The sequence below is a fragment of the Xiphophorus hellerii genome, chromosome 2, assembly GCF_003331165.1.
Source record: "Xiphophorus hellerii strain 12219 chromosome 2, Xiphophorus_hellerii-4.1, whole genome shotgun sequence".
NCBI lineage: Eukaryota > Metazoa > Chordata > Actinopteri > Cyprinodontiformes > Poeciliidae > Xiphophorus > Xiphophorus hellerii.
In genome coordinates this window covers 1,603,313-1,730,397 of record NC_045673.1, presented here as the reverse complement: position 1 = coordinate 1,730,397, position 127,085 = coordinate 1,603,313, and the positions used below count along the sequence as shown (strand labels likewise).

General features: G+C 41.2%; 2 protein-coding genes and 1 long non-coding RNA gene across 3 annotated transcripts; 1 reads left to right on the top strand and 2 right to left on the bottom strand.

Annotated features, from left to right (window-relative positions):
* The first annotated feature begins 29,754 nt into the window (after window positions 1-29,754).
* Window positions 29,755-126,768, top strand: tmtc2b (transmembrane O-mannosyltransferase targeting cadherins 2b). Its single transcript, XM_032580483.1, has 12 exons — window positions 29,755-30,262; window positions 76,259-76,835; window positions 97,183-98,017; window positions 100,399-100,513; window positions 100,865-100,950; window positions 103,862-104,046; window positions 105,306-105,384; window positions 108,128-108,249; window positions 111,767-111,848; window positions 113,037-113,151; window positions 115,659-115,722; window positions 122,502-126,768. The coding sequence occupies exons 1-12, from the start codon at window positions 30,180-30,182 to the stop codon at window positions 122,679-122,681; spliced, it is 2,523 nt and encodes an 840-aa protein (XP_032436374.1). The 5' UTR covers window positions 29,755-30,179; the 3' UTR covers window positions 122,682-126,768.
* LOC116730920 (uncharacterized) lies at window positions 83,170-85,400 on the bottom strand. Its single transcript, XM_032580496.1, has 2 exons — window positions 83,348-85,400; window positions 83,170-83,265 (listed from the first exon to the last, which is right to left on the bottom strand). The coding sequence occupies exon 1, from the start codon at window positions 84,839-84,841 to the stop codon at window positions 83,717-83,719; it is 1,125 nt and encodes a 374-aa protein (XP_032436387.1). The 5' UTR covers window positions 84,842-85,400; the 3' UTR covers window positions 83,170-83,265; window positions 83,348-83,716.
* Window positions 86,358-87,108, bottom strand: LOC116730930 (uncharacterized). The gene is made up of 3 exons (XR_004341436.1): window positions 86,915-87,108; window positions 86,536-86,824; window positions 86,358-86,453 (listed from the first exon to the last, which is right to left on the bottom strand). It is a non-coding gene; the product is annotated as an uncharacterized LOC116730930 (long non-coding RNA).
* Window positions 126,769-127,085: the final 317 nt, after the last annotated feature.

The window sequence follows — 127,085 nt, the reverse complement described above, 5'->3', positions numbered from 1 at the left end:
CAAAATGTGAGCAAATGGACTGAGAAGTGGCAGATGGCAACACATTTTCCCTCGTTAGATTTGGGTCGCTGATTTGTCCCAGATTGGGATTAAAGAGGGATTATTGTTTTGTAAATCTTTATACAAAAAAGTTACAAATTCATTAAATGTTCTCTGACTGCTTTCATTGCTAACATTATGGTTTAAATGTCATTCATAAGCAGAATAATTGCAGAAATGACAGGTCTATTTTCATCAGCCACTAAAGATTTGAGAAGAATTTGGTAAAACAGCTTTTCACAGAGCGAGGGTAAAACGACAAATTTAGTTGTACAAAAGCTTTCAGCACCAAGAACATTTACTGCTGGATAGTAATGAATGGAAAAATGAAGAAAGTTTACATGCAGTCACAGTTCTGTGATTCTTAACAGGGAGAAAAGAACTGCTGCAGGTAATCTTTTATTGGTTCTATCCACACATAAAATGCTCCTTTAATGATGTTTATACTGTCCCTCCAACACGATCATTTAATCCAAATTGAGCTTTGACTAATTGAACTAAACAACAACAGAGTTCCAGCTAACTACTGGTGGAAATGCAAGCAAGTGACCTGGAAACAATTAAAGCGTTTTGGTCAAACAGAAGGTCAGTCAGCTCATTATCAGGGCTGATCACTTTCTGTTCACTTTGGTGGTTGAAGGAAAAAAGCATCAGATGCCTTTAATTCAGCCATAAAATGGAAAAGCGTGGAAGGATTTTATATTCCACAAGTGTCTGCTTGAAACGCGTTTTGAAGGTAACACACACGGCTGTGCAGAGCAACTGCAGAGGGTTTGGTCTCCCTCAATGCTTCGTCTTTAAAAGAGAAGGAGTGCAGACATGAAGGATGAGGGATGCTCCATTAAATATTCAGTTCTTTAATAAGAAATGTTCTCACATTGAAGACTGATCACATTTCTTATTTATCCCAGGAAAGGAAATCACATTTTTAACACCCAAGCAACAAATTAGCCTTGTTTTACTCTATAACACGGATCTGCAAGATTTTACCTAAATAAAACTATTTACAGCTGAAAACGTTACATGATCTTTTGGAAAGAAAGTCTCTCTACTCTCTTTCTCATGTTCATAAAACCATCCTTTTATTTCAGTTTTTAGACTTTAGAATAATAAAGTTACAACATGTCGATATTTAGGGTTAGTGTTAGCCTTCAGCTTTTTTTCTTTGAATTGAAGGTGAATCAGAGAATCTGAGCTGTTTGTGCTGCTGCTCTGTCCTCTCAAACGCCCGTTTGGTTCCAGCGGTTCATACTGCAGCAGGTTCTGCTGAACAGTTCCTTCTGTTAAAACTGGGACGTTTCGTTTCACTGTCTCCTCATGTTTGCTAAATATGAGGGATTTTTGCAAACTGAACAACTTGACATGATACGCTGTGTGCCTTTAGATACGAAACCTTTTTAAAAGTTGGCATGTAGATGTGCTGTGATGGTGTCATGACCAGGATCAAATTGGAATATTATGTTTATCAGCGTAAAAATAGCTTAGCTGCTGGTTTAGTGAATCCGGTGACATATTGTAAACATGCTGGACCCAAATGAAACAAGTGGAATGAGTGCAGTGAGGAGGAAACGTGTCCAGCTCTGCAGAACAAACTGATCACCCTCACAAGCAATCTTCTAAAATGAAGTCACTTTTTTCAAATTGATGATGGATGGCGCACTTCTGACTTTTATTTCTGTTGCTTTCGTTTTCTTAATGGCTGTGTTGAGCTGGCCCCTCTGTGCATATTAATCATTTTTGAGTGTTGCTAGTTGAGGGAACACTTTCAGAGCTGGCCTTAAATAAACTCCACTTCTGGCGCAGTGAAAGCGCCCACTCTGGGAAAGCACTGCTGGGAATGATAATCTGATGTAAAGTAGGCTGCTTTGGCTTCAATCTGCAGAGATCTGGGACTACAATCTGTCACTTTCAGGGATATAAAGTTAAAGACGAGCATAAATCTTCTTCAACAGATTTGATGATCTTTAAAGTTTATGCGGGAAAGTTGTGAAATGTTTGTATTTTACCAGTAATTTAAATTTTTTTAAGCATAAATTGTATTATATCCCAACGCCTCCTGCAGGCGCTGGAACAACCTATGGATAAAGCCGGGTTCACAAAGCTAAGATCTTATGAATTAATGAATAAATCAAAGAATAATATTGAAATTCATTGTTTTGTTCCTGTGCTCTTACGATGGGATAACTTAGATCTTAAAAATACCCCCAGTCTCTGGCACAAACCTTCATGTAAATCTCTTTTATCACATTTTTAACAAACTGTTTCATCCTAAACATTTTTACTGATTCAAAGAAAGAAATAAAATTGTCTTGCAGTTTAAAAGTTTCATGTTGCACATTTGTAACAAAAAACAGATGGAAGCAGGTCATGAAGAAGATCCAGTGGACTGACAGGAACTGATTTCTTTCTTTTGTCTTCTTTGCAGGTGCAAACAAGCACAGAAATAATAATAATAATAATAATAATAATAATAATAATAATAATAATAATAATAATAATAATAATAATAATAATAAATGAAACAAAAATATAAGTTGATTCATTCCAGTTTAAGTAGTTGAAGATGATCCCTGTCTGTCATCGTCACGGCTCGTTTCAGCCTGCAGGTTTCCATGTTGTGGCTCAAGTGAATAAAACTGAACTATCTGCGGATTAGCAGCTGCAAATAGCTGCTGCCTGTTAATTCTGCTCATTTTTACCTGCAAATCCTCAGGTAAAAAAATTCCAGACTCACAGAATTAAAATGCTTCAAAATTAAAGTCAGAATACACCAAAAGTTTGATCCAGTAAAATGTTTACTAAAGCCAACAAATCACCCTGAAATGTGTCTTTTTCTGTCACTCTACCTGCTGTTAATCTGTAATCTGAGGATTAAGGATTAGTCCCTAATTAATATCCCTAATATCAGGTGACCCACATCCTTCTTGTGCGCCTTTTAAAATTTTTTCCCAAAATTCCTCAACAGAAATTCAGAATTTTTGCTGTTTTGTCCTAATAAACATTTAGCTGCAAAAGGGAAAAGAAACTTTGTCCCTTTACTTCTGCTTGTCTCTGGTGGGACTCACTCCCTGCCTGCAGCAGGTCCAGCAGGGGAAGCCGCAACAGAAACAACTCAGTGTGATTAGTTTCTACTTTCTGTCATCACCGTGCGTTTTTTTAATAGAGAGAAGTGACGCAGTTACAGCCTTCATCCATTTATGTGAGCAGCCAGCAGCTGTTTGATCGTACCAAAGTTAATGGACGTCCATCAAGTGTTACTGGAACCTTTCTGCATAAGATAAATGAAATATGGAAGCTTGAAATGGAGGCAAATAGTGCATGGACGTTGTTGGAATAAGGACAGTGAATGACAGTTTTTCTAAAAGAACAATTATTTTGAATATATCAGCTGTGGATGAGCTTTGATTGGTGAAGTTTCTCCTCCATGTCTGACTGATTTAGTGTCCTCACCTTAGTGGCTAAAAACACACGTGATAACTAACAGCCACAGTACAGCAAAATATCGATAATATCAATACCAAGTCACTATCAGTATCGGATTGATAAGTTAAGGTAGTTTCAAATTTTCTATCAAAATTGTATTTATTTTTATATTGTAGTTTCTCAGTTCTAAGTGAAAAAATATTTAGTTTTGATTTGCTCTGAAATTATAATTTTTTTCACCTTATTTAAGAAGATGCCCACAAATCATGTTAGTGTGTTCTTTAAGTGTTTTGTAGTTACCTATAAATGTTGTCCAGATTCTGTTGTAGGTTTGAATAAAATAATTCAAAGGAAAAAACACAAAAACACCTAAAAGTCAGAAGTTTTGGAATCGGCAATACTGGCCTGTATTTACAGGTTATCAGCTGAAAACATGAAGCATCACACGACTCTGCCAGAGACTCACTTTAGTTTCATATACTAACAAAAGGTAAAGTTTTGCTGACAAGCTCTGGCTGACTTGATCCAAGTTAGGAGCATTTAAGAGGATATTCATGGTTGTCTGCAATGTTCATGATTTTATGAAGAATCCTTTGTTGCGTGATTATCTCCAGAACAGAACCAGCCCTGGTTCTGATGCAGAACACTGCACTCCTCCATCATTACTGTTTATGCAAATTAATCAAAAGTGATGTAATATGGAGATTTGAGGCTTTTGCAAAATAAAAGATATTCCTCAAACCAAGGTAAAATGCACACATAATCATTAGAAATAGTTTTCTCCCTCTATCCCTTTAAAACTATTTCTCCTTTGTTTAAAACTACTGACATATCTTCACTTTAATTCCGTGGTTTATAATCTGAACTCATTTAGATGGAGAACATGCTGCACAGCGAACCCAGGCGACGCTGCAGTAAATCACAAAACACAACATAAAGTTGAGTTTATTCCATGTTTTCATGTGTTTTTGGTTTCTCTTGTTTTTGTTCTTGTGAAGTAAAATGTGTTCTGTGAAAAAGATAAGAAGCTGAGCAAGAATACATGAATCAAATATCTTCTTTTCCATGCTAATCCAAAATAACGTATGGTGCAAATCTGCAGACCATATGGCCAATAAATTCTTCTGCATACGCTGTGGATGGGCACACAGGCTGACCCGAGTGCTGCTCAGGATCCCAGAATGAAGAGCCATGAGGTCTGATCTACAAACTTCAGAAGACATTCCCTCAGGTTTACAAAAATGTTGAACTTTTTCTTCTGTTCTTCTGAAACAAATTGCAGTAGGCCCATTCTTCAATGACTTCTTATTGTTTCATAAGCTTGAAAAAGCTTAAGTTTTTTTATGTGATGACTTGTGCACAAGGCTTGTTGTTAAGAAGAATGATGGGAAAAAGATGTTATTATCCCTTTGTGAATTTTGCTAGAACAAATAGTGGTGAAAATATGATCTGTGTTAAAGTTTCTGAAATGCCAAAGCCTTGAAGCAGAAGCAGATTAAAACATAAATTATTTCCACTTTTCATGTTTGTTTGCACAGATTTTGCTGTTTTATTGTTACGGAGCAACGCTGGCCCTGCAGGGCTCGGAGTCCCACAGCAGCTGATCTCTGCATGTGACTCAAACTTTTCTGCAGTTTTACAGAAAACAGATTAAAAACAACTATTTGATCTGTAAACTAATACCGAGTCACGTGTTGTTTTGTTGTGACGGTAAATTTCATAACCATAAATCAACATGAAACCTGCCTGTCACGTTTCGTTTCTCGGAGGTTGAACTGTAAGTTAGATCGTACATTTGCTGACTCAGCAGGTGGGGAGTTTTGTTTCCCAGTAGCAGATATTGTTGCCGCTGCATCATTTCTGTTGTTTTCCATGCGATCTGCGCTGACCCACGGGACGGTTCTGGAGCTTTTTGCTGTCAGTCGCTGAAGGCTAAACCTCTGTTTGTTAGGAACTGATGAGGTTCAGATGGGAACCAACAAACTGTGGCTTTCATTGTGAGAAGAACAAAGCTGGTGTGGGTGAAGTGTGTGTACACCAAGCAGCTTTCTTTCTCCTGGTCATCATTCCCATCTGAGTAGGTTATTTTTAATATGAATGCGTCTTATGACAAATTCTGAACATGTTCATGTCTCATGAAGGGTTAGATGTTAACATGAAGATCCTGTTCATTAGACTATTAGTTTAGTTCTTTAACCCTCGGTAATAATGGAGGGTTAAAGTGAATGGATGGATTTTAATCAGAGCCGACAGCATCGTCACCAGATCATAAGTCAAAGGAATATTTTTGACAATCTGCCAGCGCCTCTTCAGACAGAACAGTGAAAAAGTGGGATTTGGGAGACATTGGAACCAACCTGCAAAAATTCACAATCAACCCCCAGCAGCTTCCTGCCAAGGCTCAGTTTGGAATGAAAACGTCCTAAACACAGGAAATGACACGGTTTGGGTTACATTAAATACATATACACCCTTCAACTTGTGATGTATGGCTAATGAATGAGAGGGAAACTGATTAGAAGACACTTCATAACAACCAGCTAAAGGGGAAAACCTGGGAAAATAACAAATTAAAAGCTCCAGAGAAAAGCAGCAAACTCATTAAGGAGTGTGTGATCAAAGGTTTATGGAAAGAGATAAGAGGGAACAGCAACAATACAGATGGTCCAACTGACTGATGGAAACATTGAAGGCGGTCAGATTGTGAGAATTTGACACATGAATGATAACCAGGACACCTTTCTGAGCCGGACTCACTGTCCGGAAACCACAAACATCTGCACAGCACTCAGACAACGAGTCTGCTGACATAATCACAAAAACTAACAACCTGAGGGCCAAATGGAGCGCAGATTAAATTAAGGCTGTTTTAAGGGTTGGCCATGTGTGTTTATGTGTGCAATGCATTGCAGTAATCTGCTTTGATTGAGGAAAACCACATCCTTTAAAAGATTTTTTGGGCTTTTTGGACCAGACTCATTCAGCAAATGAAACAGTGAGAAGCTGGTTGATGTGTGTGTCCGCACCAACTGGATGCTGCACTTAGCACAGCTAAATGCTAAATTGTTATGAATGATTGTATGTGTCCTTAATTTAACCAAAAGCTTTTATTTATTACAAGATATCTGCTTTTGTTGTTTATGAAACTATAAAATTCTGTCATTAAAAGGCTCAATATTGTTGTTCAGGCACAAAGCAACATTTTATTATACAAACCAATAATTATGTTTCCTTCAGTTGCTTTAAAAATGTTGTGCATATTTGACTTTGCAAACTGAAGCCCTGAAATTGGGCACTGTCTCTTTAAGAAGCTCCTACTCTTTCCAACACTTCCCTGTCAGGCCGTCCTCCTCTGCTCCCCTCCACACCCCTCATGCGGCGTCACGGCGGTGGTTTCAAACCCACGGGTAAGAATGCTGAGCAGGGTCAAAGTTCAACACAGTTTCTCTTGGGCAGTGGTGGGAAGTAACGAAGTACAAGTACTTCGTTACTGTACTTAAGTACAATTTTCATGTATCTGTACTTTACTTAAGTAGATTTAATAATGGGTACTTTCTACTTTTACTCCACTACATTTTACAGTAAGTATCTGTACTTTCTACTTCACTACATTTCTACAAAAGTGTCGCGTTACTCGTTACATCCAAGTCGCACTGCTCTCTTTTTGTCCGTTAAAATATGAAGTTCAGGGACTTTAAGGTGGCGCCGTAAAATCCAAGCAATAACGTGACTTAGTGTCTGTTGTCACCCATCGCCTCCCCCTTTACTAGCACGCGGAGCTCCAGACATGCGCAGTGGTTTCCTCTGAGCGGGAGAAGATGTCTAACTAATCGATAATAGCTGCATAAATCATAAGATATGACGACATGTAAAACCAGCAGCGCTTCGCTTTCACAGACGGCGGGACTTTGTCCAACTTTTAGCGTCACTTGGAAGGAAAGCTTAAAGAAAGGTAAGATCTGTGGACGTGATGCTAGCAAAGCTAGCTGTACTGAGACACATGTTGCATCTGCAATGAAAAAAAGTTGTCACTCGCGCTGAATTATTGTGTGGATTCAGGAACGATCCGATTCTTCTGGACGGATCTTTACTAAGGTTGATGGGACTGAAGCCTCACTGAGAGCCATTCTTTGTTCTTGTATACACTGCAATATATATATATATATATATATATATATATATATATATATATATATATATATATATACACACACACATTTATTTAATTGCCGAATAAGTAAAAGTTGAACGTATGAACACAGAGCATGCTCATTGATTGATTTTGTCTCCTGTCATGGTGGCAAACATGCAGTGGGAGGGAGGATGAGAACAGTCATGGTGCTCCTTCTGCTTGTTGCGCCGTTGGACAGTGTTCATAGTGTTGTTGTAATGTTACAATTACAACTGTAATTGTAACATAGCAATTACAGTTAATTGCTATGTTTCATGGTTTAATGGTGCAGACAGTTGTGGTTTCTGACATGGGCAATATGGGCAACCGCCCAGGGCGTTATTTTTATAGGGATGGCAGGCGACCTCTGCGGATTGTAGCACAGCGATGAAAGCAAAACAGAATGAAATGAGTTGTAATTGATACTGGTTAAATATATTTCAGCTCTAAGTATTTATATCTAGGTGTTTTTATGGAAATGTGGATCTTTCAGATCAATCTGAGAACCAATTTTGATAGGTGCACTTCATTTTATTGTGTCATGTAGCGCAGGGCGCTGGTCTTGGTCTCGTGTTCAGTGGTCTTGACTACAACTCTGCTACGTGGCTCCTCGATTGCATGTCTTCCCCCCCACACCTTCGTTCCATCCCCTTTCAGTTGGATTTCTTTCTAAATAAATGTCACTAATGAAGTTCATGCTACGTTAGGACAGGAAATAAGATGTTTCCATCCCTGAAATTATGATGCATAGAATCACATATCTAAGTCTAAACTCTTACAGAGAATAAACACAATAAGAACATGTTTAATCTGTGACATTGTTTATTAAAATGGCACATTTATGATGTATTCAAATTAAATACTATCGGCACACTTAATGATGTTAGCGATTAGGTTATGTATTCAGCAAGTACTTCTACTTTTAATACTTAAGTATTTTTAAAAGCCAGTACTTTTTTACTTTTACTTAAGTAAAATGTTAATGTGGTACTTTGACTTTTACTTGAGTACATTTTTGCCTGTGTATTTGTACTTTTACTTAAGTACATTTTTTGAGTACTTTCTCCACCACTGCTCTTGGGTTATTAAGACGTTAATGTGATCTAATGCTGTAAACTCCACAGAGTTTATGAAGAACGTTCTTTGATTTGAGTAAGTTTAAATGAGGAGAACATGTGAACTCCATGTAGGAAGAACCCAGGCTGGGATTCAAACCCAGAACCTTCAACTAACTGTCCCACCACGCTGCCTTGCTTCAGTTCAACTGAACCGAAAAGGGAAGAAACCATTACTTTGGATCAAACCACAGCTGCAAATGAAAAGGGAAATGATGGCAACAAAAAGAAATGAATTCTTTGTTATAAATCATTTCAATATCAACATATGAATCCCCTTCATACATACAGTATGTAAAAAAAGAGCTGGAATGAGCAGCAATTGAGGTTTCTGTAGAGATCCTGTGATCTTCTAATGGCTGTGGAAAAATGCACAGATGAATCAAGACGTTAGTTTAAGGAAGCTGAGATGTTTGAACTGATCTGGGGCTTTAAAGAGAATCACTTCTTACTAAAGTGGTGAGAAAAAATCCTCTTCATTCCGCCTTTATTCTGCAAATCCCTTATCATGCAGTGGCTAATGTTTACGGGATAAAAAGGAATTAAATCAGGGAGATTAATGTGATTCCATGAGATTCCCAGATGATTCCCCAAAGACAGACTAAGGAGCTGAAAGGACAAAAACGCACTGGGAAAAAACTGGTGATTATCTCAGTGGATATTCATAACTTTAGAAGCGTTTGTCATGTAAGATGGGTACATTCTGAGCTCAGTTTCATTTGTTTCTGAAAGCCACAACCGAACCACAGACAATGTTGCTCCAGGTTATTATACTTAAAAGTTATAGCTTCATGATGATCTGCGTAAACGTAATTGTCTTATTGGCCCGATAAAGACCAGACTCCATTTCTGCAAGACCTCAGATCATCAGCACAAATGTTTTATGTATCTATCCATCACTTTTCCAGCTGACAGTCTCCCAGATCTCATTGTGTGGAATTTCCTGTAACACAGGACAGATATGATCTGCAAAAATGTGTTGCACAACCTAATGACATTTAAAAACACTATGCATGCTGGATGTAATACTCAGGTTCAATCCAGGGACATTAATTAATCTTTAGTTTTGCTTGACTTGGAGTCGGAGCGGAGGACGTCACCTGCAACTAATTATGGCTGAACCTTCCTGGTATGGAGGCCACTGTGGAGCAGGCTGATCAGGCCTGGAACAGTTTTAGTCTTATAACAGCTAAATAAACTTTCACACCTTCCCTCAGAGTTTCCAGACTTGGTGGAAGAACGGTTCTTAATCTATTACTTGCAATTGAGTTTAATTTCTTCTTATTTGCAGAACCGGTTCCAGCAGGTTGGCAACAGAACACTTGGTAACTTGGACGCTGTAGAGGCTGCTTGGTGCCAGTCGAGATGCACATCCCCCAGACCCCATAAACACACACACACACACCCACCCACACACACCCACACATCCCCCCCCCCCACACACAAACACAGACAACAAAGAGGGGAAACTTCTGACAGTAAAACATTCAACCATAATTATAGAACCTATTCTAAAGACTTTAGTGATGTGGCGTTCACCAGCGATCTGATTCTTTTGATTGGTTCTTTTACCCTGAACGATGGGACTGGAGTCACTTAGTGACAGATGTTCTTTGTTTTCTTGCAATGCTTTGCACACTTTGCAGTAGCTATTACTATTATATTTACTTTAAATTTATATTTATTCAATGGGCAAATAAATAAAACACAAGAAAGTGCCAGATTCTCGTCACTAACTGTTAGATTACGCGTCATGGCGCCTCTGCATGCAGGGATGACGAGGATGGTACAATGTGCTCCCTTTTCTTTTGGTTTCTTTTTGCTTATTGTTGCTAGGCTCATGTTTATAGTTAGTTGTTGATTACCATTAATGCATAACCTTAAATGTTATATTTAATGGTGCAGAAGAAGACTTTTATTTCTGCCAAAGCAAATCATATCCACGTTTTCCACTACTTTTTCTATTTTCTCTTAATTCTGCTTCTAACTGACAAATAGCACTGAAATGCAGTTAATGCATGCAACACTTGTAAAAATTCTATGGTTCATGAAAATATTTTTTTCAGCAAGAAAATACTGCAGTTTGTTACTTAATACAGATGGTTCAATGTTTTTGTGAATTTCACCCACAAAAACATTTAACACAGAGCTAAACCAGGAACGATTTGACTTGTTCAGAGAAAAATGTAGTTTCAGAAGTGGATCAGCTCAACGGCTCTTTGAAGAGAAGAAATGCTGAAGATTCAGAAGGAGGTAAAGAGCCACGAGTCCCATCAGTTCAGGACTTTATGTCGTTGGGAAGACCTGAGTCTTCACTCGTCCTTTTGACTGTTTTCAACCTTTTTCCTCCTGTTGGTTTTTAAAAAAAATGCATCACAAATCCCTGCTAAGCTCAGAAGTACATTAGCATGAACTTTAATGTAACTCATTTACATGAGCAATCAGCAGCTAATGCATAAAGCCCACCTGTCAGACGGGTCCTAGTAGCTGTTAGCTAACCAAAGTGCTTTTCTTTGGATGGTTTGAATTCATCTCCCTCCTTTTTTACATTTTAGTAAGACGTTGCTTCGTACAAATAAAACTTCTAAAACTCTTAACATGAGGAATGAAACAGATCTGTCTTATTGAAGGAATTCGTTTGGTTTATTACGATACTCACAGCTGGAACATCTCTGGTTTGAACACAGGATGAGGTCCTGATGTGTGGGGGGTCTAATGTTCTCATCATGCATGAGTGGAATTTACTAAATATGTATTTTAGTTAAACTGATTCTAACTTGACCCTTGGTGTGATGGTGGGCTTGAATGATTTGTTTCGTGTGTCTGAGTTGACCCTGAACAGGAAACGTTTGAACAAACAGTAAAGCAGAAAATAGATTGTCATTTCTTATATTAATTTCAGATTTTTCTCGTTTTTTAAATCTATATGTAAATACTTTGATATTGTTTGCAGAACAGCTTTTGTTTGCAGAACAAAAGCTGTTTTGTTTGCACATCACAACGACATCCGTGTCGTTGTGATGTGAGATCATGGAATATTAATGGAGTTACTGGAGAAACGGATCGGATTTTCTGGTGGCATGAATTTGTTTTTAATATTTAACCCTCAAATAAAGAAAAACGTCTCCTGGTTCGTAATCCTGTGTGTTTTACTCTCAGTTGTTCTGTAAAGGACTCAAAGATTTTTTCTCTGTTTTTGCAGGTGTAGAGGCATATTTTCTTCTAAGTCTCTTTCCTTCTCTTAAAGTCATTTTCCCACCGTTCTCCATTTATATTCCATCTCTGTGAATATTTGAAATAAACTCAGAGTAATTTCTGTCTGTGGAACATTAAGTTTTTAGTCCTGTGGCTAATGTTGTGTTTTCAAGTGATAAAAAATAACTCTGGTTGTCTTTCTCTCTAAAAACATTTGAGAAACAATAGAAAAAAAACAGAAAAAAACCATAAATGATTTTTTAACAAAGTTTTTACTAAGTTGCTGAGAGGAGCAGAAAGTTAAAACTATTTCTAAAATGGCAGATTCTAACTGAGCTGACTGAAATCTGGGCTCTGGTTTGTATTTAATGGTATTTCATTATTATCCATGTTTTGCTTCACCAGTCAGTGTTTACACATTCACTGCTGCTTTGTGTTTTTGACGTTTTATTTGTTTGTGTCCTTGCAGCTTGTACTGCTCCCAGCCATGAGGACGTGTGTCAGCGTGTGACGATGTGCAGCAGATGGTTGGAGTGAGGAGAGTTACAGACGGTCCGTGTCGTTGTGATGTGAGATCTGAGATCGCTGATTTCTGGATCCAGATTTGCTCAGCTTGGGTCTCGGTGAGGTAACCAACTCCTGAGGTCTGCTGTTTCTCATTAAAAACAGACAGAAATATTTTTGGCAGCGATTATGACACTACCAAGAAATAAATGCTCGATATGTTTCTGGGTGTGAATTTTACTGTGTCGCTGAAGCGCTGCTCACATGGTGCTCTCCAGGTTATTTACGTCTGTCAAGTTTTTTCCTATCCGCTGTTCTCACATAAACTGAGCCGTTTGAATGCGGCCATATTCCTATTATCCATCTTTCACATGGATTTTTGTTTCTGTTGTCAGAATCCAGAAAAATGAAATTATTGCTTTTAAGCTTCACATTAAGACACATTTTACTCAGTCACTTTTAAACTACAAGATCAATGCTGCATATAAATGAGATTAAGATTTCAAACATTAAAGATCACATCTGTGATGATTGAGGATCCAAATGCGTGCAGACGGCTGGTAGAATGTTATTGATGGTTGAGCTTTAATCCAAGCAATTAAACCCATAAAAACACCAGTAATGTAGGAACATGCAGAGCTAAGAGTGTGAAGGCAGGACCAGGGCACTCTGTCAGGATCTGGAAGGGAGTGAAAGAAACTGAGAAGACTTTAAATGCTGAAGATGATCAGTGGTGTTGGAACCAGTTGAGATTAATTAAAAGAGACCAGAAAGTCCTGAGAGAAAACAGACAGAAATCCTAAAAGGAAATATGTAAAAAACCAGGATGAGAGCTGAAGACAAAAGTGAATACAAAGGGTCAGATGTGACGCATCAAACCAAAGTCTCACAGTTCATGAAGGAACTGAGACTTTAATTTTCTCCATTTAAATAAACTGAACTGAATTGAGCCGGTTGGAAAGGTGTTGCTCCTAGCAACAAGAAGGTTCAGGGTTTTGAAAAGCTCTTAGATATTGTGTTCATGTTCATATCTTGTTTACTGCTGTTCAAGTTTTATTTTGCTGCTGTTTGAAATAAAGTTTATAAAATAATGAGAGAACATGAGGAGAGGAAATTAAACTGCTGCATACACAGACTTCAAAATAAGAGCATGAATATTAACATCTGAGTGTTTGAATTCTTCAAACACTCAGATGTTAAACAAAATGTAAAACCTTAGTTAACTTAAAATTTACAAAACAGCCTATAAATTAATAATTTACAATTTCTCTGAAAAAAAATCATTTATGAGAAGCTAAATGCACTCAACCGTTTCAAAGTTAGCAAAAACACAAACCAAAAAATTAGCTCCACTATTAGCAGATTAGCAGAAGTGTGCTGAAAATCAGCAAGATGGAAAACAGTTTTCACTATATGTAAAACATATACTGAAAAAACCCAAGTTATGTGTCGAAGATCTCCTCCTGCTTCTCTTTTTCTCCTGTCTGCAGAGCCGAGACCCAGAGAGAGGCAGGAGGGAGAAACCTCCGGCTCTCGGCTCTCGGCTCTGTATGCAGCGTTCATACAGCGCCAGGCGTGCAGGCACAAATCAAAGTGGAATTTCTGCCCTCAAGGGAAAATATCTGAAATGAGTCGATGCCTGTGAGCTAGTTACTATTTCAGGCTGTCAACTTACGCTGCGCTGCTGCTTCACACTTGACCTTTCACATGCTGCAGCTTAGAGCCTACCAATGTGGGAGGCCTATTAATGCTGCAAAGCATCCTGCTCAACTCCTACAGATGGTTCTGAAAGTCTTAAGGGAGGCAACAAATAAAATCAATCACACCTCGTCACCTGCAGGTTGATTGATTTTAATCCCTGAAGCTATTTTGTCTGGGTCAAATCGGTTTACCGAGACCTTACTCTGCATGTTTTTGGATGGGCGGAGTGTGTCCAGTTCAAACAGTTCACCACTTCTCTATAAGAGAAGCCACATAAAGAAAAAAAGTCCTGGTTTGAGTAATTCAATGTGTCCCATGTTTGTTTAAAGCAGAGTGTAGGCGACGGCCCGGCATTGTCAGGTCCTGGTTTCTGTTGCTATTCGTGTTCTTTCCCGTCTTTGCATGTTTTGGTTCATAGTCACAAAGCATGCAGATGCACAATAGCCACATTGTCATCACAACAGTAAACACACTCCATCACTGACCTCAGAGAGCAAAAGAAACGTCTGAGAGCTTAACGAGATGCGTTCAAGAATGTGTGCTGAAAGCAAAACAAGTCTGTTCGCAGAGGGACGGAAAGCGGAGAGCTTGTTGCACAAACAGCGTGGAAAATGACTGTGTTGGCTTCCAGAGGTCTTCTTCAACATCTGAAAGACATTACTCAAATGAACTGCTCTCCAAAAGCAGATGAAGTTTCTGTTTAGTGTAGTAACGTTACAGAATCGTCTGAGTTTTCAGATTTAAGAGCAACAAGTTTTGTTTGAGAACAAGTAAGGCTGAATTATTTTAATTAAGGCAGAACACTGCAGAAGGTCCAGCTGGATTTCTGGCCGTTAGAGGAGTTTAGAAATCCTGCAGATGTTTCCCAAAAGTAACCATGAGAGGACAGACATGCAAAACAAAGGTGGAAAGGAGAGAAAAGGAACCGACTGTAACCTTTCCAGGACAATGTTTAGTTTGAGAGCCAGAAGTTTAACTTTCAGTGTGTTTGTTCCCATTTCCTCAGGCTGTTGCTTACTGACAATCTGCACCAGGAATGTTTGTCCTATGAAAACCTAAAATTACTAAACTTACTATAAATAATCTGTAATCCTATACCTTGCACTAAATATTTGGCAAATCACATTATATTATCAAACCATCAAACACTCCGTTTTACCACTGTCCTATTGCAAGCAATCAAAATGTCCTAAAAATATTTTCTTTCTCTTTTGACAGACAATTGACATTTTCAGAGTTATAGGTTCTGACGGGAGATTTCATGGCCGTCTAGTTTAGATTTCAAGCAGTTTTTCCAGGAAGAGTTTGTTGCTTTTTTTGAGTGTTTCTAAACCTGATAATCCAGAAAGCTTGGCCCATTTTTAGACTAAAGTTGCAACATTTGTTCCATTTTCAGCTGCAGTGCAACCAAAGTCTTGGAGGAACCTGTTCACACCCGAGAACCACTGCAGGAAACTACAAAACCCCTGAAGAAGACACTGAGTGCCACTTCCTGCTGCAGCGCCGTCAGATTTTAGTCGATGTAGGATTTATCTTTCGTTATCAGTAAAGGACCATGACCCATTTCTCCTCCGAGCTCTAGACTCACATGTTTGCTTCTGTTGTATTTACCCAGAATGCTCTGCTATAGTCCACTTCCTGCTTTTGACTAGAAAAACCCAGGTCAACCTGGGAACCCAGGAACAGCTGGGTTTGACTCCAGGAAGCCCAAACCCCTGAACATTATTAATAAAGTATGAAAATCATGATTAATAAAGCTGTGGCTCGTTCAAAAAATCCTTCTGAATTTATAGCAAATTAGATTAGAAATGTGTTTATTTTATCTTAACTTAAATGCTGCTAAGCAACTTTCCAGACTTTTAACACATTAATCAGCACCAATAACTTGATATTCCTCTGTGTATACAGATTTTTTATATCTAAAATCTGCATAATGTGGATATAGCAACAGGCTGATGTTGAGGCCTCTAAATAAATGACTCACACTCAGGAGGAATGAGGGGAATGTGGTCAGTTTGCAAATCTAGTTTGTCAGATAACACAGTAGCAGATGATCGCTGAACTAATTTAATATAGAGTAGTGAAGTTAACTCTGGATGGAGATTAAATGAAATCCTGAAGACTGAAATCAGCTCTGTCTTTCATTACAACCTGATGATTTAACCACAGATTATTGATTCAACTTCGACTCCAATAAGAGGAACACGGCTTCTTTGTCATTGTCTCCTTCTGGATCCAAAAAACTGGAACTTTTCCCAAATGATTTTCAGATTCTAGACATCAACAGCAGAAACCAAACATTTACACAACCTGGAGAAAAAAAACGCAAAACTTTGTTCTCGCTGAACCTAAATCAGACAAAACTTGTTTTCGATCAGTTAGGATTAACGATATTTGTATTGTTGCTGTCAGAACAGCAGTTATTGTTTTAATTGTTCTCTATTGATACAATTGATTAGTTGTAGCAATAGACTTTGCCAAATATTTATATTAGATGTAAAAACAATATTTTAATAATACTGCAGGCTGTTTAGTTTTTATAAATTTTAATAAAACATTGTCACGGATGTCACCATGTTGTTTACGCTGCAATGGATTCTGGGTAAATGACACATGCTTGAGTCGATTGCTCTGGACCCGTCCAGCCAGAATGGCTGATTAACATCATTAATCCTTTTCAATTTGAACCGGAGCGTTGAAATCTGACAGATGTAAAAATCCGTCAGATGTAAAAATCCGTCAGATTAAAAGCACTTTTTGAAAATTGAGAATCTTTAAGCAGCTGCTATCAAGGCTATATTTCAAAATTTAAAAAGCTGTTTTTTTGGTCTGATGTAATATTCTAATTAATAAATGTTTTCATTAGATATAAGTGGAAAATCATCATAATCAACAGAAACAAAGGCCATCAGTGTGTAAACACAGAGGAAATCTGAAAACAACATGTGAAGTACAGAAGTGGCAGCATCATGCTGAGGATTTGACTAAATAGATATCATGACATTACACCGAAATACTGAAACTGAATGAATGAATGAATGAATGAATGGTCAGCAGAGAGGAAACGCCTTGATGGAAGTTTTTTCATCTTTCAAGCTGAAGCTTCATGCTGGACTTTGAATTCATTTCAAAATGCTGAAAAAAATTCACAGAAAAGTTCAAACGATCCAAAACTGTTTCTCCCCCAAACAGAAACCAGAACAACAACATGATCCACGCCGACACACCGATCCCTGAAACTTTTCCTTGACCTGCTTCCAGATGTTCTGGACAGGAATAAACTCAAACAAACATGTGGACCTGCGCGAGGCAACCTCCTGCAGGATTTAAACTGCTGCAGAAAACGTCCAAACATTATCCAGCCACTGTTTACGAACAGTCAAAATATTTTCCTCAGCATCCAACGTGTCTCTCCAGAGCCACGTCTGCTGCAGCCGGGCCACGCGATGACAGGATGTGCAGATTAAAGGCTCCGTTAGCGACCCGGTGACACTTTATCCGGGATCACTGGGGAGTTCTGCACAGAGGCAGGAGGTCGGCGTAATGCTGCTCCAGTTTCCAAACAGTCTGAAGGCTTTGAGCCTGCTGCATCCAGCTGCATCCAACTGCATCCAGCTACAAGATTCTAATGCAAGGCTGCAGGTAGCATGTTGGTGTGCTGCATGTACAAAGAGCGCATGCTTCTTCTCTCATTTTTAATAATTACCTTCATTCAATCACATCTCAGTAGAAAGACAAAGGACTTAAACACACACACGCGCTCACCCCCACATACATAAACACACATGGTAATGAGATCAAAATGTCATTTTTAAACATTTGCTTTAAACTGTCCCAGTCAAAACTCAAACACTGACTTGCAGAAGTATTCATAATGTTACAACCGCAAACCTCAAAGTATTTTGTTACGATTTTTTGTCAAAGACTAAAACCCAGTGGAGTGGAGGGAAAAATGATACACAGTTTGGTGCAGTTGGAAAAGTGAAAGCTGAAGGTTCTTGTGGAAAACCTCCAGCAGTTTGGAGCGTCTACAAACCAAACCGATGGAGAGGAGAGAGTCGTGTTGGTGTTTGTGCTGTTCTGTCTGCGGACGGTTAGCAAGGGATCTAAACGTTTTATCAAATATATTAGATTGGTTTGTTGCAAAGACTTAAAAATGTTTCATTGTCACTTTAAACATCCATTCATTATCTTCCCATTTTGATCTTATGCTAGTTCCTGCTAGTGGTGCTAGCTCCTGCTAGTCTTGTTAGCTCCTGCTAGTCTTGTTAGCTCCTGCTAGTGGTGCTAGCTCCTGCTAGTGTGCTAGCTCCTGCTAGTGGTGTTAGCTCCTGCTAGTGGTGTTAGCTCCTGCTAGTGTGTTAGCTCCTGCTAGTGGTGTTAGCTCCTGCCAGTGGTGTTAGCTCCTGCTAGTGGTGTTAGCTCCTGCCAGTGGTGTTAGCTCCTGCTAGTGGTGTTAGCTCCTGCTAGTGGTGTTAGCTCCTGCCAGTGGTGTTAGCTCCTGCTAGTGGTGTTAGCTCCTGCTGGTGGTAATAGCTCCTGCTAGCAGTGTTAGCTCCTACATCTATAGTAGACTGTAGATCACAAGCTGATCATGTTTGTTAGTTTTAGCAGATATCTTGTGTTTAGCAAATGGCCATGAAACCTTCAGAATCCAGAGGTTTTTCTGCGTGTTGTGATGACCAGAGCGTCGGTCTTTGTTGATCTGTTTTCTCCTGGCTGTGCATCAGCTGCACACCTGTAGAGAAATCCAGCAGGTTGATGTTGACGTGTCCTGGGGGTGTAACGATACATTAATCTCACGATACGATACGATACGATATTCTGATCACGATACGATATGTAACACGATATTTGGAAAACGATACAATTCGATACGATTCAATGCACTTTTACAATTTTCTGACAGATTTTAGGACAGAGTAATTTTAGTGACATGTTGTGTTCCTTAGACTTGGATTTAATTATGCCACCGATCGCTCCGATATCCAAACTGCATTTATAATGTGCACTTTAAGCACAAGTTGAAAGTGAGACTGGGGGAGGCGGAGTCTTGCTGCTACGTCGTCACAAACCAGACATGTTAAAAAGACGGTACAAGCCTATGGACCCCTGTGGTTTAACATATCGATACTCGCGGATGAAAAATCGATACCTTCCGAGGGTGGAAAAAATCGATAAATATCATGGAATCGATACAATTATACAGCCCTAACGTGTCCTGCCTCAAAAAAGACACGGTAACCTATTGAGAGATCTGGGAAAGGATTCCTCTGTTTCTTCTTCAGGTTTTTGCTCATTTGTTTCATTAAAAGTGAAGAAAAGCTGAAAGATTCTCGATCCTTGAGATTCCAGCTTTTCTCTGTGTATTTCACGTCACTTTCTTGTTGAAACTGACGTTGCTTTGTTCTTAAATCCCTCAATGATCCCAAATGTGTCTTTGCTAGATGTCAGGTTTCTGGGTATATTAGTCAAGTAATATAAATTTCTCCCACATGAAGAGCTGAAGAACAGCCCACAGTGTTACTAAAGCCCAGAGTGAAACCCAGAGACACATGATCCCCATTAAGCATTTACAATGAAAAGGGCAGATTTTTCAATCTTTACTTTTATTACATTTGATCCCACTCATTTGTCTCAGAAGACATTCATCTTTGTTCTGTCTCACATATAGTGATATTATTACCAGAAAAGAAGATGTCGGTTTTCTCTGAAGTACAATAATAGATAATTATAGCCTAGTTCAGTTCCGCTAGAAGAAGAAGAGAGATTTTGGCATGTCTTGTACCCATCAATCCACTACGGTATGTAGCGTTATTAGAGCAATGTGTGAACTTCTGTCTCTGTGGTTGAAGTACTTGGAGGAATCAGAACCAGTTGGCTTTGCTTGCTTTTACTGGTGTCTTAACTTAAACTGTCCATTTACATAAAAAGCAACATATGTGAAGCTGGACGGTTTTCAGCTGCATAAAGAGAACAACAGAGACGAGGAAATGAACTGTGCTGCTGAAGGGAAGGACATTAGCATGCAGCGCTCAGCTTTGGCACTTGAGTCATGTGTTGTCGTTCCACTGTGGGCTCAGTTCACCATGAACCAAACGGCACAGCAGTGAGACCCTCTGAGAGCCACATGTTTGACTTTTACTTAATGTGCAAATCTGGAAACCTCAGGCTGACGTCTAAAAAACTAAAGATGTTTAAAAGAACACTTCAATAATGAGATTTCACAAACATCAGACAGACGTCATTCTCCTGTTGATGTTCTGGAAGTTTCTTACAAACGTTTCAGTGACTCAGTTCCTCTGTGGGTCTGAGGCTGATGAGTGCCAGCTTCGTCTAAAGCTCAGCAACAGGCTTATGAACAGAAACTTCAGCTACGTTCACGTAGCAGGTCTCAATACTCGGTTCTGATTCTTAGCTTAAATACAATTTTCTTTGCTACAAATTAAATGCTACTGCAATCAGATTTCTGTGGGAACGGTTTGCTGCATGTGCAGAAGAAGAAGAACGTAGCACCAGCAGCGTTCTGATTACGACAGTAAAGATGGCCGCTGTCTCTGGATGGATTGTAAGGTTGCCCAGAGCGACAGCACGGTCAGCAGACAAAGGAAGCTGATAAACAGGAAGCTAACAGCTAACAGCAGTGGTCTTTAGTGGAGCTGCAGCTTCTGACCTGGTTCTGATCCGGTTCTGCTTGGATGTGGAGCCGGACCAGGAGTGGTTGGTTGCGATCTGATGCGTTCACTGACTCAGACTGCTTTCATCACTTCATTATCATTTCCAGCCACTGTTTACATCCAGATTTACATTTGGAAGTGGAACAGATCAGATATTTTTGTTGGGTGAAAAGATTGAAATTGTGTCGTTCAGACTGCAGTGAAAAAGTCGGATATGGGTCACATCTTGTTGCAGCAACACGGACATGTTGGCGCCCACAGTCCACATTTCTAAAGAAGCTCCATGAATGATCAGGGCTTCCTGAACGGATGGAATAACACTTTGCTCCAATCTGATAGTAAATAACCGGCTAAAAACTAAATATTTTTTGTTGTTTAGCTCATATTTAGACAATAGTTTAGCAGCAAAAAGGCTTAGTTAATTACAGACCCTGAAATTGACTTGATTAAAATTTTAATAGACTCCAACAACTAATTATAAGATTCAGTGTGAATTTTAAGCCTTGACATAAAAGGCGGTACAATTTGTTAACATGTTAGAGCGTGTAATGCGTGGTTAAGCTAACCGTCGTCTGGATGCCTTCCTGAGCCGAGGAAACCCGCTGAAGAGCCTGAACTTCGGCGCAGAGCCTCTTCTCTCTTGGCTTTCCTCTTCAGGCGTCTGCTGAATGCATCAGTCCGGATCAGCTGCCGTTCTCATCACAGGCAGAGCAGCAAAACACACAGAGAAAAAAGCAGCTAAGATTGGTGTATCAATCTTACAACATACCTCCTTATAAACGGATCTGCTGGTTTAAGAGCCTCAGCAAATCATTCAGACACTCGCAGCCTTTCCTTCTGCGCCAACAAGACCTCTGAGATTCACAGGCAGACAAATTCATACGTGTTCATGAGAATTATTGTATCTTTGCCCAATTAAATACTTATGGTACGAAGAACTAATCCAGAGAAAATCATAAAGGCTTTCACATATGTCAAATATTAATCTGCAAGTGAAAAAAATCCATTTTATTTGAAGGTCCAACAAAAATAACACATTTATATTCAGGCTTCCTGAGACAACCGGTTGGAGAAACGTTTCTATCCGCCTTTCACCTGCAGAGCCTGAAATGTTGATCATTTTTCTCAGTCAGGTTGGATGGTGAGTGTCTGTGAACACCAATTAAAGTGTGAGCTTTGACTAGGCCATTCTACCATAGCGGTTTGTCATGGTGGTCATCCTGCTGGAAGGTGAACCTTCACTCCACCTGCAGCCTCTGGCAGGTTTTCCTCCAGCATTTAACTCCATCTGTCAGCTTCCCTGTACACAGCCTGATGCTGCCACCACCGTGTATAATAAATGTGTCATTTTCTCATTAAATAAAGTAACAGACATTTTAAAATGATTAAATTAAATAATTAGATTTTATTGCTAAAAAACAAATTGATTTGAAAATATGGACAGTTGTTTATATTTATTTTTAGATAAATAATGAAATATTTCTCCAGACACTAGATCTGTCGATTCCATTTATATCATTGCTCTGTACTAAATGTAAAGTTTTTCTTAAAGACTGAGATATTTTAAAACATATTTTGCAAGCATTCATCCCTCTACTTCATTTCCAGCTGACAGTAATAATCCAGGATGAATCCATGGTCCTCGGTCCTCTGGCTTACGGCAGAAGATCCAGTGATTGGCTCAGGACTGGAGCGGTTGATTCAACCTTGGCATTGCCTCGCTGTGGGTGATTTGATTAGGCCGATGCGCTCGTGCCCCGCTGGCTGTGCTGAGACGGGCGCAGGCGGGCAGGAAGCATACGGCCCTGCAGTCCAGACACCACAGTGGCTCTCCATCACTTATCTTGTTTCCTTGGGTCGAGTTGAGAGGAAAACATGGCACCCGGGGAAAAACCCCACAGCATTCCTCAGAAAATGCCCCAGTCTGCATAGCAGAAACAGATGGGAGCTCTGGCTCTGCCGCCTCAGCTCAACTCTAGTTTGTCATCCATTGTTTTTCTTCTTTTTAAAAAGTTTTATTGCAGTCTAGTGCTGTGTTGGCATTTTCAGCTTGTGAAACAAAACTTTACAGCTACAACTTACGATTATTTTAGAAATTAATTATTCAGACAATTAATCTGCTAAAGAAAATTGCCACATTCTGCTGACTTTTTTATTTAGCCATTTAAGTTATTTACAGAATTAGAAATACATTAAAGATGTGAGTAAACAAATAATTCTAATCCTTCTTCAAATAAGAAAATAAGTATTTCATTACCTAAAGTGCTGTAAAAGCATTCCCTTAGTGCAGTGGTCCCCAACCCTGGTCCTCCAGACTCACTGCCCTGCATGGTTTAGGTATTTCCTTGCTTCAGTCCAGCTGATTTCAATTGATGACTGATTAACAGGCGTTTGTTGAATCAGGCACAATAAATCAGGGAAACCTCTAAAACAGGGGTGTCAAACTCCAGTCCTCAAGGGCCGGTGTCCTGCAGTTTTTATAAGTGCCACAGGTACAAAACACTGGAATGAAATGGCTTAATTACCTCCTCCTTATGTAGATCAGTTCTCCAGAGCCTTAATGACCTAATTATTCCATTCAGGTGTGGTGCAGCAAAGGCACAACTAAAAGTTGCAGGACAGCGGCCCTTGAGGACTGGAGTTTGACACCTGTGCTCTAAAACATGTAGGACAGTGAGCCTTGAGGACCAGGGAACACTGCCTTAATAAACGTCTGATCATATATAGCAAATGATGCGTCTGCAGCTAAAATAATACTTAATAATAATGTCAACATGTGACTTAACAATAATACAGTACAGATTATCTGGCAGTTATTTTTTTATTAATAATTGAATGCAAAAAAGGTGATTATAGGAGGTTTTTTTTGTTTTGTTTTGTTTGTTTGTTTTACAGAATTTGAACCAGGTGAAGCTAAAACTGCCAGGAGTTCTGGGTAAAATGTATTTACATACAAACAAGGATTATTTTTATCATGAATGAAAAATGTATTTTTTGTACAGATTGGTTTAATTCCAGCTCTCTGTGTGTTCTTTAAGCAACTGGTCTTTTTTGAGTCTATATACTCCAGTTAATGATTAATCAATCACTAGTTGACAATTATTTCAGTAACCGATTAATCATGATTAAATCGATTAATTGTTTGAGTTTTCCTCCTTAGATAAAAGTAATGATTAAAGCAGATATTTAAATGACAGGCTGCACACAGATATCAAATGTTTCATTTTTACTTTAGTTCCTGTAATCTCCTGATTCTCTGTCATACTAACATTTATTATAAACCCCTGAAGCTGTGGCGCATCTCTTTGACCTTTGCATCAAAATTCAATGTCTGACTTAATGCAACTTGCTTAAAATTCACCAGCAAAGACAAGAATCAACCTCAGATCTGGTGTTTTTTTTATCTTAATTTGAAGGCAGCATTGCACTCCTTGTAACCGAGATGAAGACCTGCCTTTCAGGAGGAAGAGCAGCATGGCGGCTGATGCTGATGAGGATGATGATGCTGCTGCTGCATGGTATCAGGGTCATCAAAATTCAGACCCTGCCTTGGAGTCTCCAGATTGTTGTGGTGACATCAAAAGAAAAAGGAAAAGCAAAAGAAAGAGGTGGAAAAGGTGTTGGGTCAGATAATCAATAAGATAATGGAGGTCTGCTGTGGAAGGTTCATTTCTGATCAGAGGCTAATTTTCTTTTTAAATTGAAAATGCTTTTATGTCGGCTCTGCTGAGATCTGGCTGGCAGATGTAGGACTGCGATTAAAGTCATGATTTGTTCTGATATGAAAAAAATTAGACAGTTTGTAACTATAAATATCAATTTAAACTACAAGATGATTTTCCACAAAAGAAAATCTATAAAAACCAAGAACTAATGGGCCTGCCAACATGATCAGACCCGCTAACTCTGTCATTAAAAACGAACAAAGGGTTGCGTGAATGAAACCGCCGCCTCTCCATGTTTGATAGACACTTTCCTCTGTTGCTGCACTTAATCTGTCCGACAGCTTCACATTCCCTCCAGCTGCACCATTAGCTCTGAGCAGAAAAGCAATTTAGTGCTGACAGTTTATTGCTGAGTAAGCAATAGCAAGACGAATATTTGGGAGCTGCACATTCACAAAGCAGCCTGCATGTTTTCCCTGATTAAAGGAGGCCAAGACTCCACAGAGCAAAGAAGGAAAACATGTAAAGATTTAGACAGGAAGTAGCTCCAAATACAATTCAGCATTTTAATTGTCAACTTATTTTACTCTCTGTGTCTTATTGAGCAATAGATGATCTGATTCATGAAAAATATTTCTGTTTTTTTATGCTTTATATTTTAGAAAATAAACTTTTCATCCAGATTTCAAACTTTAGAGACTGATCAGTTTCCCCTTTTGGATTGAAATGACTAAACTTATCAAAGTTTAATCGCTTTTGTAAAAGAATATATTGCTTTTTGTAAAAACTTAAAAACACATTCATTAATTGTATAATAGAGGTTGAATCATTGCCAAACAAGATGTACATTCTTCCCAATCAGTAAAACCATTATGCACAGTGGGCCCTCTAGTGGTCGGCATGAGAACAGCCACACACTTCTTTTGATTTTCATTATAAAAGCTGGTTTTCCATCCATCCATCCATCCATCCATTTTCTAACAGAAGGGGAGCTGGTGCCTGACTCCAGTGAACGTTTCGGGCGAGAGGCGGGGTCACCCTGGCAGGTCGCCAGTCTGTCGCAGGGCAAAAAGCTGGTTTTGCTTTGCAATATTGTTTATTGTAAATTGGGACAGTGTGATGATCTTGCTAGTGAAGAATTGAGGTTTAATTATAAAACAGGAGAGCGTAAATGAAGAACTGTTCTTCTACAACTGAGTTCATTAAACCTGCTGATAAAATACAGATTCATCAACATCATATTTTTTTCTCAGAGCTTCTTCTAAGTGTGGTATATGACACTTCTTTGGTCTTCTGATGAAACAATATTTGCATACTAGAATAATTTAGATAATTTATAAATAAAACACATGTGTGTGAATAAATGATTTAACTTGGTCACATCAAACAGGAGCCACAAACGTCTGGGATGATCTTATTCATATTTGATATATTTGCTATACCAAATATGGTATAGCAAATAAAAGTATAGCAAATAAAGTCTGTCTTCTTAATTTCTCAATATGTCTGTTTTCTGTTTGTTTCAGTTCTTTCTCTCTCTAGCCAGGATGACATTATGTTTAGATATGTGAACATTTATGAAATTAATCACTTAGAGCAAATCCAGAGCTGAACTTTCTTGGATCAAATTGTAGAGTTGCACTTATCTCCCTCTGATATGAACTCATTGATTAAAAGTGATAAATCATCATGGACTGAATAGGTGACATCTACCCATAATTCAGACATTCCTGGGTTGATTTATAATTTCCATATTTGAATCAGGTTGAATTTGCCAACATTAGCAATAAATCCCTTTATAAATCCATAAATTACCTCAAACAACCATGTACTTATTTTAACAGGTTAATAAAATAATTACTTCTAAATAAAACGTGTTTGTTTTAGTTGCACATTTTAATAACTTCATATGAAAATTCTACTTATCATTTAGAGCAGGGGTGTCCAAACTTTTTGCAAAGAGGGCCAGATTTGATCAAGTGAAGATGCCCGGGGGCCAATAGTTTGTTCGGACATTTTTTTATTTTTTATTTTTTACCCCTCCAGGGGGTCTTTTGTGGGCTCTAGTGTCCCTTATGTGACAGTAGGCTGACAGGAAACAGGGAAGGAGAGGGGGGAAGACATGCGGCAAATGTCATCGGGTCCAGGAATCGAACCCGCGACGGCCGCGTCGAGGACTCAAGGCCTCCAAATACGGGTCGCCCTACGCCACCACGGCACGCCCTGGACATTTTTTAACTGCAAAAGTTTCATGCAAATACACAATTTTCATTGTCACAATTATATTTATTTTTCAAATGACAAAATAACCAAATATAAGCCACTCAGGCAGATGAGAACAACTCTAAAAACCCAAATTCTGCTTTTCTTTCATATCTGGAGAGTCAGATAACATTGAACAAACTGTATGAAATACCTTCAATTTACATGAGTTTAAAAATATCTTTGCCTCAAGAACATTCTAAACAGGAGTTATAAGTAATGCAAAGTTGTCTGTTATTATTAAATCTTAAAACAAGTTAATTTTGCTCTTGTCATTTACAATATCTTTCAGAAAGTAATAGTTTGTCACATCTACAGGTTCATAACCAAATCTTACTCAAGAGTTTAATAAAAATAAGTGCCATAAATCCAGGTGCATAAATGTTTTTTTGGCTCTTCATTACTGATAGTGACAGATGTTACCGTTCAAAACACTCAGTTTCATGTCCTCAACTCTCTGTGCCACACTGTTACGTGCCAGGCAAACATTTTTCTCAAATTCTTGCTTCTTCTCAGGGCAAAATGTTCTCCACCATTTTCATAACACAGTCTTTGATAAATGTACCTTCAGTAAAAGGTTTGCCATGTTTAGCTATTAACATGGCCACTTCGTAGCTTGCTTTGGTGGTATTTTCTTTTGACTCACAGGTCCGCGTGAAGAATCGCTGTTGTGATGCCAGTGCAGCTTGGAGCTGCTTCAGTTTTTCAGCACGGTCACTCCCTGTTAGCTTGTTGTATGAGTTAGCATGTTTAGTCTGGTAGTGTCTCTTTACGTTGAAATCCTTAAACAAGGCAACCGTCTCACAAATTAGATAAGCACAATTGCCTTGATTTTCAGTGAAGAAGTATTATAATTCCCATCTCTCTTGAAAGCGGTGGCCCTCACTGTAAGCTTTCCTCGTTTTTTTGCAGTGGCAGAAATGAGTGGAGAGCGGTTCGCTGCACGGACGCAGACTGATAGTATTAAAGTGGTGCTGCCACCATTTGGTGAAAGGAGGAATTACAGTTTCAAGTTTTATGATTTATTTATTCTGTTTCACAGTGCAGGCGGGCCATAAATAATACATTATAAAACTGAAGCTGCGGGCCGTATGAAATCTGACCGCGGGCCGTGATTGGCCCCCGGGCCGGACTTTGGACATGCCTGATTTAGAGTCTGAATTCACCTGCATGTTTAAACTGCAGAACAAACTGGCCTCACTACTTTATTGTCACTGTTTATTGGAAAATGATGGCAACACGTGAAAGCGTCCAGCGGTTGTCATGGCAACCCCACACAGCGTGTTGATGTGAAGTCAAACTGCAGGCTGCTGCTAACAGTCTTCAGTGACTCTCCGCATCAGGATTCAGAATCCGGATTAACCCCCGCCATCACTTGATGACAGGAGGTCTGCGCATGCGCTGGAGATGTCCTGGCCACATGAGTTCAGGTCACAAATGCGTCAAAACAGCAGAAATACCAGGCGGAGGAACGGAAGTTGAGTAGGTGACTACCAAAATAAAAGAAGAAGAAGAAGAAGGAGCAAAACTGAAGCAAGGTTTTAACTCTTCTTTTTTTATCTCATGAAACTTCCTGGTATTTCGTGTTTATTTTGTAATGCTTGAATTTCTAATAAAGTTTTAAGCAAACAAAACCAGAAGCCATCATGCAGGAAACATAAATGTATATATTCACTGAAACAGTGAACTGTCTTGATTTTGGTAAATCACATGTTGTTGACTGTTTCTGTGTGGATCCTCAGAAAAAGTGTCTGGTGCAGATGGATATTTTTTCTACAATAAGATCACAATTATTACTGGCAAATTAAAATTTCAATAATAGGAAATAGTGCAAAAGACATTGTCTTTCAATAACCAAGCTTTTTGTTTTCTCTATAATAGTAAAAACCACATTTATTAAATTATTTCCACTTGAGCTTTTAGAGAACCTAAATCCAATTTTAATTACTTTATTAAATCTGGCTTAATACAGCAAGCATTTCTAAAGAGAGACTGACCCAAATCCTGTTGCTGAGAATAGCCGGCGTGTGTGTGTGTGTGTGTGTGTGGGGGGGGGGGGGGGGGGGGGGGGGGGGGGTGTTTTTCATCTGAGCCCAAAAGAATTTACAAACTAATTGTTCTTTTAATAATGCAAAAAAACTGGTTTTGGACCTAGAACAATATTAACTTCCCTTTTCAACTAAAAACAACAAAAAATGACCACTTGTTTAATCAATTAATCCCTCACACAAACAAACAAACAAACAAACGTGTGTGTAATCTGACAGTAATTTTCCAGACTTGTTTAACGAAAATTATTCCATTTTTAGATTCTTGAGCAGTGAAACGATGTACCGTAGTTTTTCTTGTTGTTTTGTGGTGCATTCACAGCAGCTCTGTTTAATCCACTTTAACCGAACCAATCCAGTTTGTTTTAGTAGACAGTCCGTTCATTTGGGGATGTGAAGGCATAATGGACTAAAAAAGTGAACTCTAGTCCGCCTACTAACCTGGTCTCGGTTCGGTTGAAGTGAACTCCGGATGCGGGTCCATAAGCAGGAAGTGGACTACACCACACAAGGCATTCTGGGTAAATACAAGTCTAGCACTAGCGTAAGAAATGGCTCGTGGTTTATTACCAAATACAAAATGGAAAACTAACAATGGCTGAAATCTGAGGCCTCAATAGTTCAGTGTGTTACCTTCCCTCCAGAACAGGCTGGTCTAGATCGGCTCCTTGGCTGGTTAGCTTCCCAACAACATACTCTCTACTGCCCCCTATATGCAGTTTTGGTCTCCAATGAATCCAGTCTATCTGACTACCAGGTGTGAAAAGTTTTCACCTTAATTGCTTTGGTGATTTTGGCCCATGTGACAAAAAGCTTGGTCACCACTCTAATGGGCTGTCTGTTTGTTTTACATGTTAGTTTTACTTTATTTTGAAAGTGTAAACGGAAACAGCGGCTTTATGACAAGCAGCTTGACCTCAGTGTAAATCACGACGTTTCTCCAGCAGCGGCGGCCGTTGCTCAGAGCATCAGAGCGCTGATCCTCCTCTCTCTCTCTGTGTGTGTGTGTGTGCGTGTGTGTGTGTGTGTCGGGGAGGCGTGCAGCATGTTGTCACAGATCCACTGAACGCTGTTTTATTTTCTGCCCAACTCCCAGCAGGGTGTAGAGCTCCCACCATGGGTTAGACAGAAAGCCACCTATGGATTATCCACTTTATGCACTTCATGGAGGATGAAGGGTTCGGGTGGGGGGGACAGAATGGACTTATTTTCGGAGAGACATCCTGACAAAGACGGGGACTGAACAGTGACCGGGATCGGCAGCCCCCCCTCCCCCCCAATCCGACTCTCTCTGCACATTTTTCTTTTTTGTTTCCATTTTTCCTGTATTTTTTATTCTGATTATTGATGTGATTCCCTGAAGTCTGCGTGGAGCAGAGATGTTCGCTGAACTGCTGTGCGGCGCCGTGGCTCTGGTCCTGTACGTCAACACTCTGGGAGCCGATTTCTGCTACGATGACAGGTACTTCCCTCACTGAATGAAGTGCACTCCGAACCGGTTCTGGCTCGGTTCTGTTCACCCTTCCCATGAATCCGAGCAGCAGAGTAGCAGAGGGCGAGCATCAGGTATCGGAGAGGAATGTGGCTCTGAGGAGCCGCTGAGTGAAGGTTCGGGAATCTGTCGGATTATCCACACGTGTTTTTGGTGGATTCGGCTCTTCTAGTTTCGTCATACAGTTTAAATCTGCAGTGGATCTCTGTAGATCTATTTTCCTTTCAGGTTAACCGTGAAAGCTGTAAATAAGCAAACATCCTTCAGTGGAGTCGAGAGTGAGAACTTCCTGAAAGTATTTTCAGGATATTTTTGATATTGAAGCTTTTGCAGCGATATTTCCAGAACTGAATATTAATTGGATTAATCCTCAACTTCTCGGTGGGCGATATAGACTTGAAGTTTTATTATGATATTTTGTGGTACTATTATGAAAAAGATAAAAATTGTGGAAAAACTATTTATTGGTTCTTTTTTTAGTATCTGTATGGATGTGACCATAATCATAGTCTGCTTACTTAAATAAAAGTTTGGTTTATATCACTAAGATGCACACAGTAACTACATTTAATCATGTTCTTCAAATTTGCTTATATTTATTGATCTTGTGGAACAAACAGTGGAGAAAATAAAACTAGTGTTTCTGTTAAAGATCAGTTTTGTTTTTTTATATTAATTGAAATTTATCAAGATAAAAACAAATCAAAATTCTTATGATTGAAGTTTTGATGAGTAATTAATTGATTATGATTAATCATCAGAATAATGGATGACTGAAACAATCATCTGTTGCCGTCCTGAATGCATCGTTTTATCGTCAGTATTCTTCCTTCGGGTTTAGTAGTGAAACTTTGACCTGATGTCTCAGTTTATCGTGTTTTAGCCTCACAGAAGAAGCTGGAGTCGTGCAGCTCAACGTGTCTCCAGCCTCAGTTTCAGACTTTTAAAATGTGAAACTGGGAGCAGCATATTGTATTATTATTATTATTATTATTAAAAATATGGAGCGTTGTCAGCCTCTCAGCTGGGGGGCCCGGCTGGCTCTCACGCGGGGTAATGCATTACTCATAGCTGGCCTTTTGATATTTGACGGCTGAATGCTTGTCACTGCCTCAGGCTCTTTATTCACCAGCCATGTCTTGATGTAGGTCACAATCATTTCCTTTTTTCGTATGAGCTTCCTGTCTTCACCTCATCTTTTAAAGAGAAGCTGTTAAATGTTCGGCTCAGTTTTCTGCTGTGTTGTGAATCTAATGTTGATCTCAGGGAACAAACAGTGAGTTAACTTCCCTCATATCATTCTGTTTCCCTTACAACTCCACTGACTGCTGCGGATTAAAACGCTTCCTGTTCAGGACTTCCACCGCTGACAGACTGATGCTTTACTTTTACTCATATTTATTTGACTCGCTTCATTTTATACCAGTTGTTGTTTGGTTTCTGGGATGAAGTTGTTTAATTTTCAGTTTTAAAAGAACAGAAATGCTTGAAGATGCCAGAGAAACTTGTGCAGGGACTGGACTTTCCTTCCGTCCCCTTCCTGTCTTTAGCTGCACACTGCCAGTCAGCTGGATGAATGGAGGCTGACACATTTGTTCTTTGTTTACATGAAAGATCATTTTACCTATTTGGAAACATTTCCAGGAGTAAAAGTGGGATCTCAGTCTTTACAGTTGGTTCCACTAATTATATTCCATTCCTGCACAAACAGCAGAGCAGCAGAAAGATATTTTACTGATACTTACTTCAGATTTTAGCAGGTGTTTCGTTCTGTTCTGTGTATTACAAACTGTACAAATTGAAAAACATCTTTAAACATTTGAGAGACGATAAAACCCAGATTTTCTCTGAGCGTTAGCATCTCAGCCGCTAAGATCTGGATCAAGTTAAGGTAAAAATGGTAATAAAAGTTAATTCTTCTTCTAATATTGGAAAACAGTGAAAAATTCTGCCTATTAAATATAGGATCCAACTAATCCTTTGCAATGAAAATACTGCTCATATTCAAGCATAATTAACTGTAATTATGATAGAAAATAATAGCAAATACCTGTCATAGATAGCATTATCATGTTAAAATTCAAAAATATTTTATTTATCCCAAAGGGAAACATCAAGTATCTTTAAAGAGTCATTGCTGCTGCTGCTGTAGGCAGAAAGGATCTCCAGTAGCAGTCAGTCTCACATCTAATCTGAAGAAGCCTCTGACTGCAGAATGTTGCTGTCTGACCGTCATGACATTCTAACAGCTGAAAATCTGAACAACAGAGAGAATATTCCAGAGTAACTCGTCTTCCGTGTCGTCGACAAGCTCTGCTAATCCAGCTCCTTTGCTTTTGCTTCTTCTCTTTAAATCTCTGAGGTGTTTTTTTACTTCCTCCTTCTCTCTCTGCATCCATGAAGCGTCCTCTTCAGCTCCTCTGGGGTTCGGGGTCAAAGGTCAGGTGTTATTTGAGCTTTTGAGATGCTAATCAGCTTCTTGTAAAAACAATATATTGTTGCCACGGTTACATCAAAAAGCAAGAGCTAAAATCCTCAGTTGCACAGCATCCAGAACCAGAGGGAATGATTTTCCAAACAGCAACAATTCAACCAGAAAAGTCTCCAAACAGAACCAGTCAGAACCAGCAGAGTGACACTGTTCTAGAAATAATCCAATAAATCTTTGCAGTACATTTATTAATTTTTGTTTTTCTTCATGAATTTAAAGCTCTTAGATCAAGTTATATTTGTAGGTTTTAAATGGTGTAGAAACAGTGAAGTTTATCAGACGTCAGGCTGTTCCTGCTCTGTTTCTGTTTCTGTGTCCATAAAGCTGTAAAAAGAGGCGGGGGCTGCTGGATAATTTCACAAAGCCATATTCTTGTTTTTATGAGAAAATCTTGTCATAAAGTCATATTTTATTCGTCTTGGTGTGAGTAATTGGAGGTACCTCATGAAGCGTGCGGACGGCTTGCTTAGCCAGCCTCAACTGACATCATTTTTTCATCTCAGGCTATCTGTCATCCAGCGTTATCCGTTTTTAACGCCACGCGTTCAGGCTTGCAATTAGCAGCCGTATGTCTCCATGGGCTGCACTCAGAGGGAGAGAGGGGAGGCCGGCTGCAGCCCAGTTTATTTATATATTTGTTTAGGAGGGAAACAGTCTGGGATGCACAGACTGATCTAACTTGCTAATGTTGTCAGAGTGGAGATAAAACTCACATGACTGGTGAAGAAGCTGGAAGACGATGAATGCATGAAGGCAATAAATCAAACCATGAGCTTACACAAACACCCTGCAGGCATGTAGACCAGAGGTGTACATAATTTACTGGCAAAGACATCAGTCATAGATAATGTAACGTTTTATGCAGAGAGAAGGAAGATCCATTGCTGATGTTTTTCCATTTTGTGCCTCCAAGCAGAATTGAATGAATCTTGTTGATAATTCAGCAGGAAATGATTCTGGCTGCTTTGTCACAGAGTAATATTGATCTCTGAGATGATTGATGACGCTCAGCTTTCCTGGTGTTTGATTGGCTCACAGAAACAAGATGAAGCTGTTGTCCAATGTGTGTTCAGTGGTTTCACTTTAATCGGATTTTACAGTTAACTAGTGACCGGGCCAACCAGGAGGTCAGATTTTAACGACCAAAACAGTTTTGTGAGCATGCAGTCAGTTCCAGCAGCTCTCCGCAGAAAAATGGCTTCCTGGAGGAGTGACCCGTGCTGCCGTGCCAAATCGCCCCCGGGGATGCTCTTCCTCTTCCTTATTCATCAACCCAGCTTTGACACCTGCACTGGAAAATGGAAATAATGAGTCATTTAGTTCATATCTCTGCTGCTGTCCACTGCAGGTCTGACAGCAGTGGATAGCACTGATAAAGTTGGAGGAAAGAACATTGTGTGGTGCTGAGGTTACACAACGATTTACATTTTGTAATATTCCTAAAACAAAGCTCAATATAAACTTTTTCTTTTAATATTTAATGCGTCAGACCAACACACAGTGATGTAATGCTGGTCAGAGTTTATGGGAAAATGGATGGAGCTAAATCTGGACAATCTGGAATGAAACCTGCTAGACGCTGCAAAACACCCTGAACTCACAGCCAGAGCTCCAATTAAAGCTGTCCTTGTGTTGGAGTGGCGTAGTCAAAGTCCAGATCTGTGGCTGTTCACAGATACACTCTGTCCTGTCCAGTGGTGGGCGAACGTCCTCTTTAGGGTGATAAGCTGTTCTGTCATTGTTCAGCGGTTTATCATTAGCTTCTACTAACTGCTGAGATGCTAAAGCATTAGCATTAGCAGAACTAATGTTTGTGGTTAGTGCTTCACGGACTGCGCGGCTAACATTTTCCAGCCATCACACATGAAAAAGTTGATGGAAACAGTAAAATTTGAAATAACTTCCTCAGTTTTTACGCTCGCTTGAGATGTTCTTGGATTTTTCTGAAAAAGACTCAATGTGGCAAAGTGGAAATGGAAACACATTTGCAGAATAAGATCTGACGTAGCGAACTCCCATCCACTGGTGGATCTGCCGTTATGAGACACGAAGCTTGGAAACATTTCTAAGTCCCAACCTTCAGCTTGGAGGGGACGACTTTCCAAATCTCTGAGATGTGTTGTTCATGCTAGTTAGAAATCTCTTTCTGTTTATTACAGCTACAGTTTGCTTCAAGTCAGAATCTGATAAAATCTTGTTTCATGTGGCCTGGTTGATTTGGTCCGGAATCATAGATGGAAACACGTCTATTTCACATTTTCTTTTTGCTTCATTTTAAAGTTCGCTCATGACGATTGGACAGAAACTTCTATGCTCAAAGCCGGTAGAAACAAACCTCCAAAACCTGCAGCTGTTTCTGCAGCAAAAGGTGGTTTCAAATTAGCATTTTCTTTCCACACAATTATACACTGTTGGTCACTTACCTAAAGGGTGAATAAAGTGGGTTTATCCTTGTCTTGTGAGAAAATGTTTATCATTTTTGCAAGGCTCTGTAAGTTTCACCTCCACTCAGACAGACAGGGTTTATGGATTAACCCTCCTGCCAGGACGGCGACATGTTTGACGGACTGTATCCTGGTCATTACTCTGTCCTGGTGTGGTAACGTAAGACCTGGCTGGGTGAGGATGTGTGAAGGTTGCAGGTCAAAAGGAAGGACGCAGCTTCCCCGGGCGTAGCGGATGATTTATAGCCAGGAGTCAAACTGTAGATAACAGCAAAACTACTCCAACTCCTGAATTCACAGAGAGAGGACAGCTGATGAAGGGCAGCAGAAACAGAGTTCTAGTTTCACCTTGTCCATCTCAGATGAAGAACGAACTGTACTGTCCCGGCTGGCCCGGTATCGGCGTGTCTCTGTCTCTGTGCGGTGGTGTGGAACCAGACTCACATGTTCTCTAGGTTAAGGTGGTTAGAGCTGCTGTGCTGAGAGGCCAAAGGCGGCAACCCAGCAGCCTCAGTATCTCTGGTCAAACTTCAGCGTCTGGATCCTGTAATTACCCTCCAGCCTGCAGACTGAGACTGGCTGCACGGTTCGGTGTATTCAGTGGCTCCGCTGTCTCCTCAGCTCCTCGGGCCTCCAGCTCCCATCATCCAGTGCTTCCAGATGTGCCTGGCTGGCACCAGTGTGAAGGGATCGTTTGAAGTGGATTCAAACATAAAATGTGATGTTTGCCAGAATAGAGACATCAATGTTCCCCTGACCCGGACAGCCCATAACAGAATGAGTGAAGGTAGCACTGAGAGAAAGAGGCTCATGCATAAATTATATCAGCATGGATGCAACCAACATCAAAAAACCCACAAATTATTAATTGGATGTTTTCTCCACTGATATAAATCTTTGAACATCATTCAACTCAATTTTGGCTTCTTGGATAAAAAGCTTAATTTTTTTAATCCTACAGTAAGAAAGCTTTATATTTTACCTGTGTTGAAAAATCAAGTTCTGTTGCAGGTTTAAATTAAAGGTGACAGATTTAGCAAAATTCACATTTTCTTTTACTTCCATTTGGGTTTACTGCTTCTAAAAACAACCAAAGTGCTTAAAAAAATCCACCCAGTCAGTTTTTGGCATTAAGTTTATGTTTTTTAGTAACTGGAAAATGAGTCGTTTCAAAAACCAGAATGTTTAGTCACAAATCAGCAGGCACTTCCTGTCGCCTAGCAACTCCAGTGAAGTTCAGCCTGTTCCCTAGCAACTCCAGTAAAGCCCAGGATGTTCCCTAGCAACTCCAGCCCATTACTTAGCAAACCCAGCTGAGCTCCAGGTAAATGTTTTCAGTTGGTTTTAGCTGTATGTGCTGTACAATGGCTCCTGGAAAAGATAAATGTTTAGTTGTTGACTTTCAATCCAGAAACCACTTGCTTCGTTCTGGTTGGTTGTGCAGGAGGCTCTACTGATGCTTTTTAAGATGTGCAGTTTTATAATTGTGCATCTGTTTGCAGGCATTTTCCTGTGTGAGTGTAAACGTTGAGTTAGGGGGCGTGGCCAAGAGTAGCTTAGTTTTATTTAAAGTGACAGAGGCCCTAAAACAGCTGAAAGGAGCTCAAAATAGGCAGAATTGAGCGAACTAAAATCTCATTATCTAAGAATGATTTTGTGCAGAAAATGTAAACATGTTTTCTGTCACCCATAGACCAATCCTAATCTGTTCAAGGAACCGTAACAGGTCACAGGTCACATTTAAGACGCTTACAGATGTGATGTATCAGCGATGGGAGGATGGCATGAACATCCTCTCCCTCTGCTGCCCTCACTCTCAGAGGGAGTAACATCCTTTGGCAGAACAGAAATGAGTTCTGTTGGATTCTGCTCTGCAACACATCGACTCTGAAAGGAGGGGAGCATTCCCGAGCGTCACACCAATTCACTTATGCTCTAGTTTGTAAATGTTCTGCAATGATTCCAATTTATAAAATAAAGCTATGAAATTTAGTAGTAAAATCAAAACATTTCTGGATGCTCTTTGCCCCAAACTTCTCTTTTTTCCCACAATGCCTTCAGGTCAAACTCACTGAAGATGAGACAAAGTCCACAAAACCATTTTTATTTAGGGTACATTAAACCTTGGAAACTTGGTTCAAATTTGCATCATTTTCACCACAAATGGAAAGATCAGACATTTTAAAAGTTAATTGCTTAACAGAGTACAACTTGTGAGGAGTTTTAATGTTTGTGAGAATCTTAATTTGTTCAGAAAAATCCCACAAAATTTATTTTTGTTAGCAGAAAACAACTAACTTCTTCTTCCAGTGACCAACTCCTTAAAATGTCTCAATCACTCAAAGTCTCCTAATGAACTCGCAGACAGCAGCAGAGTTTAGACATGTTGGCCTTTGTGCTGCTTTTTCTGTGGTGAGGAAAGATGTGGAAAATGTGCAAAACTAGTGTTGGTGTTTTATTGGCTGATTTCTGTGCTTGTAAAAAGTATGAAGACGTTCATTTTACAGGAATGTTTCATTCTTCCCACCTCACAGGAAGCGTTTCATTCACTGATGAATCATCTCCACAGGTTGCTTTGTGTTCTAGTCTGAGCTAACAGTTGATATTTATTTGATTTCTTTGAAAACCATGTGACATACACAGGTATTAAAAATTAAGAGAGACCATTAAATATTGGGGCTCTTTAATATGGAATGACTCCATCAGCTGGAGTGACCTCACTGAGGAGCGTCACCATCTCTGACATCGGTCTCAGGAAGATTTGTCCCTCTCCTCATCTCCAGGTTTTACATGTTTGAGGTGTTTTTTGTTCTGGGTTTTGACTAGGCCCCATTTCCCAATGCTTTGGTCATTTTACTCAAACATCCTCTGGTACTTGGTAGAATGGATTGTTGGTAGAATGGATTGTTGGTAGAATGGTGGATTCTGTGATGTTAAGCTGGTCAGGTCCTGCTCCAGTAAATCAACCCCAAAGCATGACACTTCCACCTCCGTGCTTTAGGTATGAGGTCAACTTCTCTCAGCTTTTGGCTCATCTGCCTGAAGAACATTATTCCAGACAAACCTCAGTCTGTCTCTCTGTTTGTCTCAGAGAGAAAAACACATAAACATTGTTTGTGACGTTTCCTTGCCTCCGTTTGCTTTGTTTACTTTGTTTGGTCCGTTTGCTCTGTCTTGTGGTGAACCATAGACCAGCCAAAGAATCAGATCCCTTTGATTTTCAGTCTCTGAAGCAGCTGAAGGATTTTTTTTCAGTGCCCTTTCTCCTAGTGTAGAAGTAAAACTATTAGTTTTAGAATATTTAGTTTTAAAATCCAAACAAAAAGATTTATTATGAAATCCATAGGAAGATTTATTTTGATATTGCATGAAGAAAACAAAGCAGCAAAGTTCTGTTGATGCAAATAAAAGTAAAGCAGAAGCCCAGAGGTTGAGCTGACGGCTGTTGTGCTATCAGATATCCATATTAATGGTTTTTAATACTGCGTTGGGTTTATGGTTCTGTGAGACCCGTGGAAAATCTCAGAGGATCAGGTGTTTCTCAAGTCACAGTGGAGTTGGACAAAAATATAAAGATTATGTCCTGTTGATACTCTCACTATTTTATCCACAATAAATTCAGTCTATTTTCATGTTGCTGACATGTTGAACATTAGAAGAAAGAAAAGGCATTAGCTCCAGTTAAAGATCTGTGTTTGTCTTGTAATGAGCTTTTAGATTAGATTTTAAAGTTCTTTACTGAACAAATTGACCTTTGATTTATAATTAACTATACAGATCTAAAGAATAAATCTGCAGTTTTGCAGGTTCAAATAGGAGGAAATTTGATCTCAAAAAGCCTTTCAAGATATTTCTGTCCAGAGACAGAAATATATTCTGACCTGCAGCACCTGTTAATAATCACTAACAGCCAAACTGTTGTCACTTAAACCGCCGTAATCCTGAAGTCGTTTCACACAGAACCGGGTCCTTCCACACTGCTGGAAACCAGTAAGCTGCAGGCCCAGAAACCAGTAATCTGCAGGGCCAGATGGCGTCTAGACTTCCTGCAGTCTGAAGGAACCGCTGAAGTCCAGTTGATCACACTGGATCAGCTTTCCAGGCTAATGACAGAAATCAGATTCATTCTAGTGAATTATGACCTTAGCTGTTTTTTTTAGGGCAACTTGATGTTCAAACAATACTGATTATGAATAACTCACATTTCTCTTACGTTTTCCCTCTTACTGCCAGGCAGATTTAAAGAGGAGCAGCAAAAGCAAAGGAGGTGGATTAGCAGAGCTTGTTAACAGATGTTATTGTGGAATATCTCCTCTGCTGCCCGGATGTTGAGCTGTTACCCAGAATTCACACGAAATGATTTTCATGCTGTTTCAGCCTGCTGAGTGTGATGGTAGCCAATCAGAAACTAAAAATAACTGCTGCCGTGACACACCAGCAAATCAGGTGGATGTTGGAGACGTCTTAGTATCGTTTTTCTCTGTTAAATATTGTCCTTAAACTATCGCCATGGCTATTCCCAGTCGGCCATGCTTGTTTAATCTGAATTCGAGGTTTTGTGAGATCTCCTGTCCAACATCTGAATATTGGTGAGTGAAATCGGTTCTTGTTGTTCCTGACATGTGAATCCACGGCCCACTCTGTTCGGTCAAACCTTCGGTTTTCTAGCGGTTTGTGTGGAGCCTTTCAGGTTTTAAAAATCGGCATTTTAAACGATACCTGGATGCTTTGAGTTATGACAACTTTTAGTTTCTTTTTGGGATTAATAAAGTATTTTTAAATTGAATCCAAACTGTTGCATCCTTAGTTCTTGAACTATAACTTCCAACCAACGATGGCGTCCAAGCAGACCTTTGTGATGCTATGTCAAACACTTTGAGCACTATTATATCTTTGGACTACCAAATGCTTCAGTGTAGGAGTCACCAGGGTCAGCGTTTCTGGAGTGACCTCGCTGCCTGCTGGCCACGTTGGAGTAATCTGTTTTAAAGCTGCATTAATCAGATTCTGATGCTCTGTAATCACTTGATTGGTCCTCAGTGAGACCAGAATCTGGCCATATGCGGCATGCATGTTGGGTTAGACGCTGTCTGGTAAAATGATGCATTACTGATCGCCTCCAGTCTTCTTATATTTTCCTTCTTTTCTGTGTTAATTAAAAGCCAGCAGATTATCTTGCCTGAGACATCATGTGGTCATGGCAGCACACGGACTGACCACATGCTGCAGACAGTCAGAAACCTGCAGATAATTGCCTTAAATGGAAATAATTTGCCATGTTAAAGTGAGAGGTTCCTCCTCTCGGCTGGTTATTTGTGGCAGAGCTTCAGGACGGTGTTCAGTTATGTGAGAAAAGCATCAAAGCTGCCAAGAAATACACCGAGTTTAAAATGACGGATGGATCGGGTCGTTGCAGCAACAATAGAGGATTAGCCAAGACTCTGACTAAACGACATTAAACTTGTGTTGTGTGAGCAACAGTGTTTTGAAATGGTCCACCAATTAGCAACAGCTGGCTTCAGGTTTCGCCACTGACACGGGTTTGAAATGATTTTTAACTCGCCGGACTAAGTTGTTAATGGGTCCCGACAAGGGTTTGGATTTCCTGGGCTAATGCCGGCTGATGGCTCTTAAGCAGTGACCACTCTCAGGCTCTTGGCCCTCTTCATATTAATGGGATTACCAGCGCTGTTGATGAGAGGGAGCACGACGTGTAAGCAGAGAACCCCGAGCCATCAGACACAAAACCTCCACAGTCCCCAGGATCCAGCAGGGACGCTTTAGTTCAGCCTGGAGACGGAAACGTCCTCCTCCCCTCTCCATCTCTGGGGCATTGTTCCCTATCGAGGAGCGCTGGCTCATTTGAAAAGGTTATGACACAAGCTGGCCCGTTCAGAGGCAGCGTCTTTGTGTATTGTCAGAAGAAGGGGTTGTGTGGTCCTTCTGTTCTGCCTGGACTCAGCGAGGGAAACCATTTGTCGCCAAATTGAGGAGAATTAATCTCCTGTTCTGTTGCCTCGTTGTTTATTAGGACCAAAAATGCGAGACCTCGGCATTCAGCAGAGGACCTGCAGCGCCGGGTGCCAGACCTGTCAGAACCGGCCGCGTAAACTTGATCCAGTCGTACCTGCTCCAGAACACTTGTTCTCAGAGTTCTGGTTCTGTTTTAGTGGGACGAAGGATTCACAGATGATGAGCTCACAGATGTTGCGTCGTGGATCTGCCAGCTTGGCCCTGGTTCTGGGTGACACGGGTTAATTAGTGGGAACATCTGGAACCAGTTGAAACACATACCCTACACTTAGTAAAGCAGATGGAAAAGTTTATTTACTGTATTTATTTCTCTTTCTTTGTTCAACGCTAAAGTCAGGAGTAACTAGAAACCAGGATTGGAGCAGAAATGGTTGAATATTGTCTCGTTTTCAGACAACTTTGAATGAAACTGCAGCAGTTTCAAGATTTCTTGGTATGGAAGCCCATTCCTGCCATGAAGGAACAAATTAAAAACCCAACAGGAAGTCATAATGATCAGTTTTAAGGTCATAATTACCAGTTCTATGTCTAGTTTGAAAATAACTTTTTAAAACTCTTAATTTTGTCTATTGTTGTAGTTATAATATAATTAAAAGTCAAAATTATGACTTTAAAGCTCATGATTATGAATTGAACACTAGTAATTCTGACTTATTTTTATGAAAACTTTAAAACTTGTGGTTATTACTTACTTTTGCAATTATTACTTATTTTTGTTATGACTTTACAACTCAAAATTATAACTTAAACTTGTAGCTGTGACTTTTATTTTAATGATTATGACTAAAACTCATAATTACAACTTTCTGTTTGGTTTTATTTTTTCTTTTATGGCAGTAATGAGATTCCATTTAAGGGTTTTAATGCAAAGGTATAAAACAAATATATATATTTATAGCAGCTTAATTTTTTGGTGTTTGCTCTGTTTTCTCCGTCGGCTGTGGCAGACGGACGCTCTCACTGAGCTCGGTTCTGGTTCTGCTGGAGATTTCTTCTTGTTCAAACGGAAATATTTTTTTCCATTTTTCCACATGCTTTTTCAGGAGGACAGATTGTGTCAGAAATCCTAATATATTGCATTCATTCTAAAAATCAGACATTTGAACTATATAATTTGTGTGCCGTTAATTCCCTGGAGGAAACATGAAATGTTCTGTTGTAGTTGCGGTTCAGGCGGTTTCCACGTATGAAAGCAGGTATGCAGCGCTCTGTAGGTGGTGTTATAACTCAGGAGGGCCTGTGGTTTCTCAGCCTGACCTCTAACTCTGAGTCACTAAGATTTTCCTCCTGTAGGATTTGCTTTGGTACTTTTTTCTGCCAGGATTATTGCTATTTGCTTTTAGTGGGAAAAAAAGGAAAATTGGTAATTGGATGGTCTGGTTGCTTTTTATATGAGAAAACTAAAAGCAGAGGTTTAAAGGACCAGCTGGAAGAGCTGCTCCTCCCAGTCTTTCTCCTGATTCCCACCTTTTACTACGACCACAGCGGCAGAGGAAGCACATCTTCTCACAGGCTGCCTCTAATTGATACTGCTGAGCCTTGGGAACGCTCAGTGTGGTTTCAGTTCTTTGCAGAATGCGTGCAAAGCTCAACAGCCTGCCTGCCACCCTCTGCGACGCCGCAGCCTATTTACAACCAGACAACCAGTCTGGTCCAGGATGTGATGGGCTTTTTTAAGTGAGGATGCAGAACAACAAAAAGATTCACCACATGATGGGAAAGTCTTCAGCAAGCGTTTTTAAAGACTCTCAGCCTGGGGGGACGTAAAAACTCAACAGCAGTTTTTCACACAAAATTGCTTGTCTTAGTAGTTTGAGGTTTTTGCTTCTGTTCCTACTCATCCATTACCTCCTCTGCATCACATCTGCAGATACTTCACATGTGTTTCAGTAAAGTGTTTTATTTTGGGCATTTTACAGATTTGGGCTAAAAGTTTGGGCACAGCTATTCACTGAATCAAGTGAGAAGTTGTGTCCAAACCTTTGACTGTTGGCGTATTTAGTGAGTTTCTTGAAAGCTGTGGGTTTCACCAGGTGTAACTCAGTTTCAGGTATCCAGGATCAAAAAAGTGACATCTGGTTTGGTTCCAATACATAAGCAAAGCAGACCAGAGCAGAGCATTCTGGGTAAATAAAACCAAAACAAATGCATAAGTCTAGTAGGAGAAATGGTTTTCTTGTCTTTTAATAAAGACAAAAGAGAAATCCTGCTAAAATCTGACGTCATTTTGTTTCCGTTTGGTGAAGGTGGAAGTTGAGTTCAGAGGTTTCTGTCTGTTTCCTTCAGTAGTTTGAAGAACTTTTGTGCGTTTAAAATAAAACAAAAAGCGATTCATAGCGTAAATATTTTTAATACATTATCATTTTAGCATTTTTTATCATTATCACCATAAATCACACAAATGAAATTTTACTTCTGTATCACCCACCTCAATTTACCAGAAGCAACTTTTTCAACGGTGGAAATTCAAATTAATATCTGTTTTTAAGCAGATTGTTTGTGGACGACTCGTGATCTGGACTCAGCAGATTTACATTAATCCTGCAACCAGCATCATCACATTACATGGTTTCCTAACATCACACAGCTCTCTAATAATGTTTACCACATTAAAATGTCACTTTATGAAATCCAATCAAATGCAGATTGAATAAATTCAGTCCAGGCTTGGTGAGTGTGACATTTCCACATGGGGAACAGCTTGCTGTGTTTTATGCTTCACAGTCCGCCAGCTCTCTCAGCGGCCGTGTCATCATGAATAAAATCAACCAGTGACTGATTGATGGGATCATGCTTGATTATTGTAGCTGCATGCGCTCCATCAGACTGAGGCTGAGATGTTTCTCCATCTCTGTCCTTCTGATTTTCACCCTGACTTTTCCAGGAACTGAGCTCTTCCTCTCCCTCTCAGATGGATTCAGGTTTTTTGGGTTGCGAGAAGAGAAGATAAGATAAGATAAGATTTATTGTCATTGTCATCAACAGATTACAACGAGATTGAGATTTGCTCGACTCGAGTTAAGGGTTAGCTCGAGAGGTTGTCATGCGTTGTCCTGACGATAAACTCCTGCAGCAGGAAACTTTACTGCCTTTACCTGATGAAAGGTTGGGAGTTGCACCAGATTCATCTTTCATCAACACTTGGCACATTTCCTCGCTGCACATGGCAGGAACATCAGCAGCCGGTTTAATTAGAGCCGTTTCCGGGGGAACGTCCATTTTCACCTTTCCTGGCTTAAAAACTTTATTTTCATTTGAGTGAGTGACTGCTGGAGCCCCAGATGAAAAGCCTCACCTCTGTGCATCTCAGTTTAAACAAGCTGCCAGTCAGACACCTAAAACCTTTGTTTAATCTGCCAGAACACATTAACCTCTAGAATCATGGACCGGTTTATTGTTTTAAGCTTTAGAAACTCGTTGCTCCGTGGTGGAAAAGGACAACGGAGCCGCTGAGGGCAGGACCGGCACAGCGCCGCACTTCTAAAGACAAATTGGTTCCGTATGAGAAGAAACAAACGAATCACAGCAGATTTTCTTCACTTCTGTCAAACATTGTTTGATATCACCTTGAAATATTTGCTGATGCAGCACAAAAGTCACTCCACCTGCCTGATGGAGCTGGTGACTAATGCTGCTCCACATCGCAGCATCAGGAAAGCAGACAGGCTGCGGTCGTCTTCCTCAGCAACCTGTCCGCTTCCTGGAAACATGGCCTGACTCTGGACTGTGATTGGAGGATTGTTGGTGCCTGAACACCTTGTTCTTCTCATGAGTTTTCAGCTACAGTCAGCAGCTCATTGTGTCTGAACACACAGATGATTGGCTCTTCTTAGCTGAAAAAGGTTTAGTGGAGAAACTCAATTAAAAAATGTCAACAAATTAATTGCAGGATCTGTAATTAATCAAAAAAACATCCATCAACAAAATTAGCAACATTCTCAATTCAAAAACTGCTTTTTGCTGCTAAATTATTGACTAAATGCAAAGTTATAATCTTTGTAATGTCAGAATTATGTTGCTGCTTGGACTTTTGTATGTAAAAAATAAAAAATAAACGTTAGTTTTGCTAGGCTTACGCTCTAATCATAAGCATTAGCTCTGCTAGCGCTACAGCTCTACACTAATACAGTGTTTAGCAGAAGCTAATGCTAGAGCGCTGACTTGAATTCAAAGTAAAACTTGAGATGTTTTAAAGGTTTAGTAACATTTTTTCTGTCTGACCACCTGACTCGGCACAAATCACTGCACAAAGTTTTTCTGAGGTTCTGGGCAACGTTAGCGTTCTGCCTCAGTTTTTATGTTTCTGAGCAATAATTTATTAGAAAACATTTTTCATTTGCAGTCGTATTTAATTGGGTGTGGACAAAACATACTCAAAGAGTTCCTTGCATACTTCATAAACGTTGAACATTGTAATTATTAATGTGTAGAAAATCAGCACTCAGGTCTAGTTTGACAGAGCTGGTTCTGAACGCGGCCAGAAAACGTGCGGATTGGACCCGGATTGACCTGCAGCTCAGTCCAGTTCTGGATCACATCCCCAAATTTTTTCTTTTATCTATTTCGTGTGCCCAGCAACTTAAAATCGCATCTGTCTAGAAGGCGTCTGCGTGTCAGAGTTGGAGATGTCTGGCTGTAAATCCAGAGGATGGATGATGGATGCTGCTTGTCATCCTGAACAGACGAGTTGGCAGGAGACAAACTGGCATCATTCGCTTCCTCAATGAGCTTTTAATCTGCGGTAACAACTCCACATCAGGGAATTATTTGGAAATCAGAGAACCAAACCTCTGGGAAGGAATACAAGAGGAATAACTCAGACTGTTGAGATGCTTCAAGCTGCAGGTAAACCTGGATATTTACACGTAGCTTCAGGATCACAAATAACATAAAATAAATAATAAATAATAAATAAAACATTTTGTTGTTAAGACCAAGCTAAGAGCTGGATAAGTAGGTGCAGCATTTTCTTTTTTTTCACTGTTTCTGAAGACTGTTTACTTCAGAGCTACTTTATTAAAAGGTGCTTTCTTTCAGCAGGATGAAATTACAACCCTGATAAGGATAATTGTAAATGTAGAGAATGAAAGCCAAGTTTAGTGTAAAACAAGAGAACAAAAGCGAATCGTGTTAAAACAAACAGATGACAAAAGTCAAAATGTGAATAAGGGATAATTAGAGTGTTGTTTAAACTAAATCAGGTTTCTTTATGGAAATATGAATATTTCAAACAGAAATGGGTTTAAATGTTTGGTTTTTTTTTTTCTTTTTTGGCTGATTTGTAATCTCTGGTTTTTGGAATAACATAAAAAGATAAATAGTTACTTCATTTTCATAATTTAGAAAAAATACTCCATTCTACAGAAACTTTGGCAGAAATAATGCACATTTTAGTTTTAGTTGTTTGAAAAGTTGAGACAAGCTGGAAATATTCAATGTTTTTATCAAATCTTTTTTGATGAAACTTTGTCATAATACCAAAACCAAACAAAACTTTTAAATTGTCTTTAATGACAAAAGTTCATTTGATGGTTTCATATTTTATTCAATTGCATTTTAAAAGAAACGTAACTGAATGTGAATTCTTGAGGTTTAATTGTGACTCAAACTAAATCACATTTTATTTATATGACTAAAGTAAACTGTGCTGATGTGACATTGTGTAATACAAACATTCATCCGTTCTCTCCAACTGATTCTGAGAAACTTCTTTATAGAAACTCTTACAGATGTTGGGTTTCTTTTCAAAGGTTTTGCTGCAGGGAGTCAAAGCAGAACTTTTCTTCATCATCCATCAGAAAGCAGATGGATGATGCTGCATCCTCTGTACAAGCCGTTGCTTTTTCTCCCATCTGACTTCTCAGGTTTACTGATCGTCACTGAACTCCTGGGTTTCTGCACCTCCAGAGATCCTCAGTCTGAATCAGATTCATGCTGAAATCTTTCAGCCTGCGTTCATCTCCTCGTATGAATTCCTCCTGAGGGAGTGCTTTCATTTCATTTACTGGAGGGAGTTCCTAAAACAACACTTAAATGTTTGTATTTTTAACGTTGAAGTGATCTGCATCAGAGATTTCACCATAAAAATTATCACCGGGATCAAAGTGCCACCAGATGAAGCAAATATTACTTTCTTCTTGGAAAAGACGAGAGATCAAAGAATCCTAACATTGTTTTGATCCAAGCCAGAGAAAGAAAGAAGGAAAGATGAGAAGCAGTTTTCCAGCTGCTTCGACCTCAACGCAGCGAATGTCTGACGGCTCAAAACCACCAGTTCAAATATTCAGAAAAACATCTTGTTGAGTTTTGAATGTTTGCTGATGTTTTTCTGCTCTCATGTTCAGTGATTAAAAAGCAGCAGACGCTGCAGTGCATCATCCCTGCAGTCCCTTCACCTCGCAGGACCGTCCATTAAAACCTGGACTGCTGCATGAAATAAATTAGGATTGAAGAGTTGGCACAGCTGAGAGCTTTCACCTTGACTATCTGTAGGGCTGCAGTGATGCAAGTTGAGCTTTAGGTGGCGCAGTCTTTGGCAGGTTTATGACTCTGTCCTCCTGCCAGCGGAGTCAGAACCAGCAGTCTGAAGATCGATACGACGTGACGAGGTTGTGAAAAACTGGGCCGCAGCTCTTAGACGGCATGTAACCTTCATCATCCAACCATTCAACAAACCTTCAGCAGTTTGACCCAAAATAAGAGACAAGCAGTTTGATTAGATTTATATGGAAGCTTTTCACTGTCAGAGATTGAAAATAAATTCAGCCGCAATGTTTTTTTTAAACGAGATTTAAAAAGACTTGATATATATCTTATTAAAACCAAAATATTTATTTTCTTTTAAATAAGAAAATAAAACAGCAACACCATTTGGAATTTAAAGACGTCAGCAAGAAGAAACGGCGAGTAGAAGGAGAATCATAAAGACTCTTTATGCTTTTTTAATGAATGATCTGTCAGAGGGACGTATTTTTATATATCCTTAAAACAAGAAACTATTTCCTTCTAATGAAATTTGTAACTTGATAGAATGACATACTGCTGTTGAATTGATCTTTTATTATTTTCTTGTACCATTCTGTAACAAGAAAATAATATTTCTTTAGCTACTCATCTTTGTTGGGAATCCTGATTAAATTTAAATCACTTTCAAAGACAGAAACTTCATAAAACAAAACTTACAAAGAATAATCTTCTGTTCTGTTGGTATTGCATAAAAAAATTAGCAAAGAATTGTATGATATGAATGCGTTAAAAAAAAGAAACACAAAAAATTTTGTCTTTGGCTTTGAAACCAGCCACTCAGACTTTTCAATATTTGCCTCTAAGTCAGCAATTTTCAGCCAAGAAAGGCGATCGGTCAATTGCAGGGGCACTTTTCAAGTCATAAACACCAGCACAGGAGTATTTTCAGAGAATAACTCGCCTGAGGAAAAGCAGCTGAACGCTTTCAGGGAGTAATACCTCACTTTGCACCTCATAAAAGCAGAGGAGCTCACCTCAAGTGCTGCTGCTGAAGATTCCCTACAATGATCTCTGGATTTAAAAAGAGGAGTGACGGCTTTAAAGTGATACCGTCTGTCTACGCACAGCTTCATCTTTACCCTGAAATGCAGCTGATTTAAAAAAACAAACAAGCCTCCGTCCTGATGGGCTGAACATGCAGCTGCATCTCCCTGCTGGCTCTTGGCGAGTCCCCAGCTGCAGACTTTCTAAAACACTAAAAACTGCATTTTACGCCAGAAAGGCAGCAGTCTGGCACGAATCCTTTGCTGCTGAGCTAGACTAACTGTGTGCACGACGTGGCTTTTGTTTTTCCACCCAGTTTGCATGATTTTCTCTGGCAAACTCCATGAATTCTTTTCATAAAGTGAAAATGCAGAAACGGGCCCAACGGAGTACGAGCTCTTCATTCCTGAAGCACCTCGAACGTTAAAGTGTAACTAAACCCAGATAAACCGTCCAAATTGGTCCTGAAGGGAGAAATCTTTATGTTTCTGTGTAAATTATGACATTTTCATGTTAACTTGTTCAAGTCAGCAATGTTCTACCTAAAACCGCCTCAGTGCTGCCCTCTTAGGGTGGAACGCTGGCTACTGCAGTTGAATTTTCCTCCTGGTTATAACGGTAGAGCTTGGTTGACGTGTCACTCTGACCAGTTCAGGTGTAAAGCCAAGTCACTCAGACACGCCCCCTGGTGGAGAGTCAGGAGTTGGAATAGCTAGCGTTGATCGATCGATTGATCGCTGATCGTTTCTCAGCTTTGCACATGTGACTCATTTGCAACGTGAACATGAAGTGGAACGGACCTGCTGTGGTTCGACTTCAGCCGCTTTGCTGCACGACGACAGAGAGACTCAGGACAGCTACTGGACTAATTAAAGTAAAATAGCATCATTTCTGTTTCTGCATAGAACAAGGCAACAAACTTCTGACCAATCACACGACACTCTGCGGAGGAGGAGGATGGCTCTCTGTGAACAAAATAGTGGTTTTGGTCACCCGTCTACATCAGTCATACCTGACATCAGGACTACGGATGAATTATGCCAGAACCTTAATCCCACGACTATGAGAAAGAGAAAATTCAGGCATTTTGAAATATTTCTAGGTGTGGTCACACATGGACAGTCATGTTCTGGAAACTAAAGATGTACTACGCATCATATTGAGGTAAAACTATTTAAAAGTTGCCTATGAAGTATCTGACATGTAGTCAGGCTACATGTGCAGATAGCCTGACTAATAATAATTGTGTTGCTCTAAAACAACAAAAAGATATTCAATTCTTTAAAAACCTCCCATGGGCCCACCACCCGTGGGAGGGGCCAAAGGGGTCGGGTGCAGTGTGGGATGGGTGGCAGCAGAGGGAGGGGACCCTGGCGGTCCGATCCTCGGTTGCAGAAACTGGCTCTTGGGACGTGGAATGTCACCTCTCTGGTGGGGAAGGAGCCGGAGCTAGTGCGTGAGGTCGAGAGGTTCCGGCTAGAAATAGTCGGTCTCACCTCGACGCACGGCTCTGGTTCTGGAACCAGTCTCCTTGAGAGGGGCTGGACATACTTCCACTCTGGAGTTGCCCAAGGTGAGAGGCGTCGGGCAGGAGTGGGCATACTTGTTGCTCCCCATCTCGGCGCCTGTACGTTGGGGTTTACCCCGGTGAACGAGAGGGTAGCATCCCTCCGCCTACGGGTGGGGGGACGGGTTCTGACTGTCGTTTGTGCTTACGGGCCGAACGACAGTTCAGATTACCCACCCTTTTTGGAGTCCTTAGAGGGGGTACTGGAGAGTGCTCCTCCTGGGGACTCCCTTGTTCTGCTGGGGGACTTCAACGCTCACGTGGGCAATGACAGTGAGACCTGGAGGGGCGTGGTTGGGAGGAACGGCCCGCCCGACCTGAACTCGAGCGGTGTTCTGTTGCTGGACTTCTGTGCTCGCCATGGATTGTCCATAACGAACACCATGTTCAAGCATAAGGGTGTCCATATGTGCACTTGGCACCAGGACACCCTAGGCCGCAGTTCGATGATCGACTTTGTCATCGTTTCATCGGATCTGCGGCCGTATGTCTTGGACACTCGGGTGAAGAGAGGTGCGGAGCTGTCCACTGACCACTACCTGGTGGTGAGTTGGCTCCGGTGGTGGGGGCGAAAGCCGGTCAGACCTGGCAGGCCCAAACGTGTTGTGAGGGTCTGCTGGGAACGTCTGGCGGAATCCCCTGTGAGACGGAGCTTTAACTCCCATCTCCGGCAAAACTTCGAACACGTCCCGGGGGAGGTGGGGGACATGGAGTCTGAGTGGACCGTGTTCCGTGCCTCCATTGTCGAGGCGGCCGATCGGAGCTGTGGCCGCAAGGTTGTCGGTGCCTGTCGCGGCGGCAACCCTCGAACCCGCTGGTGGACACCTTCGGTGAGGGATGCCGTCAGGCTGAAGAAGGAGTCCTATCGGGCCTTTTTGGCCTGTGGGACTCCGGAAGCAGCTGATGGGTACCGGCGGGCGAAGCGGCATGCGGCTCGGGCGGTTGCTGAGGCAAAAACCCGGGCGTGGGAGGAGTTTGGAGAGGCCATGGAGAAAGACTTCCGTACGGCTTCGAGGCGGTTCTGGTCCACCATCCGGCGTCTCAGGGGGGGGAAGCGGTGCAGCACCAACACTGTTTATAGTGGGGATGGTGTGCTGCTGACCTCTACTCGGGACGTTGTGGGCCGGTGGGCAGAGTACTTCGAAGACCTCCTCAATCCCACCAACATGCCTTCCACTGAGGAAGCGGAGCCTGGGGACTCTGGGTTGGGCTCTCCAATCTCTGGGGACGAGGTCGCCGAGGTGGTTAAAAAGCTCCTCGGTGGCAGGGCCCCGGGGGTGGATGAGATCCGCCCGGAGTTTCTTAAGGCTCTGGATGTTGTAGGGTTGTGTTGGTTGACGCGACTCTGCAATGTCGCATGGACATCGGGGGCAGTTCCCCTGGATTGGCAGACTGGGGTGGTGGTCCCCCTGTTCAAAAAGGGGGACCGGAGGGTGTGCTCCAATTATAGAGGGGTCACACTCTTAAGCCTCCCTGGCAAGGTCTATTCAGGGGTCCTGGAGAGGAGGGTCCGTCGGATAGTCGAACCTCGGATTCAGGAAGAGCAGTGTGGTTTTCGTCCTGGTCGTGGAACGCTGGACCAGCTCTACACCCTCGGCAGGGTCCTGGAGGGTGCATGGGAGTTCGCCCAACCAGTCTACATGTGTTTTGTGGACCTGGAGAAGGCGTTCGACCGTGTCCCTCGGGGAGCCCTGTGGGGGGTTCTCCGGGAGTATGGGGTACCGGGCCCTTTGATACGGGCTGTCAGGTCCCTGTATGACCGGTGTCAGAGTCTGGTCCGCATTGCCGGCAGTAAGTCGGGCTCGTTTCCGGTGAGAGTTGGACTCCGCCAGGGCTGCCCTTTGTCACCGATTCTGTTCATCACTTTCATGGACAGAATTTCTAGGCGCAGCCAAGGTGTTGAGGGGATCCGATTTGGTGGCCTTAGGATCTCATCTCTGCTTTTTGCAGACGATGTGGTCCTTTTGGCTTCATCAGATCGTGATCTGCAGCTCTCGCTGGAGCGGTTCGCAGCCGAGTGTGACGCGGCCGGGATGAGGATCAGTGCCTCCAAATCCGAGGCCATGGTCTTGAGCCGGAAAAGGGTAGAGTGCCTTCTCCGGGTCAGGGGGGGTGTCCTGCCCCAAGTGGAGGAGTTTAAGTATCTCGGGATCTTGTTCACGAATGGGGGAAGAAGGGAGCGGGAGATCGACAGGCGGATTGGCGCAGCGTCTGCTGTCAAGCGGGCGCTGTACCGGTCCGTCGTGGTGAAGAGAGAGCTGAGCCAAAAAGCGAAGCTCTCGATTTACCGGTCGATCTACGTTCCCACCCTCATCTATGGTCATGAGCTTTGGGTCATGACCGAAAGAACGAGATCGCGGATACAAGCGGCCGAAATGGGTTTTCTCCGTAGGGTGGCTGGGCTCTCCCTTAGAGATAGGGTGAGAAGCTCAGTCATCCGGGAGGGACTCAGAGTAGAGCCGCTGCTCCTTCACATCGAGAGGAGCCAGTTGAGGTGGCTCGGGCATCTGGTCAGGATGCCTCCTAGACGCCTCCCTGGTGAGGTGTTCCGGGCACGTCCCACCGGGAGGAGGCCCCGGGGAAGACCCAGGACACGCTGGAGGGACTATGTCTCTCGGCTGGCCTGGGAACGCCTCGGGATTCCCCCGGAGGAGCTAGAAGAAGTGGCTGGGGAGAGGGAAGTCTGGGCCTCCCTTCTGAAGCTGCTACCCCCGCGACCCGACCTCGGATAAGCGGAAGAAGATGGATGGATGGATGGATGGAATTCTTTAAAAACTATGTAAAAGTCCTGCTAAATGAAGATTCCATATTATTGCTAAGTTTATGGTGTTGGATGTAGAAAGATTATTTTATTATAATTAAGATTGAGATGAGGAATATAAGTGAAGCTTTAGTCTTTTCATGATACATTTTTGTTTTTAATGTTGTGAAGAAAAGTTTGAGCTTATCACCTCGGTGAAATACGCTGGTCATCCAGCAACACGACGTCCACTGATGCAAACGCTGTAATAACATTTAGATGGATGTCTCTGTCTGCACCTGGGCTGTAAGTCAAAATCCAAAAAGGGAGATGAATTAGAGTTTGCATCATGAGGCCAGAAAGTTTTGGCTGCAGCTGTAATTCAACATTATGAACGACTGCGAGGCTGAAAGGAATCCTCCCTCTTTCCTGACTTATTTCAGGTCAAACAGGCAGAAAATGTTTTCCTCTGAGAAAACTCGTCCTCCTCTGAACTCTCTTATCAAAGATCTCTTGTTCACAGCGTCATGTGATTAAATCGGCTCAGTGTTAATCACAGCTGCATGCGGCGGGCTTACAGGCTGTTTTCCGTCTTGATTTGAGGTCCATGTTTGTGGCAGACATGATTCCTCCACAGCGGACAGAATGTAAACAGAGCGAGGCCACGCTGCTCTCTGAACCTGATTAGATCAGCAGAGGATTAATGGAGCTGCGCGGTTCAGTGACACTAAAACAACAGGAACACAAACACTTTGAGCATCTGCTACAACTCCACATGACATCACAACATCCAGAAATAACTCAAGTTTCCAACAAGTCAAGGAAACTTTGCCCAGATAAGTTCCCCAGAGATTATCAGCGTAACAAATAAAAATCAGAAAATAATCTTGATATTACTGTCCTTCATAAAAACTTTGCATTTCTTTTTCTGTTTAATAAAATGTGTTTCCATTGTTGGACACATTCTGCTAATAATGGAGCAAATGTTTCGTTTAGCCCACTTAGCTTCCCCTAAACGAACCTTTCCAGATAAATTTGAAAACACAAAGTGTTGATGTGTCGATGTTTTGGTTATCAACTGGTAAGAACGTTTCGTGCATCCGTCCAAGAAATTTATCAAAAAAGTGTTTGGTAAAAAGTCTAGTCAAGAGTAACTGATCAAATAATAATAATAAAATTACTCAAGTAAAAGTAAAAAGTACAGCACAGTAAAAATACTCCAAAGTAAATGTAACTACACTGCTCAAAAAAATAAAGGGAACACTTAAACAACACAATATAACTCCAAGTAAATCAAACTTCTGTGAAATCAAACTGTCCACTTAGGAAGCAACACTGATTGCCAATCAATTTCACCTGCTGTTGTGCAAATGGAATAGACAACAGGTGGAAATTATTGGCAATTAGCAAGACACACTCAATAAAGGAGTGGTTCTGCAGTTGGGACCACAGACCACTTCTCAGTACCTATGCTGTCTGGCTGATGTTTTGGTCAGTTTTGAATGTTGGTGGTGCTTTCACACTCGTGGTAGCATGAGACGGACTCCACAACCCACACAAGTGGCTCAGGTAGTGCAGCTCATCCAGGATGGCACATCAATGCGAGCTGTGGCAAGAAGGTTTGCTGTGTCTGTCAGCGTAGTGTCCAGAGGCTGGAGGCGCTACCAGGAGACAGGCCAGTACACCAGGAGACGTGGAGGAGGCCGTAGGAGGGCAACAACCCAGCAGCAGGACCGCTACCTCCGCCTTTGTGCAAGAAGGAACAGGAGGAGCACTGCCAGAGCCCTGCAAAATGACCTCCAGCAGGCCACAAATGTGCATGTGTCTGCACAAACGGTTAGAAACCGACTCCATGAGGATGGTATGAGGGCCCGACGTCCACAGATGGGGGTTGTGCTCACAGCCCAACACCGTGCAGGACGCTTGGCATTTGCCAGAGAACACCAGGATTGGCAAATTCGCCACTGGCGCCTTGTGCTCTTCACAGATGAAAGCAGGTTCACACTGAGCACATGTGACAGACGTGACAGAGTCTGGAGACGCCGTGGAGAGCGGTCTGCTGCCTGCAACATCCTTCAGCATGACCCGTTTGGCAGTGGGTCAGTAATGGTGTGGGGTGGCATTTCTTTGGAGCCCTCCATGTGCTCACCAGAGGCAGCCTGACTGCCATTAGGTACCGAGATGAGATCCTCAGACCCCTTGTGAGACCATATGCTGGTGCGGTTGGCCCTGGGTTCCTCCTAATGCAGGACAATGCTAGACCTCATGTGGCTGGAGTGTGTCAGCAGTTCCTGCAAGATGAAGGCATTGAAGCTATGGACTGGCCAGCCCGTTCCCCAGACCTGAATCCGATTGAGCACATCTGGGACATCATGTCTCGCTCCATCCACCAACGTCACGTTGCACCACAGGCTGTCCAGGAGTTGGCGGGTGCTTTAGTCCAGGTCTGGGAGGAGATCCCTCAGGAGACCATCCGCCACCTCATCAGGAGCATGCCCAGGCATTGTAGGGAGGTCATACAGGCATGTGGAGGCCACACACAATACTGAGCCTCATTCTGACTTGTTTTAAGGACATTACATTAAAGTTGGATCAGCGTGTAGTGTTATTTCACTTTAATTTTGTGTGTGGCTCCAAATCCAGGCCTCCATTGGTTAATAAATTTGATTTCCATTGATGATTTTTGTGTGATTTTGTTGTCAGCACATTCAACTTTGTACAGAACAAAGTATTCAATGAGAATATTTCTTTCATTCAGATCTAGGATGTGTTATTTGAGTGTTCCCTTTATCTTTTTGAGCAGTGTAATTACTACCCGGCTCTGCCTGTAACCCATGTTGCGTCACTGACACATTGTGGGTATTAATATAGTTGAATTTAACATTTTAGCATTAGCTTCTAGTAAATTCCATTAGTAGATCTAGTTTTTATTTGCCGCTGTGTGTTTCTATGATGCAGCTTCATCAGATATATTCATCATTTTGCTACAGAAGCTTTAATATGCGAGTCAGAGGATCACAAACCGCAGCCAGGACATTTCCTTCACACCTCTTTGTTTCATTGATGACCAAAACCCAAACCATGAGCTGAAAACAGCCGTTCTGTCAGCATGTTCCCTGCAGATTATGGCTTCCTCACTCCTTGACTGGGAAATGAGGTTGACACAGGGAATTTCTTTCCATTTAAGCCGCCTTAATAGTAAATGCTGTTTTGTCTGCCCCTGGGGCCCTCTGAGTGCACTTTTTCATGAGCTGGCACAGAATCTCATTACCTCTGGAAAAACTTCCCATGTTCATGTAAAACATTGCAACCTGAGCTTGTGAAGGGCTGCTGGGATTCTGGCTGACGTTCTCCTCCTGAGCAGCAAACACGGCGGCAGAAAACAACCCAGCAGGCCGGATCCATGCAAACACTCAGCTCAGGTGGATCTGAGATAAGAGTCATAAAATAGTAACAGTTTCCTGTTTGCAGTATTGGAATGGAAATATGATGAAAAAGTATTTGTACTCCTTGAACTTTGTCATGTTTTGCCACAGACTAAAGTGTATTTTACTGGGTTTTTAGGGACAAACCAGCACAGAGTAGTGAATAATAAGAGAAGGTAACATGACTGTGCTTTTGATTCAGCATCCTTTCTGCAGCATCACGTTTCTGCTTCTACCAGCTTTACACAACAAGTCTGAAATTTTCCCCGTTCTTCAAAAAGAAAATGTGAGTCAGGCTTGTTTCCATCTGCTGGTGTGGAGCGACTCAACCAGGATGCATGAAGCGCGATTTCATCAGACGATGACGCCACGCGTGGCTGTAATAAGTAGAAGTTTTCGAATGTTGCCTTTTCCATCAACATTTTCTAATGTAATGTGAAAAATGTGCAGAAGAAACTCTGATGGGAAAATGACCACTGTGTCCATCTGTCACAAAAACTCATTAAAAAACATTGAACACAAAAAAATATGAACAAGTTCAAGAGGAATCAATGAATGAATTTAAATCAAAACATTTACAGACTAAAGAGGTAATCTAGTTAAAATCAGTTAAAATGTCAAAACGTTTTAGGATAATAAGGCTGTGATTCCTCAGGGATCAATCATTTAAATGTAAAATGTTCATTTGGGTACACTGATGAGTTGTTTGGGGTTTGTGGGGGGAGGAGGTGTGTGTGTGTGGGGGGGGGGGGAGAGGGTGTGTGTGTGTGTAAATGTTGTGTACACTTTTATGATCCCATCTGAGTGCGTTTCCAGTTAGCCTTTAGTTTATAGCCAGTGGGACTTTTTGTCTGCGGCCTCCAGACTGATGAGCCTCTCATCATCAGACCAGTGACGACCAGTAGAACCAGTTAGACTCTAAAAACCAGTAGCAATGCTTCTCCCTTTCAATAAAAAGGTAACGTAGCGTCTCTGGGATCAGCTCGGGTTTTGTGGGTTTCACAGACGCCTCCAGAGTGAATTTAGCATCTTTGACGTGACTGAGCTGGTTTTAACTGGGAGCTCTCGCGCTCTCACTGTGTGTTAACTGGGATCGCCTCCAGCACCATGCAAACGCAAACAGGATCAAGTTATTGCTAAATAAATTATCTAATGCACAGATGTGTGAAAGCCCACAGTTCACTGACTGATTTACACATATTGGCTTCGAGTAAAGAGCCTGTGATTTAAACCATAAACAAATTAATTTGTTCATCCCAGTCTGAAGGCCTAATAAAACACAATTTACTCAGCTGAACGAAAAAGTGGATTGAAAAAGTGGTTTGACTGTTAATTGTTTCCATCTGCAGGTCCAGTTTATGTTATTCCACTCAACACAGATTTAGTACGTCTAACAAGAGAATCGTCTGCTTGAGGCAAACATTAATTCCTGCAGAAAGCCACTGATCCATGAATGTGTGGAGAGTTCGCAGCCATCCATGGAAATCAGTTTCAAACATCTTTATGTTGATTTTGTTGAATTAAAGTTAATCATATTCAGAAATGGTTGTATTTGTTTCAATTGACACAAGTGGAAGCATGTGGGACTGCAGCGTAAACATTGTAATGATCCAAATCATCACTGCAGACTGAGAGAAAGTCTAATGTGACTACAGTAAATCCAGTGTTGACAGAATGGAAATTTAATGCATAGAATCTAAAATATGCAGCACGACGCTTTGCTTGTTCATAAATTTAACTTTTAATCTGACATCTTTTAGTTTTTAGTCTTGAAGATGTGAATAAACTCACAGTGTGGTGAAGAACTGAGGATGTTCCTCTTATCGTCACATCTTTTACTTTATTTGTTCCATAATTCATCAACTCATCATCTCCGCTTTACTGCTCCGAGTTTTAGCTATTAGCCGAATCCTTCAGTCTGTTGTGATCTTCTTCAGTGTAGACAGAGTTTCTGCAGAACTTAGAATGAGCCTTCCATTGTACTTAGCTTAGATTTTTCAGTGTTTATATGTATTTATGTTAAGTTTATTACAATTGATTTGTCAAACTGCACAGCCATGCTGGTTTTCAAGATTGCTTTTTTAATAGCAATGTATTTGTGAGCTAATAAGAAGAGCGGATTGGTCAACATGTCCTGCAATGTAAAGTTTTCCATCTGAAAATATTAAACCACATAATGTCTGATGTTTCAGTGTATGCAGCCAGTGTCTGCAGACTCTCCTGCCTCATATGGTTTCATGTGGAAATGATTTGCAGCCTGGCTTCAGAGTGAACTGCATGGAGGTGAAGCTGAAGCATCATTGGCTTAAAACCGCAGAAACACATTCAGTCATGTTATGAAGGTTTTACTTTCCGTCCTGTAAACAGCAAATGTCATATTTCTTCATCATTAATGCTACTCTGTGTTAATGCAATGAAGAAATATGAAGAAGATATTTTTCCTTTTCCATTTTAGTAAATTCCAGATGGTATACATCTTTCTTCTACTTATTTCCTGTGGTTTTCTTCCAGCAGAGATTGTTATCAATAACTGAAGTAATTAGCTGTCTGAGGTTAATTAGTTCAACTAAACTTAGATATAATTGTGCTGCAGAGATTCACCCAGAAAAATTGACAGCCTCAGGATCTGTTGGGTTTTTTTCTGCAGAAATGAGATCATGTTCTACTTCCTGTTTTCCTTCTTCATCTTTTGTTTGAGATGTTTGCTGACATTTTTTACTGCAGGTCCATTAATGGATCTCTACGGGATGCCAGAAGCAGCGCCGTGTGCAGCTTGTCTTTCGTTTTAATCTGAGCTCATTGGCTGATGTGATGTTAGAACGTATGGACTCTCCTGGGTTTGTTCTGCTGCTGCTGCTGCTGAGGGTTTCCATGGAATCTGATCTGAAAGCTTGAGAATAATTCCCGTTGGGATGCGGTTTGTAGGTCATTGTTCTGATGTGATTTGTTTCTGGTTTGTTTGGGGCGGGATGCATGCATGTGTCTGAATGATTGTCTGGGTGGGGGAGGGGAGGCGTTCAGGGCTGACCCACAAATCCTTTCCTTTTGCCATCTGAGGGGGATTATGGAAAACTAGGGTTAGACTGATCTAATGCTGTTCATTTGCTCATGCAAAGTACCTGCTACAAAAGCAAAAAAACCAGAAATGATTCATCATCAAAAGCTGAACCATTTCTGTGAAATATCTGCACAGAGCAATTAAATCAAGTGCTGTACTTTCACCCTGAGAGGCTTTGTTTTCTTTTTTTCTTGGATACTTGAGAAGGAACGCTGGGTTTGTAAGGGCCCACCTGCAATAACAAATTACTCCCAAGTGTGCAAGAAACATCCAAAAACAGTTCTGTGGATGATTTCTATCCAGATTTATTCATGTTCTGCATGTCTGGGGGTTCCACGCGAAATCTAGACGAAGGTGTTGCAAGATGAGAAACCTACCTGAGGAGAGCTTCCAAGCAAATTATATTCAGTAGCACTTACTGAAGCTGACAGTTTGTTGCTTGGAGAAATACTTGGAGAGAGACTCTCTGCTCAGAATGGTGTTTTTGGCAGGCGAGCTCTGAGCCGTCTTTGATCCGCTTCCTTGGGTTTATATCTGGGTGTCGGGTCTTTATCTGACGTGGAGGTGGGAGCCGAGTGATGACGAGCGAGGAAGGCTGAGTGAAGATAAACAGATCACCGTGTCGTTAGTCAGTTTGGATACAGTTGGCTCTTACCTGCACATGTTCCTGCACTCACAGTGTGACAAAGCATCAGTCAGCTGGAAATAAACTACAGGATAATTTTGCTGTAAAACATTTGGAGATTCTTAGATGATCACCTCATTACTGTTCCTCAGCATCACTGCGTTTGTTTCAGCCAACATTTGGCCTTCTGATGAAAGATGGTTTCTGTGTTGACTTGTGTTTGTTTTACACTAAAAATCCTTGAAGCTTTGTCTATATTTCATGTTACAAAGAACAGAGCGTTGTTGAACTGTGATGAATTCTGGATCTGAGATGACGCTGTTAGGTGGGTTTTTTCCCCGCGTTGTTATGCTTTGGGTTTGGTTTACAATTAGTCACACTGAACCACTAAACAATCATGGATGTTTCTTTAGTCTCCAGGTTTTACTAGTTGACTAATACCTGATAGTCTGGTAGACCTGGTTCGATTAGGAACCAGAACTTCATCATCTGCTCCGTCTTCAGCTGCTGTGGTTCTCTTCCTCTTTGCTCTGAGTCAAACCAACCTGTTCCCCTCCTGGCCTGTGGGGGCGCTGCTACAAGAACCACTGAAGGAAACGACACAAAAACCTCTGAAGACACTGAGAGCAACTTCCTTCTTCACTCCGCTCTGTAAACACCACCTCTTTAAAACCTCCAGGCATTTCTCCTGCTAGTGTTAGACTCAAAACCTGCGCTGGCTTTGGTTGGATTTATTTACCCAGAATGCCCTGCGCTGTAGTCCATTTCCTGCTTTTAGCGTGGTCTCTGGTCCACTTAGTGTTTACAAGGTGACATTTATGCAGGTTTTTTTATATATTAGTAATTGTTACAGTTACCGTGGTTACCGTTACTTATTGTAAACATCATTCTGTGTTTATTCCACAGACAGATCCTAACTGCAGTTTTCCAGAGGCAGCTGATGTTTCCTAATCCAGTCGGTTTGATTACAGACTGAGGCTGAAATGTGAGCAACAAACCAATAAAAACCTTTTTAAAATAGAAATGTGAGACTAATAAAATTATGTTTAATACTTGCTTAAATGTGATTTCCAAAAGCTACATTTAAGTATCTCATCAAAATCTATACTATAACTTACTGAATATTACTATAGCATTGTCTCTACTTATGTTGCTTTTAGCTGTTCACATGTGTTTTATGTAAATTGGCAGATTTTAGGAATGTTACCCGGCGCCTCTTTGTTCTCTTTACGAGTTTCCCTTTTCTCCCTCTGGACTTCAGAAGACGTGAACGTTTCCTGAGTGCTTGAATGATTCATCTCAGAATAAACAACGTTGCAGGGATCAGTTGTTGTTTTGTGTCTTGCAGTAATGAGAATAGATGTGTAACTGCATCGTTTTACAGCTAGAACACAAAGACCCTTGTCTAAGAACTAAAAGCATCCCAGCATGCTGCGGTTTATTTCTACTTCTCCCAGTTGAATCCAAATGGCTTAGTGAATGAAAACAGGAATACTTTAAAGTTTCTTGGCTACTTGCAGGCCTGGATCACTAAAAGCTGCAGACCGTTGCTTCAGTCTGCATGTTTGCTGCTATTTCTGCTCAGTGTTGACAGATGTGAAGTGACAGTTAAGAGGGATGGCTGGTTGGTTGCCTCTGAATCTCTTTCTATCTTCTGTTAGCAGCAGATAATGCATCTCTAAATCTTCTTGTGTAAGAGACCTTGTCAACAAATGCAGGGCAGGAAGAGATGACGAATGACGCAAGTGTCTGTTCAATCTTCCTTCCATTCCTTCCTGATTTTCTGATCCTGGACTCTTGGGAGGTCAGCAGCTCTTTCTCTTTGACTCTAATTCCTTCAGGAAAGGTATCCTGGGAAAAAGCGTTTCCTTTCCTCATCCTCATGTTGGCAGCTGACCTGGAAACGGTGCAAAGAGCAGGTGACGCAGGGAGTCGCTTAAGAAGAGACGCTAAGTGCCCTCTGTTTTATTTTAGATGCGATGAAGGACACAGCTCCATCTGCTTCCTGTCCCAAAGGCTGCAGCATTCACAGCTTGACTTTAGGAACAGAAGTGACTGAGCAGAAGAAAGAGTCACCACCTTTTCATGTTGTAACAAACGTTTCTGCTGAAATGCAAGAGGCTAAAAATAGTTACACATGTGGTAGATTCATCTAAGGACCGGTTGAGCCAGACATGGTTACAAATGAAGAGGAGAAAATAAAAGGCAGTGGTTGGTACTTCACCGTTTCATACTTCGGTAATTTCCACAATATTTTTGTTATAACAATTGTAAATTTTTTGATTATAGAAAAAAGCTGTTGTGTCAATTTGCATCTCCATCAGGGAAGTTTTGTGTCTTTAATGAAAGTCAGTGATTCAAAGTTTTTAAGTTAATTTTCTTTGCTCTGCACACAGTTTACAGTAAGGAAATACAGTTATGTAACTCCAGTGGTCGGCACTGTTAGCTGAAAGTTAGCTATGCTACCCCTAAACCAATATACCAACATGGTATTTAGCATAAGCTAATGCTAACATGCTATCTTCAGTCCAAATTATACCTGCTCTTGACAGACTGTGGCTGTTGAGCACCAATTTACATGTTTTATAATGCTTTATATATTGTTTTAATCTTTGTATTTCTGCGCTTCATTCTCTTCCTGTTGGTTGTTTGAAATAAAGTTGTTGGGAACAGAAGAGAGAAAACAGAAATGGAACTGCTGAATTTGACTACTTCAAAATAAGAGCATTAATATAAACATCTTCTTACCCATCAGTGACAAAACTTCAACATAGATGTTGAACTTTATTTAACTGAAAACTTGCAAAACAGCCAAGTAAATTAGAATTAATCCAGAAAAATGAATTTATGAGAAGCTAAGTGTGCTCAATGATTTCAAAGTTAGCAAAAACGCTAAAGCGCTTAACAGAAAACTAGCTCTGCTGTTAGCGCTTTAGCCCCTGGTCACCATAATTTGTGAAAATACTGAACCATCGTTAAAAATATATACATCATTTCCTAATTACATTGATAAAAAGTACTGCATAGGTTCAACATGGGGGGCATTAAATGACCCACAGCCTTAGAAACAAGGTTAAGAATCGCCAAACGGACCCACTTCGCTCAGCAGGTTCCTGTTGTGAACTTCATCAGTCAATGAGCCAATTAGGAATGCATGGCACACCTATTTGTTGAACTCCCTCAGGAAGCCGTTAGTTTCTCAGGAGAGTCTTCCTTCTCTTCCCTCAGACCCATCCGTCTCCCTCCTCTTGTCTTTGGTTCTGCTGCACCTGTCAAGTCTATTGTCCTCCACAGAGGAAGAGTGGACCCAGGCAGGCATGCTTCTGTGACCTTTTAATGCACATCCTCCTAGGAAGGGGGTGATGGGTTTTGTTCCTTGGACTTTTCTTACCAGGTTGCAGAGCAGTCAGAAAGAGGAAGGCGTGGTTCCCACCGCTCGCTGGATGTGATTGTGGACCACACATGGTCGTACTCCAGTGGCTCAGCAAAACCCTGAGCCTGGGTCGGCGGGCACAGGCACCGGGTCCCCAGCACTGCCTCCTTCAAGCAGCCATAAAGAACCCTCCAACCTTTTTGTCTGCTGGCTTTCACTATGCCTGAGCTCCTCTGGGCCCTTTGTCCGGCATTCTGGGGGCCGGTGCCTCCGAGTCCACTCCCTCAGCTTTGTTCGCTGCACCTACAATATGCCACCAACAAGTATTTCAGAAATGTAATGAATGCATTTCTTTCTGTTAGCCTGAATGTGCCAAAGTAAAGAGCGAAGTGAGGAGGCTTGTGGTTCTCTGGGCCTCTCAAGGTTTTGCTAATGATTGTTGGTATTGAGCTCGGTTGATAATGTGGATTATTCATTGGCTAAAATTCAGCCAGAAAGATTTTTTTTTTAACAATGTTTGCTTCAAGTTTAGTTAATTTCCGTCAGTTGTGGTGAAATTGTAATTTAACTAAAATGTCATGCTTGAGAAGGAAAGAGCAGACGTCAGAGTAATTGAAAAGTAGCATGCCTTGTGCCACTCTGTCTTCATTTTAAAGCTATAAATGTTTTCATGAGGGCTTATAAAGTTTGTTTCCTTGATATGTTTTCTGTTTAATGTCTCACACATGTTCATGAGGTTTCTCCCTTCATTATGCTGCGGTACCAGTCCCACACTGACACTTTATTAAACACACTGGAAAAAATACATTCTATTAAAAATTCAGCATATTAATTTTAACAGAGCTTTTCATTTAGTTTATATCATAATGAGTTTTTTCCCCTTGTTTATCATATAAACAGTAGTTATGGTTGTGTCATGCCAGAGCTGCTAAGTCATTAAAGAACAAAATATTGTTCTAAATGAAGCAAGGCTTGATTTGGTCGATATGTTGTCAGATCAATATCAGCCTCATTATTCTCACAGAGAAAACTTCACAGCTCTGAAGCAGCAGTTCAAACCGTATAACTGATTCAATGTCATTTGTTGTCTTACTGCACTTTAACCTTCCTGAATTTCCAGGCATCTGCCTGTTATTAGCTTTAATGCGGTATCAGGGAGGGACGCCGTGTCATCAATTGCCTGATCTTTAATCTTAAATTGGATCAGCATCTAGGACAAAACAATTCCCAGTTTTTCACTCGGTACTCATGACTCAAATTGGACTGATCTCCTTATGGAGTTGCTGAACACAGATCCTTCATACACACACTCAGGAACCAGAAAACAAGCAGCTGTGTGTTTAAACCGCAGAGTTTCCCTGAGGAGAGCAGCTGATTAGATTACTATCGTGTGATTCCTACTTTTAGATGAGATGCCCATAAAGCACACTGATTTCTTCTCGTTTTATCCCAGTGGTTCTGTTTGGCTCATTCCACTGTAATTTGAATGATAGTCTCATCAGGATGAATAATTACTTTGCTACTGAGGTTTTTTAGTGTCTGGACCCGTTGTAGGTAGGATTTTCTTTAGGTTCAGGACGGTCTGTGTTAAATGGTTTTAGAAAATCCAATACTGCTGACAGTTGCAGAATTGCTGCATCTTAGTGCAGAGTTCAATTTAGCCCCACAATGGGAACAGAAGAAAATTGCCTCTGAATGTTTTTGCTTGAAAGGAAAAAAGATTAGCTATGGGAAGCCTTTGTGGTGTTGTGACCAAATGGAGGATAAGTTACAGAGGAAAACTTTCTGTTGGAGGAGGATGACTCTTCTGTCTCCTCCGTCTGAAGACCTAAACTACTAACCTTAGCTACAGATATTCACGTGACCTGTTTTCCCTCACTAACTGTGTGCACAAAACGTCGATATTTTGTTAATCACTAAAAAAATACAATTTTGCAATTTCGGGGTTTCCATTAAATAAGAAATGCAATTAAAATTTCATGTGAATAAGTCTGTTTTAACCTCCAAACTGGACCGCTCCGTTCCAGTTTCATGAGGACATGTCTCCAAAAACTAAACTCTTTATCCCTGCGAACATTTCCAAAGCGTTATCTGGCTTTGGAGTAATGGCTTCTTCCCCTAAACGGCCCTTCAGCCCATGTAGCCACAGCAGCTGGTGGACTTTGCTTCTCTGTGAATAACGAAACTCTTTGACCAGCTTCAGCAGCATCTTTGCTTTTTCTGTTCTGACTGATTCACACATTTCTCACCGTCCGTCTTGGAGAAATAAAACCCAAATGAAACATCCGCCTTCTGCATTGTACCACAGATAATAATAGTGAACTGTTCAGCAGCTCTCCAGGAATCATCTGAGCGCGTGGAGTTATCTCGTGTCAGGCCAGTGTTTACTGCCACTGATTTAAGATTCTGCTCTCTGCAAATGGAAAAGTCAGTGAAATACAGAGTCTGTAAAAAGCACAAGCCATGGTTTCAGGGGTGGTGCGGTTTGGGTGATTTGGTGGCTGTAAATTGTTAAATGGGCTCCTTTGCAAAAATGCAAATTGACACCATGTGGAAGACAAAGCATTTAAAAACACATAGGGGGCTATTTGTTCTCTTCTTGGACATGTTTATAGGTTTACGAGGCTTTGCTCTCACGCAACGGCAAGCTTTACTGGAGATATTTAGGTTAATTGTTTGTTTTCCTCTCCTCTGTTCAGCTGTCTTCCTGGTTTAAATGAACGCTGAAACTTTTTTTACCGAATGGAAGACAACAGTGGACTTCAGCTTTCATTTTCTTTTGCTGTAATAACATAATTAGAGGCTCATATTTTAAGTTAAATATTATTTCTAAGTTTCTCTGATTGGCCTTTTTAAAAACGATTTGAGAGCAATAAAAAGTTAATCAGTGTTCAGGACGCTGATCAGCTGTTAAGGTCACAATGTGCTACTGATCTGATCTGATCTGATCTGATGGGTCCAGTGTGAAAAGGAAATCAAAGTTGGGTTATTCATTCACACTTCCCAAAACAAACCGGATTTCTGGCAAACAGACTGGAGTTGGATTAAAGCAAACTGAGCAGAACTGGTATGAATGCACCATTAAACAGTATCATTAAACAGCAGCAAAGGTTTGAAAAGTGCACCGTTGCTTAAGTCTCCTCTCTACAGGACACCAAGTGTCCCGTTACTTGGTTTCACTGAGGTATTAATATTAAAACAGAGATACTGCTGCAGTGAGAAGAACAAGTAGCAAACAGCTGGTTCAAATGTGCCAGTCTGAGAAGTTCTGGCCATTAAAGATGACTTCTCCTCTTTCCATCACTGCTGTTTTCAGAGGTACTTCCTGCACTTTATCTCCCTGCAGTAAACCCCAGTGAGCGCAGGCCTCTGCTCTGATGTCCCATGACGCAGGCTCATGCTGCCGGCTGAGGCTCTTAAAACCTTTTCCTCGCAAACAGGTCTAGGTAGAGCGACAAGCATAGCGCTCTGTCTCTGCCTCAGACATTATCTCTGCCTTACACAGGTCCTTCTGACCCGCTCTGCAGGTCAACATCCTCTGAACCCAAACTAGAATGTAAACAGGCCGCTGGTATGAAGGGCTGGATGGGTCTTGAATGAAACGCATACACAAGAGTAACCTCCCCTCGCTTGATCTGCCTCTCCATGTGAAGAGAAGCACCCTGAACACGAGAGGAGGAACGAATCAAACAAATTTATTACCATGTGGCCAGAAAGGTCAGACCGTGACAAAAGCCTCCTGTTGTGAGCAGGAGAGCTGCCTCCCCCCCCACCCCGGGCCTGAGTGACTACCTCAGCATTAGACATGGGTCAGGCTGGGAGGAAACACACACACGAGCTGGAACCAGTCCCACCACTAAAAACCTGCCTGGAATGGAACATTTACTCAATGGAAACCAGTTTGGTTGCATTTTCCAAATTTTACTTTTGCAGTTGGGACACAATTATGTAACCATTAATTATAAATTCAGTTAAATTTAATCATCTGAGTTTCAATCTGTATTTGTCCTTAAAGGTGAACACATCTTTCTTGTAAAGCTTTAGTTGTTCTGAAAGTGGTTAATAAGTGAATATTTGATTTTGAATGGGCAGTGGTAAATGCAAACTTTTTGAATTTATTCTAATAGATTATTCTGTAACTACTGTAGATTCACTGGTTTGGGTTTTTGTTTTAACTCTCTGACCTGCAGCTGCAGATTCTGATTGTTCATATATATATACAGTATGTACATATATATATATATATGATTAAAAGAGTCAGTTAAGCACAGCAGGATCAGAGAATGCAGGTCCTTCACTTTAACTCTGAGGTTTCTACCAGGGTTCCAGATGTGCAGAGGTCTACTTTGTTTTATTCTGTTTATAACATATATTACTTATATGAATTTTAGAATGATTGAGTAAATAATCACATTAAATCAGACAAATTATTGAGTTCAACTGCTGGAGGGAGTAGCAAGACACACTGACAACAAAATGGTGCAAAACTAGTGAAATTTATTGATATTTACAATATATACAGACAAGTTATTCAAAATTGTTCATGAGATCCAAGATATTTTTTCCTTTATCCAAGAAATTTAACCAGTTCAGCTCCATGATGGAGGTGAGAGAACTGATTGGGGAAAAAAAGGATCCAGTCCAGAGTGATGTGAATGTTTGGCTGTGGCATAAATCATAAATCATGAATCATAAATCATGAATCACAAATCATGAATCATGAATCATACCAGATGGGAAGGAGTTGACAGGATGTGACGTTTCTTTGCTGTGTGGTTTAGCTCAGTCTGGCCCACTTGGCAACAGACAATCAGAATCCTGGATCTGGAAACGGGAACCTGGCCGATTATCAACCCTGGGTTTTGTCTATCAAAATAAAAATAAAAATCATACATGTACATGTTGTTCTCATCACTGTAGTGAAATGAGTTTATAACAATTAAACTCATGCGAGTACTCATTCATTTCATTAACATACAATGGATAGTGTTTTACAAGTCAAAGTATTTTCAGTTTAAATGCGTCATCAAGGTGATAAAACATAATATCAGTTTATAGTGACCGGGGCTAAACAATAGCCAGGAGCTAGCGCTAGCATGCTAGCTCCGAACAAAACAACACAACTCACCAGTTCGCACTGGTCCAACCGTGAGATCGATAGAAAGTTTTGAGCCACAATCGCGTATCTGAAGGTTGAGAAGCATATGAATGAAAAACAGCACTATAGACATTTGCTAAAGGCTACGATCAGCTAGAAGCTTACCTACAGCAGCAGCCGGTCATGTGACCCTGAAACCACGCGAGACCTCGGTTGGTTTATTTTTGTGCTAAAGAAATTAAGGAAAAGAGGATTTTATTTTTAAATAAATCTTTAAATAAAAATAAATAAAGTTAATCTAACAAAAATGAAAAAAAAGATCCTAGTTACATGTTCATCCTTCTTGTTATCTGCTGAATGTTTTGCTCTCTCTGTCTCTCTCTGTCTGGATTGAGCCAGCTATAGTGCTGTACAGGTTTTGTTGGCGTTAAATGCTTATGGGTGACTCGAGTCCGTTTGCCTAGAAAGTCCGAGACAAGAACTTTCCGGAAACACGAAGCGGGATATCCTGGTTTCTCCGTTTACGCTCTAAAAATACGCCTGAGCCGCTTTGTGATATTAGATCTGGGTGATGACATATAACTCACAGATGTTCAATCACTTTTACCAAACTTCCACCAGACTGAATTTTATTTTAACAGACGGAAACAAATGGAAATCTTTACATGCCTTGTATTTTAAAAGCATTAGAGCACACAGCGCCACTTCTAGATTGGATCAAATTAACGTTTTTTGTGTGTTTTGAGATGTCATGTGTTGTGAATTGGAATTAAATTCACAACAAATTATATATATATATATATATATATATATATATATATATATATATATATATATATATATATATATATATAATTTATTTAATTCCAATGTATATATTGGAATATTGGAATTTCCGTGTATATATATATATATATATATATATATATATATATATATACACGGAAATTCATCTAAACTGGACCTTCAATTGTGTTTACTGTTTAATTTCTCTTTGTGTTGGCTGGAAGAATGGAGGTGTTTTGCGCTGTACTGGTTTAACTGGACCCATAATAAATCTGCCTGGTGATCTTGTAATGCAGCAGTTTCACACGACTTAAGAGGATTTACGGTTAGGATTTGAAAATCAAATCTGTCTATTTCTTTCATGTCTGCTCCTTCCTCCATGTGTTTTCTGGTGCCAGATTATCAGGGACCCTCTCCATGCTTTTCCACAGTGCACCACTACAGATTTGCAGGTTTTCCGTAGACTAGATATAAAATATTCCAAAGAAAATACAGTTTAGGAAACTGAAATCTCTTGGAGCAACACTACTTGGCACTACTGACTGGCATTTGCAAAGTGGCCAATCAGGAGCAGCATTTATTTTTATTGTTGCTGATTGGCTGAACAGCAAAGAAAAAGAAAGACTGTTAAGCTTCTACTTTAGTGATAAGACGGTTTCCAATGTGTGCATTGATGCATATTAAGCTATATTTGGTGTTTGAACTATTACAATAAGAAGAGCGTATATCAATGACCTCTTCCACCCCTAAACTGGGCCGACCTCCTCTCTGTGTTTCGGAGGATATTAAAGTCACAGTTTGGTCATGCAGCTTTTTCTGCCTGGTTTCTCATCTCAGACTCTTTGAGTCGCTGAGTTTGGAAAATCCTGATGACGTGATGACTTGTCCTGGGCTTTCAGTCTTTTTCTAATATCCGGCCTGGCTTCGTGTTTTCTCTGGTTGGTTGGTTGCTGCACCACCAAATCAATCTTCGATCTTTTCCTTATTTGTTCTGCCTTTTTTTAACCTCCATCCTAATACTGCATTCATCTCATGACTGAAACTTGCTTCACTGACAAAGTGGTTTGCTCTCTCTTGATTATTTCTCATCATAAATCTTACTGTGCATTTTTTATGGGATCTGCCTAAAAGCAAACTTTCTCAAATTAGTTTTTTATTGTGAACAAAGAAACTTCTCTTCATTCAATGAATAGTTCTTTATCAGTCAGTCGCCCTTTACTTAAAAAGCCCAAGCTTTTGGAAAGTTACCAACTGAAAAATGTTTCTGCCTCAGCCGTCATTGTGACAAGCTGAGCAGGAACGACAGACCGAGCCTCATGAATGAAATCCAGACACGTTGTGGAGGGAATGATGGCTGCAGCCCTGAAGCTTCAAGAAGTAAAAGTTTTTCAGTGGCCTCCCTTGTTAGAGGCCACATGATCTTTTTGCTCCTCTGGGAGTCGATGTGAAGGCTGGCGGTTTGGGGAGGAATGTGCTCCCTGCTGGAAAACACTCGCAGTCCACACAGAGGTCCTTCCTGCTGCCAGTTCTGCTTAGAGACTGAGCCGAGCCAGTAGCCCAGAGCTGGCCTCCATTCTGGTACAGGAGCAGGAGATGGTGGTGGTGATGATGATGATGATGATGATGATGATGATGATGAACATCCACATGGATTAATGATTTGCCTGATGGTGGGCACCAAAGTTAGCTATGCTAACCCTAAAGCACTTATTATAAACATCAGTTCTGCTAACACTAAAGCGCCATATCAGCATAATATTTAGCAGAAGCTAATGCTAACACACTATACCGGCATAGTATTTATTGGAAGCTAATGCTAGCGTGCCATACCGGCATAGTATTTATTGGAAGCTAATGCTAGCGTGCCATACCGGCATAGTATTTATTGGAAGCTAATGCTAAAACGCTATCAGCATGGTATAAAGCAATATGTGAATTTTGCATGTCTGTGGTTAATTAACACCCTGGTTGTTTCTGGTGTTAGCGATGAATTCCTCTGTTCATCTCATGTTTGTTTGGAACTGCTGGACAAACAGTCTTCACCCCCGTCAAAACAAGAGCATGAATTTTGCTCCTATTTCAAGAATTCCCAAACCAAAACTTCAACCCAGATATCAAACTTTACTTAACTGAAAGTTTACAAAACAGTCAAGTAAATTAGTGCTATAGAATTTAAAATATGATTTCTTTATTAATTAGCTCTGCTATTAACGGATTAGCCGGAGTGGACCCACCACTGGATTAGCCATATTTTAAGAAAGCAGCCTGAAATCCCAGCTGTAGGTTATAATGCAAACGATTCTCATTTATCTGCTGAGTGAGTTAAAAACGTCCGTCTTTATACTCCGTTACTCGGCCGTCAGCCTGTCAGGTGCTGCTTGGATCTGCGACACATGAGCAGAAGAAAGTCCGAGCAGTGAAACGTGTGCATGGCAGCTCATCATGCCAGGATGTAAGAGCTGCTGGCTTCTGACAGCCTCACTCTGCCGATGTGTTCAGCTTGGCTGCCAGAAGAATCCGGTGTGGTTTTTCAGCAGCATTAATGCATCTAGCTGCAGCGGCTCGGCAGCACCGGGCCAAGCTGAGTCCAGAAAAGCTTTGACATGTCATGGAACCATTAGAGCCTCATATGAACCTCCTGGGCTGGAATAAAGACCTCACTTGACAAATAGACTGAGGAAAATGAAAGGGATGTCTGAGGATGGAGTAGAGAACTGAGCTGCACCACCTCCATCATTCTGACCAGGGAAAATGCAGAAACCCCATCGGTTGTGTGCTGAGGAGCTCAGCAGTTTGCTCCCATCTCTCTGCTGATTGTTGCAGCGCTCTTCCAGGCTTCCTGCAGGCTGCTAATGTTCAAGAGCTGCAATTTCTACTATTTCACCGCATTTTATGATTTGATGAATGCTGCAATCTATGGTTGGAAATCTCTGCAGCATCCCAACAGTCTTAGAGGGATTTTACTTTCATTATGACCTAAGAAGACATCACTGGCATTTTGAAATGGATCTGTAACCAAACAACGTCCATAAATTTAATAAGAAATATTTCTGAATACATCAAAGTGCTGCAGTTTAAAGCTTTGCAGGTTCATGATTTTTACTGCTTTCCAAAATCTTAGAGTGAGCGCCATAAGATTGCTGTTTGTAAGGTTGTCATGGTGATGCTTGTTATAGAAAAATGATTGTGCTAAAGTCCTTATGACTGTGTTGAACTTTAGTTTCTGAAGTCACATGACCTTCTGCATTGGCCACAACCATGGTTTATGATGAATCTTTATTTCTGCTGTGTTTTGAATGCCGCCTGCCGGAGCGGATCAGGTCTGCAGCTGCAGGCGTCAGATAAGCTGAATACATATTCAGTCTTATGTCCTCGTATATTGTCTTATAAATATTGAAGTTTGTGTCTTTGGGACTAAAAGATGTTTTAAACTCTAAGTTAGAGCTGACACTATTGCTCTTGTCTTTTGCAAGATTCCTAATAAACATGGTGCTAAAATTAAGGCTATTTCATGCCCAGCAGTAGCTACTTCTTTGTCACAGGAAGCTAGATCTACTGATCTGACTAATGATAGGCCGGCACCGATAGCTGAGCGGTTCACACTGGGAAAGGAGAAGGAGACCAGTAACGCACGTTAACTTTGGAGAAGCTGAAAACCCACTGGACTGACTTCTTCTTCTACTGAAGGAAGTTCAATAAAGGGTCATTTTAGTGTGTTTACATTTTACAGACGAGGTTCGAATTATTCTGCTTTTAGGGTAGAATAATCCAGTCCATGTTGGAAGAGTCTTAGACTTACATTCTAAGTGTTGACGTTTTTAAAGTAGATCAAATTAAAGATACAATTAGTAAAGTAGAGAAACAATAGCAGAAAACCTATAGTCGTCTGCTGATTCAGAAACCAACTTCATCTCTGTATGTTTATGGTTGGTGTTATGATAGAAACTTAGTCAAAAGGACACATCGTGGCGTTTAATACATGTCGTTACAGAAATTGCATCTCAAACATTTTCCTTTCTAAAATTTGTGTTAAAGAAAAAAAAAGTCACTTTGGCTACCAAGGCTAATGCTAGCATATCTGAGCTAATTGCCAGAATAGGAAGAAGGTAACCAGCCTCAGCATGCTAGTCACTAGCTTCTCCAAAGTTAACAGTAGCAGTCTCCTTCTCATTTGCCAGCGGCCGTTGCTTAGTTACCAGAACCAGCCCATCTTTATTCAAATATCTGGAATGGATCTGACCTCCTGCAGTAAGGAAGTAGCCACCACTGGGTGTGCAGTAGTTCTAGTTTTGCCAATAATCCTGCGCTATGCTTTTAGTGTTTGATAAATAACATTTTTTCCACAACATGCTCCACAGAGAGACTTTTCACCCATGTTATGCACACCTTTCTGGTGACTCTCCACCACATTCCAGTTGTTTAGAGACGCAGCTGGTCTGTAGCAGCATCATGTGGAGCATCCTGGCTGCACAAAGCCAGAGTCAGGTGGCATGCTGCAGGTGGGGCAGACACACCATGCTGCATCCGCAGAGGAAAATTTATGTTTGTTCACGTTTGGAAAAATTCAGATTGTTCATATTTAGAGTTTCCACTCTTATCCTGGTAAGAAATCAGGATATTTCATTAAACTTGCCCACTAGTTGGCGCTGTATTTACCTCACAACAATCTGATTCTTCTGGAATATGAAGCCAGCTGCACTGGACCGATGACCGATGTTTGATCTGCTGTCCTTTTAATGCAGGAGAGACACTGCTACAGAAGTTATAGCAGACAATGTAGCAGAAGAGAACAAGAGGAGTTTAATGAACAATTTAATTTTCTTCTTGACAAAGGATCATATTTTAAAAATCGATTTATATAGATTTAATTTAAAAACTGTCCTTCAGATCATGGCTGTCTTATTTCATGCATTCATACCTTTAAATGTGTTTAACTTCACTTCTCTTTCCTATGATTCAATTTTTGTCCCACATAATAAAAATGTGATGAATTGCATGAGGAGAACCCCCCCCCCCCACACACACACACACACACTCACGCCTCCACCTTTTCTCCACCCATTTCTCCTTGAGCTAATTACGTGTGTAAATTGTGACTACCACAGGGAGATTACAACCTTGTTCGCTCGGTTTGTTATCACTTGTCATGTGTCATTTATCAAACTTGTAATTACAACACCTCCGCTCGGCTTTTGCTGCAGCTTCTTTCTCACAGGGGGGCTCATTAAGCAAATTGTAGCCATCATTGTCTGAAAGGAGAGCATGATGGGCGTGCTGCTCTGTCAGAGGAGCAGGAAACGTTGGACAAGGCCTCGCCGTCTCTGTAAGGACTCCTGGAGAGACACACACCCTCCCTGACCCCTGACCCCTGCTGGTGGTCCCAGCAGCCATTCACACACACAGCTTGTGGCTGATGAAGCAGCATTGGGTTAGGTCATGCAGGCTCATCCCACACAAAGGGCTGGTCCAATTGTTCCTTTTGGCGAATGCTGCTGCCTATAAGGAGAAACCTAATGTCCACGTGTGTTGTCCTTAAATACCTTTAAACATGGATGTATCGAACGCTTTGCCCTTCTGGCCTGATCCTGGCAGCAGGAGCAAACAGTCTCCCAGAGCCATCCTCTTTCTAAACTCTTCCTTTCCTCCTGTAGTGTTCTTTTCCTGACCGTCGATGTCAAGCCGTTCTCCAGTACTAAAGGCAACAACTCTTAGAGCTGTGATGACTGTCCTGCTCAGATCTTTCATTAAAATACAGATTTATTTGATTCAGTTCAGCTAAGAAATACTTTAAATTTCCCAGAGGGACAGTAAATGTTCCCAATTAAATGTTGCAGTTCATATCATAAAAGTATCTACAGAGAGTTGTTGTGGATGATGATGCTAATCCAGTAACAGTCAGTTCTGCAACATATCTGAAGAGGCCCCTGACTGAAGACCATTTCTGTGTGACACTCTGAAGATTAATATTCCTAACTATCAATTGTTAGCTAGCCCTGCTAATCCACCTCTTTAGCTCTCTGTCTGGCTGTAGAGAACTACGGCTCCATGAATCCCAGAATCAGTTTTCTCTCTTGTGCTTTTCTGAATTCAGAAGTCTTTGGCTGTTGGAGCAAACTAGTTGTTTTAAATTTGGTCCATCCAGTAAATCCAGTTGCTCAGTAAAATGTGAAGTTGACCAGTAACCAGACGGCTCTTCGCTCCTTTTCTGTTCTCACAGCAGGTCTTGATGCTCAATTAAAATTTGTTTTGCTGAAATAAATTCTTTTCCCGTTTGTCCATTCTGATGATTAAATGAATCAGACTTCTTTGTGACTCAGTATACTGTCGGTCCAGTTTGTGACATGTTCACTGACTCAGTCTGCTTTCATTACTTCATTATAATCATCTTCAAACATTGTTTAGATTTACAGTCTGGCTTCTCCTGGAGCAGAGTTCTGCTGCACATCTCACATCAACCATGTAAAAGTCGGATAAAATGCAACATGACCTTCACACTGCAGACGCTTTGAATACTATCAGGAACGATTTGGCTCCATGTGACACAAATTGGATTTTTTGGTGGTGAAAAGATCAGAATTGTTCCATTCAGACTAAATGAAAAGTCAGATTTGGTCTCATCCTCCTGCTGTTCCAATTCACCTTCATTTCTGGTTTGGGGTAGCCATGTGATCACGTTTTCTGACTGTTATTGGAAACAAAAATGAAATATTGTGTTTTCTGCTTGTAAAATGCAGAGGATTATATTTATGGACTGTGTTTTGCTCATTTAGCTACTGGTTTGTCATATATCAACGTTTTTCTGTTTTTCTCTTCCCAGCCGAGCCATTAAGACCAATCAGGACCTGCTTCCGGAGACGCCCTGGACCAACATCTTTTACGATGACTTCTGGGGAACCTTGCTGACCCACAGTGGCAGCCACAAGTCCTACCGGCCCCTCTGCACCCTGTCCTTCCGCCTGAACTACGCGGTGGGCGGCCTGGAGCCCTGGGGCTACCACGCCGTCAACGTGGCGCTGCACGGCGCCGTGACCGTCCTGTTCACCTCTCTGGCCCGCCTGCTGCTGGGCGGGGGACCGTGGAGCCTGCTGGCCGGCCTGCTGTTCGCCTCCCACCCAGTCCACACCGAGGCGGTGGCGGGCGTGGTGGGGCGGGCCGACGAAGGCGCCGCCCTGTTCTTCCTGCTGTCCTTGCTGTGTTACGTCCGACACTGCGGGCTGCGGGGCCACGCCGGGCCCTGGCGGCTTGCAGCGTGGCTCCTGAGCAGCCTGGCCTGCGCCGCCTGCAGCATGCTGTGGAAGGAGCTGGGAGTCACAGTCCTGGCCGTAGCGGCTTTATACGACGTCTGCGTTTTCCACAGACTCAAACTGAGACAGACCATTCTGCTGCTTTACAAGGTAAAACTCTTTGCTTCTGCCTCAGAGGGAAGTTAGGTGGATCACACAGAGGTGTGTTTGCAGTGCTGGTTTGTTCTGAGTGTGTGAACAGCTGCGTCCTTCAGGGATCACTGAAACCAACCTGAACAAGCAGAACAGCGCTGATGGTTCACAGCTCTTCATTTGCTTCTGGTGGCTGATATGAGAGGAATATATTTATGTCTGGCATGCAAACAAACAAACAGCTTTTCATAATAAAAGCATGACAAAATTATATCTGAATCTTTTCGGCACTTTATCTGCAGGACAAAACCTGGTGATGATATTTAGTGATATTTATCTGGATATGGTTTCTATCCAGGTTCAGATTCTGTTTCAATATTCATATTAATGAATGCAAAATATTGCCTTAATTACATCAGATTAATTAGAATCCAAACAAACAACACAACATGCAAAAATAACAGAACAGAAAGGCAATAAAATATTACAGGGTTGGGAAAAAGTGTTTTAAGATATCAATATCAAAGGCTTCGTGTCTTTTGAGATGCTTATAAATTGATATTTGCCATAAAATATTTGCAGAAACAGGAAGTTCCTAAGAGGCACCTGATGTTCTTTAAGTTTCCTCTTGAAGCAGAGATAGGCGGCGCTCTCTCTAACAGGTGATGTATTGCAGCTCTACATCCTGTAACTGATAAAACATTCTGTGAAAATGAATGTTTTCTGAAGCTCAGTCTGCCCTGGAGCTCCACCGCGTCCCATTTATACAGCTTTGCTTTTAAAAAAAATCCTCAAAACAAGACCTGATGGATTATTAACGACACTTTCTCAGTTAGCAACATAATGATGTAAAAATCCTATTTGCATTTATGTTTAAAAGTGTAAATATGCCTGAGGAAAACCAGAAAATAATGCAAATCAGGTTCACACTACGACTGAATCTTTAAATCATGGCTCCACCTCCGGCCTGTTGGGCCACATTATTGTCTCTTATTGTATTTTAAAAACTTCCCCTTAAAATGTTTCTTGCTAAATTATTAAAAATGTTTTATTATCCAGCACCAGATGTGACAACAAGACTTCAAACTTGAGTCGGCGTTCAGTCGTAAATATGAAAAACTTTAGATTTGTTAGTTAAGTCTTTCTTTGACTTGAGAGTCAAATATTTACAATATTTAGAAAATATTCTAAAAATGTGTGTTGAATGATTGTAAATATTTCTCACTGTGGCCTTAGAAGAACATTTTAAAGATTTGCAGTCATTGTTTCTGACCTGTGCATTATTAAAATCATTCAGCAGATCTCAGAATATGAAGCATAACATGCAAAATACCTGAAGTGTGTCTGTTTTTAATGGATGGTGCATATTTTAGATATATGTGTTGTAGAAGCTGCTCTTTGCATGAAGCATGTGGCTTTTCCTATGTGTGTGCGTGTGTGTGTGTGTGCGTGTTACTGTGTGTGTGTGGCTTCATGCTTTCACCACATGTTCAACAAAAGAAAGGAAAGAAAAGAAAGCATTATTCTGGAGAACTAGCTGAAATAACAAAATGTGATGACCGTTTTATAACTCCTTGTTGCCGTAGCGCCCGGTCTGTACAGAAGACCTTTTCCCCATAAGCACCTGTCAGAAGCATTTTCCATTTTCTGCCTGTTTGTTGGGCCGTCCACATTTTCCCCCAACATAGCAGATCCAACAAGATGGCTGCCCAGGCTGCTCTAAATCTGCCAATGGGAGCGAGCGCTGCTGAGGTTGGGAAAGGCTGAGAACAGAGCTGCACAATATCAGGAAAACAATCGCTATTAATAATCGATTATCAAAATAAAAAAAAAACTAACTTAGCAATCGATTAATCATTTATTCGAATATACAAACTCTAAAAATGACCATTTGCTGAAAGAGCAGGAGAGTAATTCAACCAAAACTGTACAAAAAATCTATATTTTTTACATTTAAGATGAAAAACCTTAATATTTCATTTCTTAATCTAAATATTCCTCATTATTTTTTATATTTGCTCACTCGTGTTGCAACTCCTGAACTCTTGTCGTAATTTTGTAGATGTTTAACTAAAATGTTAAAAACTCAGTAGTTCATATCTTTAAAGTCGTATTTATGGTAGACGGTGATGATTGGTTATGACATCAACAAAGTTCACCAAGATTAGATCTCAAATGAAAGGGTGAATAAAATTACACCAAATCAGTCTGTTCTACTCAAAGACAAAACGTGAATTATGATAATCAGTTCTGCAAACACTGCTGCTCTCTTCCATAAAGGGGGAGATGACACACTGTGTGAGTTGTCCTTTCATTTTGGAGATCTTCCTCCTCCAATGGGAGAGAAAGTAGTTAAAGCAGAACATTTCTAAAGTTAAAATGTGACGCAGTTTGGTTCCAGTAACCTGACGTTTAGAAAACCTCCATCAGACGCAGTCATGCTAACTTCCTGTTCCGGTGAGCGAAGCAGAGAGACGCTGGTCACTGGAGGAGTGTTTCTGAACCAAACGGCTGATGATCCGTCACTGCTGCACATTCAGAGCGTTTTGCTTTCTGCCTGTCAGTGTGACGCCTGGCAGCCGATGAAGAGGAGCTGCTCTTCTGGAATCTAACTAGCAACACTTAGTTAATTGTTTGATTAAAAAATATATTTGCATCAGGCAACGAGATACACCTGGAGAACTTTGAGTAGATTTATCCTTTAAATGGTAACGTAAGGTCCTAAAGTATGAAAACATCCACATTATGTGATGCCTTGAAAAGTGGAGAAAAGAGTGTCATTATGTTGTTTACTCAGACAGACCTTTACTATTTTGATTCCCTCCAGTTTGCAGCTTATTAACCCCGTCATGGCCGCTTGCTGCTGCGAACTCAGGCAGAGAGTTGATGGAGTTCAAATGTAACATATTGATGCCATAATCATGCCTAATGTGGAAAACAGGCTCTTTATGAGGCTCTTTCCTGCACAGCGTTAGTTAATAGGCTCGTTTTCTGTGCAAGACACTGAAAGTCGATTAGAGTTCCTAATTTAGCTGAGGAACAAATGCAGTCAGATGGTGTTTAGCAGATACAGAGCTCTGTTCTGCATCTCTACTAGGCAGTAAAATGAATATTAAACATGTGGAAATGACCCTGAATGAAAGAGCTGTGATAGAAAACAATTCCTGTTCGGCAGGCGGTCCAGTGTAAACGCCTCTGGGAAAACTCCGCTCTGTGCATCGCCTCTTTTCTCTGGAGTTTAGCATCCACTGTTCTTTTGTCTAAAGTCACATTTTTAACTGGGAGCGGAATATGTTTGTGATTTCTGGAGCGTTGAACATCAGCCGGAGAACTGAGGGGCCGACGCTTCCAACACGACCGCAGTGAAACTTCTGAAAACGCTTTGCTGAAACGAAACGCTCTGAAACCGTAAACTGGAGGAAGCAGATTTATCTTGCTGATGTCATGTCAGCTCCTTGCATCCATCCATTCCTGGAAAGGCTTCCATGGAAACTCCAAATATTCCTCTGTAATCATCAAAGTACACAGCAGAAAAATAATTCCCAGATCTGGGACGAGACGCAGCTGGCCCTGAGAGGAAGTCAGGCTGCATCTTTTCTCACCTCCTGTTTTCTGTTTGCACTTCTCCCGTTAGTTCAAGGTCACTGCTCAGGGTATCTGTGCATGTGTGTGTGTGTGGAGGGGGGGGGTGTATCTGTGGGATGCAGCTGATGGAGTTTACGTAGGCGAAGAGCTCAGGTGTTTCAGAGCGGGTCGTGCCAGAGAGGCCAGTCCTCAGGAACGCTGGAGAGTCTGAGAGCCGACGGAGTTCCAGATGTGAGATGTTGCAGTTTCTCTGCAATATATTTTCATCCCATGGATGTTAATCAACGGTGTCCAAAGTGTGGCTGGGGGGCTGAATGTGGCCTTCTGGATGATTTTGTGTGGCAGAGATGATCTGTAAGCAGAGGCGATGGTCAACTTTTTTTATTTCTTTTAGATCGACAAATTTTACAGACCAACTATACCATAAAATTACAAAAACGTTTGGTGCAACACAAGTTTCTTATTCTTTGACCAGAGTTATACATTTGTTGCTATTTTGTAATATTATATTACCACAAACATCCAGAAACTCTTGCTCAGATTTGGGCTGAGAAAACAATCACTCCCTAAAAAAATCAGCAAACTATTTTGTTTGCTTCAACAAAAGCTTGCATCGTTTGAGCAGATAAAATAGTAAATATCATGAATTTTTGTGTTCAATAATAATAAACAGCCTGCAGTATCTTCCTAGAAGCCCAGAACAAATGACAACCAGCGCTAAAACACAGTTTCTGTGTTTTAGAAGCAGTAAAGGGAAACCCAGCCAGGCCGGGCGTTTTCCCTGCGGCTCCACAGATGCTCCTCTGTGCTCTAATGGTTCCTGTCACTGCGTGATAGATTGAGCCCGGTGGGCTCGGCTCGCGCCCCCTGCCCTCACCCACCTGCCTCTCTCCTGGGATGCTGACTGTGTGGAAGACGCCTGCATGGTGTCAACCTGCTGAGTCTGGATGGATCATGCAGGACAGCAGTTCACCGTCTGGAGGAACTTTATAAAAAACGACTCAATTTCAATCACACATCATTCCAGTTGATCCTAGTTATCAATCAGTTCATTAAGTTCATTTTATTATTCAAATTAGTTTAAAATGTTTCTGAGGAAACCCAGCAGAGCATCGAGTCGTTGACTTACAGCATTCACTCCTCCTGACCAGCAGGGGGCGACGGCAGACGATCAATATCGCTTACAGCAATCCCTCATACAGAGCATGCATGTGGCGACAGTAGAAAGGAAAAGCTTTCCTTTAACAGGAAGAAACCTCCTGCAGAACCAGAACCGGGCTCAGTACAAGGACCAGAACCGGGCTCAGTACCAGAATCAGAGCCAGGCTCAGTACCAGGACCAGAACCGGGCTCAGTACCAGGACCAGAATCGGGTTCAGTACCAGGACCAGTCTGCTGAGAAGACGGAGCTGAGACAAAAACAGAAACAGAAGAACTGAGAACTATTGATGTGAAAAGTATAAATTTAGCAGCAGGAGAGTGAGAGCAATTTGGTGTTGGCAGCATTATGCCAGCCGATGTCGTCCTCCAGGAAGGAACCACAGCCAAACAGAACCGGGTCAGTACCTGGTCTGGCATTAAAATCTTGATGACATCTTCAGAGGAAGATTTGTGTTGCTCCATGTTGGTTCATCATGTGGCAGCTTTTCTTACCCAGCAGTGACACTGAGGCAAAACATGAATGTAGATTTTATCACAAGATGAAGGAAATCTGCTGATTATTGGTTCTGTTTTCCTTTTTTGTGTTGAAAGATGCTGAAAAGGAAATCACTGATGTGGCCATTAGTTCACTAAGACAACCTGACTACAGCAGGAACGATGCGCTGTTAGCTTCTATGACGCCTTTTCGCAATAAAATAGTCTTGAATCTAACCTTATGATAAACAATCTGTCTTTTTAATAACAAACACACAGGGATGACATTCTCCGATGAGACAGTTCCAGCATTTCGTTTCTGCTCCAACACATTTTTCTTCCTGTGTGTTTTTCATTTCTTATTTAAATGATTTCTGAGCCTCTTCGTGTCACTTTGGATCTGCGGTTGCCTTCTCGCATTACATGCTCCGTTGGTATTCAGAGAGGAAGTGATGCATGAGCAGCCATGCGATGCTCTGAGGCTCTCAGCAGCCTGTGTGAAGAAGCACAGCTGATTTTTTTGGGCCACTCTGATGCAGCCGAGTGTCGCTCTTTGGCAGCTTTTCCCTTCATCTCAGCGCACACAGAACAACCTGATTGTTTTCTCTTCTTTCTTGTGCAGTTGCTGAGTTGCAGTTTTCTTCCTCAAACATTGGTTGGATTGCTCTGAGTGAAATGTGCGCTGGTCCACGCCCAGATCTAATTTCTGCTCTGTGACATGTTGGAATGATTATCACAGCGGTGAAGCTAAACCACACGGGACGGTCAGGAGTCATAAACACGGACGCAGACGGTGGAAAGATCCTCCTAGAGAGAGAATCTGCAAAAAAAAACGTCTCAGGAGCAGCTTGTTGCGTCATCAAACATCGTACCTGTTAGCACGACATCCAGCCACGCTGGGGATGTATTATTTAGAAGAAAGTTGGAGTAATCACATTTAGTTTGTGTTTCGGCTTTCTGCTGCAGCTAAAGGAGATAACGGTGCTTTCTTTCTCTGCTTCCACATCTGGAAAATCTTCTCTCGGTCGTCAGACTCAGTGGTAATCTTCGGACACACCGGTTCAGCATAATAATGTCATGATGGTAGTTTTTAACAAGCCCACATGCAGAACACAAGACAGGAGAGGTAGGATCAGTGTTAAATGATTTAATAAAGATCACACAATTATCAGTGAGAATCAGGATGGTCTGGTCCAGGGGCAAAAACAGGGACGGCAACAATGGTTCACTACGAGGAAAGAACAGAGTGGTGAGTTCAGGGGTCGTGGGAAGGAAGGAAATCTTTCTGGGAAAAAACAGGCTGGTCTTACTTGTTGCTGATGAACAGAGTCTTGGAGGGGAAACCGAGTATGTCCGGGGTCTCGGTTCTTGGTGGGTCCAGGAACAACGGAGGAGTGCGGTGGGCAGCGGACAGGTAGGCACGAGAGCAGCGGGGAGACGGAGGAGTGGTACGGCCGCCAGCCGTGGGGTCCAGGAGATAATTGCCAAAACAACGGAGAGGTAAGTCTGGGAACTCGGGCAACCTGTGGATACTTTCCACGGCGTCACGAGGATGGTTCAAAAGCCAGGAATTCAACCGGGATCTCATCAAAGGATCACCTAAAAGGCAACGGAGTAGATAAAGATAATTACTAGAATGTTCAAGACAACTAGAAACACAGAGACAGGCTCAGGGGGGCTCAGAGGTACCGTGACTGGCTAACACTCAGGCGACGCTGGACTGGCGGCCAACTCCTTAAGTCTGCGCCGCTGATGAGGATGATCACGAACAGCTGCGGATAATAATGCACCGCACTCCAGCCGGAACCTGTCGCCATCTGGTGGTAAAAGGTAATAAGGGTGCACAGGAACTCCCACCATGCAGCCAGAACCCCGGAACATAACAGTACCCCCCCCTCAACGGTCGCCACCTGGCGGCCTAGACGAACTGGAAGGCAACGAGGAACGATAGTCGGAGATAAGGGAAGGGTCCAGGATGGAAGAACCAGAGATCCAGGACCTGTCCTCCGGACCGTAGCCCTCCCAATCGACGAGGTACTGCCAGCCGCGACCTCGCCGACGGGAGTCCACGATCCGACGGACGGTGTATGCAGGATGGCCATCAATGTCACGGGGGGGTGGGGGGGGTGCGGCTGGAGGGCAGAGCGTGCTGGTCTGGACCGGTTTGATCTGGGACACATGGAAGGTGGGGTGGGAGCGGAGGGAGGCGGGCAGACGGAGACGGACAGCCGACGGACTGAGTACGGTTTCAATGGGGAAGGGACCAATGTATCGGGGAGAGAGCTTTCTGGAAATGGATTTGAGCGGAACGTCACGTGAAGAAAGCCAAACCTGTTGACCAGGGACGTATATGGGTGCTGGTCTCCTCTTCCGGTCAGCCAGGCGCTTATTTCTATCCGCAGTGTGGTTGAGGTTACTGATAACAGTGTTCCAGACCTTCCGACAACGGCGGATGTGATGACGGACTGAGGTGACCGAGATATCCTTTTCCTCTGAGGAAAGAAGAGGGGGTTGATAACCAATGGAAGCCTCGAACGGGGACATACCGGTAGCTGCCGAGATGTGGCTGTTGTGAGCGTACTCCACCCAAGGGAGGAATTGGGACCAGTCAGAGGGGTTGGTGGAGGTGAAGCAGCGGAGAGTGGTTTCCAGGTCCTGGTTGAGCCGTTCGGTTTGACCGTTGGTCTGGGGGTGAAAGCCGGAAGAGAGTGAGACAGATGCGTTGAGAGCCGAACAGAAACTTTTCCAAACCTGAGAGACGAACTGAGGACCTCGGTCAGAGAGGATGTCCTGTGGGATGCCATGGAGTCGGAAAACGTGTTTGATCAGAAGTTGAGCGGTTTGAAAAGCCGTGGGCAACTTACGGAGAGGAACGAAGTGGCAGGTCTTGGAGAAACGGTCGACGATGGAGAGGACGGCGGTCATGCCCTTGGAAGGAGGTAGGCCGGTAACAAAATCTATAGATATGTGAGACCATGGTCGTTTGGGGACGGGGAGAGGTTGCAGGAGACCAGATGGAGGTTGGTGAGAGGTCTTATTTCTGGAACAGGTGGTGCAGGCTTGGACATACTCACTGACATCCTTATGGACAGAAGGCCACCAAAACTTGCGGAGGACGAGTGCAATGGTACGGCTTATTCCGGGATGTGCAGAGAATTTTGAGGCATGGATCCAGTGGAGGAAACGGGCTCGGACAGAGACAGGAACATAGAGCTTGTTGGGAGGACAGGTGTCGGGTGCAGGTTCCGTCAACTGAGCTTGAGTAATGATGTCTTCGATCTCCCAGGTAACGGTGGCGACTGTACAACTGGGAGGAAGAATAGGGGCAGGGGCCTTCTCGGAATCATCAGACGAATACAGGCGGGAAAGTGCGTCGCTGGCGCTCCTCAGGAGTCAGGCGAGTCCGACCTAACTGCATGGGCTCGGGTTCCTGAAAGGCTCGGGGCGGAGAAACTGCCGAGGGAGAAGCGGAGCCACCGAGGTGTCTAAACGGTTGGCTCCTACGACCCCAATCTCTCCTTCGGGACCGGATTCTGTGATCCAGTCGGATGGTCTGGCTAATTAATTCCTCTAGGGTCCTAGGTTCTTCGAAAGTAGCCAGCTCATCCTTAATGTTTTCATTTAACGCGTTATAATATGCGCTCTTAAGCGCGGCTGGGTTCCAGCCTGTTGCTGCAGCCTTGATACGAAAATCAACGGAAAATTCTGCCACAGTTCTATTTCCTTGTTTAATATTCCACAACTCTCTGGAATTAAATGACTGGTCAGCATCTTGGCAAAACACCTGTCTGAACTCTTTTATGAATTCATCAAATGAACAGCCATAGCGTGCTGGATCTGGGAAACGAGCTTCGGCCCATAACAAAGCTTGTCCCGACAATGAGGACAGGACGTATGCTATCTTGGAGCTGTCGTAAGGGAAGCTCCTCGGGGAGTGATTAAACATTATTGAGCATTGAAGGAGAAAACCATTACATTTTCTCCGATCACCTGTGAATCTTTCGGGTGTAGGTGGACGGATCTCAGAAAACGTGGATTGGATCTCCGGAGCTGGGTTTGAAGCTGGAGCGGGATCTGGAGGAGAAGTTTGAGGGGCTGAACCTCGAAGGAATCGGGTTAATTCAGACAGTTGTTGGTTCGTTTCAGTTTGGGTTCTACTTAACTCTCTTAGTGCGTTTTCATGAGTTTGCAATGTAGATTGTTGTTCGGCTAAGGCTCTCCGGATTGCGTCTGCTGGGCTGATTTGTTGGCCTGAGTGTTCTGTCATGATGGTAGTTTTTAACAAGCCCACATGCAGAACACAAGACAGGAGAGGTAGGATCAGTGTTAAATGATTTAATAAAGATCACACAATTATCAGTGAGAATCAGGATGGTCTGGTCCAGGGGCAAAAACAGGGACGGCAACAATGGTTCACTACGAGGAAAGAACAGAGTGGTGAGTTCAGGGGTCGTGGGAAGGAAGGAAATCTTTCTGGGAAAAAACAGGCTGGTCTTACTTGTTGCTGATGAACAGAGTCTTGGAGGGGAAACCGAGTATGTCCGGGGTCTCGGTTCTTGGTGGGTCCAGGAACAACGGAGGAGTGCGGTGGGCAGCGGACAGGTAGGCACGAGAGCAGCGGGGAGACGGAGGAGTGGTACGGCCGCCAGCCGTGGGGTCCAGGAGATAATTGCCAAAACAACGGAGAGGTAAGTCTGGGAACTCGGGCAACCTGTGGATACTTTCCACGGCGTCACGAGGATGGTTCAAAAGCCAGGAATTCAACCGGGATCTCATCAAAGGATCACCTAAAAGGCAACGGAGTAGATAAAGATAATTACTAGAATGTTCAAGACAACTAGAAACACAGAGACAGGCTCAGGGGGGCTCAGAGGTACCGTGACTGGCTAACACTCAGGCGACGCTGGACTGGCGGCCAACTCCTTAAGTCTGCGCCGCTGATGAGGATGATCACGAACAGCTGCGGATAATAATGCACCGCACTCCAGCCGGAACCTGTCGCCATCTGGTGGTAAAAGGTAATAAGGGTGCACAGGAACTCCCACCATGCAGCCAGAACCCCGGAACATAACAAATAAGTGAGTTATTATGCCCTTGTGTGAATTTGAGTCTGCGTTTGCAGACTTGGAGAAACTTGGGTGGTGTGCCCAGAATACTCCCACAGCATTAAAGGTTTCTTTCATCTCTCGTTCTGTTCCCGTCTTTCTTTTTCCCCGACCCGATCTGTGTTTTCTTACTGGAGCTTTTTTTTCTCTGTGAACATCTTTGATTTACCGTCTAAACTGAAAACTGAGAATTAAAGCAATCCAGCGAGTCGTAAAAGGTTTCTGTGATACTGCAGTCACTTTTATGATGATGTTATCTTTTTATTAGCTTGTGCAGGAGCTAAAGGGAAGGTTGAATTATTTTCTTATCGTCACAAATGCCTCTTAGTTTTCCACCTGGCCCTGAGATTTTGTTTTGAGCAGTGGAGTGCTCTTATACAAATATTGTAGAAATATCCTATTTAAAACTCAACATATTGAAGCAGTTAGTGAAAAAATGAAACTTGCGAAACAAGTATTTTAAAAGATTTCTGTCTCCACACTAGACCATGACGATGCGTCACACTGGGAATTCCACATCACTGATCCCAATAAATCTCAGCTATTCAGGAATAGAAATGCATCAAAAGCAACACACACACACACACACACACACTTCACCAAATCTCCTCACTTTTCTCACATTTAAATGTTTTTCAATATATCAGCAAACTTGTCAAGATAAAAAACACAAGACAGTAGATTCATTTCTAAAAAATTTTTGAAAAACAAATTTCTCTAGTAAACATTAGATTTTTAATTGGCACAGTAACTCTTCACATCCATCCAAGTGAGGATTTTCTTTGTTGATGTTCATAAGAAGGAAAATATCTGCTGACTTTTGTTTTTAAGCAGCTGATCTCAGGCTCTACTGGAGCAGATAGCTGGACTAGGATGCTACACAAGGTCAATGGAGTCAGCATATTTACTTATGAAAACATAAAAGAAAGTTGAATTATTTATGTTTCCTATTAATAAATAAATGTTAGCAGGGTTTCTTTTGTAGTCTGGAAAAGTCTAGAATTTGATTTGATTTCCTTCCTTATCTTAATTATTTAATTTTTTTAAAAATTTGAATAAGGTCATAGGATGATAACAAATAAATAACACCAAAATAAAGTAGTAATATTACGAGAATAAAGTCATAAAATGTTAGTGGAAAAAAGTTGTAATATCACAAGAATAAACTAATATTATGAAATTTAAGTAATAATGATAGAGACCAATTACCATAATTTTGTATATTTATTTTACTAACATAATGACTGTTATGATAATGTTATTCCTGTAATGTTGATGAATGTTGCTTGGCGACGTGGCGGCAGCTGCAGGCTGCATCACATCTTCTCCATCTTGGTTCTGATTTTTCTGCAGCCACTGGAAGCCATCACATCTCACCAGCAGCCATCTTTGTGCTGCTGGCAGAGTTCCAGTCACGTTCACCTCTCACCAGTAAAAACAGCAACAAATGCTGTGGTGTCAGTGAGGCCTGGTGGTCACCCTGTAACCTGAGCCACCAGGGAAGAGAAGACGGAGGAGGATTTCTCCGTCGGACGGTCCATCAGCTCCAGCTTGGACTCATTCATGCTGCAGGAACTCACCGCCTCCACAGAGTAATCCCTGGAATCCCTGCATGCACAGGACAAACTTTTTCTGTTGACTTCTCCCCTCCATCCTGTGCTTCACAAAGCCAGCCCGCAGCACTAACCTGCTTCATCTTCCTCCTCCTCCTTCTCCTCCTCCTCCGCCTTGAAGCTTGAATCAGCATCCTGTCACAGTAAATTTGCAGTCATGGTCACACAGTCTACTTGACCCTCAGAGTACAAATAAATGGGGGAAATGAAAGGCCAGAAACGAGACACACTGGGTTTATTTTTCAAACCATTACTGTGGTTTCACTCAATAAATAACTCCTCTGAAACGTCAAGGGGTTTGTGTCAACGTTGGTTTTCCATTGTCATTAAGCTCTTATTGCTCTGTCTGCTTGACTGATTTGGTTTTCAGAATAATTTAACCCCATAATCCCTGAATGTACATTAAATTGTACAAAAAATGTTAGCACTTGTATTTTTTCAGTCAAACCTACATTTAAATAAATTTAAACATTACACCTACTGGTAGTAGAAAGTCAGGTATGGTGCACACATACAGTACCTGAATTCACAGGCATGTAAATTCATTCATAAGGAATGAAGCAGTGTTCAAACTTAGTATGTTTTTTTGTTTTTTTTAACATGTGTTATGTCTGGTATAATTATTGTCTGAGTGCTTAGATGAAGCCCAACAAATTTACTCTGGGTTTATTTCAAATGTAATAAAGATGGAGATGGAAAAGAAAGGAATGTGGAAAAATGTTTGAAGGGAAAGAAAGAAGGAGATAAAAGTAGAGAGACAAAGAAGCTTGGAGAGAGCAAGTCTAGGATCTGCTTCTAGACCTGCAGAAAGAGAGAAAACAAAACTGAGGAACCATAGCAACAAACAACATATTCATATATAATAACTACAACACAGAGTTCATCCAACTCAACTTTCCTGTGTCACCTCAGGTGTCCCCAGGGTTCTGTCCTGGTGCTCCTTTCCTTTCTGATATCCTCCCCTTTGCCAATATTTTCCGTGTATTTAGCATCCATTCTCATTGTTTGGCAGATGACACCCTGCTCTGCTGATCTGAAGGCTCACCTCAAACTTTCTCAAATCAAATTCTGACTAAACTAAATTTTTCCTCATTGGTACAAAATCCATAAGATCAAAGGTTGACAAGCTTTCTCTCACTGTCGACAGCTCCGTCGTGTTTCCCTCCCTCTGCCTGAACCTGGACTCAAACTCACCTGTCCAGGCAGCATGCTCACTTTAATGCCATGTTTCATCCAATGTTTGCACTGGGAGCAAATGAAGACAGATTTACAGACTGTTTTGCATTTTTAAAGCTTTTCACTTGATTACTTTTTATATTTGACATTCTTGTACCTTTGCAACTCAGCAGAAACCTTTGGAAAACTTTTCTCCTCACCCCTCCAGCTCAGCAGGTAGAAGGTCAACTCTTACAACAGCAGCTTCTACTTTCGGACATATTTGCCAAAAGTTTTGCTGCTCTTCCCCACATATTTCAAGCTCAGGTTTTACTAGCCTCTGAGAACTTGGCAAAGTGGAGAATTTTCCATTGATCATGAGATTTTATTCTCTTTTTTTCATGGGCTGCTCATATTTTTATCCTGCATACCTGTAGCAAACATTTTACATTCAACCCGACGTTCGTTTTTTTTCTCTCCACTGAGAGAAAAAAAACTGAATCGTTGCTCTTTTTCTTGTCGGTTCTACATCAGAAACCAGATGTTTACATACACAGTATCAAAAGATTCATGATATTTTTATTTCTCATCAGAGTCAGGGACAGTGATCTGGATTTTTGGAGACATTTCCCTTGGTCTGATAAAATTAAAATTAAAGTTTTTGCTCATCTTTAGATTTAGAGGCAAAAAGAGAGAATCTTGCCAGCCTGAAAATGTTTTCCCATCATGATGTGATTGTGTTTTGCTACAAGAGGGACTGGTGCGCGTCACAAACAAGCATGGACTTAAATGACTCTTCCAAACAGTTTCAGTGTCTCCAAGACGACCGAGTCCATGTTTTGATTTTCTCTGCATGGAGGAACGAACAAAATTCCAGCAAACATTTGGCAAATCTTGACAATGAGGGAAATTTTTCTTATTATTTTAGCTTCACCAAACAGAAATATGTTTGCAAATCCCAATTGACCTAAAACCAGAAAAGCTTAGCCTGAATAAATGTTAAAATAGGAAAAAAAGTTAGTTTTTTCATACAGTTTACAGTCTATTAGAGGGAGGCCCCTGGTGACCCCTAAGTTAAGATCCCTTTGCTTAAACTTTAAGAGAGCAACTTTTACAGCATCACTCTGTGTCGTCCACAGAGTGTTTTAGGGTCGGAGGCTCACTGAAGCGAAGCGGGAAGCTGGAATGTTGAGTGAAGGTTTTGAAAGAAATGAATCCCACGTTGGTCCAGTGATTATGGTTAATAAAATCTGACCAAGACAGCATAATCTGGCTTGTTTTACAACATCTCGGTTGGAAAGTTTCTTACTCAGATGTATTTGCTTTAGTCATTTGGGTGTAGGCTCTTCTGTTTTTTCCACTGTAGGCCTTCAGACATCAGGGCAGCAGTAAAAAAACAACATTTACCAGTCAATTAAATAATTGGTTTTATTTCCAATAAATCTCTGGTGATTATTGGCTCTTTTCCAGTGATTTTCTCTTGCAGACTCGGCTGTTTGTGGACCAGCCAGATGAACTGACTGGACGGTTTCTGATGGGTTCACATGAGTTAAAAGTTTGGTCCTGAGCAGATCAAGAGGAGGTTTCTGAGGTTTCACCTCGTGACCTTTTGATACTCAGCTCAGCTTCGTATCCTAAACTGATCCATGTAGTTTATCTGTTGCAACTGTAAATATTTGAGTTGAATTTTGGATAATTTTCTGTGGAATTTGTTCTACATTGTGCTTTCAATAGATTCTGAAAGATTTGTTCACTTTGAATATTTCAAATGTTTAAGTTGGCTTAAACACTTAAGCCAACTAAATGCACCCAGTTTAGTCTTGTGAGTTTGGTCATCCATTGATAAAGGAGAAAAGTGCTGCTCTCTGGTCATCGTGGCAACAAAATTCCACTTGGTTGAACCTGAAATTTCAGTCGGTAAAAGTTTGAGAGCCCAGTGTGATTCCATCAAGTCTGTGGCCTGTGATGGTGATGGTAGCATCAGCTAACATAGAAGCACTGAGAGTACTTTCTTTTTCTCTATGAAATTTGTAGGAAAATGTCACCAGACATAGCCAATGCCAACAGTCAGCATTGATACTGATGTTGCATGTGTTGCAGTGATGCTTAGATAATTTACTTTTAAAAATAACATATTCACAATGAAACACTGTGCTTGCAAAATCTGGCTTAAACTAATTTAATGGAAATTTAACCAGTGCCCAAGTTTTATTTGTGGCATAATAAAAAGCCAACAAAAGGTCACATTGTTGAACCTGTTTAACTGTGAATTCAAAGCAGTTGAATAGAAATACTCTATATCACTCCTTACAACCAAAAACTGCTTTTTACTGCAGTCATTAAATACTGAGGGAGAAGTGGAAGAGACAAAGGAACCAGATGAGCTAATTGGAGGTGAGTGGGTGCAGCTGGAGAAGGGAGCAGGCAGAGGAAAATAGATGTGAAGCAGATGAGAAATATTCTGGTAAACGGAGGTGGGCACATCTCCACTAATCTGCTAAAAGTGGAGCTAGCTTTCCATCTAGTGCTTTTGCTAACTTTTAACACACTTGGCTTCCCCCTAATGCATTTTTCTAAATCAATTAGAAATTGCTAAATTTCTCTGCTGTTTTCAGTTTCAGTTCAATAAAGTTCAACATCTTTATTGAAGTTTTGATGTCGATTGGAAAGAATTCTTCTAGCAGTAAAGCGTTTATATTCATGCTCTTATTTTTGAAGAGCCTTTAAGCAGCGGTTCCGTTTCCTCTCTTCACGTTCTCTCTTTTTTTCTCCCATAACTTAATTTAGAACAAGAAACATGCCAGATCAAAATAAAACTCTGCTGGTAGAGAATAAGATATACGCATAAATACAATATATATGGGCGCTATAAAACATGTAAATTATAATGTCAGAACTAAATTGGTGCTCAAGGATTATAGTCTTTCAAAGACAGATATAATTTGATAGGCATAAGCATTTAAATTTGATTTGTAGGACTCTATATGGAGATTCTATATAATTGAAGACAATTAAATATGGAAATTAGGTTTTTGTTGCAGATGTTGCTATGAATAAAGTGTCATTTCCTTCCAGAATATTCCTGTGTGACATTCTGTACCCAGAATGCCTTGCTGTAGGTCAACAGTAAACAGTTTAAAATCTACTGATATACTGTGTGCTTTCCGACACGTGGTAGGTATCATTATTACCAAAGTTAGCATTTTAGCATGAGCTAAATGCCAAGTTAGTACAGTGTTTTACTATTAGGTCAAAACAAGGTTGGTATAGCGCTTTAGCATTAGCTAAATACTATGTTCGTATAGCGCTTTACCGTCAGCAGAACTAATGTTTATGATTAGTGCTTTAGGGTTAGAGCTGCTAACCTTTTAGTTAGCCGTCCCCAGTACTGTCCAGATAGTTCCAGAGTCTGTGGTGTGCAGCTGATAAAACTCCTCAGGTCCTGCGGGAAGTTCCTGCTTCCACAACTCAGAGATGTTATGGCATCAAAAATTGGACCAACACGCTATTTTGCAGGTGATGATAATTTCCTGATGTGCGTACAGGCATATCTGGAATATTAATGACCTTTGTCAGAAATGCTATCCAGAACAAACTGTAAAATCTTATTAATGAGCGATTTTTTTATGTGCCAGCTGCTGGTAATCCTAAACACATGTTGGGAAATTAATAATTAGACTCTTATCTTGTTCAGCTTGCTGAGAATCAGCTTTTCCAGCCAAAGGTACTTTTCTGTGTTGGAGGATCACACCAGCTGTGTCTGATAAGGAGGAGAGATTGATGGAGAAGTTTCAGTTTGGGCTAGATTAGCTGTTCCAGCGGTTAGGGAGGAAGGACAAAAGCAGACTTCATATCCATCCATCACCTCCTCAGAAAGATTTATGCAGAGGTGGAGGGAATGTGGCATGCTTACTAAACCTGAGCTTCCTTTGTGTTTATGTGTCCCTTCTCTGAAGGCTTTGAAGGCGGTAATGCTGTTTGATTGGTTCCCTGAGCTCATTTTCACTTCCATTACAAGTCTATCAGTGGAAGGCAGGATCTTGATGAAAGAGCCTCTGTAGACAATTGATTTCAGTAATGATGAAGAGGAGGGGAAGGGTCAGACGTGCCATTTCTTTCTCAGGATTCCTGCTCAGGTGCTCACTGGAGTGTGAGCCAGACATGGCTTTGCACTTTGATGGGCTTGTTAGATGTGTTGTGTGATGGATTGCTCTTAGGAGACTCTTGAAAACCTGCTACATGTGTGGTGCACAGCACAGTGGCCAATTATCTTTAAAAAAAACTGTGCATGTTCTCTAAAATGTTTTCTAAACTAATTACATTTCCACTTTGCTGCAACCTTTGCTCAGAACAAACAAGGTGCTGTTGGAAAAAACACAGCCGCAGCTAAAAGAGGCGGGAACGCGCTCAAAGCAGGGTTTCCCTTAATTAGCCTGTTTTGCATTTCTCCAAGGATTTTTCGTCCGCATGCCAAATAAAGCTTAAATTGTATCAGTTTAGAACTGAATGTGCTGGAAGCATAGAAGAGATGAAAAAAGTGTGTTCTCAAACCTCCCTGGGGTTTCGCTAAACCACTTATTTCAGGCTAAACTGGATTATTGACAAAAGACACAAAGCTGGACGTCTTGAGTTTTCATGCATAATGGGGGCTGAAGCTCCAGGCTGGTGGTTCAACTGATGGATATTTAACTGGAAGATGCACAAGATTATTTGTTCATGAGAAAATACACGTCTTGATTGTGTTGCCTCTGTAGTTTGTGCCTCATTACACTCCTGGAACAATGCAGGCAGTCTATTTTTTGCTGTCACCTTTTATTTTTCTTAGGAAGTCAGAGCGTTTGGTGATTTAAGCCTTGAGCAGCAGCACTGAGGTCACAGCTACGGACTGAAGTGCAATCACAGGGTTGTTTTATGTTTTCACTGAAGCCCAGAAATGTTCTTTTGCACAAAGAAAACCCAAACGTTGAAATGCAGAAGAAGAATTTTAAGCAAAACATGACATGTGGATGCAGTTAGGATGGCAGCGTTTGAGTGTGCACAGAGTCTGGGAAGAGTGGGGATGACATATCTGTTCATCGCTGAGCCAAGTTGGAGTGAGCATGTTCTGGGGTGATTCCAGTGGATCACCGGTGGATCCCAAACAGGCAAACACGCTTAATTCAAATAAAAACGCTGGTTATGGCTTCTCTCATGGTTCTCATCACAGTGGCAGCTGAACAGACCTGCAGAAATGAGTCACAAACTCAACAGAGATCAGGGTGTTGTGTGATTCATGCTTGGTTTTAGAGAAACGTTCTCCAGACTGACCGGATTCCCCACAGTGGGGTTTCCTGTAAGCTGCTGTTTGGAGCTGCCAGAGGTCCTGAGATCCAGGTGAAAATCTCAGTAAATCTGAGGCGCAGCAGGTCCTGGCGTCCAACGCCGTCCCATAAGCATCTTTGGTGAACTCTGACCAGCTTCAGGTCACGGCGTTCTGCCGATCGGCTCCAAGCTGCACAGCCTCTCTGGTTTTCAACGTGTTTTCAAACGAACCGTTTAGATTTCATTTTAATTCTGAAACTTGATGTTTCAGGACATTTGTCTGTTTCTCCAGTTTTATTTTAATTATGCATCAACATTTCATTCTTCCTGTTTCTAAGACAGTTTTATTGTCTGAATGTTTCTTATTTTGTAACATTCAAATAATATTTGACCAATCCTGGAGTTTCCGTGTGAAATTCAGCAAAAACCAGATTTTTCTTTACTGACTTTGAACAAGCAGTTCATTTATTTACTCACTTGTTAACATATTGATTATTAAAATTTTCCACTGAATTCTTAGTTTTTTCTGAGAAGAAATCAATGTGAAATGCTCATCTGGATTGAAACTATGACCTTCTGTTGCTAAGCAACGCAACAGCTTCCTCGCCCGTCTCCATGAAACCCAGAATCACTCAGGGTCGTTTTCAGTCCTGACCTTTTTTCTGTGTGATGTTTGTCATATTTCCATAAGTTGTCATAGATACATTGGGCTCCAGCTCCAGAGATTTATCTTTCCGGTTCAGAAGTTGCATAAACAGGCGGTTGGTTCAGGCTGTTGTCATGGCGTTTTCCGGATGTTTCTGGACTCGTTTCCTTCCAGGCATCAGATCCCGGCGCTGTCAGCGATCATTAGCAGACAGAAGCTGCATTCAAAGGTTAATGATGCCCCTCTTTACAGACTCAGTTTGTAAATGACAAAGCAATCAATAGTACAGCCCTGAAGCTGTGATGGTTAAAACATCACATCTTCTGGGCCAAACTTTGGAATATTATAATGTTACAATCTTCTAAATGATTAAATATCAGAGAATGTGATGTTATGATCCCTCTGGAGATTTTTATTCCAGCATTCATTAACCTCCAGTTCATCTTTTTATATTCTGTATCTTCTTTTCCCTTGAGCTCTAAATGTAATATCTGAATGTAATTTTCAGAAAGTTAAAACTACAGAGGAGATTGGAAACTTTTGCACGTTTCCTAGCATTCTGGACACTTTAGGAAGGTCGCCTGGTCCGAACATCGGACATATCTCTTGCTGAAATATGTCGGGTCATTTTTCAGCTCTCCCCCAACAAGTGATTGAACAGCCAAACACTTTACATATTTCATCAGTATTTCCACACATTGGAGAAAGTGTGGAATATCAACTCTGTTATGATGAATGGAGTTCATACAGCTGTGCTTGTTTCCTTTTGTCTGCGGAGGCCATGAAGTTAAGATGACAAATGATGTGTGTAAAGAAAAGTTCTGCTGTTCCCTTTTATTTTAAACAATCAGTGAATTAATTCATCATAAATGTTCTGGTTTTAATAAAGAGAAGCCGGCTGAGCTGAACGATCTGACCGGGACTGGAGCTGAACGGTTTGGACTGCAGAGTCCTGTTCAACCAGAGGAGGTTCTGCCTCACACACAAACCTCTCATTTTGACAAAAGTAAAATGAAATAAATTTTGTCTCTCATTTTTCTTGTGTTTAACAAATAGAAATAACTGACAATCACAAACTTAACCAACCATGTCATAAATAATCTGCAATCAATACAACAATTAATACAACAATTCAGTCCAACTTTCATTCTTATTTTGCCGTTTTCTCTCCTGTCCCAATATTTAACTGTTCTATACCAGAAAAGATTATTCCTAAAACATATCTGAAAGAAAATGCAGCTATCTCCATGCTATGCTAGCTGATATGCTATTGGCTGGTGTTTGTTGCTTTGTGTGATCCAGTTTTGTGTTTTTGTGTCTGGCAGAGGAAGAACCAGCAGCTGCTGCTGAACGTGTTTCTGTTGGCCGTGTGGGGAGTCGTCTTACTGGCCTGCCGCTTCTCCTGGATGGGCAACAAGCCGCCCAACTTCTCCAACTCAGACAACCCAGCCGCTGACTCGCCTTCGCTCCTCTCCAGAACTTTGACCTTTTTCCACCTGCCTGCCGTCAACTTCTGGCTCCTCCTCTGCCCGGACACGCTGAGCTTTGATTGGTCGATGGACGCCTTGCCTCTGATCAGGAGCCTGGCTGACTGGAGGAACGTCCACACGGTTCTCTTTTACCTCGGATTGCTTTTGCTGGGTTGGTTTGGCCTGTGGATGCACTCAGCAACCAGGACCAAGGAAACCAATGGGAAAAGCCACCATTACATTAACGGCAGGAATGGGAACAGTAATGGACACAGTTACCACGAACACACAAACAACTCTCACACAGACACCAATAATATTTTCACCCAGAACGGAACCAGCAGCCTCTCAGAGAGCAGGACTTCACTGCCGACCACGGAGAATGTGGTTTCTTTCTCCCTGGGCCTTCTGGCCATCCCCTTTCTACCTGCTACAAACCTGTTTTTCTATGTTGGCTTTGTGATAGCAGAGAGAGTGCTGTACATCCCCAGCATGGGCTTCTGCCTGCTTGTTGCTGTGGGGCTGCGGTCGCTGTGTGTGCGAGTGCGACGCAGGTCCTGCAGGAGGCTGTTGCTGCTCTGCAGCGGCGCCATGCTCCTTCTGTTTGGGATGAAAACTGTGGTGAGGAATCAGGACTGGCAGAACGAGGAGATGCTCTACAAGTCAGGGATCTATGTCAATCCTGCTAAAGGTAAGACTGTCCTGACTCTGCTGAAACGATTATTTGTAATAATTGTGATTAATCGATTATTGAAATAACAGTCAACCTATACAGACTCTAAAACTGGCCGTCTGCTGAAAGAGTAATTAAACCAAAACTGTACAAAAAATATATACTTTTTACATTTAAGATGGAAAAAAACTTTATCTGTGATTTTAGCTTCATCCTGTTCAAATTCTGTAAAGGAAAATATATTAAGCATCTTTTGCTTTCCAATCATTAACCCAAAATACAATCAACAGATCAGTAAACAGTATTTTTTTAGTTGCAGATTCATCTTTTGCTACAAATGAACAAGGAATGTGTTATTCCATTCTATGCAATAAAATGTTTATTTTCTTATTTTAAAGGAATTGAATTAGTTATTTATTTGCATCTTGGTTGAATTGAAAATCTGCCAATTTTTAAAAATCAGATTAATCATCAAAATGATCAAGTACTAAAACAGTCCTAATCCTTGCCTTTAATTGTTTAAAGTCGGTGTTTAAACTTAAGCTCATCCACAGTTAAGCAGACATCTCTGCGTCCAACACATCACATTTTATTGCCTGAATAACTGGAGGAGGTCTTTCAGCTTTCAATGTGTTCTTGTCTCCATCGGTTTTCTGCAATACTAAATAATTTAAAGTGAATCTGCTTCAAAATGTCTCCTTCACTCAGGATCACCACAGATAGACGGAGACCTTAGTGCACAGAGTAAAAGTAGGATAAGTTAAATTCTGCATATGGTATTATTCACCTGCCTTCAGTACAGCAGTGAGTTAAAACGGAGTTGTCAGTCTTGATGATGTTTTTTCTCCAACTTTCCTGCCGTTTCCTGCTCAGAACGCCGTCCTCGCCTGTCCCCGACTGTCACTACCAGCCGCCCATAAAATATTCAAAAGGCTTCAAACTAATCAGACGCAGATTTAAACCCAAAGCTAAGTTTGCGGAGTTGCTGAGCAGTGCAGCAGGCGCGGGCCTCACGGCGCAGCAGAAGGACACGTTGAGTTTCTAATTTCCCTTTCAGATTCTGCAGCGGAGCTGAGGCATGACAGCTGTTTGCTTTGGCAGGCCGACACGGTAGCAGCAATGTCCCGCCTTACATTCAACAAAGCTAATATGGGATTTGAAGGGAGCCCAACATCAGACACACAAACTGTTTGGATTGCTGAAATCCACACAATCTTTTTTAAATAGAAAAAGTGATGCAGGCTGCTAAGAAAACAGATCAGTCTGGATTTGTAGCTCAAATTGTTTTAACTTCTCCTTGTTGATGGTCAAAACGCTGATTAGTTTCTAAAGACCAGGACAGATTATCCCACATTTAATGACTGTTTACCATTATCTTGTCGTTTTTGTGAGAGTTAGCTTTTAAATTATGCATCAAATGTTGGCATAAAGATCAGTGGCAGTTTATCCAGCAGACCAAATATATTCATATCTTTCAGAATTTGCATGCTCACCTCTTGAAATATGATCTCCTTCCAAATATTCCATCCAACCAATTCTTTCCAATAGTTAAATAACATGCAATGATACTGAGTTTAATAAATGTAGTAAAAACTTGTTTGTCATGATTCTATAAACAAATCAACCATGCTTTATGATTTTATTTCCCTTTCGGTTTCAGCTCTTCTGCTAATGCACCAACAGCAGAGCTAACTTTTCATTTAGCCTTTCCACTAACTTTGAAACGTTAAGTACACTTAGTTTTCTCTAAATTAATTTTTCATCTCTTTCTTCATTCCCCTGGGACATTTGTTTCCACTGAAGCTTCAATATAAACAAAGAATCATCAGAATAATATGCCTGGATTCTAAAACTGATCAGAAAAATAAAAACCCATCAAAACAAAATCCCGACACCAACAGCAGGTATTAGAGGCGGGATGTTCTGTGAAATAATGTGATCTATTATTAATAACTTTGTGGATCTTAGGTCTTATTGCCACATAAAATCAGAGTTCACATAAAGTACATATACTACATTCATGATTATTGTGTTTTAATCTACATTTATTTTACACTAATCAAGGATCTTTTATAAACTTTTCTACTGTATTCAGTGGAAAAAGCGAACATCACCTGTCAGTCTCTGTTCCTTGCTGTTAACTGCAGTTCATTCGGCTCCTCAGTGGCGCTGCGGTGGTTTTCTTTCAGGCTCAATCCCTGGAAAACCGTTTTTTCTTACATGGCGCTCCCCTACAGAGCCATTTGTTGTGTGAGATCACCAGCTGCAGCAGAACTGCATCGTTTTAGACGTTAAAAACTGCTTAACAAACTTAACATTATCACAAAAGGTCCTTCCTGTTTTTAACAAAGTCTTCATCATTTAGCATTTAGCTAACCTTTTCCTCTGTAACCTGTCAGCTTGGGGCAACCTGGGAAATGTTTTGAAGAGCCAGGGGAAGATGGATGAGGCTGAGCAGGCCTACAGAAACGCTCTGTATTACCGCAGCAACATGGCCGACATGCTGTATAACCTGTGAGTATGTATTTTCATACTTGTGTGCCGTTTGGGTTTATTTTCCTCTGGTTCTTGTGGATGTCAGTGTTTCTGTAAAGTGGCTGCAGAACCAGAGACGCAGTGCTTTGATCCCAGCTGTTCTCTCTGAGAAACTGCCCTCTTGTCTCATATTCCCCATCGTGTTGTTGCTGACAGGAGTATTAATGATGCCGTTTTAGTCAAAGAGGAAATGTAGAACACCAGGATTCCTTTGATTCCCACTCTTATCAGCTGCTTTTGTCTTGATTTGGAGCTTTAGCTCTGCACACTGCCTGTGTTGAGCTGTAAACCGTCTCACATGTTGTCCTGGTTTTTCTTTGTCTGCTCCAGAGGTTTGCTGCTGCAGGAAAGCAACAAGTTCTCCCAGGCGCTCCACTACTATAAGCTGGCCATTGGGAGCCGGCCAACGCTGGCTTGTAAGTACAGCTCTTGTCTTTTTATTGACAGCCTCCAGCCCCGGTGGTTGTGGCTGTGCCGTGTCCAGGCAACAGTGAACAAGGGCTGTGGTTATGTAAAGGGAAGTAATGGATGGCAAAGGGCAGCGGGTCTACGGCGGAGCTGAACATTCGAGCACAGCTGTGTGACCAGCTCTCTGAGCCCGCGCATGTCAACAGATCAAGCGAATGCATGATGTCATTCACCATGAATTCGGGTCGCGGCGCTCTCTCTGCTTTCATTCCTCCTTCAGTCTTGATCTTTTTCAGTTTTCTCACCTTCTGCTCTGTTATTTCTTCCTCCCAGTTCCAGGCTTCGGTCAGAGACAGATAAACAGAGTCCTGAACGTCTCGTCCTTCCTCCACCCGAGTAATTGAACATCTAATCAAGCTTGCGATAAAACTGGGAAATTCTAATTCAGCAATTATCCAATCTGCAGCAGCCGATAGCAGTTAATTACCCCGAGCTGCTGACATTTTGAACGCAGAATGTTAATGCGACAGTGTTCTTTCCAAGGTTACACCATCACTCACTGCCTAATTGTGAGCTAACTAGGGCACATTGTTGGCTTTTTATTCAGCCCACATCTTATTCTCTGATTAGAAAAAAACGTTTTGTTTGGCTGCTTGTAGGAGGGTTTGAAAATGACTTCCTTTTGTCAGGGTTTGCACAGGTGCTTGAAAGCCTTGAAAATACTTGAATTTTTCAAGGTTTAGAAAGTGTCTGATTTCTGTTTAAAGTCCTGGAAAGAACTTAACATTCAAACTGCACAGTTTAGTTATGAAGTCTAATCTTTTTAATTAAAAGCTTAAATCTGAAAAATTTTATTTACAGTTGAACCAGATATTTTACAGACACATTTTTTCACACTGTCAGAAGTTAAATCACACTAAACTTTTCTTGTTTTATGTTTGTTAGAAATACCAAAATTATTTCCATTTGCTAAATGCTAGAGAACTTAGTAAGAACATTTTTTATTTTGTTTTCAGAATATTTATTATTACTAATGGCTCAGTCACTTATTGATCTGTGTAAATAAAGTAAAGGTTGGCTTATGTTTTATACATTAAACAAAGTTATTACGTCATATAGTGAATTAAAACTTTGTTGCCATTCTGTGTTCATTTGTGTTTTGGTGCTGGAAAAGTATGAAAACTTACCTTGAAAATTCTGGAAAAGTGCTTAAATTTTACTGAAAGACTGTTTTGTCTTTCTGTGTTTTATTAATTCTTCTTCACAAAGGAAAGTGTTTACTGCAGAATCAAGTGGAACAGATAAAAAATGTGCAGGATGAGATAAAAACAGCAGAAACTGTTTAATTCCCAACTCGTCTCCTTTACCTTCATAATGCTGTTACTGCCTTGAAGAGCCTGGCAGATTGATCCGATGCGTCCAGTTTATTTATTCTAACCACCAGGCTTTCTTTAAAGAGGAAGGTCCTCTGGGACTAATTACTCACCAGTAGGTATTGATCAGAAGATCCCATCTTTGTCAGTCCAGATAACTCGGCATAATGCCTGCAAACAACTAGAAAAGATGGAAAAACTTCAGCCAGATTTGAGAAAAACTCACACTAACAATGCTTTTGTTTTCACAAACAGGATTTCACAAGTTTAACAAAACCCATAAAGAGTTTGAAACATTCCAGCGTTGATCAGTTCTAATCTGATCCAGCTGCAACAAGAAGAATAGAAATTGATCCTTTTTTGTGTTTTCCCCAACAGAATAAAACTTCTGTAAATCTCAGACTGGGTTTCAAATAATATCTGTTGGGTGTAATTATGTGCAGCTCAGATTTAACTAGAGATGATCAAGTGCAAAAAACATACAAACAATTGGATAATTCATCATGAAATATCGTCTTACTAAATAGATCGTGTTTTAATATCCACAATCTCAGAACCACCATGAAGTACTGAGTTATTTAAAAAAAATGAATGAATCAATATTCAAGTCAGTCGACTGTTTCACATGATCATAGTTCAGAAAACTGGATTAGCTGAGGATCATGCACACATTAAACCAATTCAGTTTATTTCCATAGAGCCAATTCACAACAAATTTGTTTTCAAACAAGTTGAGTTAATTATTCAAATTAGTTTAAAACGTTTCTGTCTAAAGAAAGCCAGCGGAGCACCGAGTCAGGTGTCGCTTCTGTAACTGAGAAAACATAAAGTTAACAAATGAAATGGCAAATAATACAAGTTGGAGAGTAGTAGGAGAAAAAAGTGAGGAAAATGATCAGTTTTTTCCTAGCAGCAGCAGAGACAGATCAGGATAACCTCAGCTCTTAAACTGAGGCATCTTCAGGGAGATCAGACAACGAAACGTTTTTAGATCCCAGAAAATCGTCTGTTTCAAACAGAAATGCAGAAATTACCAGGAAAGAGATGGAAAAAAACCTTCATGACTTTATTTTAGTGTCTTCATCAAACATCTTGATCAAGCATCCAAACCTTCTGAGTCAGGGCAGCTTTAATGGTTGTAAACATGCTTCTGCTGTCATGAAAGATAAAGGAATTAAACTCGTTTGGCACAGAGAAACGGATGTTTCAGGCGACCACAAAGAAATGGACCTACAGCTGCGAGGGATGTAATATGATTATGGAAATCAATAAACAGCCATCACTGAGCTGAGTGCTGTCGGATCGATCTGTTTATGCGACACCAGTCCACACAAGTCATGTACAAATGCCCAGGCAGATACATGCAATAATCCAGTTCAGTCTAATTCAATCCTGTAAATACCATTCAGTTGGTCACAGTCACATTTCTGTTCAGTCCTGTTGTAATGCAGTAAAAAGCATGGAGACCAAGTCCATTAGAATGATAAACGCCTGACGCCAGAGATTAGCCTGACCTTCACCTCCTGCTTGTTGGTTTTTTCTCCAGCCGCCTACTTGAACACGGGCATCATCCTCATGAATCAGGGCCGTCTGGACGAGGCCAAGCGGACCTTCCTGACCTGCGCTGACATCCCCGATGAGAACCTGAAGGACCCCCACGCCCACAAGAGTTCAGTCACCAGCTGCCTGTACAACCTGGGCAAGCTGCTGCATGAGCAGGGGCAGCAGGAGGTACCACACCCAAACGCCTTCAGCAAACCTGCCAGCATAACTTGTTTCCACTGAGCATGTAATCGCACAATTTGACTATTAGAAAGTAAATTAGCTTCATGGAAACATAATTTTAAAGAAACTCTAGTTATTTGATAAAAGGTTTTGTCAGCAGGGTTTTTTGGCCTTATCAGAATTGATCTATTTTGCAAAACTGTAATGGAAGCAGTTTTTACGGATCAGATAATTAAACCACAAAGACGACAGGAAGTATTTGGAAGATCACAATATACTTTATAATGACTTATTGCGTATTCACATGTGCTTTTGAGCTTCTGATTTAATGGAAACGCTACTAATGACAAAGTTTTGCTCACATTTGTAATCAGAACCAGAATCTGCAGCCCTAATAAGCTGGATTTACGGTTTTTTTCTATGGTGAGAAATTTCTATTTCTAAAGTAAGATAAATTGTAACAATTTCTTATTAATTCTTCTAATTTTTTATGTAAATTACATTTAGCTTCTTTTTATTACCAGTTGCATATTGATGTTATACTTTATACAGCAGTGTAGATCAGTTTCAGTTTTTATACTTTTTCCTGATAAATGTCCTGCTGCTGCGGGAGTTGAATTGCTTTTCATTCCCTTCATAAAGGACGATTTCAAACCACAGTAAACTGAGATGAAGCGCAGGATGCTGCTGACGGAGCCTTCAGGGGACGCTGAGTAAAACACTTGCTTTTATACGGACATTTTTTAAATTGCTCATAAGGGACGTTGTGTTTGCACAGATAATCCTCAGGCTGTTCTGAACAAATTCACTCTATCTCATGCCCCAAAGACCCAGTGGCCGTTTTTCCAATGTTGCACATTTATATTGAGTATAAGCAGTGATGCTGTAGATTCGATCAAAGCTGCAGCTGTAGTTCTGCTGGTTCAGTACTTTATAAACTGTTTGCATGCTTGAACCTAAAACAGTCCCCATTTAAACTCGAGGTCCTCTGAGGTCAATTGGTTGACATGCACCACATCTAACCAGCACTGTTCTGGTTGTGCTAACAGCCGTGACGTGCAGGATAGAGGCTTTGTGCTCAGCTCTGTATGAACCACCCAACCGGAGACCCCCGATTCCACGCTGGGTATTCATATTGGCCGGACCCGGCCGCGCCGGAGCAGTTCCCCAAAGCCAGTTTTTTTTTTATCTGGGAGGGTCTATCTGCTTTTTCTTACACAAACAATCCTCACCTTCTTTTTCTCATTTCTTTGTTTCTTTCACAGGAGGCTATCTCCATGTTTAAAGAAGCAATACAGAAAATGCCAAGACAATTTGCACCGCAGAGCCTCTACAACATGCTGGGTGAGTGCTGCTTTTGTTTCAGGATCATGAGAATAAAACAATATTACTGTTCCTTTAAACAGTCTGAGAAAGATGATGGTAATTCACAATGTTTGGGTTGATACCTGTGAACATGCATTAAGGTAACACCTCAAACACTTTGCTTTCCTGTGTGCGATGGTGGACAAGCTAAACCCGGTATTTAGCAGAATATAATGCTAAAACCATGGCACAGTATTTATTGGAAGCTAATGCTAAAGTGCTATACTGACACAGTATATCTGGATCTATTGCTAAAGCACAATATTAGTTCAGCGGAAACTAATGCTAAATGCTATACTAACATGGTATTTACCAGAAGCTAAGAAAAAACCCCAGAAATGTTGAAATGTTCAGGTCAATAACCGCCTCTCAAAAACCAAAAAGTTATCTCATCTCACATTGTGAAATGAGAAGTTTGACCTGGATGGGGGTGTTCTGACAGAAAAGCCTGTTTTAACAAGGCAGTAATAGATTTTTGTTAACATGTTGAACAGATTTAATCTGCAGCTCTGGTTGTTGGACTACAGCTGTACACCAGCTGTTCTCAGACTCATTCCTCTGCTCTTGATTTCATTATCTTTCCTCTAACCTTCCCACTTCTTCCTTTCAAACCTTTGCTGTTTAATATTTACACAAAGAGACAAACAGTTGAAACCTTGGATGTCTGTAATCCAGACCTGGTAATGCCCGGGGCTTGTTTGTGTGTTGGCAGAATACAATATGACAGAGCTTTGGAGATTATGTCAAAACGTTGATTAAAGCTCCCGGCACCATTAAGGGGCGACATGCCGTTTCAAATGGAGGCGCTGGGCCAGAGATCTGTGATTTCTGCTGCTTAGCGCCGCTTCCTCACTGGACTGATTTGCACATTTGGCTCTGGTGCTCATATCTGTTTCCAGTTTCACTCACTTTGCTCCTCTCATGCTGTTTGTCAGACGCCAACGAGCAGCAGCTTTCATCAGAGGCAGACCTGGGTGGTAATCTGCACCCTGCTGGTCTCCCTCCAACGCTCTCTGGTGGGCTCAGGAATGCTGCTCATTCTCAAACTGGTTCGCAGCTCCTTGGACTCAGTGTCACTTCTAATTGCATGTTAGTTTTTGTGCTTATCTCAGACACAGAACCTCTGCCAGGGAGCAGACCCATCAATAAAACAGGAGGTCAGAGATAAAAACCTGTAAATAACAGAATCCAGATAAACCTCACTGTACAGACACTCAGATTAAAGTTACAGCAATAATTATTTATTGGAGTAACCGCAGGGCTCCCTTATTGAATTCAAAATGAGGTTAAGGACTCGGGTTGAGTTTCAAAACTTGCATAGTAGCAGTAGGAATATGAAAAAGAAATGACAGAATGGAAACCCTGTGGTTTCTGAAGAAACCGTTCGTCTCCTATAAATCTCAGTTTCTCAGCAACCACATTCATGATAATGTAACATAAATAAGTTATCTTCAACCTGATAAAAACAAGGCTGAATAGATGGAGCCATATTCTTAATTTTCCAATTCTAACCCGCTGTACATTTATATGAAATTATCAATTATTTCAATCAGCAGGTTTTAACACACTGCCTTCCAGACTGTAGCTCTATTCAATTCTATTCAATTTTATTTCTATAAAGCCATTTCAACAAAGTCAGTTCAATCACACATACTTTCAGTTCATTATTAAAATTATCTTAAAAATTTTCTAAGGAAACTCAGCAGCTCATCCAGTGGTTGACTTACAGAATTCCTTCCTCTGGACCAGCAGGGGGCGACAGCACACAATCATATGTGTTGAGTCATTGACATGACTGAGCATGCATGTAGCAACAGTGGAGAGGAAAAACTACCCGTTAACAGGAAGAAACCTGATATCTGATCCAGAACGTTTCAAACAATTATTCAGGCTTTTATCTAATATCAGAAGAACTTTATGTATTTATATTTTTGTATTTGTCTGTGGAATGTAAAAATAATTCAGTCAGTCTTTGACTGGAATGAAACTTCCCTTTCAACTGAGTGCAGTGACTGACGTACAACACACATCAACAGTAAAGCACATGGATGATCAAACTCCATAACACAAAAGCAGAAATGCAACAGAAAAACGCTGCAAATAAAAACTGTTTGAGTCACAAAGCATAGAACCAAGCACCTGCAATTAACAAAACAAATGTGAATGAAAAATCAGCAAACACAGGAAGGAGAAGCTAACGAGAAAACGCTGCAAACTGCCAAAACAACTACATGTACAAAATGTTGCCAACTCACTACATAATAAGGAAGTCCTCCAGACCACTAGGGGGAGTCTGGAATCAGTAATATTAGCTAAGTTAAGACGCTGATGTTCAGTAATATTGAAAAAGACATGAAGTATAACAAACTTTTCCTTCAGTGAGTTTGCAGCTTTTCATTTTTGCTGCTGCTTTTATGAATTTACGCATTTCCCGTCTAGCTCCTGTTTCCTGTTGCAGAATTTTGTTTGTGGTTGCATCGTTTTCCATTTGCATTTGTTTTGCTAGTTGTATGTTTTTTTTTCTATTTTCTGGGATTGCAGTGTTTTTTGGTTGCAGTGTTTTTCTGTTGTGTGTTTTGAAGTGTCTGGCTCTTCCAGCCCCTTGTTGCCTGTTGCAGCTGTCGGCCACCGTTTGAGGACTGTCACCAGAAGAAGAGCAGGAAGCAGTTTGGTGTCTTGGCCTGTGACTCTGTGACCCCTGATCTGACCTTGTGACCCCCAGGTGAAGCCTACATGCGCCTGAACAAGCTGCCTGAAGCGGAGCACTGGTACAAGGAGTCTCTGAGAGCCAAGCCGGACCACATTCCTGCTCACCTCACCTACGGAAAACTCCTGGCTATCACAGTAAGACTTCATTTGAAACATTTTGCACCGAAATAAGTAATCTGGATCATACTCAGCTTTCAGAACGTTCTCTAATTCAATGCAGCAACTAGCTTTAGCTCATTAGCTCTTATTTCACAGTTATGTTTCTGTGGAGAGGTTTTTCCCATCACAATATTGATACTGGTGGAATGAAGCTCCAATCCTCCAGATCTACTGTCCTGTGATTTTTCCACTTGTCTCTTCTCCAACATGCCAACCTTTCATTCAGCCTGCAGAGCTGAATGAAAGGCTGCTGATGAGGGGATTCAGCTGCGCTGCAGCAGCCAAACGTTTCAGGATATAGTGACTGAAGAACCCGAACTCAGGTTTGGGTTTCAGCTCAACATTAAAACCTTCTTTCATTGAAATCTCATTCATGTTGCATATTTGAAGAAACAGAAAACCAACTTCCTAAAACATAGTAAAAAATAAAAAGTAGTTGCTTGGCTTCCTTCTGCATCTCAATGAGCAGAAAAAGTTTCCAAAGATTCATCTTTTATTGAATCTCTTTCTCTCTCACTGTCTGGCCCTAAAGGAACAGACATGAATAAAAGACATTGTTTCTGTTCCTACGGAAAACTTCCTGAACTCAATTTCCCACCTGAACAGAAGTTAAAATTTGCTCCTTTGTACTTATTATGCTGCTCCTTAGAATACCAACAACCATGCAGCCTGTAGAGAGGGAGGGAACGATGATTCTGTTTGTTGTATTTATTTGTGACAAATGATGGGAATTATTAGTTTGATGCATTTAATGATTGAAAATAAAATCAGATTTTTCAGTATTGATCACTGATCAAGTGTTTGATTGGTGCATCTCCAGTTTTCTCCTTGTTATTAATTCTTGTTCATCCTCACTTAACAGTCTTGGAATCTTTCAGGGAATCTTTGTTCTCAAAAACCTTAAAAGTTTCGGTTTATCATCAGTTCATGCAGAAACTGAGGAGTAAAACCTCAAGCTGGTCGTTCAGAGGTTCTGTTCAGAAAATAGTTTGGCATAAATTCAGGTTTTACTTCTTAGCAAAGCAAAAACAATAATTCCATTTCCATTTACATCATTGTAATAGCAAAAGAAAAATGTTCTAATCTGAATATAAACCCTGATGTGTTCTTAAATAACCTGCATAATAAGTTTAAATTGGGTTTTGAGCGTCAGGCTGGATGAGTTTTCGGTTCTGCACCCTGACTGTCTGAACAAACAGATGAGCTAAGAGTTGCTGTGTGAGCTGGTTTGAGGTGAAAACAGAGTTTCGATCATCTGAACCGTGTCTGGCCGCCGCTGCCCGTTCCTGCCGGCATGCAGCTCCTGATCGCTGCCGCCTCGCATGTCAGCAGCGTTTAAAATGATGAAACGCAGAGCAGGAAGTGGACCGGCCTGCAGCCCTCAGGCTTCGCTCCCTGTGGAACAACTCTTCATGATGAAGACACTTTAGATGCTGACCGGGTTTCAGGTTCACTTCCCCGCGAGCTGCAGGGAAGCTGCCGGATGGCGCTCTGCTGCAGGGTTACACAGAGGTCACAGAGGGGTCACACAGAGGTCACAGAGGGGTCACACAGAGGTCACACAGGGGTAGGATGAGGATGGTGGCGCTGAGCAGGTAGCTGACATCTGGAGCGATGAAGAAGTTAATGATGAAGATCAGTTCTGGGTTTCAGGTCATGATGGCGCCGCCGGCTGGGATGCATGTTGACATTTTTCCGTCACTTCCTCGGTAAGAGCCGACGTCAGAGTCAGAGCTACGTCTGCAGCTCGCCTGGTGCTATCAGGGATTTAAGGTGTGAGGAGTCCGCAGTGAGCTCGCCATGTTTGGAGCAAGAGGAAGAGCGCATACAGCTGCTTTTCTCATCCGTCTTTTCAACCCCCTGTTGGCTTTATTATGCTTTCGAGTTTCTCTCACAAGAGGAAGAGAAGCTAACAGCGGACTCATCTCGTTTTTATTTGCAAAAGTTTCTCTGTGTTTTTCTACCTCTGAGGATGTTGTTCTGTTTCTCTAAGTCTGTTGTTAATGCGTTTGGGCCTTAAAGGCACCCATCCCTCCATCCAGACCAGAACAAAAATGCACAGATGTGATGCTGCCCAGACATGAACTTTGACCCAGACTGGTACACCACCACTCAGCGCCTCCTCTGGTAAACATGTACCTGATTTTCAGATTTTTACAGTAGAAGATGTGGTTTTTAAATGGACTGTAACTCACTGTATGAAGCTTTTAATTTCATTAATTGCAGGATCTGTAATTAATGACATTGTCATCAAAAACTATCGACAAACTAAGCAGCATTTTCTTTATGTCCGTACTAGAAACCGATGAATGCACGCCTTAATCCAACTCCAGTCCGCCTTAATCCAGCTCCAGTCCGCCTTAATCCAACTCCAGTCCACATTAATCTAACTCCAGTCCGTTTGTCTAGAAAGTCCGTTTCGGCTGGGGAGGTCTGAATGCAAACGTCGGTCTGGGTTTGGTTGAAGTGAACTATGGTTCAGTTTGAATACATATGTGAACGCCAGAGAGACTGGAGACCGCTCCAAAAGCAGGCAGTGGACTACAGCGCAGGGCATTCTGGGTAAATACAAACAAAACAAACACCCTAGCCTAGCAGTAGTGGGAGAAATGTCTTTTACCAAAGACAAAAGAGAAATCCGCCAAGTGCTAAAATCTGACTCCATTTTTGTTTCCATTTGTTGAAGAAGGAAGTTGCTCTTCAGAGGTTTTTGTCAGTGGTTCTCGGTGCAGAGCCCCCGCAGGGCAGGAGGGGAACAGGTTGGTTTGAGTCAGAGCAGAGAGAAAGAGAACCAGCTGGAGGTGGAACAAATGCTGCTGTTTTCATCTCCAGTCGAACTGAGTCTACTGGGCTTTCAGGTGTTAAACATCCTCAGAATTTCTGCTTGCTCTGGTCAGTCTGAGCTGTGATTGGTTGCTTGTTCCAGTCTGCAGAGAGTAAAGGAGCTCTCTGCATCTGAAGAGTTTTAAACCGGCTGTTCCAACTCGCCCAGCCTCCAGAATCGATTCGCTCGTCTCTCTAAAGGCCGGAGTAAATGTTCGATTGAATAAAACTTGTGTGATCCTTATAAATATGCGAGTCTCCAACTCCCTGCAGACCCATAAGGTTCTCTGTGGCTGCGCTCACACACTTTCCACACACTGTCCTGTTTCATCAGGCACACACACACACATGCTGGCCTCCGGTGCTTCTGCTCTGGAAGTGTTTCTCCCTCAGATTAAAGCGGTAATGAATGAGCCTTCTCTGGGCCAAACATGACACCGTGCACTTTTGACAGATGACACGTGAGGAGGAGAGAATAACACTTGTGGTTCCCATGTTTCATGTCCGTTTATTGGGATTTAATGTTGCAGCAGTCTGTGGTTGAGGTGGGGGGCATTCGGTTCATGCAGAGGTATCTGGGCTGCTGAGCAGACCTTGGTGTTTTCATAATGAGCAGCTTTGAGAAGTGGGTGCAGAAATAATGACGCAGCTTCTAATCCTTCTCTCTCAGGGGCAGAAAACAGAAGCTGAGCGCTACTTCCTGAAGGCCATCCAACTGGATCCCACTAAGGGCAACTGCTACATGCATTACGGTGAGATTTCTGTTTTTATTTCAATTTGACACATCCTGACTTCTTATTCTCACATCTCAGTTATTTGATTTGGCTGTTAAAGACGTTCTGCACAAAGGCAGGAATTTACACATTTTGGACGCCTGTTTGGACAAGTGTTTGTTGACCCTTTTGTCACGTCTTCCTCCAAACATCAAGAATCTCTTTCTGTGTGTGGTTAGAGCGTTTTATGAGAACAGAGGATGATTTCCTCTCATTGTTCACTTCAGTTTGATGCGGACATGGAACGTGACAATTTCAGCGTCTCTCTTGTCTTCAGTCATTTTTAAATCTCTTAATAACATTCAATTTGATTATCATGTTAAATAAATCATATATTTCTTTAAAGATGTCAGCTGACTGTCATTGCAAAAGGCTTTTATTACAAAATATAAGAAAATGATGTGAATAAAGATGTTATAGGGCAGGGATTTTCAAAGTGAAGAAAGTGAAGTTTTTCACCATGAAGACTCAGTAGTCTCAGAAAGTTGCAGGGAAGATCAGAAAAAAATATAAAAATGTAAAAAATAAATACATTTTATTTTTTACCGATGCTGGTGACATTCCAAACCTAAATGTATGCCTACAACTTCCATGATGTTTCACCTGCTGTCCTTCTTTTAATTTTATTTTCACTGCTGAAAAAGCTTTTTTAGAAACAGAAACATTTAAATTAAGAAAAATATATTCTGTTTATCAAAAGCCTCTAAAGCCGCTGAGCTTTTTGTGACTTCAACCAGTTTTTTACAATCAGAAGTGGTTGAGAAACTTCCCTGAAGTCAATCAGGCAATCTGCTGAACTTCGGTGGGTGGTTCAGCGGTGATGGTGCTAACAAAGTCAAGCAAGGTGATAATTCCTCTTTATTTTGGACCTTCCAAGGATCAATGAATCTGCAGCCTTGTTGGTCCTCCATGATCCCATCAGAGGTTCAGTGTAAGTCAGGTACGCCTATGAAAGTGCAAATCTTTTCCAATAAACACTTTCACCAAACATCCACTGATCTATCAGGGTCAGCTAATCTGCACTGACCAAACAGGGATGGTGTGTAAAGTTCCTATCTGGTGTTTCAGTGCAGGCCTGAGCCAAAGTAAACATTGTTACAGCGTGTCCCTCTGAGCCTTCAGGAGAACCTGCTCATGTTTTAACAGTACTGCTGTTTTCTCCTGCAGGTCAGTTTTTACTGGAAGAGTCGCGGCTCCTGGAAGCAGCGGAGATGGCGAAGACGGCCGCCCGCCTCGACGGTGGGGAGTTCGATGTGGTGTTCAGCGCCGCTCACATGCTCAGGTACGGCCTTCAACACAGACCTCTCTGTCTTATTTTTGATTTCCGCGGTCTAGGTGCACGCACGTAGATGCTGCACAGTATTTCAGAACGGTTTTCCTTGGCTTGCCGAAAGCAGTGTGTCTGCACGCTTTATCCGAGGGCTTACTCCATTTCTCCGCCTGCGTGATTTTCTTGGCTGGACGTTGTAATCCCTCTCGCTGAACGGTGGTAGAATCCAGAACTGAAGCTTTAACTCATCGCAGCGAGAGATGTTCAAACTTCAGCTGTCTCTGGATCTGAATCTCACTTGGAAGTGTATTTGTTTGATGAGGCTGAGCAGAAAAGCTCTGAGGCCGGAGAGTCGGTGAACATGAGTCATGATTGGAAAAAGTGTCAAAGCTGAACACAACTTCAACCAACGGAGACATCTTAGTTAAAACTTCTCATGCGTCATTGTTGGGATCCTGTGGGATCCACACCGCGAACAGACTTCAGCGTAGAGACCTTCAGCATAGAGACCTCTGGAAGCCTAAGCGTTTCTCAGGCAATGCTTGGGTTGAACTCATCTCCGCCTGCTTGGCATGGGGTCCTGCTCTTCTGCAGCTCAGGCTCTTTATGTGTTTGTGTTGGACACGGACGTGGAAAGACCTCTACTTGATGCAGACAGAAGTGAATCTGCGCAGGAGAAGAGAAGAGATTAGAAGGAGAAGCAGATACTTACCAGTGTGTAAATGTTGTTTATGGCTCTCTGGGGTTTTCAGGTTGTCAGCATTTGGATTCTGAACTAATAATTCCCGCCTGCCTCCTTTAGCGCATCACTGAAAATGTGAATGTAGAAATGCTAGGGAAAATTTTTAAAGTTTTTGCCACGTTTCCCAGGTTATTTATTTGTATTATGACTGATATTCAAAACCGTTTCATGGTTAGGAGTTGGGGAAAGCCAAATATTACAAAGCAGTTGTCGTTTTAATTCAGAATAAAACAAAAGCTTTTTGCTTTTCGTTACCATGTAGCCCTCCTTTTTTCTCTCAGGTGGTTAAATCGGCCGTTCTTCTCAACATAAAACCTCCACTTCCTGTAAATCTTGAGCTGGTCGTTGGAAATCCAAAGTGACCCAAAGCTACTTCAAAATAAGAGCCTGAATGTAAGCTACTTTTTGACAGTCGGTAACCAAAATTTCAACACAGATGTCAAAATGTATTGAACTGAAAGTTTACAAAACAGCAAAATAATTTAGAATTTATCTGTAAACATTCATTTAGGAGAAACTAAGTGCACTAAGAGTTTCCACAGTTAGCAAAAACGTGCTAAATGAAAAATTAGCTGTGATTTTAGCACGTTAGAGGATTAGCGGAAGTGTGTCCAGCACTGTTAATTTCCATGTTCAAAGTGAAGACATTAAATTAAACCACAAGAAAGCTGATTGGTTATAAACCCACCAGGATTTAAGGAGTCTGACTCTGAAGTCTGACTCTGACCTGAATCCTCACTGACGTCGATTCGCTAACAGACTTTGACATCCTAAATGAAGCTGTGGGTCCAGACGGCCGCCGGCTTTGATCCAGGTAATATCAGGTGAGCGGCTGCTCACTCAGCCGTCCAGCTGCTGTCCTTGACTTTGTCAGAGGGAAATTATTTGCAATTAGACGTTTCTGCCATTAGGGAAAAAGCTGCAGCTGTGGATCCTGAAGGTGGTTCTGGAGAGAGCAGAGCATTAGTTCAGATAAAGGAAATGTTGCTGCTGTTTGAGAACGAGACGCCACAGACTTTAAATAAAACACAATATTTATGTCTTGACTGCAGATCTTATCTCAGGTGTCGCATTTTTAGGTAATAATTCTGACAAACGACCTTTCCTCAAATCCTGTTTGTCACAGTGAAACGAGACGTTTTCTTTGTATCCGTATCATTTATTTGTTTTAATCTCATTACAAGGTAATCATATTTTCTTTTTTCAATATCTTTGAATATATCGAACTGCAATACACACTAACCAGTTATGACTCAGATTGTGTTTATTTGTAGCCACCAGCCTCCTCCAATGAGCAGCTGCCTCCACCGTCGCAGCTAAACATTTCTGTTAAAAATACTTTTTCATTGATCTGATGTGATAGTAAAATTTTTGAAGACTCTGAATTTGAGGTTTTTATTAAAATGAACTGAAATAAATGCTTGAAATCCATCAGTATGCTTTTATCCCCTTGAAGTGATTTTCTCTTAAATATCCAGTGAACCAAACATCCCAAATCAACTAGATGTGAATGACTTTACTGGACTAACACTCCTCAAGTAATAAACCCTCAAGCCGTAATACGTAAATTTGATTTCCATCCTCAAACAGAGTCGAGTGATTTGCAGGTTTGAGCAGAAAGCAGAAAGTTCTCGTTGCGTTTCTTCATGCAGTTCCTCCATGTTATTTTCTCCGTGACCCCTGGGAACCGGTAAACACTCCGGGTTCAAGGCCTGGGCCAAAGCCAGCAGCAATAAAATTGACTAACGATCGCCTCTCCCTTTTTTTCCCTTTTCAGACAAGCCAAGCTCAACGAAGCAGCCGAGAAGTATTACGGACAAGCAGCGAGCCTAAGACCCAATGTGAGTAAAACCTTGACTCGCTATTCCTCCTCATTACCTTTTACTTTGATGGATGCGCTGCAATTACGGTCAGACTGACTTTCCAATATCATTACTGGCCGTTCTGCGTCTAACAACGGGATTCATTGTCAGTCCTGCTCAGAATAATGAGTTCTTGAGTTTTCCTGAGCTCAGAGGTTTGCTTGTGCAACATCCATCAACAAGTTCAAAGGAGGGGCCGGGGTAAGCAGATTGGAAAGAATAACGATACGAACACCGAGCCGGAGGACGGGGATCCTGAAACTGACTGGAGCCCCGACGGGACGGGTCCGCTTGTCTGAGGCGGGGAGAGTGTTTAGCATGCGGTCATCCTGTTTGTTCCCCGGCGCTGATTGGAAACAGACAGCTGTGGATTGATGATCAAATACATCTTTACAATGTTTTACAGGAATCATAGTTTGGCCTTTTCTGCACACAAACCCGGGTAAAATATGAAGAAAGGCTGTCAAACAAGAGCAGGCAGGACTCCACAGAAGTCATGGAGTTCAGATCTGAGTAGGTTTGGTGGCACAATGTGAACGTAAAGTCAGATTTCTCTCCAAACGTCTAATTAAAACCCAGAGAGCAAATGAGAGAAATCTGCCTCATCCTGAAGCTGCAAGAATTCAGCTGCAAAACTTTTGCAATGTTTTGATGTTTGTGGAAAAAACTATAAAGCACCAGGCTCCCAACGTGAGGACATGACATCCTGTTGTGTTAGTGGAGGCAATTATTATGAATAAAAAAACTAGAAAAACTGCTAAAACTTGCATTTATCTGATGCCATTAGTAATGTTTAGGCCAATTCAATAAGGTGTGGAAGGTCCAAAGTTCCTCATGTGGCTCGAAAGCTGCAGGTGGAAGACCCGTGTGTTAGGTCAGTAAAATGTCAGTAATAATGATTAAGAAACCAAAATAGGCAGATCATTTCTAAAAATAAAGATTTAGAAGGATTCAACAAGTTCAATGAAAAAAATTATTAGTTTGAAACTGGAAAATGGAGGAGATTTCCTGTTTGACGTAGTTTATAGAGAATCCAGAGAATTCCCCTGATGCAGTGGATCTGAGCAGAACCTCCAGGCTGCACGGCGTTAAAAACAGACACAGTTTTGTTGTGAAAGTCGCTGCATGAGTCAGGAAGGTTTCAGTTCATCATATCAAAACAAGATGCGGTTCTTCCTCCGCCTCCTGCTGGCCCAGCCTCAGCTCAAGAAGTGGAAACAGATTGTTAAACAGTAAAACAACAGGATCTGTGATTTTAATCATGTTATTGATTATTAATGCAGTTTGTTGTCAGCCAACTCTTATACAGAAAGTATCCATGAAGGTTTAGAGTTTTGTTAACTCTTTCTATGACTGAGTGAAAATCAGGCACAGCCAGCAACTGGCAGGATCCACCGCACTATGAGATGAATATAAAAATGTTTATGTGGCACAAATAGAAACAGGGAAGAGAAGGTAAAGTACTCTCTGAACAAAATGATGCGATTTTTATCATTTTGTTCTCCATTTCCTATCAACAAGAGTCGATTTCAGCACTTTGGATGTGAGAAGCTTCAGAAAGCTTTTGGCTCCGATATTTCTTCACCGGGTCATGCAGGCTGGGTCCATGATGTGTGTAGCTGTTACTGGACTCTCCTAGAAACAAAACACACATTTTGTTGACAAAATTGCAGCAAGTTGCCTCAAAGTTTTAATAAATCATTGTACACAAGATATATGTTGAAACAAGCTAATGTGATTGGCTTCTGATTAGCTAGAGCAGGGGTGTCAAACTCCAGTCCTCAAGGGCCGGAGTCCTGCAGGTTTTAGATGAGCCACAGGTACAAAACACTGGAATGAAACGGCTTCATTACGTCCTCCTTGTGTGGATCAGTTCTCCAGACCCTCAATGACCTAATTATTCTGTTCAGGTGGTGCAGCAGAGGCTCATCTAAATGTTGCAGGACAGCGGCCCTCCAGGGGCTAGAGCTAACACTATCAGCTAGCGCTAACACCATTAGCTAGAGCTAACACTATCAGCTAGCGCTAACACCATTAGCAGTAGCAAACGGGAAAACAAATTAAAAGATAATGAATGGATGCTTAAAATGAGAGTCTTTGTAACAAACCATTCTAATATATTTGAGAAAATGTTTTGATCCTGATGCTAACTGTAAGCACAGTTAGCATAATCAGCGTTATGCAACGTTCGCTCTCCTTTCAGGTCAGCATTTTCAAACTGCAGCAGCAGAAAAACCAACAAGACTCTCTCCTCTTCCTCTGTTTGGTCCTCATCTTCTCTCCTCTTTATTTCTCAATTTCCTTCTATTTCAAAGCATTCTAGTTCAAACTGGAAAGGCTGAAGGTTGCTAACTGAGCAATAAATACTGTTCTGGCTTTATACAGCTAGCTTCATAGCACCTAGCGCCATCTACCCAGGATACATTGCAGTAGGAATGACACGGCAATGTCTGTGTGTTTTATTTAAATTAATAAAAACTAACACCAGTTTAGTTTAGTTTATCTGTTGATAATGTGAATCAACAGATTCACATTATCTGTTGAATGTGTCTCAGATAAAGTTTTAAACTAACAGTGAATCCCTTTGTAGTCGTGGCAGTTTTCCTGTGATCAAATGATGAAATCTGAACTGTTAGATGTGTTACCAAACTTTTTTATTGCGGCTTCACATCTTCTTGCACCACCCCAGCAAAAGGAAGATACATGGTATAATTTACTCGGCTCTTAATCAGCGCAGCTGTTTTGCATTAATCATGTTGCATATGCGCACTGTCAGACTGAGAAAACCATTCCCAACCACGTCCTTCAGCAGGAGATAAATTCAGTTTGATTCTCGGTCAGAACCATCTGGTCTCTGCAACCTACAGCCTTTTTCCCTCTTATGCCTTCAAATTCTTTCTAAAGTCATGAAGGTCAAGTCAAACTCAGTCAGTTTGCCATGTGGCCATGCTCTTCTGCTCTGTGCCCAAAGAGGCTGCAGCGCAGGAGGAAATGAGGGGATGAAGAGAAATAAAGGCTTCTGAAAACAGCAACTTTCTGCAGAATCTGGAGGAGCCAGGAAAAAAGGGTATAAGTAAAATAAAACATCTCAGATATATGAAGTGAGAAAGGCAGAAGACTGTTTTAGACATGAAGGAAGATTTATAGAATTCAAATTAAGACAACTTGGTTTTGCAGATATTTTAAAATAAATCTTTTTGCTCAAATACTGTTTGTTTTGTATTTCATTTCAAAGTTTCAAACACAATAGCAGTAGATTTTACTTGTTATTCTTCTCTTTAAACTTCTAACTTTATTTAATTCACAAACATAGACGAGCCACCACCAGGCTGCTCATCTGAAGTTTCCTGCTTTGTACCTCTGGTTGCTCACTTCAGTTGCATTTAAGGTTTAAACGAGAAAATGAAAACATTTTGAATTTAGTTGAATCTGCAAATTTTAAGTTGATTTCAATCTAAAAACATGAGCATTTGTATTTGTTCAGTGGCCCTTTTCTTCCCTGTCTACTGCGAGGCTTTAACTTACGGTGACGGTGTTGAGAGGAAAGGCAGGTTATTATTTTACCATTTCGTTGTCCAGGCAGGGCTTTTCACTCTCCTCATACAGCCTAGAGTTTTGATTAATGCGCCATTTAAAACCACTTAGCTCACAAACTCAGAATAAAATGCGACTGCACTTTGAATCTTTAGTAAAACATTAAAGTTATAGTTATACAATAAACACCTAATTGTCACCTGGAGATGTTGGATGCAGTGTTTGTGTGAGGTCTGTTCATTACTACTATTACTTCAAATCATGTCCATGTGTATAAACATTCCATCTCCAAGCATTATTTTGTGATGTGGCCCTAAAGCGGTGAGGTCAAGCTGAAGGTAATTTATTGCACAAACAGTCTCAGAATTACTGCGGCCATTACGTCGCAGAGCTGCGGCTGCTGCTGCAGCTGCTGCAGCGCGAAGGAAAGGCAGCGGAGATTCAGTCAGAGGAGATCGATCAGATCAGGCCACAGGGCAACCAGTAACAAAGTTTATCTTATTTGTTAGTTTGATTTTGAACTAGGAAAGGAGAATATATTATTCCTTTTCATTTTCCAATCATTAAGTCTCCCCACATCTCAGTTTTTTCATTTCTGGAAGGTAGAAATGTCTTGTAACCCAAATTTGACATATTTTTGATTATTTTGCAAATTATTCCACTCATACAGATACAGAGCTTTTCAAAAGTAATCACACCCCTTAGACGAGGGTTATTGTGTATTTTCCTGGCACATTGTGACATTTTATAGCACAATGTAACTAAAGCTGTTTCCATCAACATTTTTTATTTTGAAGTATCTGATAAGGAAAGATTGATGGAAACAGTAAAATTTGTAAAACCTTGTGAGAGATGTAAAGATTCCTCAGACATGCATGACCGAATCAAAGCAGCACTGCAGGTAGTTTTTTGATGAGGGAAGAACATTATAACATGATGTAAAGCTTTAAAAAGTCGGTTTACATCATTCTGACCCTTTTCTCATATTCTGTTACAATCACAATCTGTAGAGTATGTTTATCTTTTTTTCTGATGATCTAAACAAAGTGTTCATCATTGTGACATGGAGAGGAAACAATGTTTGGTTTTAGGACTTTTTTACCAAGAAAAATCTGAAAAGTGTGGCATGTATTTATATTTACTGAGTCCTTCGTGACCCATGCTTAGCTGCAGCTACAGCTGCTGCTGTATGTTTAGAGTTAAAGGTTTTAGTTTTCTGCTACCTGAGCTGTAGCTCTCTGCAGCTCCTCCAGAGTTACCAGGGATCTCTGTGCTGCTTCTCTGGTTATCGCTGTCCTTCCTGTCAGTCCAGGTGGACGTCCGTGTCCCGGTAGATCTGCTTGTCTCCTCTGATGCTTGTTCTCTGACACCAGAACCAGAACAGCTGCATTTATTCAGAGATTGAATTTACCTCAGCTGATTAAAGAGACATCTCAAGGCAACTGGTTAATAATTACATAGAAAACACAGATTTCAAGGAACAAAATGATTTTTCTTCTATGAAAGGCAGAAATGCTGATAAACTCAGCAGCAGACCCGGAGCTTCTCTGCTGAATGAGGCATTTTTTCCACATCTCTAACCAAAATGGTGATCAGATGTTGCCCCTCCCTTGGCCTACATACTTCTTGGTCTTGACATGATTGCACCCGAGGCACTTTTCCTGTACTTATATCTCCATGACTCATCCGTCACACTGATTATGACTTTGCCCATTGGCACCAGCAGAAATAAACATCTCGAGCCACTTCAAAGCGCCGGCTGCTCCCTCTGACATCGATGGCCGCAGACCAGACGCAGGGACAGGCTGTTCGGCCGATCTGACAATGGGGCGCTCGTATCGCTGAGGCTCTGCTGTGACGACTCAATGCTCCACTATGGCTAAAGAGCATATCATGTAACACTTTGAATCATCTGCAGGATCAGATGTTTGTAACAGAAGCTAAGATGACTGTGAGGAAATTCAGCGTTTGTGTTTTTTGGAGTTTTACTCCCTGCATGTCGTCACTCGATGAACCACAAATCATTCCCTGCTAAAATATTCAGTATGAACAGACAGGCTGCATTATTCATCAGCACTGATGTGGTGAAATGTGAATTTCTAATCTCATTAGGTCTCCAGTCTAAACACATCAGCTTTAGACAGTATGTCAGCTCTTTCTCAGGAAGCTCCATTATGTGCTGTTAGCTGATCGGATCGATTCATTTTCAGAATCCAGTCTTCTTCGGCAGAACTCAGTCAGCATCCAACATACTGAGTTAGTAATTAGGAAATCTTCCAAACGCTCAGATTTTTCTACTCATCTCTTAAAGGGACCCAGCAGAATTTCTGTCAGTTTTAGTTTTTGACTTTTGTTTCCAGTGTTGGATAAACATCCACTAATCCGCTAATTTGTTGTTTAGTGCTTTTGTGTTTTTGAAGCACACTTAGATTCCCCTAAATTACTGTTTCAGGATAAATTCTAATCTGCTAATTTACTCAGTAGTTTCTTAATCTTTCAGTTGAATAAAGTTTGACATCTGTGATGAAGTTTTTTTTGTCGACTATTAGAGATGAACATTTATGCAAAATTCGTGTTTTGCACATTGCTGTACAATTTAGGTCTCAACTGCTTCTAAAAACAACCAAAGCACTTTAAAGAAAACTCTGCCGTGTTTTTGGCAGTAAGTTTATGTTTTTTGGTGTCTGGAAAATGGACTGTTTCAAAAAGCTCCTGATTAAGTCACATTCAATAAGCACCATAACGTAACCTAGCAACCCAAGCTGAGCTCCAGCACATTTGATCAGCTGGTTTTACCGCTGTACAATGGCTGCTGGAAAAGGTCAATGTTTTGTTGTTGACTTGCCATCCAGAAACCACTTGCTGCATTGTTGTTAGTTGTGCAGGAGGTTCCACTTCTGCTTTTCAAAGATGTATGTTTATATAATTGCGTATCTGTTTGCAGCCATTTTCATGTGCAAATGTAAACGATGAGTTGGATTTAAAGTGACAGAGGCCCTAAAACAACTCACTCTATTGTTTTAGGCAGACTGAAATCTTATCATCTAAGAATGGTTTTGTGCAGAAAATGTCATGAACATGTTTTGTATAGTCCATAGGCTTGTCCTAACCTGTTCAAGGAAGCATAGTAGAAAACTTCAAGTAGTTAGTAGCTGCTGTACACCAGCTAAATATCTCAATGATAGCTGATCGGATCCTAAAATGGTCATTTGTGTTTGCTTCAGTACCCTGCAGCTCTGATGAACCTCGGAGCGATCCTCCACCTCAACGGGAAACTGCAAGAAGCCGAAGCCAATTACCTCCGGGCTCTTCAGCTGAAACCAGACGACACCATCACCCAGTCGAATCTGCGTAAGCTTTGGAACATCATGGAGAAGCAGGGCCTGAGGACCACGAGTCCCTGAGATCTCCCGTCCCGCCCACACGCCATCTGCACTCCAGACCCGGGGAGACGGGCGGCCTACGCGCCCTCGTTCTGTTTTCTCATCCAGGAGAGAAGGAAGAGACCGAGGGAGGACGTTTGGATAGACATTGTGCCGCTCAGCCTCCCCCCACTAATCACCTCTGAGCTCTGCAAACACCTCAGGCCTGCAGCTTTGCTCAGGATTGCTTACAGTCAGGAAGACCCTGCGTGGTATCTGGATTCCTTTCTGCAGATTTACTGCTTTCGTTTTTTATTCAAGAATATTTCAAGTTAAAGTGAAGCCACAGGTTCATCGCTGCCGCAGAATGAGGTATGAAGAACACAGAGGGGAGCACTGAAGGACTTTCTGTCAAATTTTAGTTTCACTTTGTGTTTTTTCTTGAAAATGAAAGAAAGAAGGTACATATGAAGACATGGACACAATTTAACTTCTTAAAATTTAATTTATAGTCTCTGCTTTTAAACCTTCTCATTTGGTCACTTTAATCTGAAATTGCACCACATATTGATTCCTAAAGTTGCAACTGACCTGATATTCAGAGAAAAACATAAAAAGGGAATGCAGAGCAACTATTTCAGCACAATAAGAGTCTCTAACTAAGGCCTGCAAAGGGCTGCAGTTAATCTAACTAATCTGTTTTAGCAAGCTTTGAAATCGTCTTCATTACCAGTGGTATTTTTATTCTTCACTTCTAAATATTAAACGACCATCACCATTAAAAGCTGAAAGCTTCAGATTGCAGATGGAAAGCCTTCCCAAAAGGAAATGCTAAGCTAACGCTAAGCTAGTGTCCAACTTTTATCCTTACATGGATCAACACAGTCACAGCTCGATGAAAGGGAAATGTTTAAATGCCTTTATGCTTAGGTAAAGTTATGTCATTTGAATAAATATTAATATATAGCTGCCATGTTTTAGTACACAGAACATCACAGCAAACTGTAGCTCCATAACTGAGTGAGTTTGGCTTGTTACTATACAGTAAAGGGTTTTTCGGTATCCTTACAGCTGTTCTCATCTGTATATATTTGTTTTCATATATTTGGTTGTTTTTGTCAGTTTTTAGTAAAAGAAATAGCACCTTCATAAAGGTTTGTACAGTATTTGTTATTATTTGTTGGCCCCAGTCCTATTCATACAGTTATTGCTCTGTTACCTGTGATTAGTGATATCCAGAACCAGAACCAGTGGTGGGTACTCTTGTTAGTAGCAGAGCTCATTTTTTGTTGAGCGTTTTAACATTTTTGCTAACTTTGAAAACTCTTAGCACACTCAGCTTCCCTTAAATTAATATTTTCAGATACATTCTGAAGCGCTAATTTAGTTGCCTGTTTTGGAAACTTTCACTTAAATAAAGTTCATCATCTGAGTTGAAGTTTTTGTTATCGACTGTCAAGAATTCTTCAAGTAGTCAGACATTTCTCTTCTTGCTCTTATTTTGAAGTTTGTGAAGACTGTTCCACTTCCTGTCCTCACAATTGTTTTTCTCAAAACATCGAAAAATAAAATACATTGATTTCAGAGCAGTAATTAATATACATTTACCTTGAATAATGTGCATATATCCAGTGTTTTTGTATCCACTTATGTTCTTCACTCACGATGCAGTGCAGCAAATGACGTTCATTCTTTACCCAGAATGCATTGCTGTAGTTCTACAGTAAACAGTTTAAAATGTCCAGTGTTTTCTGACTGAAGCCCTACCTTTAGGCAAAATTAGCAACAGAGTTAGCAAATTCAACAACTATAAAACTGAAACCATGAGTGAAAAATAAAAATTCCTTTTGTGAAGAGCAAACCATACTGTTAGGCATGTAATGACAAACTTCACCCTGTTGAGGGCGATGTACTATGTTGTAACACATGTTGTGTCATTGACACGTGTTGGGTACCAACATGGTTGAATTTAGCGCTTAAGCATTAGCTTCTGCTCAATGCTTTGTCGGTGTAGCAAGTTACCAGAACTAATATTTATTATCAGTGCTTTGCGGTCAGTTCAGCTAACATTTTTAGTTTTTTAGTTAGCGGTACCCACCACTGTCCAGAACTAAACCCAGGTACCAGATCGGACTCCAGATAGAGGCGTTGTTAAATGATCGGGATCAAGACCTCAGATACTTCCTGTTGAGTCTCTTCATCCAGCTGGACCATCGGTGGGGCGTGGGGCGGCGTTTTGTGCTGTCAGCTTTTAAATATCCCGATCTATTCCCATGTTTATTACAAGACTAATATAGCACATTTCTTTTTGATCTAGCAGGTCTGGGTTTCCCCCAACGAGTCCCTCTTTATGAAGGTGATTAGAGTTTACTGGGGACAGCAGCTTCCAGTCAGTCTGTTTAAAATAGACAGACTGGAAGCTGAATATTGTTCTCATTTGTCCCCACAAAGCAGCCGAATCACTTAAATATTCTAAGAAAATTTCTGAGTTTATAAAGCACAAAAACAACTGGAACAAGATTGAAATATGTTACAAAGTGAATTAAGAAATCTTTATCGAACTGAGAATAAACATGCTCGTGGTGTTTTTATTTTACTGCACTTTAAAGCTACTATTGAGGCTCATACAGTGCTCTGAAAAAGTATTTCCTTCAAAGATTTCTGTACTTTTTTTTAGATTTATCGTCACTTAAATGTTTCAGAATTAAACAGACAACCTTTCTTTCCGTCAAAGATAACTGGACAAACATAAATAAAGTACAACTAAAATGATGATTTCACTCTGGTCTGCCATTTTGTAATTTGCAGATAGCGGAGATTTGATTAGCTTGTTACGCAAAAACTTTTTTCTGCCAAATTGATTAAAAGATGTCAACAACACATGACTTATCCATCCAGCCTTTCACGTTGGAGTCAGGAAATGTTGCCACATTATGAATGAACACGTGTTGTAAACAAGGCACAGTTAGAGTTAGCCAGTGTTGGCACCAAGAATGTCACTGAATGCGTTTGGATCATGGGTTCCCCAAGACAAAATCTGCAAAAACAAAGGAAACCCATGACCTTGTTTAGTAGTTCTGCAGCAAATACTTTATAAACAGAATATAACGATATCTATGCAGCATCAGGAGAGACTAAATCCAACTTTCCTGCACAACAAAATGTATTTATGGGCTAAAAACAGCTTTTGCATATCTCCAATTTAATATACTGTGCTATGATAAACATTCTGTTCATACTCAAAAACCCTCCAATATGGCTGAAATGACAATTTTTCAGTGATTCGAAATTTCTCCGCCGGAGTCATTTCCACATAACCTTTAAATGCCTTCATTAATTGAAATAATCATTTATACACTCTGTTTTCTGCATGTATTCAGGTTATCTGTGCTGATTTTAAAATTAGTTTGATATTCTGAAACAGCAAACATGAAAGAACCTGTAAGAGAAACTTTTTATAGCACTGTATGCAGCGTTGATTCTAATGAAGGGTCCAACTGGGACGATTCTGATCCCAACTGTTAACAGAGCCATCAGAACCAACAGTTGGGATTCTGATCCCAACTGTTATCAGAACCAACAGTTGGGATTCTGATCCCAACTGTTAACAGAACCAGCTGGAACTGTGTTGTTTTTTTCACATGTAAAATGAAGGAAGATCATTTGATGGAGCTTCTGCGTGTTTCTGGTCGTTACTGAAGAAAATTCACAAACACGGCTAATGTAGCTATTTACACAACACCTGCTTCAGGAGGCTGAGACTTTGATATGTGGAGTTATATGAAGCAGTCATATTGTCGTCTGCACGGTGCTTTCTTTACTGTGATGGTGGTAAGGAAACGTTAAGAGTTCACGTTGATTTCTCATTACTAATTCCTGGTGTAAATATTTAAAGTGTTGAGGAAACAAGATTTTTAATGTCTGTAAGAAGGTGTGAAAAGAAAAAGTGTTTCACTCTGTGTCTCTGCTCAGGGATCTCAAGCAGTGGGCTATTGCAGAAACTTGTTCACAGAGAATTTACTAAATTAAAATTTATTTTTGAAATGTGTTGTATTTGTATAAATTATCAGGATTTGTAGCCCTGTTCTCCTTTTTTGTAAAATAAAAACTGAACAATGTGCAAGAAGAAGTCTTTTCATCCTGTTTTTTCATAATACATTTGATAGTTCTGCTCTCTGGTTTGGATGAGCGTCATAAAACCAGAGGCCTTCATTGTGGGATTAGCATGAAGACGAGCACAAGCATCTCTGTCTTACTTTTATTTAATTACAGGTTGGTATTGTTCACCAGGCACATATGTATGATTACCATAAAGTTTTTATTATATGTTTTTGAGAGTGAAATAGTAGTTCTACTGTGTTAGCATTTCAGAGCTAACATGCTAGTTTCCTCGCTAGCTCAGCGGCTAACTGCTAATCTGATTGTGGCTACAGAGGCATAAATCAT

Coding starts and splice junctions, on each gene's coding strand:
- LOC116730920 (XM_032580496.1), bottom strand. CDS start 84,841: ATGGCATCCCACAGGACATCCTCTCTGACCGAGGTCCTCAGTTCGTCT.
- tmtc2b (XM_032580483.1), top strand. CDS start 30,180: ATGTTCGCTGAACTGCTGTGCGGCGCCGTGGCTCTGGTCCTGTACGTC. Junction 100,951..103,861: donor GAGCCGGCCAACGCTGGCTT/GTAAGTACAGCT, acceptor TTTTTTCTCCAG/CCGCCTACTTGAACACGGGC. Junction 113,152..115,658: donor AGCGCCGCTCACATGCTCAG/GTACGGCCTTCA, acceptor TTCCCTTTTCAG/ACAAGCCAAGCTCAACGAAG.